Here is a 144,179-nt window from a genome sequence, read left to right on the forward strand (position 1 = left end):
TGAAATCTGGAAGAAGCATGGCTGTATTTCTGTGGGGCTGAGCATGCAAGGAAGTTCCTTCAATGCAGCGGTGTGTATGTGGCCACTAAGGCGAAGTCCGGCTAGCTGAGGTGGCCGACACCCCAACTGCATAAAGTGCCAACCCCCTTTGGCGTCCTGGCCTCAGGCTGGGCTGGATTGCGGACTGGACTCACTGCTTAAGGATGAGAAGAAGGAGCCGCACACCTTGCTGGGGGCGAAGGTCGGTTTATTCGATGACACAGGGGCACCAACCGAGGAACAGCCAACCAGCAAAATGGCCCCGAGGAGCGGGAGAAGTAGGGTTTTAAAGATAGGGGGTGGATAAGGGAGGGATTCACAGCAGACCAATAGGGAAAGGTATAGGGAGGAACTTAACATAATGGGCATACAGAAATATCCAATAAATACAAAGTAAAGGAGGGGCCCCGGGACCACAGCCAACCACAACCCCCAGAGAGAAGAAGGTTCTCGAAGACTAGGAGGAGTGGGGGGTGATTGACTGGGCCCAGGGAGGAGAAAAAGTTTACTTATAAGGAGAAATAAGGGAGGAGAAATCACATAACTGACTGACAAACCCAGGGGCAGGGGTAACCATAGCAACAAAACTGTCAGGAGGGCTGTGGCGGGAAAACTGGGGAGGACAGAACCATCTTACATTGGAAAGGGGGGAAACAATACATAAAATGGGGGAGCAATACAAAAAACTTAACAACACATTACAACACTTCAAGAACATGGTGGCAATCACTGTGCCTTCCTAGGTCCAGCTGCTGTCAGTGCAGGATCTCTGCACCATGGTGTGAGCACCAATGGTGCACCAACAAACCGTGGTTAAAAGCCGAGAGGGGTCTTTAGGTAGTCTGAGAAATGAGAGTTAGCACCTTACAGCCATTTTCAAAGTCTGAGAGTTAGCACCTCACAGCCATTTTCAAAGTCTGAACTGCTTTTAAAGCATAGGAAATGTTAAATTTTTTTTAGTTGTCTTTTTGTTCTGAAATATAGTTACATTATTTGGTCTTTTGTTTCAAGTTTATTCACTTACCTAAAGAAAAAAAAAAACAACACCTCCTAGCGCTGTAAATCAACTTGCACCTTTCTCTCTCTTCAACCTGCTCTAAATCTCAGCAGATTCAGTTAAAACTAGGAAAATGGAAAAATACTATCTTTCTCAATAGGAAAAGCTGGCTGCTCCCCCCACAGCAAGTAACCCAGTCCAATCCCTGTGCCACTAACAGAGTAACACACCTCACAGAATGCCTCGGGCTAGGAACACATTGGTGCATTTCACATAATGTAAATAAAGGACTTCCATTTGTTTTGTAAAATGTCAGCTCAAACTTGGTTGATCTGTTTTCAGATGCAGTTGTAATTTTTTCATGAATGGCAGCAAGAAACAATTCTGCAAAACATGAAATGTGGTTTTGGGCAACAGTACTTGGAAGACATCTTCTCTCGCCTTTACTAGCAAAACAAGTCACTTTATATTTGACTAAATCTCTGTGGTTAAGAAGTGTTATTTGAAAATTAACGATAATTATTTTCAACTTTCCATTGTAATTTTTCATTTTGAAATGTAGTTATATTTCATTTAAGGGGAAGGAAAATATAGCCAAGAGTAAAAGCTTTAGTATGAATCACTGTAAGTTTTTTCTGTTCTCATAATTCCTACAAAACCCAAAAACCTTTCCCACCCAGACATAAAATCAAAAATATAAGTATTCACAATAGTTAGCTTACTTCTCTTATTTCATTCCTGTTCTCAGCACTTTTGTATGACAAGGACATTTAAAAAAGAGCTGAGAAAAAAATGCAAAGCCCCTTAAGCTGCAATCAATAAAATTCTCTGAAGCCTTTTAAGAAATTAATTACCCATTGCTTGGATATTTTAAACTAAACTGGTCAAGGCAAGAATAATGTGCAAGAAAGATCAAACTTACAGTGGAAAGGATTTGGAAAATAGACACAGATTTCTTGATTGCATTTAATTTTCATGATGCCCTACTGCTCCACATAGCAGAGTTTCAGTGAATGCTCACAAGTACCTGCTAGGATGTGCATATTTCTTGCTCCCTCTTTTTTTCACCCACTTCCTTCTATCGCACTACCCAGTGCAATTCATCTCTGAATTTTTGAGGAGATGCTTTGAGTTTTTATATTAAACAACTTTATTGAACAAAGGCATGATTAATATAAGTATGAATCCCTTCCTTAAATTTATTCCCTTTCATCCATTTCAACAAGTTCTACAAAATAACCCTTTACATTTGCTTTAAATATGGAAAAATGATGGAACAAAGTCTTGTTGGTTTTGGCCGAAGACATCATTAGCTGCTAGTTAAATTTTTCCTGCTAAAGGAAAGAGTTTCCCAAATGGATCAAGGAAGAAGGTTTGTCCAGGATTAAAAGCCTAAATTTGAAAACAGCTTTGTGTTGTCCCCAGACGAAATTCCAAAAGACACAAAAAGAGACAGAGCTGCTTAGGCAAAAATCACTTTTAGAGTCCTATGAAATCACTGTAGAGAGACCAGAGTTATTTAAAAAGGATTATTTATTAAACATATTTCTTTACAAAGTACAATCAATGGTTTGCATTAAATTTTGGGGTTTGGTATTTGCCTGTATGTACACAAAAGCTTATAACAGAAAATATGTCTTGATTTTACACATGGGACACAATACAGAGTTACCTTCATATTTTGATTTCTGCCAACATAAGCAGTTGATAATAGCTTTCAGTTAGGTGCTGTTTTTTCAAACTGAACATGAAGCAACAACATTTCTGCAGAGTTTCAGCATTTATCAATCCTTTGGAAAGTTTCCACTGAGCATGAGTGGAACATGACATTTTTGGCAGGTTACTGGACTATCCTTATGATTGTTAAAATCACTTTTTGCAGTTATAAGATAAGAAGATTTGAGGAGCTAGGTAAATTTAATAATACCCTATTAGCAGCAGTTGATAGTAAATGCAACATAAGGTTTGTTTTGTCTGTCATACAAGGATGTGTCCTAGCAGACACTATTGTATTGTTCTCTACTTGAACAAAAGTATCTGCATTTATTGTATGTCTTTGGTAAAACAAAACAAAGATATAGAGACAAAAAGCCGTTTATTGTCATGAGTGACTATTGCCATCAGCTAATATGAATGCATTGCTAAAAATTAGTGAAGACAGGAAAATGCTGTAAGGTAAATATATACAGAGTTAAAATACAATTCTTATCCACTAGATAGTGATTTTGTGGCACTGTGGTTTTCAGAATATAACGTCTTTGAGAGCAATGTAATTTTCAGTGCAAGCTTAAGCAAAAATACCTGCCCGCTGTCATAAAAACGACAAACAAATCTGGAATGTTCAAAGTAAGTTTGTCTTCCACTTCTCCACTCTTGAGGCACCTTTAAGACATGGCACTTACTGTAAACCATCTAAGAATCGAGAAAAGCAGACACAATAAGCCTGAATTTTCCATAACAACTTTAAAGATCACTGCCAGAGTCACTTGCATTAAGTAAACGATGCCTGTGTAAGGTTTGCCAGCAAAGCATCTTTCCTGAGAACGGAGCTGGGGCCCTCTGTGTGCATCATAAGTGTGCGTGCTCGGAGCTGTGGTCGCTGTCGTGGCTGTCGTCGTTGGCTAGAGAGTCCCCCGTGTGCTGCAGCCCGGCGGCGCCGATGCCGGAGAGCTCGGAGGGGAGCAGCGTGCCCTTTTTCACATTCACCAGTTCCTTCTCCCGGGCTGCTGCCCCTTGCTGGCCCCCTTTTACGCGCTTCCACTTCATCCGTCTGTTCTGGAACCAAACTTTTACCTTCGCAGAAGAAAGACAAAACAAGAAAATAAAGATGGGGTCACTGAAGGTAAAAGTCAACTTTCTACCTGTAGCGCAGCTCTTGGGGATTGTATTTTCCTAATGTGCCTTTCTGTCTGGATGGTAAAGAGCTTAGCAAGATTTCCCTGAAGACCAGGCAATTCAGTTTTGGGTAGGATGTGAACACTGGGGATAGTGACAGCAAGGGAGGAAAAGGAGCTACTCTTAAGAAGACAGTTGGGCTATCTGCTACAGACAGTTCTGTAGGAACATCTCCAAGCCCTTTAAAAAACATTCAAAAGATCACATACTCTTGAAAAATATATTAATGCCATTTGTCAGAGAGAGAAACAAAGTCAAAATATTTCCCATCAAGGGACTGTGCAAAAGAACATACAATTTGAGTAACAGAGAACCCTTCATCAGAGGGTAGTTACTCTACAAAACAACTTGCCTGAAATTTGGCATTGCTTTCTTCTTTGTTTCTGTAAGCTGGTGATGAGTTTCAGGTGCACCACTTTAAAGGTGCCTTTTTATTTAAACTTGCTGAAGTATCTGAAAGACCATTTCTTACTATAAGAGCTTAAGACTTCCCTGTCTATTTCACAAATGTATTCAAATTATTGTAGTCAACTGATCCTTTATTCTGCTGCATTTAACCATAGACCCTGATCAAATTTTTTAGACAAATAAATACTCCCAGAGTCAGAAGGCAAGACATTTATAAATTGAGTCAAAATTAGCAAATAATTTCAGATAAGAATGAAAAAGAAATTCATAACATGGAAGACTAAAAATGTATCTGTGTTTAAGTCATATTAAACCCCAAGATTTTACGCCAGCTGAAACTCATTTCCGCTCCTCCCCATCTCTGTATGGAAATATATGAGGGAAAAGTAAACCTAAATTATTTGCACTGCAAACCACAATATTTTTCAATAGCCAAAAGAAAAGTAAAGGAAAAAAAAGATGTGCATAGCAGCTGTCAAATATATTAGAGCAGATTAAAGGCTGATTTCAGATCAGCTTCAAGTACTGTCACTGAGAACAGTATGAATAGAATATTGTTCAGTTTGATTCATTTAGAGTTAATGTTGCTGAAAAATCTCGTGTGTGTGTGTGTGTGTGTGTGTGTGTGTGTATGTGTGCAGCTCTTCAGATGAAGGTTCCACAGAAAAATAAACAATGCCTGCAACATTTAACTTGGAAAAAAAGCAAGAAAGCTTGCAATGCTAGTATATCCTCTGCTGTGTTTAGCAGAATGTGTTTCAGAGTTTTAAAAGAATCAGCAAGCAACAGGCACAGCAGGACATATTGTTCAACATGAGTAATAGAGCCACAAAAATGCTGTTTTGCTGAATCTGTCTTACACATCCAGGAAACCTCACAGTTTTTAACCTTTACTATTACTTTGAATTTTGCATTAAAATTTTACTACAGTTGAACTGATAGATAGTGTCACGCTCTTTGTAGATGTATATAGGAAGGAAGAGAGCTTATTTATTTTTTTAATACTCTATCTTCCCGTTAAAGACAAAGTGAGCTGTTAAAGCAAAATCACTTGGGAACAGAGAAAAATTATTCCAGGTTAGTTAAGAGCCTTTAAGCAGAGCACATCTTTTCCTCTAGTCAGCTCATCAGAGCCAAAGAAATCTAGCTTGCCAAGTGAAAAAGTGTAAAAGGGAAGGTATTTATTAGTGGCTGCTGTGATGTTGGATATTACCATACTCAGAACTGATATCAGAAGTGTCCCTGGAAACAACATTTTCAAAAGGGTGTAGCCTTGGCAGCTTTCTGGGAGAAGTGATAATATTTTGTTTCATTTTTGGGGGGTTTTTTAACAGTGAAGTTTCCCTTGCAAAAGGCACTGCTCTACTGTGCCAGGTAGTGCAGTAGACACAACTGCAATCATTATCTGAACATTAAAAATAATACACTTTGGATTGGACCCATTATCACAGGATATTATCCCACTTCTTACGAAATAAGGGCCAAGCCATTTTTCTTTGGTAAGAAAAAATTACAGGATTGGAGTAATTATTAAAAGGTCCGAGCAATTCTCTGGATATTTTTATGTCCTTGAACATTCACAGAAAAATTCACATTACTCAAAGCCTAGAAGAGAGTAATAATAATTTATAGAAAACATGGTTTCAAGAAACATGACAATAATGCATTTGAAGTAAAGGTTTCAGTGCACAGCCTGGATGCAACCTACTTTAACTTAATGGAATAAGAGACATCCAGGCCTTCTGGATGTGGTCAGTTCATTTGTGAGTACTTGAGAAACTGAAGCTAATACTCCTGTGACCAGTCAGACACTGTCCTGGATGGGACAGGAGTGAACAGGATGATTAATGCCTGGCTTCTGTTACAGGTGCTCATTTCTTTCTCTCACAGAAAAAACTAATTCTCACATCTGCTAAACTGACATTTTTTGACTGTTTTCTACTGCAATTAATTAACTTATTCTGGTTTTCATTTTTATGATACATTTTGGTTCTGCTTGTTATAATTCGGGCCATTTTGACAACAGCAGAGTTGAGATGAGTCTGTGTCCTTGAGCATTAAACCCAAAAGATTGACCCCAGGTCCAGGTAATGAGTAACTGAATCCAGGCTGGGGAGTACTTCTTCATTCAGATCACCAGCCTTCAGATCAGCTCATAAAATTATGCCTTTAAAGTGCCTCCACCAGGGATTAGTAGAGGTCAGCATCTGCATATTAGTTGATATAAATCAGGTAAGGGATGATGACTTCCCTTTTCAAGGATGAGCATAAGATACATTTGCATATTCCTCCAAGGATCCAGCATGTAATGCTATGTCTGCAGGTGACCCATTGTATGGGAAACATGGCATTTTGGGAAAGTTGGGCTGAAATGACTCCAGCTCCCTCTGCATGAACTCTCTAGAGTGTAGAAGGAAGAAAGTAACACTGGCAATCTCTTAGGAGGAAATATACTACTGAATATTACGAACATATAGCCTTCCCATAAAGAGAAAATGGTAACAATGTTAAAAAGGGGGGGAGGGGGGGGGAAAGCTTTTCTGTTCATTACTTTAAATAAACTGCATATGATTTACTGACAGAATATAAAATAATCAATTGCTTTTTTGGTATGTCAAAGATTATTCTCAAAAGCTTGAAATCATTTATAGTCTATTCTCGAAAGCTAGAAATCATTTATAGTCAAGTTTATAATTGAAAATTTTGTGAGTTTATTTTGATGCCATTTGCTGTGCTAATGTACTGCAGGGTTCTTATATAAGGGAATGCATTATACACACACAAAATATTTTTTACTATATATTTCTTTATGTCCTCCATTATGAAGTATTGAAGTGCACTTTTGATCTGATCCAAAGTACACTAATGTCAATGTGAGTTTTTTTTCATACACCTCAATAGACTCTAAATGAAGACCTTAATGCTCATTTGCTAATAATATGAGACAGGTACTTCACTTGTTATTTCCTCTAGAGATCAAATTTAGATATTGGAATTCTGAACTTCCTTTGGAGCTGAAGGACAGTTATAGAGGGTATAATTGTTACTGATATGTGATCCATCGATATTTTAGTAATGGAAAGGAAGTGAAGCAAACTTTGTGTGAAGTAATTCAGAGCATCAGTTTATCTTAGTTCATGGAAAAGAATGCTTTTCAAACACACAACTCATTTAAATTTTCATGCATATAACATGAGTCAAAACAAAAAACCCTGAAAAACATATAGGAGAGAGCATAAAGAAAGAAGATAGAAAATAAAAGAAGTAGAAGAGAACAGAGTAGAATAGAATAGAATAGAATAGAATAGAATAGAATAGAATAGATCAAGAGTGATAGAGAGTGACTGAATGACTGAAAGAAAAATAAAGAAAAATTGAAATAAAAATAGAGAGAAAAAATCCTTGCTGAAATGAACTTTAAAAATTTTTGAAATTTCCCCCAGTGAAAGAACTAGTAGTGACATTCACAACTTTTGCAAAAAATATATCCTTTAAGAAAGTTTAAAGATCTACTGTGACAAACTTAATAAGATTTACAGAGCTTTTAATGCTATTTTTCAAGCCTGTTAGCTCCAGCAGGGTCTGAGCGTGCTCACCACCTCTGAGAATCAAGTCTTGATTGCCTACTGTTTATGGAAATGCACTCCCTCGTCTCCACCCTTTGACTAGCACAACTTGACTGTATGGAGCAAGCATGTGTATGCACAGAAAACAAAGGAAGTGGCGGGAAATGAGCTGTATTAAAGATGATGGTAGCATTAACAGCTGTTTCTAAATCAGCACTTATGAGGCAGTCTATTGAGCACATCTGCTTACTGGCACGAAAGCCCTGTTTCTTTTCCCTTAGTCAACAAGTTGTTTAGCATCTGCATCCCCACATCTGATGATTAGACTGTTACTTTAGATACGAGTAAATTATTTCTCATCGCATATCTCCTGATCTACAAGATAAATGTTTTGCTGTGACCAATTTATTTTAGGTCTGCTCTGTAGGAATCATAGGAGGGGAGTTAAAACAATGAGGTTGACATTGTTAGTGTCTACATTGCCAAAATAATTATTACATACTTATGATATATAGGTCCTTAGCAGTCTTAAGGACCACATGATGGGCTGTGTTGGATGCGTATCTTTAATATAACTTCCTTATGTGGACATCAACAACTACTTTTGATTCAAAATGTAAATATTTCCTAAATGTCTGGTTTAGTGCTCCTTCTTCAGCAGAGTCTTTCAGTCATGTTAACTTTGAGAATGATTGAATGAAAAAGTAATGACTGAATTCAAATTATCTTAGTTCTACTATCAGCTCCTTTTCTTCTTTTAAGAAAAAATACTTTCTCTTTATAAAAGCTATTTTCTGGAAATGAAAAATTCTTTCCTAAAATCCAGTTTTCTATTCCAGGTTTTAGTGGCATGAGTCCTAAACAAGATTAAAATTTGAGGCCTGATATCTAGAGAGCCTTAAAAATTAGAAACAAGAGTGCTGTGCCACTTGTAGTTATTCTTTTGCTTTAGGGGATCCATATTTCTAAGCAAGAGTCTTTGCAGTCAGTATCCTAAATTCCATGTTTTAATATACCTAAATGATATGTCATGAAGACCAAAGTATCAAGCCTTTAAAGTATTCTGCCTCAGTCAGCCGTTATCCATTTACATTCATTATTTTTAAATCTTTCAATTTACTTTCCTCTGATACAGACAAACATATGAATAATAAAAAATAACACTAAGTTTTCAAAATTAGAAAAAAAAATAGGTTTACTTCTAAACTTTCTTAGGCCTTGAAAACATTCCTGTTATTTTTAGATAGTACATTTATGCTGCCAAGTTTTAAGGAGAGTCAAACTCCTGAAATTTACAGAAATCTCTGGTGTTATACAGCTGAAGCTTGCCTTTTTTGCATGCATACAGATAATATTTTCATGATAGTTTATTCAGAAACTTATAGAAGTAAAATAGAAGTGTACAACCTATGAATAAATATAATTGCTCATAGAATATAACAAAGGAATTCAATTTTCTATTCCAAAGAAAATCTCATAAAAATCTCAAACGTATTTTAGAGATTAAAACTAATTTAAATAAATTTTATTATTAAATGTTTTCTTAGTTAATATAAAATATTTCCAAAATCCATCACTTGAAGAAAATGGACTTATCTTTGGAAATTAAGGAGTGGTACTAGAGCCTTGTGATTAAAATTATTTAAGTCACCTGCTCACTTATTTAAAATGATCTGCTTCATGTTACATTACAGAACTTTACACTGAATGTGTACAAGTACTTTGCAGCAGCTGTTGAGAGAAAGGGGAGGTTTTGGCAGGTGCACAAAGGACAGCTGGAGCTTTTGGCACCCAGGAAGGTGTAGGAGTGAGTTCTGGTGTATCGTTACATGAAAGTCGGTTGAGATTTTGGTACTGTTTAGATGATACATTCTCCTTTCTACCTCCCACGTTTAAACAGGGATGGAATAGCCATTATATTTCAGAGGACAGCAGTGATAGCAGTTCTTCATTCCAGTTTCAGAAGTCTTTGGGAGCACTCAGTTTACCTTCCTCTACTCCCTCCAAAGAACAGTTGCCTTCTCTACCAATGGTCTTCAAAATTGCTTTCATGATCAAACAGCTAATCTTCCTGAATCAAAACCTCTCTAAAGTAGATTTTGCAGTTAATATATCTTAATCACAAAGAAAAACACTATTTCAGGCACCTTGCTCCTAGTGACTTGTTTTACATAATCTAAGGTGATATTTTTTTGTAAAATTAGTCTTTCCTTTTTTTGGTTCTAGGCAAAGAAAGGCAATCTGTGGGGCTGCTGCTTGAACTCCCTCTACCTTATTCTCCTGTAATACCTCTTTTAAGAGCATACTTTCATCCATTCCTTTACTATGTATAGGACCTAAAAGGGCTTACAGGGATGGAGAGTGACTTTGATAAGTCACTCGTAGGACAAGGGGGAATGGTTTTAAGATGAAGGAGGGTAGGTTTATATTAGATATTACGAAGAAGTTCTCTACTGTGAGGCTGAGGTTGCCCAAAGAGGTTGTGAACTTTCCATCCTTGCAAGTGTTTTAGATTGGAGTGGATGAGGATCTGAGCCACTTTGTCTAGTGAAATGTTCCCTGCCCATGGGCAGTTGGAACTAAATGATCTTTAAGGTACTCTAACCCAAACAATTCCATGATTCTATGATCGTGTGATCCAAACCTACAAAATAAACAAATGGTGGAAAACTAATTACCTTAAGCTCAACTTTCCTCTTCTTTGTGTAGACATTTACCTCCATGAATTACTCATATGTAGAGTATTTTACTTCATGATAAAAAAAAAATTGTAATGTTCATCACTTTGCACCCATTTTGCACAGATCAACATTTCTCAATGGCCTCCAAAAGAAAAAAAAAATCTCCTTTATTCAACATATTCATTTTTGACTCTACAAAATAAGTTGTTCTCCACTGATTTCTTCTATTTCTTAAAATGACTATAAATGACAAATTTAAAAGCTCCTCTTTCCCAAAAGAGATAACAGAAGAAGCCACATCTTTCTCAACTTGAGCTTAAGAAAGAGCAGGGGTAGGTAATAGCCATGCCTCAAACACTTGGTAAAAGCAGCTGTATGAGCTGCTAATATTCCTGTCTATATCACATATGCTTCTTGGCACAGCAGAGGTTTCTCCCCACCCAGAACCTCATGGGGTTTCTCTGCAGGTGTAGGGTCCATTCACAACTAACAGCTTGAAGTTCTTGGATCTTTGCATATGAATTGCTTGTTTAAATTCAACCAATACTGCAAATTAAATATGCTGATGAATTTTTGCCATGTAATTATTTTTTAAAATAATTAGTGCACAAATCAAAATTATGCACTAATTATGTCTAAGTTTTCTAGCTGAATTCTTTCCTGAGAAAGAACAGAGGTAGCACAGTGACTCTTAGTGTTGGTATTTATATTGCTCAAGACAAATATCAAAGTTTTATTTTATTAACAGTGTTACTTTAAATAAACAAAAAATCTAAAGGATTTCAAGCCACGCAGACTCATTATTATAGTGTGGATAGAGTGTGCTTAACACATGGAAGTGTGGAATGAGCAGCTGCCTTTCAAAGATGTGACAGCATGACAGACTGATGTGGTCAAGCCTGTCCTATCAATACAGTTTGATTTTTGTTTGAAAATATTCACCACCTAGCCTCAGAAAACTAGCTTCCTAAAGTAGAAAATTAGTTATGCCATTTAATGCATGAAGAGATATTTACACTTCCAGCAGTTGTGCAGAACAAACACATGATGGAGGAATGTTGAATTCCTGTTTTCTTGCCTGGGTGACCAAATAAAGCTACTCTTACCTTATCAGTGAAGTCTAAAAAATGCAGTGATTAACCTTCATTTACCTTTGTAATGCTGAGAAGTATTTTAATCAAGTCACTTGCGATGAAATTTTGAGGTAACCAGGTCTGGAGAAAAATTTTCTAATGGTAAGCTTCATGTAGTATTTGCATGATCTTAACAATACAGTGCTACAGTGTGGGTTATGGTACTATACCAAAGTATAATATAAATAATAGGGCTGCTTGTTTCCATTTCTGGCAGGAAAAAGGCATCACAAAGCTTCTTTCTTTGTGACTCATTCCATGTTGGTACCACATGCATGGAAGTCAAATGCTTGGTACGAAAGCATTCTTCACTTGGAAAAAATTTTGTCCTTTGCCTATGCAAAATCAATGGCTTTAGGGTTTTTATAAATGATTGATATCTTCTAGGCAGATATTGGAAATTAAAGTTGAGAAGAAATAAAGCTGTTGTTGCCATCAGCAGAATTTAATCTGACTAGGTGGGATTTTCCGTTTGTGTTGGCAAACTGAAGCATTACATATTTGGACTGTTTATTCCGGTAACCTTAGCTAGCCTGAAGAACTGCAACATTACTCTTTTGATTAGCTCCATGCAAAAAGATCTTGTGAGATGGAAAGATCTCCTACTCTTTCTATATTTGGCAGGATCAACTCCGTAAAAATGTCCATTTTGCCACTCCTCTGATACCCCGCTGCAGCTGCTTCCTCCCCTCATCCCACGGTGAGATATTAAAAAGTCTGCATGGAACCATCTCCAAGTTTATCTGGAGGTACAAAAAAGCCAAGAATGCGTTTGCCAAGGTTACAAATATCTAGGGAACTCAGATAGTTTTTAGTCTAACTAGCTCTTCAAAATATAATAGAGGCCTGCCAGCTGAAAATTATTAACTGCTGCCTGATCTGGAATTGTGAGTGCACTCTACAGGAGAGGGAGCAAGCATTATATGTACCTATATTTCTGGAGTTCTTACAATACCATAATAGAGCCATCCTACCACCAGATGTGCTTATAATGCTCTCAAAGTGTACTCTTTATATCTAGGCAATTGAGGCACTTATTTAATGTCATCCTCCTGTCTTGTAACTCAGGTTTCCTTTTTAGGGAGTGATAGGATTATTTTCTTCTCCTGAGCCATATGTAGGGGTTTTTTTCTTGGGTTTTTTTTTTGGTTTTTTGGGGGTTTTTTCTGTGAAATAGCCTTCCATGAGTCATTTATGTTTGAATTGATCTTGTAAGTTATTTCAAAAGTCAAATGAAGCCTTACTTTGATGACTGCAGAAAACTTTAATACTCTTATATAGCTTTTTAAATATGGTTAGACATATGCTTTTTTCTACAGCTTATTTAAATGCTAGAAAGGTAATTATGAAGTGTTAGTTGGTCAGTGCCTCTTTTAATCTGTGGCATATGGTAGAAATTATCACTATAGTCATGAGGAAGATAGAGATTTTTTTAAGTTAATAGGCTACATGATTTATCTCACATCTTGGGGAATAACTGAAAGTTGTAGCTTTAAGATGACCCAACAATACTTTCCCCAGATTATTTTGTTGTTCTTCTTTATCTGAATAATACACTTGTCTTTTTTTAAAAATCCTAACTAAAAAGTAATGCTAAACAAATAATTCCATCAGGTCTGCTCTCAAACCTATCTTCCAAGCAGATGCATTATTTCACCCAATAGCCAATGCTACTATTTTGCCATTGTACTATCTCAAGGAAGTTTCAATTCTCTGTATGCAAATTCAGTGTTTCATGAAAGATGAAGAAATCTCCCAACACCAAGGGGTCTACAGCATGAGATCAAGGCTATCACTTGTGTGTTCACTACTTTCAAACAAAGGAGCTATCAGCTATTGCACTCTCTGCAATGCAGCTTTGGGGAAAATAGTAAAAAAAACAGATCTGCAAACAGCAATCTTCTAAAAGTGCTATCTCATGGGAAAGGGGGGGCATGGCTGATAATGTCATCAATATATTTTAGATCTTTTTTTTGCACCTGTTTAAGGTAGGTATCAAATATGATCTCCTCTGTAGGCATGGCTAGTTGAAAAAAAGTCATAACAGTAGTAAGAATGAAAATAAGTGCTGTTATCTTGCTCAAGGGTAATGATTCATTTTGGTAATGATGGAAAGGCAGGTCCTGAGGAGACTTCCCTCTCTTAACTGGAGAGAAAAGAAGTATTAATGTCACACCACGCTCACCCTAAAGTACATTTTTAAGTCACTGGAGGAATGCTGATATAAAACAAGTATATACAAGAAGAGCAAGTCTTTTGATTTAGGGCATTCAGCTTCTGAAGTGTGCCATATACCATAGAAACCCATACCCATATCCATGCTATTTACACCATTTTTCTATCAAAGCAATAGATTTGGTTTAAAAGAGACATTTTTACTTTATAACATTACTTGGCTATAACATACATAACCATATGATTCAGAAACTGAAAAATATGTCCAGAATTTCCCCTCAGTGTTCACTTTTTGATTAACAATACAGTTTTTATGTTTTTTGGTGTTGTTGTTTCTTCTCCTTTTCTCAGACCATTTTACTGTGGGAAGATACAGAACTGAATTCTATCAAACTAAAAATCTTAATGCTTTCCTTTTCTAAGGTGGTGTTAAGCAGGAAGGCAGGAAGGAAGGAAGAAGGGAAGGGAGTTATCTCTAGGAGCTCAGTTGTCACTCTGTGATAATCTGGGGAAGCAGAGAAGGATTAGATTACATAAATAAAAAGACTAATGACAATGCTATAGAAATTACCACAATAATCTGCAGAATGCTTAAAACTGATGCTTTGTGATAGCTGGAAAACAGAAACTACTACCATGACTTAAATAAATTCTCTGTACTTATATAGCTGGACTGTCTTTTCTCCTCCGAAAACAATATTTAATATTTATCTTATTTTCACTATGTTAATGCTTTTAGATTAACTATTCCCTTCAGGATAATAAACTGTCTCTTCATTTAGTTTACTACTCAACATGATCTTTGAAGAAAAGCACATAGAATTTATTTGGGGAAACACTTAATTCTAGGCCAAATTCACCATTTTTAAATGTAGAGCTATATCCAGCTGACTGATTCCTGTCAAATTTGCCATCAGATATTTTTTAAAATTTATTTATCATTGTTCAGTTTCATGCCGACTCTACCTTTGTCACCAAGACAAGAATTCATTCTTTCTCCCCTTAGCTGTCAAAATCAGGTGTGAGTCTAAAAAGCATAGACAGTGGAAATGAAAAACAGGCAAAATTTTATCAATTATTTGATACAAAATAATGTACTTCAAAAACGTAACTACCATACATAAGTAACTGCAAATTACCCCAGTGAAACCTGGTACTGTGGTCAAATCAAACAAGAAATTGCTGTGTTTTTCTTGAAAAGCTCAAAGGCACAGCCATTTTCTAGAAGCTTTCAAACCAAAAAGCTGTTGGATTTGCTTTTGTGAGTAAAAATGTGTTCATTTTAAAAATTATTTATTGTTTCATTTATTTGCTGGATTTGATATATATATACCTATGGCAGGTGCTCAAGAAAATTGCAAATCTTCTTATATGTAGACTTCACAAATCATTATGCTATTTTGATACCTACTTTTGACTATATCATCACCTTACTGATTGCATCTAAAGCAATCCCTCAATCTCATATTAATTCCTGAAAAAAGAATGACTGTCTATCAGTGGGCAAAAAGCTTTCCATTTTAATATTAAAACTGTAGGAAATATTTAATGAGATTTTGTGTATTTGAGGCCAGTATTCTAAAATTCTTTACTAAAACACATTTTCAAAATGTGTACATTGATGTAATTATTATTTGAAATGTGACTTCACTACCTATTTAGTGTATAGAGATGAGATCCTGAAACACTTTAATACATGTGTAACATGGATATTTCCATTAGAAATCAATGTGACAACATGCATGATGAAACTTAAGCACATGCAGAAGTGTTTCCTGGACCAGGGTTTGGTGAGCAGGAAACCAATAACAGTGATAAGAAATTCCATCATCTCCGCTGCTTTTACAGAGCAGGGTGAGATAAAGGGGTTTAAAATGCCTGTATCCCAGTTTTGCTGGCGTTCCCATTTTTGCTGCCATCTGGAAACAGGATGTTCAGAAACTCTGCATTAATATATGCCACTGCATATACTTAATAGGCTGAACCAAGTTGCTCGTATTTGTTGCATGCAGGCAAACCAACTCCTTGTGCATACAGTGTTTGGGACCTATCCCCTCTTCAATGACATCAGTGTGGACAGATTAGAAAAGATATGCACCCATCTAACAGATCTATCACTCGCGCTTTTATCTTCCATCTCTGCCTAATAGATGAAATTAATCTGTAAGTGGTACATATGAAAGTATAAATTACTTTCACAGCAAAGAGATAATAAATGTATATAATTTTGCTAAAAACATTCAATCTGATGTATCAACATAAATATTATCATGATAAACAGGAGCTTTACTGTGAGGAGCTACTCATTCCTGGTACATATTGGGCAGGCATTTAAAGTCCATTATTTTTCATCAGTACCTGTCTTTCAGTGAGGTCAAGATTTACTGCTATCTCATATCTTCTCAGCCTGGTCAAATAGTTATGATGAGCAAATTCTGCTTCTAGCTCTCTGATTTGCTCCTTGGTGAAAGCTGTCCTTTCCTTCCTGGGTTTACTGTTGACCTCTGTCTTGTAGTTACCTTCTTGGGAATCTGAAAAAAAAAAAAAAAAAGGCAAAAAGTGATGTGATGTAATGTAATGACAAGTGTACAGCTAAATAGAAAATAAGCCCAAAGACGACGACAACAACAAGCTAAAGTTACATCTTTCAAACTTTCTTCTCTCTGAAACACACCCTTGCTTTCATTCCTATGGATCCTTTGCTGTAAATCAGGAAAGCAGAAGTAATTCTGGCAGACTTGATCTGCTGCTTCCATTGAAACACATCAAACTTTAGCTTAAAACCTTGCATTGTTTCATTTTCTAACAATTCTCTGAAGAATTTCTGCAAAGCTTCAATTCCTTCCCACTGCTGGCAACTCTCAGTGCATCCAACCAGTACAGGATGTGTATCATTTGATTACTGTATAATGAGTAATACCTCAAGAATCTCTCTCCCCTATCATTTCACTGATACCTTAAGCCAAAGCTGTTTTACAGCAGACACTTTAAGGTTTAGTGCAGTTACACTTCCAGGGAAAGCAACAGACAAAGCACAGGAAACTGAACACACGTCTAAAGGAAGTTGGTCCCATGTCCCATGGGATCTCCTACTCACGCTATAGTGCAGGTAGGAGCTTTTTGGCACAGCTGGTATCAGTATAGGAAATTTGCTACCACTGATGCTCATTACCTAAGGGATACTTTGGCCACAATAAGAGGAGCTTTGCTGAAAGTTTCATTATCACCCTCACAATTCCTTTTACTCTCAGAAACAGATATATTTGGTCCTGACCCAAACTACTGAACTCAGTAACTCAGTGACAGTCATTCTATTGCAGCCAGTGAAGTCAGCTTAAATAAATGAATGTACAAACCATAAGGAAAAAAAAGATAGTGGAAAGCAAAAAAAAAAAAAAAAAAAAGGAAAGAAGAAGAAGAAAAAAAAAGACCAGACATTTGTAAGTTTTGGTATGATACAACACCTATAAATCCAAAATTAGCAGGAGATCAGTACAAGTATCATTAGTCAAATTCTGGCCTCACGAACCATCTTAAAAATGTCACAGATTAATTCACACTTCAGCTGTTGATTTAAATAGAAACGTGCATCAACATCCAAATGAACTGGCTCACAAAAAAATCCCTCCCTGGGACTCTGTGTCAGATGAATCATCAGCATGCCTGAGCCTGTCCAACTGGCCAATGAGTCTGGTTTCAAATCTACATTTTATAAAGGTATAAGAATATTTTCACTTTTTGTCAGTCACTCTGTTACTTTGAAGGGAACTTTGGGGAGTTTTGAGTTGGTTTTTTTCAATGAGAACTGTTGATTCTTGACTCAGTGCTATAGTCAATAATTTAAAATGTTTTAAAGCTAATGGCTGCATAGCACCAAACCTCTGCTTTTGCTGACATAACACACAGAACTTTGCTTCAAATGTGAAATGTAGTACTGGCTGTATGACTTAGAGTGTCCATCAAAGTTGTTGAGTGTATCTGGGAGTTGTTCAGCCACAAGTACAGCAGAGATTTTAGGACATTAGATGGCAGGCCCATTGACAATAGTGTGGGGCCAAGGTCTATTTCCAAACTCGACATAGAAAACTTGATGTTTCAAAATCACTTTACACCTAGAAATTAACATTTCTTCCTTTATACTAATAGGCAAAGTAGAGTCACTGTAACTTCTCTCCATGTTTTTCTGTTTCAGGAACATGCACGTTGGGTTTTTTCCTTTAAATTTCTCTGTCTGCTATCCCATTATAAGGTCCAAATACTAGTAGATCACCTGAATTTAAATACTTAAACCCCTAAATCTCCATTCCATTGAATCACTGAAGAGACACACCTAAATCATTATTTTTACCATTTTGGCTAACCATTCCTATACTGCCAGATGTGTTTCATACAGGCTTGAAAGCAGATGGGTGTGCATAGTCATTATGTGCTGCATGATGCAGAAATTAATTTTATACAAATAATTTCTAAAGTCCTCCTATAACTGTCCTGGTCATCCTGTGCCTGTGTGAGGCCATGAGCCAAGAAGTCTTCCCATGTCAGTACTTGCTGTAAGAGAGATCCATGGCTCACTGCTTCCCAGACTAGAGGCTGTGTCCTTAAATAAAAGTAATGTAACTACATATGACACTGATACCTTATCAAAAATTAAATACTAGAAATTAAGACATAAGTCTGGATACACAACAGAAAGAGGGATCAAGGCTATAAAACCTTGGTAGCTACTTCTATTGTGAATATTTGAAGGGAAAAACTTAAGGAGTACCCATCCAAATGTCTCCCAGGAAGACACTGATCTCTGTAAGTGACTGAGACTTGTAACATGAGCAATTTTGGCAAGCAGATGATTCCATGAGGAAAATGGCTTTGCTGTTCAGCAGCAAATGGTTTTTTGTAACATTCAGAGCCAATGGTTCTTGGGATACTGAAAAGGGAAGGGGAGGAATACTGGGATAAGGAAAGGGGAATATAAGTGCATTAGTAGCCTACGTCCATCATCTTTGCCAACAGACAGGATTCAGAACTGCTATCAGTGTTACCCCCTACAGATCCCGTGGAAATATAAGCATTCTTGGACTATTGGTTACTTAGACATTTCTTCCATTGCTGGATACTACCTTTAATTCAATGCTGGATTCTAAATGCCTGACAGCCATAGTTTTATTAGCAGTAAGATTCCACGACCAGACTGACACAGTGGAAAAGTTGCAGGGTTTTATTTATTTTTGAGAATATTATTGATTGGATTTGTAATAGTGTAAAAACCACACGGTATATTCAAACACTACTGAAAGCAGAAACTGGAGAGGTACACAGAAACCTGGGACAGGTCAGAGAGCTGACTCGCTCTCAATACTGAGGTAATGTAACAGAGCAACTGGAATCCCAGGAAATCTGTTTCAAAAAAAATACAGCCAGCAAGACAATAGCATTTTGCTTAATGCATTTGAGATATTGAAAATATATTTAAAAAGAGACTGAAATGGGTACTAGTTAGGTAATCATAAGTCTCTTGCTGTCATCCTGCTTGCTGCAGTGTCACTGTGGTTCATGTGCAGGCTGCCTTTTATGTCCTATTGATGTTGTACTGCTTGGAATTTTAGTTTTAAAATTTGGGGTTGTTTTTCCAAGGAGAAAGAATCTAGGTTTTCTAATCGGCTGTTGTTTTTTTAGCAGTCTCTATAAAGCCAAGATTGGGAACTCCCATCTCTTTCTGACCTTCAGGACTCTGTTCATATCACCTGACTAGCTTCTCTTTGGTGGAAAATGGGTGGGAGACTTGGAAGAGATTCTTGGCAGAACTCACGTCAGCCTACATCTGTTTTGCAGCTGTTGCAACTAAGGCAAGAAAAAGGTCCCAAGAACCTTAGTTTTCTTCTACTGGCTACATCTTATGCCAAGTGGTAGGTGTAGAGGCAGAGAACAAAGCCTAGGGGGAACTCAGTTAGACTACTTGCCTCTCAAAAGGCACACATAAAATACATACAGATGGTACTAACCACTTGATGAAAAATACAGTAATCTATATTGTCTGTCTTCTGCCTTCTGCCAGACCAATTCTGGCACGCTTTCAGAAGATGTAGCCTACATGCAGGTATTTGTACCTTATCAGTCTCTCTTCTGGAAACCTTTGTTCTTTAGATGTCAAGTAATGTAGGCAGTTAAACACTGCTTTGAGGGATGCAGGTCATGCCTTTTCTTAGAACTGTTTTTATCACTTTTTAAAAACTCCAGGCATCATCTTTATTATCTCCTGTTAGACAAAAATACTTGTTGGTAACTGATGTAAGAAAGTACTGTTTGGAAAGACATTCAGAGTCATAAATGGCTGTTCCACAAATCTTTGAAGACTAAGATTTTTGCCAAGTTTAATAAGAGCTCAAGATTTATTTTTAAAAAAATCATTCCCAATCACACTATTCCCCACCCTCAAAAGTTACTTCTGCTTTACTTTAAGGAATGGTTTGTTCTTAATCCCAACATTTGTATTATCCCATCAGAGTTCCTATTTTCTTCTCTCTACATCAAGAGCTGAAGCATGCCAAGCAAACACAGGATCAAATCCCTATACAGTGATAATTTTGATGTTTTTACTTCTGATACCCGCCTAAGGAAAAGAAAGACTGATCACAGAACATTGAAAGAGACTGGAGGAGGTATCTATGGTACAAAGATCTGCTAGCAACCAGGTAGGGTCAGAATCAAAGGTCAAATGTGCAAGAAACACCTATTTTTTTCTTGGATTAGTTCAACAGCTGGCATACCTTCATTTCTCAGACAGAAATGAACATTCAGTTAATACCAGGAATGTAAATCCCCAGACAAATATTTTCAAAAATTTATCAGATTGCTAGTGTTCTATTGGTAGTTACAGAAGGTTTTCAGATCCTGATATGCACACTGAGAGTGAATAGTGACAATAACTAGTAATGATTTTTGAAAAAAAGGCCATAAGAATTTCACCTTTATTGCTCAATATTCAGGTTTTCAACTTTCACTAACAGTTTGCAACACTTACCCATGAAAAGCCCCCAGCACTAGCAAACAATTTCTAAATTTATTTCACTATTAATTTATAGTGAAGTTGGATAAATTATGTCCTTAATTGTGTATCTTCCTATAAATGATGATCAATAAAACAACTACAACATAGGCATCTACTTTGAAATGAAGCTAGTATTAAAAGCAAAAATCTTGCTACTTCTGACTATTTTAATGTTTTATGAAACAATATTTTTTTCAAACATAAATCTTTGACATTTGTTTAAATAACTGGTATGTAACAAAACCTTCTAGAAATCAAAAAACACAATAATGATATGTGATTCAATTCAAAATGCTTGCTTACTTTTCTTTTTTCTTTTGAGATATGAACAATATGAACTAAGGAAAAAGTAGCAAAGAGATGGTGCAAAGGTCTCCATATGGTTCCTATTTTTTTACCAGAAACTACGTGTGAGAGCAAGATTTACCCAGAAACAGTTGCCTTCAGACATTTTTGACATTTGATACAGAATATTATGAAGTTTTTGTATTACTTTTATTTTCTAAATTTTCAATTCAAAGTTGCTTAGAATTAATATGAAAATTTACCCCGTATCCAAAACACTGCTCTTTACTTTGCAGGTTCATAAGTTAAACCCTTACTCCCTGTTTTTGTGTAAAATCTTTGTACAAAAGAAAAAATAAGTCCACGTATCTATGGTTACTTTGATGCACCTTCTGTTATTTGCACCAAATGTTGCAGGCTTTATTAATCTATTTTTGTTTCATAATTTTCCTTCTCTTCACAGTCATTTAAATAATGTTCTTAAAAGACTTTGCCTAGTGAAAAAGTGTACTTCCAAATCACTGAAATCTTCAGTCTGAGTGCCTCTTTTGAGAATGTCATTAAAAGTATTTCTGGAGCTGCAATTCACTAAATATTGGAACAGACAACATCATCATTTCCATAATTCACAACTCTGCATGTGCAAGTGGGCAAAACTGCACAGTAGCACAAGTACGGTGTCAAAACTACATGAATCCTTCTTTTCAGTCTAATGAAAGCAAACTTTTGTTTGCTTATTGAGTTAATGCTTTCTAACAGTCTGTGACAATTAACAATTTAAAACAGCCTCATATCCGCACCCAAAAAAAACACTGACCTGGCACAGCAAAACCTGTGGGTATTCTGAAACACACTATATACTGTCCTAAACCATTACCTACTGGCTGCTGCTGCCAACATTTTGTTATTATTGCCTTCTGAAAGTAAAAGTCTAGGAATTATACTGCAGTATCGGAAACATTGATTCATAACACTGTAGCAGCTAATGCTGCAGGTTCTGGAAGACACCTCTGCTTGAAAAGATATCCTTTTACCTTCTAACTACATAGCATGTACAGGTCACTGCTTCTTCAAACTGTGCAGAGAGGGAGGACAACATATGTATTCTCTCATATGAGTGAGAATAGTAGTGATCTAGTGAGTAGATCTTCACTAATCTCTGTCCAAAGTCTGTGTATAATCACAGTTTATCATAGGAAAGGAGACACAAGCTTTCCCTGAAAATAACTTCTCAGACTGCATTTTAATATGACATTTTATCCACTGGGATTGACAATTCCCATTTGCAAGTACATTCTGCAGATACATCTCCTACATGCAGCAACAAATAACACATGCTGGGTTTTTTGCCTGTTTACCAAATGAGTTTTATAACTTGCTTTCATGCAGAGAAGCTTCATTAAATGATGTCAGGACCATCTCCCCAATAATTAGGAGTGAATCTTCCAGAGTAAAAGCTAACCTATAAAATTAAACCAACAGATTTTTCTGTACAGGAGCTTCTTAGAACAAAGATCAAGAAGTGAAGAAAGCATCTAGTTGAGATATAAGTTTATATAACTTCTCTTTCCAACCAAGAGGAAGAGAATAAAAGTGAAGAACAACCAAACCCAGGCCAAACGCTGTGCATACCTCAGTCATCATCGTTCTCATCATTTTGATGAAAATTCTTCCCTGGAGAGGGGCTGTATCAGAACTCCAAGGAGGCATTAAAAGATTCCTTTTGGCACTACATTATTTTATAAAAATGATACTTGGGAAAATAGATCTTTGCCATGATGGTATTTGAAAGATGCAAAGCACTACAAACTGTAGGGAAGTGGTTGCTTGAGAAGGGAAATGAGTGTAAGACACACAGAATTTACTTAGATAATACCCTCTCAATAAGTCTTATCACTCTAAAATCATAGGTTGTAGTTTTTGATTTAGCTTTGCAAATCAGAGACCCTTGTCCTGCCAAAAATACTAAGCAGTGTCATGGGACTCAGGTAAAACAGAAAGCCATATATAACTCACATCTAAAAAAAAAAATAAAATCTTTTTAAAGGAAAAATACTTAAATACTTAAGTGGTAAAAAATGGATTATGGATCATTTAATCCTTTGACCATTAAACTGTTTGAAAAAATGCTTTCTCTCAGGTACATGTAGATTTGCCTCTTTAGGCAAAATTAGGTTGAGGTTGCTCCACTTTCTATGACATAAAATGCTATACATCTAGCTTAAGATATTGCCAGCAAAAATTGAGATGTGGGTAAGGAATAAAAAAAATGTTGCAGTGATTTGCTGCTAAGAAAGTCACCAGTAATATACCAAAATATACTAGTATGCTTTCTGCATGTGCTACCTAGAATTTAAACATCATGAAAACAGAAATATTACTTTTTTCTCTGAAAAGCCAGACTGCCACTGTTGGTGTACTAGAATCCAAATCACAGTGGGATGGGAACATATGTCAAGTGATGCATTTTACAAACCTTTTTTCATATAGTAACTTCTTTATATAAATGGCCATTAGTTTTATGTGCTTTCACATTGGCATTAAAAGTCCTTTATATTTAAGCAGCAGTACATTCCAATGCAAAACTAGCCATGTTTGCTTCCCAAATGGCAGCCAGCACTTGATAATAATTCTGTTGCTTGGAAAGTGCAGACCTTGTGGATACTATTCTTTGAATCAGTGAGTAAAACATTTTTAATGTGGTTACATAGTTACTTTATGGAAAGCTGTCAATTATTTCATTTTCTGCTACCACTATACTAAATCTGCATTGTGAAATTCCAAATATACTTCTAATAAGCAATTCTGTTTTACCTATAAGCAAATAGGTTTCATTTTTTTTTACACATTATTCACATTATCCATAGTTTGCAGAAATCAAGGTGTAATTTGATTACAGACTTCACCAAGTGTATAGCCTAGACCTCTTTCTTCCAAAGCATCATTTGAAATCTTGAGTTGAAATGATTTTTCATAAAGAAGAGCATTTCCTTAGGCTCCTTCATATATATTTTTTCAAAATATACAGGCAGATCTTGCAGTCAAAATTATGCTGACTTCTAAGTTTGCTTTTTAAAAAAAGTTTATTGCAATTGCATAACCTCCTGTCTGAACAAAGCAATACATACTTTGCATATAAGCCAAAGAATATAGGATTTTAGTTTTTCATACTTAGCAATAAAAGTTGAAACACTTTACAGCAGTTTAATACTGTTTCTTGAGGGCTCCATATTGCCTAACTCACTCTTCTTTCAAAGATTCAGGATACAGTTACTCAAAGGAAAATATTAATGGGTACCAACAATTCCACTTTAACTCTTTCTAAGAATTATTTTGCTGCTACAGGAAACAGGAAGCCATTTCACAGTGGTATTTTTAATGTAATTCTTCCACGTGTGTTACACTAGCTAATTTTTTTTCCATTCATCATGAAACAGATTTATTTGGGACCCCTTAGTGATGTAGTGAAAATTTTATATATGTTGAGCAAATGACAGAAAAAAAGCAGTGTCTGGAGCAAATCTAACATCCAATACTTCTGTTTAATCCTATGTTAGTGTGCCCTTTCTCTTTTTTTTTTTTTTAATTCAGTCTGCTTGAAATGTTTTTACTCTTTCTAAAACCTGTCCTTTTCAAACACCCATAACTGGCCTCTAAAGTGTGTGTAGCACCTTGCAGAGCTGCAGGATCACAAATCACCTTCCATTTCCCAGGCTTGATGAGTGTCACAACCCCCACACACAATTCCATGTGGTCATCCTCTGCCTTAGTGGCTGTCCCTAGTGGACATGGCTCAGCTAGTGTGGCATTACAGCTTTCAGCATGAGGCACAAATGTAATCTCTGTCTGGGCCTCTAAGAAATATAGATTTCTGTGCAAATGTATTTGCCTGCATATGTTTTAGTGACATGTTTTGTAAATCTTATTATCCCTCAGAAAGCATTAAAATGAAACCAACAGGCCCAGCTGTGCTCATAACCTACCTGAGCAGATATCCAGACTTTTTTCAAAACAGAAAACACACACACAGACACACACAGACACACACAGACACACACACACACACACTCCCTCATACCCAATAGGGTGGATTTTCCGGGTATCTTCTATTATTTCATTCACTGTTTACTTTACAGTACTGTGCTGAGGTATAACACTAACTATAAAACTGGAAAAACAGTGAAAAGTATTTTCCCACATACAATTAAATGGAATTACCTGTCTTTCAGGGAAAGCCAAAATAAAAAGCATTGTAAAATAAAATTTTTCAGATGTTTTACCTATTTATACCATTGGCTTTCAGGCCAACCATGAAAGGTTCATTTTTCACTTAAAACTATTACTAATGACTGCTTTGGAAGTTCTGAATATCAGCTGGTTTTGACTTACCCTAAAAGTTCCCCTATTTAGCACCATGCCACATTTTCCTTTTTTTTGTTTTCTCGAATGAATATCGTAAATGGCAGAATCCATTAAAAGCACCCAAAGAATTTGTCATGTTTGATGCTAACACAATTTCATTTTCAACCTAGAGTACAGGTTAGTTATAGCTAAGAATTGAAAAATGCTCACAATAATTAAACTGAAAACCCAAAATACTTCTCTAGATAGAATTTTGGGTGAAGGAAATAAATCTATTAAAAAGAAAATCTAGCTAATAATTCAGGTTTAAATTTTCTTCTAGATATATTTTACTAAATATTTTACAGTCTGGGAGGTCTTTTTGATGGCTAATTTTTCTTGATTGTTAAGAATCAACTTACATAGTTAAAGCCTGTGATTCATAAATGGAAGCTCTGGCAGAGTACAACTAAAAAAATCCTTCAACTTCCATGTGGGCAAAAAGATGTAGTATAATTTCTGGAGGCCTTCCTGTATTTTAAGATTAGTGTACAAGAGAATACTATATATGCAAAAGAGGAAGTTACTTCAAGTATGGGTTCAAGTACAGCTTTTGAAATGGCAGAATTTTAATGCTGTACTTGTACTGCTCCTTTTTATATTATCTAGTGAGACTATAGTTACAGTAAATTAAAATTATAAACCTTCTTTTAACTTTTAAAATGGACTGCTACTTCCAAATTAGTTAATATTCCCTACAAAGTCTTAATTCTTTATTTAGAAAATACAGTAACAGGAGACTGATTGTGCAAACACGTCAGTGTGTATGTAAAGTTCTGGTCTCAGGTGAGCCCATTGAAAAATATGCTAAAATAAAAAAGAAAAAAAACCCCACAACCCAAAAGCACCCAATAATTAAACCCCATGTCCTCAGTATTTTAGTCAAATTAAAAAGTAATAATTTTCTCCAGCTTTACATCTCCTTGTCAGTAATGCAAAGTCTTTTTGTGATCACTAAACTCACACAAAAGTAAAAACTTCTAAAACTTTTGTTTTCTCCAATCAGGGAGACCATTTGGCAAAAAAATGTTAAATAATAGGGCCTGTCTCTTCCATCACTCACTTCCCACAGCTTGCTGCCTACAAGTTGGAAAATAAAGGCCTTCTTGGTAAAGTACTGTGCTAATGAAATATTCTGACTGTGCATGTCAAAGCCTAGTAAATCCTATCTATTTTCTACAATCCTGTACAGTATATGTTTTACTCTTCTTAAAAAAGCTCATTTTAAATACCTACCTCTACTGGGATAAGAAAATTTAGAAACATTCATAAATATTGAACATAAAAGTTGGATAGGTATAATGTTTTTTCTTCATCCTAGAAGTTATAACACCAAAAACAAATTAAGAGGTTATTTAATTGTACAATTAAAACATTTCAAATCAGTACCCACATTCTTTAATGTGATCAGTTGTCACCTCCAGTAACAATTGGCAGCTGGAGGTAACACATTGTCCCACTTTTTGACTTTGATAACTATTGAACTTCATCTTTCTAGGAAATTAAAATTGGTGCTACATTTCTTTGCTTCTCTTCCAACCCCAGCCAGGGTTGGATCTCTGCAGTAAGAGTAGACACAATACTTGAGATTATCAGATCCCAGAAACAGGGGAAAAAATGTCAATAAATGTATTAGCATACCTACTTGAAGGATGTGGGAGTACACATTAAAAAGAAGAGGCTCAAAGCAGCAATGAAATCCCAGTATGGGATTCCTGGTTGCTGGTAACCACCAACTCCAGGGCTGGGCTTCATGCAACAGTAATGCATTCTGCATTTCCCTGTGCTAACAGGGTGAGGAAGGGTGATAGATAAATCTGCCTCTAAACTTCAAAAAATACCTCCTGAGCTCTGCTCTGGCAGCTTTGAAAAAGAGTATGTAGCAGCTTTCAAATTCAAGAGGCATCTATAGAAGTAGAATAAAGGTCTGAAGGTTTAGGGGAAAAAAAAGAGTTATAGCAGTTAGGCACAAGCCCTGGGGTGTTACTCCTTTCAACATAAAACTTTATTTCATCTGCTTTTAAACTACTCAGTCAAGGAAATTCCACCCAACTGAATAAAATTATTATATATTACTCTATTTTTATCTAGGGTATCTTATTTTAAAATTGCACATCTTTGAAAGACCATTTCCAATCTTTTTTTAGGCATTGACAACCACCCTGAATGCGGGCCTCTTGCTTTTGCTGCTCAGGGTCTGGAGGCGAAGGGGACACCTAGGGACAAGGGACCGTTTGCTTCTCATAACCACCCCTGCAATGTGCTGGCTGAGAGTTTCTATTGATGCCAAACAAAACCTGAACCATCTGATCTCAACTGTCTGTTGCGTGACAAAGTGTCAAAAGGCAGCTGTGAAGTGTTGAACTTCATTCCCTCTCTTACCCACTGTTCTGCTTAGAGCTCCTCAGCAGCACAGCACATTCAGGATTCATGTGCTTGCTGTTTGGCTGTTTAAAGGGTTCAACTAGCATGACTTGCATCTCCCTTCCTTTCTGCATTCCCCAGTGACTCCAGTCAGTAGAACAAATGTCACTAAGGCTTAGTTATCATAGAGGCTGAACTGAACATGCCACAAAAATGTTTTTTGTTGAATAACTGCACTGGTTGTTTCACATTGTTGTGATGTTTTCCAGGGTATTTATAGGCCTCTAGGGCACTGAAAACATGGAGCAATGTCTACTCTCACAGATATAAACATTGGTTTGAGTAAATAGTTAATTTTTGCTGGTGTTAGAGCATTTGGCAGATGTTCATAGTCATAAACAAGAATTCTCCGTCTTTCAAAACAGAAAGAAAAAGTGGATATTGACTTTCTCCATCATCCAAAAATCCAGCCTTCTCCTTAAGCAAAATTGGATCCAGTTCAGTTCACAAATCTGAGTCAAAAATCAAAAGGAAAGGAAGCTAAAATGTTGGTCTGTTATGGTTATAACTATGCTGAACTCATATGAAAAATCAAATACCATAACATGCTGATACATCTGATGTTTTTATGCAAGACTGCCTTGTTTCCATTAAACAGCAAAAGGGCAGCTACTGTTTAACTGATGAAAACTGATGGAAAATCCTCATTACTATATAAACAGTGGTATAAGCATAAAAAGTGTTTAGTTTATGCATCTGTGCATTTAGCTGAACATTAAGCTTTTTCTAAACACAATTTGGTGACTTCCTACTCTCATATATTTTCACTTTCTTTTTGAAAGCAGGAAATCTGTGTTTTCTCATGCCTTGAAATATAGACAAACAAAAAAAAAATTATTTTTGTATTATGTGTAATTTTGTGTCAACTAACCCACCAGAAAAACTATGTTCATTGATTCTAGAACTGTAGTTCTACTTTAAAGTGATTTTCTCTAATTTTTGAGTTACTCTGCTTTGGAGTTCAGACTGCTTACTTATTTGATGTTGCTCAAAAATGAACCCGTTTTTCAATGATGGCCTCCATTCCTAGTTCACCTCTTTAAAACTGATCTAGTCCTTTTTAAAAAATTCAGTATCAACTTCTCTCTTTCTTCACTCATTTTCATGATGTCAGCCCAGTAAAGCCTTGACATAATAAAAGTTTTCTTGAGTCAACTGCCATGCAAGCTAATCTTCAGTTTCAAGGACAAAATGAGAAGACATCTATGTAGACAAGGCTGAGAACATCAAAAAACCACCAGTCATTCCTTCTTGGATTGCACCAATAATGACCAGCTAAGAAGCTCAAATTAAATATCCTTCAGGACATTAATTCACCCATAATTTATCATGCAGGCCAAATGTGATTATTTGTGTGGATGGGGTCCTGTTTGTAAATGGAACCTGCCCCTCGCAAAGTACTGAATAGACCCACACTACAGGTAATGGGAGCTCATTTCAGACAGTCTGTTACTACTTGAAAGTATTCATCATTAATTCTTAGAGAAAGGCATTATCAGGACCCTTATGCATAACCCTACCAAGACCTAAAGGGAAGTAAATTAATAAATATTTTTCTTATACTATGACATGGAAAAGACAGCAAGTCAATCAAAGAGTGAAGATAGAAATGCTAGTTCCCTAGATAGGAAGACATTTTTTGTTTCAAAAACTGTAGAAAGAACCCAGAAGCTCTATTTTTGAATAAAGACATGTATGCCCATGCATGAGACAAAGAAAGTTCCAAATATATTATTTTTTTGCATTAGTGCAGCAGTGGTGCTTAAAGGGCTTCCTCATTGTACTGGACACTGCACGCTAAGGAAAGGCCATGCTCCCAAGAGCTGACAGTGCATTTATCCTATGCTGCACCCCACTTCCTCATGGTGGTAACAAACACATGAAAACGTTCATCAGTGTATCCTAGCTGTTATCCTCCTGGGCATTGTACCAGAGAAGGTTTTAGGGAGAGATGGAAAAACCTCACAGCCTCCTTCAACTTAGTCTCACAATTCATCAACAACAGCTCCCATCTTGGAAAGGACTTTGATCCTTGTTCAAGAAAGGTGTGGCAATACTGACCAATTTTTTATAATTACAGACTGTTTAACATTTTGTCCAAATACCATTGGACAAAATTCACATTTTAAATAATAGTTCGGGGGAAAAAAGGGCAAAGAGGATTCAGATTGTGCGTGATGTAGTCAAGATGTATCAACAGGGTGTAAAATGATGTTCATGTCCCATCCCACTGAGGCACAACTACAGAAGCAACAGCAGCACGGTCTGTTTCTGCAAGTCAACATGGTTTTCTTAAGTAGTCTGATTCTGAAATTTCCTACATTATGCTTATGACTTATAAAGCATAGAGTGTATTTTTCTCAAAAGTTGAGGGAAATTAAAGAATCATAGGAAAAGGTCAAAATATGCAGGATCCTCAGATTTAGGTTCAGCAAAAGCCTAAGGAAAGGAAACATGCTAGGGTCTAAATCAAGAATAAAAGAGGGTGAAATCAACATGAATACAATACATAGTCCAAAGCAAACCTTTTTAGACATCTCCAAGAAGGTGTGCAAACCTTTTGTGAGAGCTCTGCCAATAGATCTGCTGATCAGATCACCCAGATCTGCTGAGCTACACAGTAATTTAACAGCTGAAAGCACCAGTTTTTTTAGGTATAATCAGAGTATCTTCTACATGACAAATTGCTACTATGCAATGTCAGTATGATCTATTCCTTTCATGAACTCTAAGAATTTAAACAGATGAAGAGATCATTATAGCCTGAAATCTGACTTAATATACCAGAAATATATTTAGGAAGCAGAAATTACAATTATCCAAAGATGGTTCCAGGGTGGCAGAAATTTCTGAAATTATACAGGTGTCATTGCAAATGCAAGATAACCTTTTGTCAGTAAGATAACTAGGAAAATAATACATTTTTTTTTAGGCAATTCATATGTCAAGTTGCCAAGGAGTAAGATCACTGATCAAGTTTTAAATTTTCATCTTCCTAAGTATATTGAGAAGACAGCTATTTTGAAATTCCCTTTGCACACAGGAGATGTTTAAGACAATCAAAATAATTTTTAAACTTGACAAAAGAACACACATAGTGTACGAGATTCATTACCTCAAATCCATTTCTGAAAACCTGTTTACAAGTCACAATCCCACGGAGCACAAATGTAGGCTATGAACAATAAGTTGTTCCACAACTCCCAGTGTGTAAGAAAGGAAAGTAGTAGAAAGTGCTCAGAAAAGTACATTGCCTTTTGTACCCATTTTTCTAAGGAAAATTACTTTTGATGAAACAAAATGCTGTTCCATTTTAGTAATTTCTCTAGATCTTCTGCTGCTATTATTCATAAAATGTACCTATCCCATTTTTACTGGTAATTACAGAATTTTCTCTCAGATACAGAACCTTGTGAATCATTATGAGTACAATGTCCTGGACTATCTGTACCATTCCTTTCTCATTCAGTATTCAATATTTCTATTCAATATTTCTAAAAAAGCAGTTAAGAAGCAGTAAGGCAATAATGTTGAAATGTCAAAAGTTATGTTCAGCTCCTCGTTTGCTCTAAATCGATATTAAGAGAAATGTAGGAAATGGCAACGTTCTATCCAGTGCAAGCCATCACTTGGACAAGGCACAGCTGACTCTAGACAGGACCACAGTACTTGTCTGAAACACATCCTTCTCTCTGGATGCCTTCTGCCTCACTCCCCCTCCTCCTGATGCTAGGACGTGCAGGCAGATGTCCTTGTCACTGTCTAGCCCCTGTGCATTTGCTCGGATTGATGCTCACCGTGCCTAACTCTCTCTCCAGATGATGAAGATTATGCCTTGTCCTGCCCGAAACAAAGCAGGCACCAATGAGCAGACTTTGCTAACTGATGTAATGCATATGCAGGTATTAAGTCACGCATCCTCAAAAAAAATTTGAGTTGCTCCATAAACACTCAAGTAGTCTGCTTAGCGTGAAGATTCACATGACCACTTTCCTTTCCTGCTCTGCACACCAGCTCCCCTTTGAAGTAAGGAGTCTGCCTCAAGGTCTCACTCCAGCTGTTTAAAGACCCCAGCAGAAATAGAATAAGCAACCTGGCAGCTTTTTCTCTCCAAGATAAGACTTTTCCAAGACAACTGTGTTCTACTGAAACAATTCTAAAACTTAGGAGTGTGAGAGGTTCATAAATGCAGAGCCAGGTCTTTTTTCCTGCCAACACTGAATCTCCATTCCCATAAAAGTGAGGCTTCAGAATTCATAGTTTATAGCAGCAGACCATAAGCTCTCTTAACTCTGATTTAGTAAATTATGCACATATACACAGCACAAAAAAAAAGTCTATGTGTTACACACAGGAAGAAGCTAATTCTTTTTTTGCCATATTACTATATACAATTCATGAACATGACACCTTTCAGTTCTCATAAAGCATTTTAAAAACTTTACTATTTCAGTTCATCTCATTCTAAAGGTACTCAACCAGCATAAATATAAACAGTGAACCAGCCTTGAAAAAACAACTGCAGTTTTTGTTCTGAACACCTGAACATTTTTGATGTTTACATGGAGCTCGTTCAATCATTCCAAACTTATGTTCTGTGTCTTGAGTAATTCTTAGAAAATAATAACAGAATAGTCTGAAGTGGAAGGGACCCACAAGGTCCAACTCTTAAATGGATGTGTCTTTTTGACTGGATTTATGCTGTCTGCACAATAGTTTTTTTCAGGTCAATTTTTTCTGGAAGACAAAGTAAACAGGAAATTCACAACATTTAACTGTTACAAAACTAGCTATCAAAATAAAAACAGAAGTTTCAAACTTATGAGCTCAGTATTACTTAAAATGGCTTGAAGATCCAATTTTAGTGCTACTTCATCCCAACTATTTTTGATCTGGAAAAAATCTCCTTCTTCACTGCATTCATTACAATTTCAGAGACTTTAAACAAATCGATAGAAAAAATGATCCCTTCCTTGCTCAGTAAAATGCAGAAACATTCTTTACAGTTGTCATATAACTAGTATTCCTTGAAGTGCCTGTAACATAGAGCTAACTGTTTAGTGGCCTTCAAATTTTCTTTCATCCTGTAACAAAGTGCTTTAGCAGTAATACAAATAAATCATCTAAGGACATAATCAAAGAATCCTTATGCAATTTTATTTATATCTCCTTTAGCTATACCTGAGTTCATTTTATATCATGGGGGTTACCAAAATCACTTCGGAAAAATCATCTGTAAGCACATTTTCAGTTTGCACATGGATTCATTTCAGAATATTTTGGCAATTGCAACTTGGAAAGCAATTCCATTTTTTAAAACAAGTAGTATATTTTGAAGGAATTGAACTGTCATGCAAATGGCAGACATATACATGCCTTTCTTTTCCTTGCTTTTGTTCTGTTACTGACAAAAATACCCACAGGATTAAAAATGAGCTAGAAAATATATACGATCAATTGGAGCCCCAGTTTTTTTCCAAAATTAGATTTAGTATCTCCCACTACAGCAAGTGCCATACTCCTTTTGGTGTAAGTTTACACCATTTTACTATGGGTCTGGTTTTTATCTCCCCATCAGTAATGCAATCCATTATTAATACAGACAAAAAGAAAGAAAAGAAGAAGGGAAGCCCCATCCCATTATCACATGAGGTTTTGTGATGGGGTAAGATCCTGGGTCAGGTGTGGTACTACACATCTCACTGGTTCCACACAGCATTTTATCTTCAATTCCTTCCAATACTTCAGTATATTACCACTAAGGAAAATAGAGGCACTTCAGCACTGTACTGAGACCTTGCAAACACTTGGTCCATGGCAGGAAAGGGACTGATTCTGGAATGGCCCCTTAAGTCACTTTTTTGTAACTTTTTTTTTAAAGGCCATATTAACTTATAAAAATCACTATAAACTAAGAACATCAGAAGACAATCTGAACACAAGGGTTAGAAAAAGCTTTGGACAATGTAGAACTGAAGCCTGTGGTTACACTTGAAGTAATTACAATAATATTTTCTACTGTACTGTGAGTTCAAAATGTGAGGTATTAAGTTTGCCAGCAATAAAAAGTAGAGTGGAAAAATAAGTAGTTTAAAAGGAAAATAATTAGTTTAAAAGGATTTGTTAGTATAAGAGCAAATTTAATATTTTATTTATGGGACTAACAGCAAAATACAAAATACTGGCTGTGAATCCAAATCCAAGATAGTACTTTTACTGAGCACATAGTAACACTGCTTTCCAACAATAACAGTATTCCAACAAAGAAAAAAAATCATAGGAAATACTGATGTCAAAACTCTTAACAAGATTTAAATTACTTAGAAAAATGGAATGGATAAAGAAATGTGAAAGGTTTTTCAATGCTATTTATAAACTACATTGTAAAACTGTCCCATTTAAAAATTCTCAGCTTCTGCTTATGCCAGGGGTCCACTCCTAACAAAGATTCATTAGATTTTCCTGAAAATGTTGGCTTTCTTCTATTAGTGATTTTTCCTTCCATGATTTCACCTTCAATTAGAAGTTTCTTGTATTTTTTATAGTCACAGACATTTGCACAAGAGTCAGTTTTTTTATTGGCAAGAAAGCTTTAAGCTACTTTGCTGAAAGTAACTGCAAACATTTAACAACAGCTTTTTTCTTCAATTTTATAGAAAAGTAAACTGTGCAAGTTAAGTTTACCTAAAAATGAGTTACAGAAGCAAAAATCAATACTTTTTTTCCCTTCACAATGAACATACTTGTCTATCAGAACCTAATTTCCACAACCTTTTTTAGCAGAAATAGACCACCAGCTAACAACTGGATCAATTTAAAGACTTTACTAGCTTTCCAAGACTAATTTTTCACATTGAAAAGAGGTTAAAGATAACACTTAAGCCATAGGTTGTTGGGAACACAGACTGCAATGAAATAAATTCCAGCTCAAGAGTAAAGAAAAAGCAGATGCAAACTTACACATGAGCATACTTGGCACTGAAGGCAGTCAAGGCCCAGAGGAGTGACCTGTGGAATGAAACACGAAGTGCAGCAAGCAGAGGACCATCTAGTAGAAAAATGGAGCCTGAGAAGTGTGGAAGTCAGAAATACGGGCCAGGAGAACAACAGCTAATGCAATGGATATCACAAGCCTAGAAGAGTTTCCTGGACTCTTTCAAATTTCCTCTGTCCCTGTGAAACTGGCTTGCTTTAAGTAGTTTCCAAGGGCCTGCAATTCATTTCTTGGCTAGGCAGGCTTACTTTCACTGAACACAGTGATCTGAGGTTTGTTTGAATTCCTGCTCTGTGGAAATCTACTGTACTTTCTAGCAGGTGTGAGAACGCTGAGGCTCCTTCAGTTGCAGCTCATTTCCACTTTCTAACTACTTTATCTCCGTGGATGAAGCAAAAGTGACTCTTGTGTTTCCTGGCAGTCTGCTGCTTCAAAGAACCTTATAGTGATTTGTTTATTTCAGAGGAAATGGAGACCAGTCAGTGATGACAGATTTATTGGTTAAATGGACATCACAAAAAAAATTTCATGAAGCACAGGCTGGCTCTAACCACACTGTGAGAACTCATAGTAAGGGGTGATGTGCATTCCAGGAGTCCAGTCCTATTTAATCCACTCCACTCTAATCCGTACATTTATATTACACCTTTCACACAATTTCCGAGAGCTCTGTACAGAAATGTAATAACCACTGTAGTGAAACATATCCAGGTATGTTGATGGCCTACATTTAGGCTTTACAATGCAGCAAAAGGAACCAGACTGTTGAATATCTCCTGGCAACGAGTCAGACAGTGACAGGCAGGAAAAAAATGGGTGCCCAACTTCTTCCTATTACATCTCAAGATAGAAGAGAATTTCTTATTTCTGGAGAGACAATTTACAATTTGGCAATTCATAATAGCTCCTATTAGGTGAGAAATTTACATTGGAGCAATTAAATATGAAACTTGATATGGAAGTTATTGAGACTCAATATTAAGTTGTACAATATAGTTGATCAAACACATACAAGAGGGAAAGGAGTTTCAGCAGTTGGTAGGTTTGCAATGCATGAAGGATTATGCTAAGGATTGCATAATTTCAATGTGAAAAAAAAATAAAATATTGTAGAGAAAGATACTACCAGACTTATGTTGCTATAGTCTTCAAATGATAACTGGTTGTGATAATTGCATCTGTCAAAGAAGGTAAAACAGATTTATGAATAACATACAGGAGCTTGTTTCAAAACTCCCAAATACCCAGACAACTGCTGGTTCTCTGTTAGGGTGAAGAACACTGGTCAAAGCAAGCACTGAGATACAACCAGCAGGGCATTCCACTTGATCTGGATTCAATTTCAGAAAAATAGCTGGCTGAGGTCGTGCATCAGCCAAACAAACATATCATTTGGAAAGAAGCTGGAATATTTGTTGAGGCAGAGAAATATATCTGTACATCACCTCAAGACATATGGTTCACTAAAGCACATCTGCCAATAATTGGCTCAAAAATTCATCAAAATGTTAAAAATGCCTCTATTTAAGATAGTAAAATAAAGTGTTATTTATTCTTTGGAGACACATACCTTCTCAAAAATATCTTGATAGGTAAATTACTCAGCTTTTACTAACTGGCATTGTCATTGCATTTTGAGTCCTCCTATTTCCCAGTCTAGTTTGACATCCTGAATGTTTTATTTCTGTTTATACATAAGGAAATGTAAGCTGGTTTTGTCCTCTATATAGACTGAAGACCTGAAGTATGGAGTAACTACAGCACTGTGTCAAGATTATTGAAGGAAATGAAACTAGAAGATCTACACAGGGATTCCTGTAGGGAGCAGAGTCATGGAGATTTGCCCAAAGTACTGTACTTGCTTCTCTGCAGAGGCAGTTTGCCTGGCAAAATCATAATGCTAAATTTTTGGAAACTAAACTTCTCCTTGATTTCCTGACACTGTCTTAGTTCAAAGGAACCTATCTCCTCTGCTTTGGGGTTGCAGGGTATTACAAGGGCTGCTTTTATTAAAATTGAGTCTTCATCTTTTAAGCCTACTACTAGCCTCACCCTTTTAGTAATTCTTTCTAAATTTTTAACATTTATAAGAATGAAGCCCAAAGATGCTTTTGAATTGTAGAGAACATCTTAAACACCCTGCAGCACAGAAAAATTTCAAATGGTACTTGTATTGTATGTGAGTGTGTGTGTGCATGTGCACGCATGTGTTCACACAGAACTTAGGTGAAAATAAGAGCTAATCTTTATTATTGTTTTCTTAACTATAAGAAGATATTTTACTTGATCTTGATTTAACCCAATCCTGCTATTATGTATTTCATGATCCTCTATATCTTATCAACCCTGAAGTATAAGCACACTGATATACAACCATCTACACACTAGGCTCAGATGAAAAGTTTCCTAGGACTGGAAGTTCACATCATGGAAGAAAGGGCAAAGCCCTGCTTCTTCTAAAATATTTTGTATTTTACAGGATAGCCAGTCTAAAGCAAACAAAAGCATATGAATTTACAGGATTTTAAGAGTCCACACTCTGCTTGAACTCCTTGCAAAACTGTTACCAAAGCATTAGATGCAGAGAATGAATGTCTCCAGGATGAAAGCAACATGAGGGACATGTATTTTTAAAATTCAGAACATGCTGAAGGGGTTGCAGCCTTGCAATATTCACAATAGACCTCCTAACAATAAGCAAATGCTTAAAGGATATAGATGTGGGACAATTCTGGAATATAATGTTTACAGTTAAGTTCCATAGCCAAGAAGAGATAGGCTAAAACCTAAAAGCTGCCTCAACACAAAAGGATCAGCTTTCAAGAAATCTGCACACCCAACTGTTACCATTTAGGCACCTAAATGAAGAACAATGGGGGCTTCTGGGTTCTGAGCTCTTTCAAGCATCTGGTCCAAATTCTTTCCCTCCATATGAATCAAAACAAATGTTTAGGCTACTAACTTTCCATTACCCTTTAAGTTTAATGCCAGCTTTTCCAGTTTTTAAATTCTTAGGCATAGTTAGATGAATAAAACACTAACTTTGCAGAATACCCAGTTAGGGACTATATACCGTATTTTATTTTTTTTTGTAGCTGGCATAAATTCTGTATAGAGTCATTGTAAAACTGTATCTTTCAAAACAATATCTTTTATAACAAAATCTGTTTGTTTAATACACTTAATGTTTAATACATTAATCCATCTTACTTGACTATCCAAAGGTGGTCAAATGTTAACGCACGGATTTGAAGATGCAACAGACTGAAAAATCAGCCTAAAGCAAAACATAGCAGCAGAAACAATAAAAAACCCCAAGTTAATTATACAAGAAAACAAAAAAGAGATCACATCATGGTGTGGAAATAGAATATAAGTCAATGTGTGCATCAGCACACCCTGCTAAGGGAAGTTTTAAACGTACAGAATTCCTGCTGCTCCAGACAACTACGTCCAACCTACAGTGGCATGGATCCTGATACAGGAGCTCCAATGCTCTGCAAGAGTGCAGGACACATCATTGTGCCTGGACCCTGATACCTCCTAGGATGTTTAAAATCTGTACTAAATAATCATAAGAATGTATTTAAATGTTAGAGGGGAACTATTAAGACAGACAGGCATTATTGCACACCTCTGCAACTCGAACAGATCACACAGGAAATGCACAGCACTGCCTGATGTAACCCAGGGGGAATAATAGTCCATTTCCAGTCCTCTTCCCCATGTGGGAAACCTGGTCTGCAGAAAAGTATGAATTCAAACATATTAAGAAAATCTATTATTAAAAAAAAGAAATTTTGCAGGCCTGTTACAGAGAATACTGAAATATTGAGCACTTTCAAGCAAGTTCATGCCTGGACAAAAGGAAATAACACCTGAGTATCTCACTTTATTTTTACAGCACATACAGCAGCAAAGGACAGAGCAACTAGCCAACACACAAAAATGTGAATAGAAATATGGGTTTTCTTCTGACTTGAAGCAAGAGGAACTTTTCTTCAAGAAGCACATAAACAGAGTTAGGAGAAAGCATCTTTGCTAATTTACATGAGTTAATTTAATAAAATATAATGTGCAGAAAAAACCATACAGTCGACTTTCAGCTTTTCCTTTACTGAATAAGAACCCTTCCCATCAGTTTTTCTTTTCCAAACTTGGTTCAAAGTTTCTGCTGCTCTATAATTCTTACAAAAATTATGTCCTCTAAATGATACTATCCTAAATGGCCATTGTGCCAAAGTTAACTCTGAACTTCAGTCATAGAAAGAGTTTTGATTAAGAAAAATAAACAAAAAAATTTCGAATGAGTGACTTGAAGAAAACAAATAATCCCCAAACTGGCTACTCCTGTCTATAAGAGTGTATGAGAACTGCCTTTTAAATCTGGATATCAAAGAGAAGGGATAAGTTACTGAGGACTGCAGTAGAGTCTGAGACAAGGCACAGAAAAAGAAAATTCAGAGTTTTTTAAGATGAGTAGCAGGCCAAAATTCCTGCAACTGAGATTTATTACACCATGGAGTCTGATTCCCAAGATGGCTAATGAAGGCAAGCTATTTTTTAAAATCCAAATGAGCATTTAATAAATGAGTACCACACTCAAAAGCCATATATATAACCCATTTTGTCATACTGAATTGAAAGGAATCAACCCACACTCAAGCATTTTAGTCATCACTATTTCACTCTATCTGTCATTCGTCTAATAAAAGAATATTAATATGGATTGCTGCTTGGCAGGGGGTACCTTTTTCCCTATACATAAGATTCCTCTAGATAAATCAGCTAAACAGAAATGTAATTAATTATCTTATAATTAATTCTCTCAGGGGAGTTGTTCAACCACTGTCCACTGTATTATCTGACCATCATCCACATTCATTACACTGGAAATATTGTCATCACTAATGGACACTGCAGACTCTGTAATTCTTCTTTGGAACCAGAGTAAGCTTATTCTGGCATAGACCAGCATGGAGAAAAGAGGAAAAGAGAGGGGAAGAGATGGAGAGAAGGGTTTTTACTCTTCTGTGTAGATTGGAAGTGAGGTGAGGGGTGATGAGAGTCAGTATGATTATGACCCTAATACTTTTCAGCTATGGCCGTTTTGCTGCATTTCCTGAAGAGGAGCTGCCTCTTGATCCTTTTTAATATCCTTATTAGTCTCTAGTTCAAGAAGCGTGTGTGAGGATGTATTTAACTCTCATTGAAGTCAATGGCTCTTAAGCATATGCTCAATTTTTTTCACAAAAATCAGGACTTTAATCTGTTCCTTATGCACATTTAGGATTACAGAGAGGTCTTCTGTTTTTGAAGTTGCTGGAAACATCAGCTTGCTGATGAGAGGTGGGGGAAGGGAGAAGGACTCCATCACTGTCAGAAGCCTATAACTTTTCTATTTTTTTTCCTAAATTTTGACCAGAAGATCATTTGTCTTTTTTTTTTTTTTAAAGTCTTCTCAAATAGGTAGATTCTTATGAGTGCTCCAGAAATGTGAGTTACTGAAAAAACACACTTATAGATTTGTTAGCATGTCCTCCCTTCCTCCTCTAAAAAGTTGATAGAGCTTTTACCAAAATCCCAAAGAGATATACTCCTAGCAAGGGAAGAGAAGAGTTGAGACAAAAGCTGTAAAACTGTCTCTGTCCTACTCGGCAAATGCACCTCAATTCTGGTAACTACTCGTTTTGTCTACTTTGGTCCTGGAATAAAACCCTTTTCACTGAGCCTGAAGGTTGTGCCAAACTGTATGGTGATTTTTTTGATATGGAAAAAAGCCCACTGGAGACTGGCCCTAAAGCAGTCAATCTTGTGAACTGATCCTCATGTAAATTTATGTCTCTAGAGTTTAGATTTGACATTCTGTAATTTCACCACGGGTTCTATTTGCTGATATTACGCTGAAAACTCTAGACACTGAAAATAACTGAAAAATTACCAAACCCAAACATTCAAAAGGTACCATCAGCACTCTTCTTTTCTCTCCCTTCCTGAAGCTTCCTCCTCCTTCCCAAACTGGTTTTAAAACATGTTTAGAAATAAAATAACACAGTATAGCCAAATGCTGAACCAGTCAAATCACATGGACTATTCAGATCCCTATCTATTTTTATTTTAGATTTTATATATATATTTATATATATACATATATATATGTATATATATATATATATATATGCATACACACACACCCCCCAGGTCTATTATATCAGTGAAATGGAATCACATAAAAATATTTTACTGTTTTCAAAATTCTTCTTACAGAAAACTGGAGTAAAAGAACAATTTGCCAATGCTATTTAAAGATTTTACAGGCCCCTTCAAAATGAGACTTTACTGTCTTTGAACCACATTCCTTCTGCCACAAGTAATTACTTAAATTCTTGAAGTTAAAAGAGTGCATTTTAAGAAAGTTAATTTTTTTTTCACACATTTGGCTTAGTTTCAAGTACTTTGTTTTTACACACAGCTCTGCTCAACACTGGGTACATCACTGTTATTTGATACTAAATGTCAGTATGGTCAGGTCTGGGTCATGTTTGATTTTTGCTATAGCTATTTACAGAATCTTCTCTGTGGTACACAACTCCTTTTGGAGTCAAAACCTCTAGAGAAGAGAGGGCATATTAAAGATTTTTTTTTGTTCTTTATTTTTTATTTTCTTGTGTTCACTTCCTATCTTGCACACTTTTCTTACAGACCATAAGTCCACAGAAGAGCTGTGACGGACCTACAGTTACTAAAAAGAAGTTCATGGTAAAAGAGATGATAGCTTTGTGACAATGGGTAATGACAGAATTTTTTTTAGATATTTCTTGCATGTATTTGAGCCATACTGAAGACAGAGAAAAGTGTGAATGGAAAAAGGAAGAACACAGTTAAGACAGCATGGAGAAAATGTTGAAGTAGGTAAGAAACAGGATCTGAAATATTGACTGAGGCACTGGGCAACATCTTGCAGTGAAATTAGTTTAACTCTGAGAATATAAGGTAGAACCAGAAGAATGATTCTAGGAAGGAAATTTCAAAAGGATGTGATTGAAATGTATGATCATTTCATCAGCTTTGGTTTTGGCAGGCTTAAAATAAGAGTCAGGAGAGGACTAGGGCAGAAAAAACAGGATTTAATTTCTGCTAAGTGGTGTAAAAGTCATTTGCAGAACAATCTGAAATCATGTTTTCAGAAAGAGAGAAGACAAAAAAAAACAACTTGCAAAGTCTCACAGCAAAATAAGTTCTAAATCATAGCTCTCAACCTGGTCAGAAAAAGCAGTAGCCTGTGGCCTTGCACTGGGGAAACCAAGGACAAAGGGTTTTCTATGCCTGTAAAAGATGCTTTGCGCTCACCCTAGGTCTCTTTTGTGAGCATTTTTTTCCTACATCTGTGCATTCTTTCCCAGGAAGGAAAGGAAATGCTGTCTGCTTTTGTAAAGAAACCAAACTTTACCACATAAAGTTCGGCTTTATGGAGAGCAGAGATATACGAGCCATTAAATCACATGGCAGGGAAGGTGCAAAGGCTGACTAGTGAGAGAGACCTCCTTTTTTGTGCTTGTTGTCCAAGAGGATACACATATTCCCTGGACTTATTTCTGTTCCAAAACTCACAGGAATACTCTTCCAGAGGTATTTAAAGAATATGTACTCCCCTCCAAATATCTTCTGAACTAGAAAGGCTCCATGTGGGTTTGTATTAACATCTCAGATAGGAGCAATACTTCTTGCATTTCCACCTCATTGTAGATTTCAGATCTGCTTTTTGTAGTAAGACTCTGCTGTTAGGTTAACAAAGTCCTTTTAATTAAGAGGCCAGTGGGAAGATGCAGCCAAACTCCAGTACATGGGTAACACCGAGCTTTCCAGTTCTCTACATAAGAAACCCAGCCAAATGTTTCCCAGTTAACATGGATGCATCTTTCAGTTTGTGTGTGAATTAAGACTATCAATTAGCTGTGGAAACATGCTTGAAATACACAAGATAAGCTGGAGCCTCCATAAATAATAGTTTCAGGGTATCTACCCATACGTGGTGGAACTACAAACATTTCTTAGCTGCACAGCATCGAGCTGAAGGAATCAACAAGAGGGTAGTAACTCACATGCTTCTGGTTAACTTTGTCAACATTATTCTGTTAATTCCAGAAAAATTATACAGTAACCCAAGCTGTGTCAGAATTAGAGTAACAGACGGGCAAAGCTGTGACTACTGCAGGAGGAAAGGAAGTGGCTTTCCCAAGAACTGTGAAGGACTGGATCATTCTCTAAGTTATATTTCACCAAACATACTTTAAAATGGCTGAACATTTTTAGCCACTGTACTTGAAACATACAATCTCCATCCCAAAAAAAAGGGTTTGTTTGGGTGTTATGTCTGGCAAAGCATTCCCAATATGTTTGTAAATGCAAAAATCTGAAATCTCCGAATTTCTCATGCAAGCAGACTCCACACCCAATTGACGCCTTCTGTCTTTGTCTACATTTCAGTTTGGAACCAGTGAAATAAATTAGCTTTATAGGTTTGGATACTGTTAGATTTCTGTACATACCCTCATATTAAAGTAATAAAGATGTTTGCCTCATAAAGTTGTAGCAATGTATTGAAGTGTAAAAGCAAAGGAGTCAGAATGAGTGAAGTAAAAATTAAACTGCAAAACTAAGCCAAACTACAAGAAAGTTCAGCAGAATATTTTTTTATAATATGGACAATCAAAATTGTTTGCACTTCTCTCCAGCTTTTTCTTCTGTGCATGTTCAAATCATTTTTTTACATTTAGAATTTAAGATGTTGCATTTGCCAATATAATTTAATACCAATATATTATTTCATAAAAAAAATAATACAGACGGAATTGTCACTCCATTTATTGACCCAATAAGCTATTAAAAAATCATGTAAATTAAAGTGCTAATAATAAAAAAAAAGAGATAATTCTGCAGATTCAAGATGTGCCATGAACAACTGCTAATGAAGCCTTCTATTTTTATCTGACTCACAATTGTTTCATCTTGTATTGCCTAATAGAGCTAACATTACCTTGTTTAGCAGGTCACTGCAGTTCTTAGGTTATTGTAGGTTACATCTAATAGAAATCTGATTAAGGTAGAGGGTCGTATTTTTTGTTTTGAAATTAGGAGAGTGCTCATTTTGCATGGATGAATGGAAATTGAAAGGCTATAAAGTCACACAGTTCTTCAGAAATAGACTTGTGTAAAAAAAGAAATAGGCAGAGAGAGAGGGAGGGAGAGGGAGCCAGGAGTGAGACCATTAGTGTGTATTGTTCTAATGTCCTCAGGAACGCAAAGACTTTAGACACATCTGCAGCTTGAGGCCATTGTGGTACTCCCAAAATAAGAATATCGAAACGAGGCGGGGAAAAAGAGCTTAATATTACTATGTCAATTCTGGGTCAATCAAACCAAACTGCAAAGAACTTGTAACGTTCTCAGCTCTTCCTAAACCCTACATAAGGCGGGTATGAATTGCAGACTTTTACTAGGTTTAATGTCTAGTTCTGAAAATATAGCTTTGAAAGGCGTGAATGTGCTTAAGCTCTAATTATACTGCTGCTTTCTTCTGGCAGAAATCACTATTTGGCATTCTAAGCACAGTTTTACAAGAAATCTTTGAGTGGTCAACATCGCCGTAGCTGCCTAGACTTCTATTCACACCATTTTTAGCAATTCAGCGTACCAAAGCCTCGCAAAATATGTTGTCGTTTAGTTTATCAACACATCTGACTTAAATTCTTTTTTCTTCTGTAAACCAAACTGATATTTTCACAAATTTGGGAGACATCTAGTCGCTGTTCCTACCTTTCTATCTACAGTAATAAGCACATTTTAATGAGTAGTTTTCCCTTGTCCACATATTCTATGGGGCCTACAGCGTTCTGGTATTCTCCACCAGGTGAAAGAAAATGAAAGGCTTGAAAAGTTATTGAGACTAATGTGCCTGAGGAGCCTCACCCACTGTGTCAAAATACCCCCTGCCAAAGAGCCCCCCATGCACACTCAGGATATATTTTATGCATCTAGAATATGCCATTTTTTGCTTGGCAGGTAGAAAACCCCACAGTTCATTCAACTCTCTTCAGAGCTATATTGTCAGCCCACATATGTCCAACAGATTTTTTTAGTATCTATTTTTAGGAGGACCAAAGTGGGAAACAGTTTTTTCCGCTTGGTAAATTTAAGTGACTAATGCCCTCAATTCACCAAAATGTGTAAACATACACTTAACTTCAGCAGTGCTCATATCAAAGTACTACTTCATGACTACTTCAGCTGTGAAGTCCTGGCTCCACTCAATAGCTAGTTTTGACTTCAGCTTCCCGAGGTTTCATTCATCTCCCAACATACAAAATTAAATGCATACTACAATCAGCGTAAGATCACAGTCTAAGAATTAAAACTCACAATAGTGGCAGAGGATACTGAAGTGCATCTAACAGTTTATGTAAGGCAGCATTTGTCCAGACTTACTTGCTAAAAATAAGAAATAGCTATTAGAGATCTGAGAGAATGCAGAAGAAGGACTTTTAAAAGATTGCAGTATTCTGTTTCAGTTTTAGTTTTTCATATCCTGTTTGCTATAAAATAATATTCAATCAACTAGTTTTTCTGTAGTCCAAGAAGCATCAAAGGAGAGGAAAGCAGAAGAAGAGAAGGAAAGAAAAAGAGAGGAGAGGAGAGGAGAGGAGAGGAGAGGAGAGGAGAGGAGAGGAGAGGAGAGGAGAGGAGAGGAGAGGAGAGGAGAGGAGAGGAGAGGAGAGGAGAGGAGAGGAGAGGAGAGGAGAGGAGAGGAGAGGAGAGGAGAGGAGAGGAGAGGAGAGGAGAGGAGAGGAGAGGAGAGGAGAGGAGAGGAGAGGAGAGGAGAGGAGAGGAGAGGAGAGGAGAGGAGAGGAGAGGAGAGGAGAGGAGAGGAGAGGAGAGGAGAGGAGAGGAGAGGAGAGGAGAGGAGAGGAGAGGAGAGGAGAGGAGAGGAGAGGAGAGGAGAGGAGAGGAGAGGAGAGGAGAGGAGAGGAGAGGAGAGGAGAGGAGAGGAGAGGAGAGGAGAGGAGAGGAGAGGAGAGGAGAGGAGAGGGTGATAAAGCAAGAGAAAGAGCACAATAGAGAGAGAAAGAGAAAAAGAGAGAGAGAAAGAAAAAGAGAGAGAGAAAGAAAAAGAGAGAAAGAAGGAAAAGAAAAATGCACTGGATTTTTATATTCCACTGGATTTTATTTGTTTAGTAAAACTGTTCTCTTCTATCATAAATTAAAGATTTGACTCTTTGCTTTGAGAATTGCTTCGAGAATTGCTGCCCTGGTTTCATCAATTATTTTGTTTCATTTGTTAAAGAAAAACAAAAGAAAATAGAATTGAGTGCAATATGACTTTCTTTCACATGACCATTAACTTCTCATAGATGTTTTATTGTGAGGTTTGTTCAGCACAGGTAATTTTCAATACAAAGTTCAGACTCCTTTTTTCCATTGCATGGAGTAAGAAGCTCAATGCAATGGAAAAGAGTAGTCTGTAATTTCAGAATGCACGTCAGTCACTGATTACATCCATCATTAAACAATAAAATATTCAGTAGCAAATTTCCAAATATTATTATATATTTCGCTTTTGGCATAAAATCATATGTCTATTTATTAATATGTACAAATTCCAATCAAGTGACCTATCCCCAAAACTATTTGTAAAAATTTACAATTCCATATAGAAAATCAATCTACATTCTGAATAGGGGGTGCCTTAGTATCTTCTGTAGGTCCAAGATCTTGAAAAAAATATATCCTTTCTAATCTACAGTGAGCATTACATCTTTAATATTACTGATCTTAGCAAGTAGAATTTTGACAACCTAAGTAGTCTATTTATAGTGTTTAATAGAACACCTCAGAAGAAAACTTTCATGCATTACAGTGCACTGTCTACTACTATATCCCGTTTTCTTAATGTGGGTTTTTTCACTTTGCATCATTCATTGAATGTTAGGATGCAGTGATGCAACTCTGCACTAGTGAAGTTACAGATGGATGTATAAAATTTGCAGAGTAAAACAAACATCATTGTGATTTATACTATTGTCTATAAAATATTATTTTTAATGGATATGGTGTGGGTAAACTTATCAAGGGACATAGATTTTGTAATATGTATTAATAAATAACAAAGACAACACATGCTAGAAAGGCAAGACCAATGGCAGCAGTGGTATTTCAAACAAGCATTCCTCCGCCGTATTTGCTGTTGGAAGAATTCAAGACAGCGTATAACAAAAAAACTTAATCACTACTGTGGCTAACTGGTCTGTCTCCTTCTCCCAAGCTTGGCTATGTTTAGAGTAAGAACTCACAACTTAAAATCTGGTAGTCCTAACAAAAATCAGTAGGAGTTTTGTCATCCTGAACTTCCTGGTGGAATTTCCCCTAGCATGTCTGTTGGTGAACCATTTATTTCAGTAACTTTCTTTTTACTGATTCAAATTCTTAAAACCTAGGACTAGACTGCATGTCCCCAGCACAATTACATCAGGCTATTTTTGAATTCAGGTTTTCATTAAGCACAATAGAAAAGCATCTACGTGCTCATGGAAGACCCCAGACACTCACCGCAGAAGTCAAATGACTTCTGGCCGTGCGTGCAGTCACACAGCTCATGCTGGTAAAGGTGATGCAATTGCCCTGCTGAGTAGCAGGAGGAAGGTTTTTTCTGCAGGGTGGCTGTGCACCATCTTGCTCGGGCTCTGCAACTAGCAGTACTGGAGAAATTGTGATGCAGATCTGTAAGTCTTTAAAGCCTACTAAAAATAAAAAGCATGTACGCACACACACGCACACAAAGCTTTTCGTTTCATAAAAGTTTACTTTCCAAATGGACGGAAAGCACTGGTATGGCCATTATATAAGTTGGGCAAACAGTCATAAAAGGACAGGGCACAGGCTCGAGACAGATCATAGGACGGGGTTCAGTGCCCAGCTGTGCACTGATGTAATGAAGTAGCCTCCAGCACTGTTTATCAAAATTCTCTAACACCACACTATTTCAGTTAGAAACCTTATTAGCGACATATGCAAGTATTTATATTTAAAAAATATGACTTTCCTTTCGCATCCTTTCAAGTTGCATTCTTAAGTATATTAGAACAAGGACACAGGGTAGCATTGCAAAAGTGAGGATTGAATCCTACCCCACCATAACTACATTTTACTGATGGGTTTAAACTTTGCTCAGTCTAGCAGATGAAACCAGATTTATTTTGCTTCCTTTCTGGAGACTTACAAAACGGCTTGGTAAAGTACATTTTGCTACTGAGAGAAAACATGCTACGGCGACTATTCATACTGCCAAGTAACAGTGTCTTTAGCAATAATCCAGTGAGCAATATTAGGGCACCAACAGACAGAAGCAAAGAAAATGTTACCTGCCCTTGAACTTCAAGACACAGAGCTCAATCCTACTCTTGAAGAATTGAGATAGAGCATATGAAGTCATTGCATCACTAAAGAACGAGTATTTCCACACAGCAAACAATATGCAGATTACCAGGCTCAATTAAAAAACATTTATTAAACAGTTGGCAAGTCTAAAAATAGCAAAAGCACAAATAAAACCCACTCAATCTGATTACTTACATTAGTAAATACTACAGAAGTCACACTAGATATGTTAGGACAAAGTTTATCCTAGGATGTTAAAACCAATGTAGTTAAAATTCAATGTGTATATAAAATGCTCAATTGGCAATTTTCAAACAGTCAGGCAATCCAAACATTTTATCAATAAATATCTACAAGAATTACAAAGCATTTTTCTTCAATGCCCATGTAAAAGAATTAAGCTCTGATTGCTTATAAAACCTTGAGCACTTCAGTGGTTTCACTGGAGTCAATGGACCTTCTCACAAAACCCTTTGTGATCCCGTGAAGGTCTGGATCGGCCTTCCAGTGTTTCTGAAAGGGTGGGTTGACGAGGAGGGGGAGAAGGAGAAGTGTAAATCCTCCTGAATCATTTATACAAACAGATAGAAATGCATAACTAGGAGCCACACATAGTTCTTTTTTTTTTTCTTTTTGTCCGCACAAAGTTCTTCTTTGGCTAGGGGCAAAGAATTTTGAAAATGTATCAGCAAAAGAGTCTTCCAAAATTTTAGCCTTAGAAAAGTTCCTGATTATATTTCCTGAGAACGAAAGTGAATTTCTTGCAAGTTTTCGTCTATTAAAACAATTCAGCAAGTAGCTCACTGGTAAGCCCATCATTTGATAAGTGATCAGTCTTGAAGGTTTTCTCCTAAAACTGTATGTGTTATTCGTCGGATTTTGAAATTGTTTCATTTATAAAATCTACAGAGCTTTTGATGTTGTTGTTTTATTATGGGTAAGTGATGCTTTTATACAAGATACCAAACAAATTAACTCTTTCCAGAAAAACTATGCTTTATTATGTATTTTTTCTTGTTTCCCTTTACAACCACACTGAAAAGCAGACATATTGATGAATCAGTTACACAGTGCCTTTTGACTACAAGCGTGCGGCTCATTTTTCTTACATGTCATTTTTCTGACATGTTTCAGAAACCAATCAAAAGTCCTCAAAACTCATGATTTCACAGTATTTATAATCATTTATCAAAATGACCTGCTTTTTAGAGACCATTTCAAACAAGTACATATGATTTATGATATTTAGATGTGTCTAAAATAAATTCCCTGGAGATATAACTTTTTGCTGCTTGCATCTTGAGAATAGGTAGATTATAAAATATTAAAACTCAGGGGGAAAAAGTATTGTTTTTATTCATGTGATTTGTGAATGAACAAAGCCCACCAGAACACACTTGGCTGAACTGTTGAAACAGTGTATTCCTGAAATGCTTTTCTAAATGCTACTATTGTAAATACATTAAAAAATATGAAGAATTTTTATTACCTGCTAGCCTTTTCTTGAAAACCTGTGCCACACAGAAAGCATTTTCCCATGGCAAAATTCGGTTTCCTTTTTTTTTTTTTTTAAAAAAGGCTTTTCATGCCTGAGGGCATTTAATTACATTAGACTTTAACAGGAATGCAATTTCCTTATATATTTATCTCTTGCAATTTAATGTTTGAATAGCTGTATTGCTTAGAAGAACTCCTTCAACTGTACTCAGCCTCCCCCTGGTCTTTTCAGCATAGTACAGATGTTTTTTTCACCATAGCATTTTAGACTTCCTTAAGGCTACCAGATTCACTCTTTTTTCATATTTCTCAGTAAATCTAGATAGCACTTCCCATATAGGCATTAACATGCTTTTTTTCCCGACTGAAGTCTTAAGAAAACTTGGACCTAAGTAACGTAACTTAGGAAATCACAGAAGTAACTTTGCATCTTATGTGTTTTGCATCATCTGAGAATCAAAACCTACTTTATAATAAACAGAAATAAAATGGCCCTGAAATTCACAGGCAAGTAAAAAGAAGGGGAGGCATTAGAAAAATCCAAAATATTCCATACAGAACAACTCATACCACAAAGCAACAAAGCACTCCAAGAACATGTTTTCTATACACTCAGCATGGTTTTCATCCGCACCTCATTAGCACACAGATAATTCTGACCATTAGGGCGCTTTAAAATAAGCTATTTCATTTGCAACCAACCCTCAGACTTAGTATTGTCTCTCTACTCGTACAGCCTTGACATCCGAAGAGCTGAGTTACAAAGGTGAGGATGCAGATGCCATTATTCACTGCAAAACGTTAACATGGAAAGATTTGTAAGCACCACTCCTCAACCCACAGGCAGCTTTACCGACCCACTCCTGGGCCTGGGCAGGTTGGAAGGAATATTCTGCAGATTATGAGAGAGCAGCTACAAAACCTGGAGACACTGACAGCTGCAGCAAGCAGGGGTTGATGACTACAAAAGCAGTATTTCCCAGTCCTTTGCAATGAGAACAGCTGAAAATTTCACCCTGTTCTGTAGCAGTCTTTTCAATATCTTCAAAGGGAACTTCCCAAAATGCTTAAAATCTGGGTTAGGGCTAAAGAAAACTGTAAATCAGTTAATATAACTATCGTGAGAGCACATTTCACTTTGCTCAATCCCAAATGAAACTGAAACAGATTAGAGAAGAATGTTTCTATGTCTTCCCCTTCCCTTGCAATATGTGAATTTTGGGCAAAAAACACACAGTCCATTATACCAAATTCTGTTTGCCCTCTGGATTTTTGTTTATAATTTTAAAACATTGCACTCCCATCATCATACAAATAAGTAAAATGGGGTGTCCCTTCTGGTAAATTTTCAGAGCAGCTATATGGCTAAGAAACAGTTACTTGTTTGGAAGGTAAATGATACAAGGAATGATCATGTTTTACATTCTTTAAACTATCTACAAACTCAGCTTTGTGATCTTAAACACACAGAAACAAAAGCTAAGTAGTGGAAGAAATGGGTAGCCTAAGGTTAATTCAGCTCTGAAATGTGGAACAGATTCAGTGCTCAAGAAAACGCTGAGCATTCTGTGGTTTTAAGTGATATGCTTAAGAAGAGGAAATATATGTGTAAATAAGCAAGAGCATTAATAGTTGTCTCAGAATGCTGGCACTGAAACTTAAAGCAGTCTCCCTCTCTCTTCACCTCTTAGTTATTTACTATTAGGATCTTTTACAAATGTCTATTGAAGTAGTTCCAAGTCTGATGAAGGCATGGAAGAAATTCTTTCAAGCACAGTCATTTGTTTAAAAAAAAAGATTAATGAGAAATAAAGGCGATGATGTTTAATCAGATGAGGGGCAATTATGGTTGACAAATATAGAAACACAGCAAATTAAAATAATTCTTGCTGCCATATATGAGAATAGCATTAAATATCTAGCACCAGAGTTCAGGACTAATAAAGGGGTGGGGTTAAATATTCAGTCCAAAATGTAGGCTTTTCCCGAAGAAAAACCAAACATACAGCAGCTATGCAGTTGTTATCAAAAGACATCTATTTTCAGTTTGAGAGATTCACAATTGTGTGAACGGTTGTATTTTTTTTCTTAGCGGAAGGGAAGAGGAAATAGTTACCTGCCTTGATCTTCAGAAAGTCTTAGAAAGTGAGGATCGAAGTGCATTGCAAGATAAACATGACCGTGGCTAAAGGCTCAAACTCTTGTCCACTAATCCAGTGGAAGAGTCCAGTCACTTCAGGGTAAGGTTTAGGACATTCCTCACTGGTGTCTTTTAGGTTTGCATTGTAGAATGAAATAAACAGAAAGTGATTCAGATACTTCCCTGACAGTGAAAGGGACCAATTTCCTTTTTTCCTTTAGCTTTAAATAGACCGACAAATACAATAAATCCTTACACCATCAGGCATCCTGTTATTTTCCCAGTTGTAACAGGGACTGTCCATACACCTCAAAAAATCAGATAATTCTTTTTCTCATTGAAAGTAAAGAAGACAAAACAAAAGATTTTACCGGCAGTGATTGAACTAAATACAGCTTTAAACGCAAGAAGACTTTTCAGCAACTATATCAGCTCTGTAAGACGCAATTCAGATAAATACGTTCTGAGTTACTGTAACTGTAAATATTTGCTAATAAAATGGACAATGAAGGAAGTGATGGTATTCTTGAGGATCATTTTTTTAAAATCCTTTGCGTTGCTTGCTCTCTACCAAGCTTACAGCATTTTGAGTGAAAGATGTTATGGTTTCAGTTGCGAACTTCATACGTATCTGGAAAAGCCTTTCACTTTCTCTTCTGTGATAACAAATAATTTGCTACGCCAGCTCTCGAGTTTTCAATCTGTTGAGCCCCCTCTCTTTCAAGTGCCTCCTGCCTGTGTCTCTATATTTTTGGTGACCCCCCCGGCTCATGTGTGCCTTAACGGAAGTCCCATCACTTGTGTTGCCTTCGCCGAGTGGCTTTTGTCAGATCAGGACTTTGACAGGCTTTGCTATTTTAGAAAGCAGAGATAATGTCAAGGTTTTTTGCCCATTCATTGATGCCAAATCATTGCTCTGGAATGACTGCGGGTGTACATGTTTTTATGCTTGCCTTTAAGTAAGAATTACTGTGATTTTAAAAGGCATACAGCTCCTTCCTTTCCTCTTTCCCCGCCACCAGAAAACTGAAATGAAGCAGCTTTCTGAAACTCCCATTCACCCGTTTGCTTCACAAATTTTGCCCCTTCACGCTGAGGATTTGATGCAGGCTCACTCAGATCCTACAGGGTAGCAAGGCATCAGCTCCTCTCCCGAATCCCCGCTTCCAAGGCAGAGCTTCCAAGCGTTGTGCAATCGCCTCGGAGCCGCAGTCAGCTCCACGGCGAAGGGGCGGAGGGGAAGGAGCGCGCTGGATTCTGAATTTTGAAGCAGAGGTGTCGTATCGGGCAGGGGGAGGGGGCCGCGGGACCAGATGCTGAAAACCGCACCAAAACTACAAACGTTTCTCTCCTTGGCTGTAGGAAACTCTCCCCCACCGCCACCTTGATTTCATACTCTATCACGTGCTGAATTTTTTCCTTCTATTTCTCCCCCCGTAGCCTTAATGAAGCTTGCGTTAGTGATGGAGATCCCGAGAGCGCGTTGGTGGGAAGGAACTGCCCGGCAGCCCGGTGTCAGCCGGCGCCGAGAGCGCAGCTGCGGCCGTGGCCGGGCCAGCCGAGCCGAGCCGAGCCGAGCCGGGCCGAGCCGAGCCGGGCCAAAGGAGCCGAGCTAAACCAGCCCAGCCGAGCGGCAGCAGGTCCGACCGAGCCGCTTCCCCGAGCCCCGCCGCCCGGGGATCCCGCCCCGCTGGGGAACGCGCGAACCTTTACCTGAGCTGTCGCTTTTCCTTTTGCCGGACCTCTTCTCTGTTTCCACCGGGGACAGAGCCTGCCTGCCATAGTCCCCTGGCGCGCACGCTGCCCCCGTGGGGGTGTTGGTGCCCAGGCTGGAAGAGTTCGAGCACAGGACAGGGGGGCTGCTGCCCAGCTCCGGGGGTCCTCCTGAGTCAGGCTGAAGGCAGAGGCTGTGCCTGGCCGCGGCGGGAGGAGACGACATCTGAGGAATGTGCCAGTTCGTCTGCAAAGCTTGGTGCTGCTGTTGCTGGTGGTGGTGATGGTGGTGGTGGTGATGGTGATGGTGCCCCCTATGATGCTGGCTGGCAAACATGCCCTCCTCATTGGGGTATCCCGCTATTATGCAAGAGGAAGAAGAAGAAGACAGATCAGGGTAGGACATGTGGTCAGATCTTCCATGCAGGGCAAGAGAAGACTGGGAGAAAGGGTGCAAGCTCTGCGCAGTGGCATGGGGGCTGCGCAGGCAGCCAAAGAGTGTGTGATCCATGGCATGCAAGTCTCAGGTTCCAGGCAGGAGAGTTTAGGAAAGATCCAACTTCACCACCGTTTGTCAACTTTCACTGTAAACAGATCGGGGCTGGGATTTTTTTTTCCAAAACGGCACCGACAGACTCTGCAGCAGGCAGCTGAGCTCAGATAATCCAGGTCTTTAGCCCTAGTGGCCAGTCTCCGCTGCATAAACACTCGGACCTAGATAAGCCGTTCTCAGAGCTGCTCAGATGTCAAGAAGTGGGAGAGGTTGAAGCCAATAGAAGGTGGTCCCAGAGAACTGCTTGAAGGGGGAAACAGCTTCGAGAGGTTATAAATACAGTAGTGTGTAATGTGAGCTGGGGGCTGGCTCAGCAGCACAGCACTGACCACATGCAAACTCCCTCCAAAACGCCAGCGCCGTCCCCGCGCCGAGCGGCTCCGTCAGCGGGCGGCAGCGCCGCGCACCCGCGCCCCGGGCGCCCGCGGCCCGCGGAGCGAGGGGGGGATGGGGGGCGGCTCCGCGGGGGCGCAGCGGCTCCTCCCGGGCCCGGGGCCGCGCCCCCCGCCGGCTGCCCCGAGCCCCCCGCCCCGGGCGGCCCCGCAGGGCCATCCCCGCCCCGTCGGGGCTGAGCGACCGCTCGGGGTCCTGCCGCCCCTCGGGGGCAGCGGGCGGGGCAGCGCGGTAAAGTCGTGAGGCGACGTGCGGGGGTGACTCTGGGGCGGGGGGCGCGGGGGGCACCGCCGCCCCGGCTCCCCGGGGGCTGAAGCGCTCTCGCCAGAGCCTCACCTGCGGGCCCAGGTGCGAGGGCGGCGGCGTGCGGGGCCGCACGGGCCGGGGCCGGGGCCGCGCTGCCCCCTCCGAGGGTCCCGGTGCGGGTCCTGCACCCGCTCCGTCCGCGCCCACCGCCCCGGCACTCGCCGTGGGCCGCGGCGCTGCCCCGGCTGCCCTCACGCTGTGCCCCAGCATCGGCGGCCGCTTCTGCAATGAACCCACCGGCCCCCACCGTGCCAGCAACGCTGGCTGTACAGAGAAAAGTTTCCCCTCTTGCTCTCTGCCCCTTCAAAACAACAAGTCGCATAATGTTTATTTGCTTTATCTTCATTTGCTTCGTTGCAAATGTCTTTAGTGGATTGGGGCACAACCTGGAAAGTCTGGGCCTGTCTTTTTTTTCTGTTGTTTTTATTTTTAAAAATGATTTTTGACATCCATGTAGTGGAATTACAGTAGCCACCAAGGCGGATCTTAACTGGTTTAAATCAGGATAATGCATTTAGCGATCAATGACCAAAGAGGTGCCCACTGCGCAGAGGTTTTATTCTTCAGCTCTTCCTGCTCCATGTACCTTGCTCCTCCTCCCCCCCAAAACAAAACTAAAAAAAAAAGAAAAAAAAAGAAAAAAAAAGAAAAGGAAAACCATTTCTCTCAAGTCTAAATTCTTGGGTCCATGTGCTAAAGATAAAATGAATTTCAATTGCTAGTGGAAAAAATCAGCAATTGTATGACTTTTGCAAGAGCTAGTTTCTTAAACGGAAATTGAGTCCTATTTTGTGGGAAATTAGTTTTGCAGACTTTCTTTAAAAAAAATCTAAAACTTTTGTTCAGCAGCTGCTCCGCTTTTCACTGCAGTTTCAGACTGAGCTGGAACCTGCAGCAGTCTTTCGACGGTAAGATTTCCCCCCTTTTCTGACATCTAACTCTTTTTAACAACTGCCTTTAGATTTAACTGTAGCAACGCGGTCTTTACAAAGAGAGCGGCGTCCAAAGCAGAAGTTGCTGCCTCTGTGCACCGTTCAAAACTTGATATTTCTTCAGAATAAAGGAAATATACAGTTACAACACTGATGAAATATTTTGTGCTTTTCATTGTGTTTATCGTTTCAATATGTGTTCTAATATTAGAAGAGAGGGATACAAAGAAATCTCGATGGCTGAACCCCTCTGGAGTTCGGGAGCACGCCGGGCTGCCAGCGCAGGGGTGCTGCTGTCCCGCACGGACAGGCGCTGCCACGGGGCAATGAGCGCGGGACAGCGGCAGGCGCGGAGCGGCGGCCCGAGGGCAGCGGGGGCGGGCGGGCGGCGCCGGCGGCCCCAGGTGCGGGAGGGGAGCGGCGGGGGAGCGGCCCCTGCGCTGCGCTCCGCTCCTCTCCGCATCTCACCGCTCCGCATCTCACCGCACCGCTGCGCTGCCCTCCGCCGCTCTCCAACCTGCTGCTGCCCGCCCCGGCAGCGGGGTCTGCCGCCGTCGGGGGGGCCGGGGCCGGAGGGGCAGGAATGGCAGCATCATCCCTCCTTCCAGGGCCGCCGTGGCTGCAGCCCTCACACCGCCACAGCTGGGAAGAAGTCGGGGAAGTCCCGAAGCCAAAGGCGGTGTAAAAATGCCTTTTCTTAATTCTAGGGGATGGCCATGCAGGATTTCTCGCACATAACAAGAAAAAAAAAGTTAAATAAGTGAAGCACAATGAAGAAAGTGAGAGGGTGCAAGGAAGACAGAGAAAGAAAAGATAAGGTTTCCAAGAGAAATAAGAGACAAGCCAAACAGGACATTTTAGGGAGAGGTAGGAGAGGTTCCTAAAGAGAAGAAGAAGAAGAATGCAATAGCAAAGCTATAATGGCACAGCTCTGTGTTTTCAATAGTTTCATACCCAAATCTGACTATTCAGGAATGTGCTTCCCTGGGCTTCCGAGTTCCCAAATAAGTTCACAAGTCCTACACCAAGTGTTCTTATTACTTCTTTAAAAATCACTTTTCAGCACGCATGAACTGGAAATGCAGTTCACTGCAGAGCTTTATGCTTTCCTTTTAAACTATGTAAGGAGAATGCAAATATAGGCAACTAATGTTAAGGCAAACAAACAACTTCAAACACTTTCTGAAATAGTTCAGAAAGTTTTTGTGCAGTTACCAAATACCTATGGCTATACGATAGCATCCTTTGTAAAAAAATTATAACTTTTTAGTTAAAGCTTCAGTGCAAAGCTTCTCAGTAACAGCAGAATAATTACTGGAAAAAATTGTAAGCAGTTGCTGCCTCTCAATGTTAATGACTGAATTCTTGTTCGCATTGTACCTTTTCAGAAAGTGTGTTTAACCTACATGTGGTACAAAAGCATAACTTAAATCAATGCCAGCAAGTTTGCCCAAAGCTTATAAACATCAAGTGAAAAAAATAGAATGTTTTAAATATGTGAAAACAGTAAACTGTTTAACTCATAAAAACATCTGGAGCCAACACAGTTTGGAACATCCTTTATATTTTCATGTATGGGCTACTATTTGCATTCACTTTGTGTTTCTTGGTTTTGCTGGTGGGTCATTTTTGGGTTTTTAGCTTACCATTTATGGGGAAGGAGATCGTGTAAAATTGACCTGGATGAACCAGTGTACAATTCCTCCTCTTCAGGACTTTTGTAGTCTTTCTGATTTTTTACGTTGGAGACTGAAAGAACCACCTTCTCGAATATTTATCAGAATGTAAGTAGGATTCTTGTCAGTTCTTTCTAGTGTGTGGTTTGCATATTTGCAATATGCGTATTACAGAAAAATCAGATAGATAAGTCATACTTGGGGACCACCATTTGAGTGATATAAATTGTCATAACTTTGCTGAAGTCAGCAAAAGGATGGCAATTTACACCATTTAAGAATATTTTCCTTACTGTCAAAGGGAAAGCTTACAAATATGAATTCAGTTTCTTTTTGCCAAAGTTTTTATTGTACCCAAGAGCCTACCAAACAAGAGGACAAAGTTTTATTCTACTGTAATTATGATCAGTTCCTATTTTTCCATGGCAATTTGGTCAATGCAGGCATCATTTAACCTTAGAGTCAATCCAGATTCACAACAGATGTATATTTATTTTCAGCCTTTTCTTTTTTCCCAAATTTTTCCAGTTTAACTCCCTCTGAAGCAATATAATTCGTTTCTCTTGGTACCTGTGCTGCAACATAAACCCACAGATATAAGCAGTAATAAAGTCTGGGGATTATGCATCATTTCAGAGATGCTTGAATGCCTTAACTGAAAATCCTAGCAAAGAAAATGAATAATTGTTCACTGACTAGTCAAAAATACTGAATCTCTGATTAGTTAAAATTGACAATAATCACATTTATTATTCTAAACCTATGGTGTACCAGTATCTTTACAATACTTTGTCATAAAACCATTTTTTTTCGGAGAAATTGCACTACCACAATGGGTACCTCATAATTTTAATACTGCATTTCTGTGGTGTACTTCCATTTCACTCTCTATAGCACTTACATGTGCCATGGTTTAACACTTATCAGACACAATTTTTGCTTTAAAGACAACTAGAGATCTGTAAAAACTTTGAAGCCTGAATTCATATTTTCAGCTACTTCTCCCACATACATATGGCTTCTGTTCTTATTTTCATGATCTCCAAGCATTACAAATTTTAAAGTTATGCCAGCAATTTAGTATACTACAGAAAAGTTGTGCTGAGCCATGAGGCCCTCACTGAAAATGATTTACAAGTTTGCATTACATCAATAAAAGTTATTCGAACTGCCAGCCCACTGTAACCAGTAAAATATCTTATGCTTCCTACTTAATTTAAATAAACTGATGAAATATTAAAATTCTGAATGCACTTGAGGCTTCACACCTGAACTATGATGTTTCAGGAATGCTTTTAGAATTTGGGAAACTCTGCATTTCGTACGCTATGGGAAACTTGCATTTCACATTAGATACCCAAAAATCCCAGCAGTCATATTCAAAACTTTGGGGTGTGTTTGTTTAAAATAAGTAATTTATTTGAAAAGTGAACCCTCTTGCACAATACTATTTGTTTCCCACTCTGCAAGTTGCTTTGCAATTTAATATTTTTTTATTCTTTCTAGTATTATCTCCACTTAAGAATACTTGGACTAGAAAACAGCTATGACTAGCTTTGTAGGGCACTTTAATAATACATACATTTCATTTATATTTAGAAATGTACTCAATATGCATATGCAGGCAAGTCAATAATGCCTGAAAAATATGTTTTCCATCTTGACAATTACACGCTACACATAGTCCATTTTCCTCATAAAAATACTAATCACAGAGGGGGAAAAAAAGCATGTATTTTACACTTTAATAATTTTATTGTTTGATACAATTCACATTGTGGATTTTGAACTGTATATGTATTTAAAAGACATTTCACTGGAGCTCCCATTGAAAATACAGACACTGTTGTGCACGGAAAAAAGGTGAAGGGCATTTTTATCATTCTGTATTTTTAACAGTGCTTGCTTCTAACTGTGCTGCAAAATTAATATCGTGCTGATTATACTTCAAGTCTGAGTCACTCAGAATAAAAATACGGATGATTGAAAACTTTGTGCATCAGAAGATTTAAGCTATGACTTACATCCATTAACTGGGTAAATAAAGACTGAAATAGAGACAAAATCATACCCCATATCTGAAATATTTATTGTCTCCTGGCTGACATTTCCAAGCCCTTGCAGGACCAGCAGCAGGGGGCACATTTCATAATTCTGCCTCCATCGCTGGGAGAGTGATAAGTCACTAATTTTTGTCATCTCTTTTACCCATTAAGAGTATAATAATACTACAGTGTGTCTTTGTAGTAGTTCCTGATTTTCCTTGCTCTGGAGGGAGAAAAAGACACATGGGCGTGTATCTATGCAGCAAGAATAAATAATTACAAAATCTCTAGGTTTTAATAGCTGCTGGGATTATGTTATTTACTTTGCAGGTGTGTTTGCTATGATTTATAGTGTGATGAGCTCTAGACTTGGAGCAGAAACCCCTAACTAGCTAGTGTTCGGAACAGAAAGATATTCACTGCCCCGCAGAGCTCGGGGTCTATTCATTCTGCCCGTTTCACATGGAGTAATCCTGTGTTTTTGAAGAGTCCTATTTGTCTTCATGGTGATTTGCTTGACAGGAAACATTTTCAGGATTGCAACATAAATTAATAATAGGTGTAGGAAACAAAGACCTAAAAATTGCTCATGTATAGCAGCATCATGCACCCCAAAATCTGCCATCAGATAATGCTAACAACAGACACTTGATAGGAGAAATTAATTACAAAATAAAATTTGTTTGGAATTATTATTTTAGACTAAACTCAGGGCATTTCTAAGATGCAGATATTTGGTCTTGTGAAATAATGAAAAGAATTTAAAAAAATACAAAGCTAGACTTCTCTAAAAAACATATGCCAAGAAGTGCTTAACTTGCAGATAAAGTCTCAAAGATTCAGGAAACTATTGTAAGGCATCAGTGACACTAAGAAAACATTGGTAAGTTCTTAAATGTCATGAAGAAGCGTCCAAGTTTCATACCTTGAGAATTACACCTTCCAAGGCCGTGTTTGCATGAACTAATTTTTAATTTTATTTCCCCAAAACAGAATGCAGCTCTACTGATGAGCTGTGAATATATGATACTACTTGTTGAAATAAACCCTTCCAAGATATTTGTGCTTGTCATGCTTTATTAAGCATCCCGCTTGCATGTCCTTTGATACAATGTGATAGATCTTAGGTTGGGTTCAATAAAGTATTCCAGAAAGAGACTCAGGCACTTTCACACCAACTAAGTTTACATATTGTACTCTGGTGCACCGAATCACTTTAAGTAGCCACCTTCCTTTCTTCTTTGATGGATTTTCATGTATTTTATTTAAATTAGATGCCCATAATAAAAGCGTGAAGTCCATTTATTTGTATCCTATTTTTTCTAATGAAAAATGTCTAGCACTGTGGGCTCAGTGAAGGTCAGCTGTAAAAAGAGGTGTATTATTTGGCACACTTTTCAGCTGACTGAGACACATGCAATGTACAGCACGTGGGGACAGTCTGGATTTGTGCAATTCCCTCATAGGTAATTTGTCCATGAACTTTAAGCATTTGTACATTTGAGCTGTAGAACGTATCACTTAGGGATTTAGATTGTATTTAATAACCCAAGTATATTTCAATACAAGATGGTAAACTAAAAATATTTTCCGTTTCACTGTTTCAAAAAAAGCCATGTGCAAAAGAACACAACAAAACGAAATTAACTCATAACATATGCAACTCTTACTTGTGCAAGAGCGGTATATGCCCCTAAATCCTGACTGCAGCATCTGGAGGCATAGCATGTCTCTAATGGAAGAGAAAGGCACGAGACATGTCAGCTTCTTGGCTGTGTTACTCTAAAAGTCATGCCTTTTCCCTCTCGGTACCCAATGCAACTCCGATTAAAACTAATAAAACAGACACTGTCCAGGTAAAGTGCCTTTTGAAGCATTTTGCCTTTTTTGTCTTGCTAATTGTAGGCAATAGCTTTAACCTGAGATATTTATTATATAAAAGAAAAAACCTCTTACATAAACCTCTTTTGCTTGAAACAATGAAGTTTGAATCAAAACTAATATCCCACACTATGAATCATGTGTTCTTAGTGCATCCAAATGTACACGTTCCCATTTGTAGAAGCAAGTTTTGCTGTTACTAAGATGGCTTGAAGTGCCTCTTTATTATTACTGCATTTTTACCCTTAGTAATATTAGAGATAATGTATCCTTCATATACTTTTACTATTGTGATCAGCTTGGTAGAGACTCTGAAAACATTTTAAATAAATGACTCACCCTTAAACTGCTTTACAAAAAGAACTGTCTTCTTCATACTTGACTTTGAGGAAGTGCTGAGTCTTTTCTTCTCCCCAGCAACCTCACAGGATCAATTTCTTTGTTAGACTGTAATAGCAATTTTTAAAAGTGGAGGGAAACTTAGATACTTAGATACTATTCTTTGTAATTACAAAAAAAAAAAAAAAAAAACATTTAAACAATCAACACTACTGAAAATTTTATTTTGAAACAAGCCTGGTGGAGAAATCATTTCACGAACTGATTTTCAAATTTTATTGCACTGAAACTGTTAAATGATCTGCTACAGAAGTTGAGATGTCTAATTGTAAGTGTTCTTCCCTTGGATTTTTTATCAGCTCCTCTGATATATTCATAGTAAGCAAGGGAGAAGGTATGTCTGTCTATTGTAGTTACTCTTATTTGCAGAAAATACAAGAAGAAACTGCATACTGTTGTTACAAAGCATGATGAACAGCATGCTGAATGTATAAATACACATATGTGAATGCTGAAAGAGGGTGTTCAGCTGTGCAAAAGTGCAAGCTTACCTCCAGGCTCAAACCCTTACTGTACGATTAGAACAAATCAGGTTAGTGCCCATTGTCCTTTAATAACAGGGAGAATTCTTAGATGCATTATATTAAAATAAAAACTTCACATAAAATCAAATGAAGGAGCAGAAAAAACTCTGCACAGATTACCAGAGAAAGTTCTGACTTTGCTTCCTAGCAGACAAAAAATGTTTGGGAATGTATCTAATCTAACACACCCTATAAAACTGTACAGTAGTCCCTGCTACAACAGTGAGCTACATGGAATACAGTCACATTCCAGAGCAAAATTCCAAGATTCCTGTGATCCAAAACTGCCTGTTTAATTTCTAAATTGTGAAGCTACGTATCCATTTTGGTAAGTTGGTAGATAAACTTCTCTTATACATGTACACTAATTTCATTATGTATGACCCCCCTGCAGCTGTGGTAATTAGCCCTTTTTAAAAACATACCTTGACTTGATGATGAGCATATTTGGATCTAAAAATAAGTCTAAGCATATTTGGATCTAAAAATAAAAATATATATAACTTCTAATATGGAAGGCATGGTGTGTATCCAGAGGTCCTGGCAATAAGTTTATACTGTACAATTTGTAGTCAATCAGACTTTCCAAAATGAAGTTCCATAAATATCAACATACATTGCTCATTTGTTTTCTTTTCTCTCTTTTTTTTTTTTAAGTTTCCTTTATTGGTATCATAATAGTATGACCCAAATATAAGGGAAAAACCCCCATATCGTATTAAACACAGGAATACGCTTTCACAGTCGTTTATTGTGCATAGCTAGTAAACATTTCCTGGCAAACAATTTAGAGAGTCCATAAATTCCACCCTAACGCTACTTCCGTAGCTAGATGCAGTGCACCGTACACGAGGGTATTAGCTCAGTCTCTCTCATCCGGAATGGGTGGATTGGAATTGAAAAATCCCCACCCCCCCATTATAGCACCATATGTCTCGAAAGTCTATCCTCTCTCAGGGCAAACGGCTCCCCTCAGATCCGCCTGATGGATCACGACTGAAACGCTGCTGTCCCTCGCTATTTCATCTGACAGCATTTCTGAAGTAGCTATCGGGAGAGCACAACGAGCCAAGCATCCCTTTGGCATTAGTGGCAGCTCCCTACGCAGAGAATATCAAGGATATGGAATAGCAGAGGGAAAATCTACCACACCATGCCAATTTGTATGGAAAATTTGATCCTCAAGCTAGAGGCAATGAAAAGAAGAAAGCCTCTCATTTCAGCAAATTGAGCAGTGCTTATGACTCCCAGGTTCCTTATGTAACTAGTTAACCAGGGTTAGTAGACCAGCTTTGCAGCATCTTCAGAGGAACTGAGTCTATAATAATTTCAAACAATTTTCTCTAGATGTCTTATTGAGGTGTTTATAGATTGAGGGATTACTAGGGGAACAGTTTATCCATAAAGATATTTCGTGGATTTGATTTCTGCTCAATATTTTTCATGTCTCTTTCTGTGTGCATGTCAATTTATAATGAGGAAAAAATACCTTCAAATAACACTCAAATGTTTGAAAGGATTTGCGTGAGGTGATCATGTTAAGATGAAGTTCATATTGCTATTTGAGAAGACTAAGCAGACATATTTCCACAAGTTTATGTACTTTTTACAGGTATACATTAATATCATTCATGTTACAGGTATTATTTCCAGATTATTTTGGATTGAAAACAAAGACTTAGCAAAAACCTGGACTCTTTCCAAGTTTCCAAAATAATCTCAAAAGCTCAAAGGAATTCAGTCACTCTGTTGAAGTCCTGCTTTGTGATCTTTAATTTTACAGTATACAGCGTTAAAATCTATCCCCTGTACATCTTAAATCAGAATCTGAGAAAGGATGGTAAGGTAACAAAGGGCAGAAAGGTTTTATTTCACTGGGTGTGCAAGCATTTTTGATTTTTAGCTCCTTGGTTTTAAAATCCTCTTTCATTGATTCCAATTGAATGGAACCACTATTAGACAAATAGTCCTCTTCTTGGTTAACAGCTTCATTATATATCTTTGATAGTCCATGTGAACCCCTTGGGGTACTATTATGTGAAAACCCAAAAATTTTGGAATAAAAAGTATGACGGGTTTTTGCAGCTTTTGAAACTAATTTAAAATTACCAGGACTTTAAGGCTCAAGAATTTTAGACTTTTTCATGTGTTCTTTGCCCAGTGCTCAACAGTAGACATTGCACAATCATCCCTCATTGTCTGGCTACTCATCTTTACAGCCTCCCTGTACTTCCTCCTTTTAGCTCTAAGGCACCGAGTTCAGCCACGAGTCCTTCAGGGGTACTCTGAAGAGAAGTAGTTTGTGGTCTGCAATTTGCTCAACTTATTGTCTGATGATAAAGCCCCTAATTCTTTTCCTGGACCAGGACCTCTGCCAGCTTCCTTTCATTGTGCATATGGGCAAACAGAGCTAGAAGAAAGATAACACTGAGCTTGTTCAGCAGAACTCCAGCAATCATTTTCTCTTTTATGTTTTCAGTGAATCTGATTGCTGGCAAAAGCTGCCAGAAAAAGACAAGTCTGATCAGAAAGAGCATGAGCAGAGAAAGTCCAGTTTCCCAGATATATAGCCTCAAGGACTATTCTTTACTGGTGGTAGGGTGTATTAGCCCCTAGACCTCCCCTAATCAGCCTGAACATACCCTAATAACTCCTTTGGTGTGAGTTCTTGTCTGGTTGGTACAGTACACTATTTTCTCATATTTAACATTACACTCATGCATGGTTACATGGATTTTTCCTTGACTCTCCTCATAGTAAAGAATACCAATAACAAATTAAATTCATGTGTTTTATGTACATTAAATCGAAGGAAATAAATCTGTGTAGAAAATGTAGCTAGTTCCTGTGTTTGCAGAGACTCTCTGGATTTATTGCATTGAAGCCAAATCTATTGTTAATCCATTTAATACTGATTTTATTATCCAAATATGTTTGATGTTTCCTTTCTGAACTGACATATCGTGACTGAAAAAGTCAGTATTGTACATTCATAAGGTACTGGCAAAAAATTGCTGAGAACAGGTAATATATTGCTTTCTTGCTGATAAAATATATAAAACCTCACCAAATAAGTTTAGATGGTGACTGGTTGAATTAGCAGTAACATTTTAATACGATTTCTGTAGAGATCTTTGCCCTTTTGTGTCAGGTTCTGTGCACTGAACAGGAGAGCTTTCCATCTAAATAAGCAAGATAAAGGGCCAAAGAAATTAAATAAGATAATTACAAGGCAGCTATAACTAAAATTAGAAATGTCTACTGCAGACATTTACTTCAGGTCTGTTACAAATAGCATGCTTGTGACACAAATAGAAATGCAGTATTTCTTTTTTAAAATTTTTCTGCAGAATCACGTAAAAAGAATTAGGAGATGGATTCCCTGAAAGCATTCTTATGTAATAATACCATTTTTAATAGGTTTCACCCTCTTTAAGAATAGGATTAAATCAGGGTGAGGTAATTGGGTGTTATGGTCCAGTTAACAAACTTTAGCATGCGGCTAGTGGCAAGTTAAATCATTGTAATATGGAACAGAGTTTTATGAAGAAAACTACTGGAAGTCTAACAGTTTGAGCGCTACTGACTTCAAAGAGCCAGGAACCTCAGACCCGATTTCCAGGATTTTATAATTTGTTATAATTATAGCTGCATTTTCAGTATGTTTTGTATTTCTGCTTAAAGCGTTGAAGTGAGCAATCTGCATATGTTACTGCAAATAAACAGAGGCTATGAGAGAATGCCGTGACTCCAAGTTAACATTTTACTCCCAACAAAAAAAAAACCCAAATGGCTTCTGTGCGCTAAATCTTTCACACCTCTCAGAAAGTGTGTCAATATTTCAATATTTTTAAAACCACACTTATTTTGAAACAATGATCCAAATTGTAGTTAAATCAGGCTGACATTTTATATCTCACTTTACATGCCTTATTTTAAAGATTCTCATTGCTGTCAAAATTAAATAAAAAATTTTAAAAGTCTGGGTTTCTTTCATAGCGGTCATGAAATATCTTGGTAAGGAAAAATGCTTATGAGGTATGGAATTGTATTAACATAAACCGGAAACCTCAGAGTGTCCATAACAGAATACTAGCTACATTAAACAAATCAAAAATGACAATTTCTCTAACTGCATCCAGAGGAATTCTCTATTAGACCTCAGTCTAGTGACAGAGGAAACAGAGAATAAAAAAAATTAATTGCTTATGTGAACATATCTAAAACTTGATTATATTTGTTATGAGAAAATGAATTAAAGTCTAATATTTATATTTGTTCATATAAGACAATTGGCTTTTACAAATTTGACAGTGAGGATGAAACAGTTATTTGAAGAAGGTATTGAAGGAAATACTTGACTGACAACTTCAGTCTGCTAAATGCATTGTAAAAGACATATCATAAAGAGTCACAACCTTCTACTCTTTAGCTGAAAATAATTAAACAACATTGCATTTGAATGCAGCTACTAAAAAAAAAAAAAAAACCAAAACAAAACAAAAGGGAGGTGTAGGGGAAATGTAGCAATTAATATGAATTAGGAGCTGGGAAGTACAAGGCATTTTAAGTCAAATGTTACAGAGAGAAAACAGAGACAAGGAGAATATAAAGACATTTTTAAATTTTATTCTGCACAAAAAACCTTAAAAATTGTTTTGCTCCATTACTAAGTGGAAATTACTGTGACTTTTTGTAAGAACATTTAAAAAATAAAAGCCTTCTCTAATACTTTTCTTCTGTATTTTGGGAAAAAGTCAAATGATGTATTCATATCAGATGAGTATGATGCTCTGTTTTAGTAGTTGCACAGGAGAATGTTAAATAGCAGCTAATAAAACTAGACATTCTTAAAATCAGTAGACCTGAATAATATTCGTGGAGGTATTTTAATACATTTGGCAGAGAAGTCTGCATGGTTAGTGAGGATTTTTACCATGTCTTGGAGAAATAGGGAGGTTCAAGAGAACTATATAAAAAAATTTGTGAATAGTTAGATAGAATAAATGTGATGACCTAAATGTCTGTAAGCATTTCAACCACATATTGATCTCAAGCAAAACAAGGAACAGTTTCTAGGAATATTAGTTCATTTTAAACAAAGCAGTGAGAACAGAATTTTATGGAAAATCATCTTGCCAAAATGAACTTGATATCATTTAATAGGAGTATAATTTTGGTAGGATAAAGTTAATTTTAGTACTATTAAATATGGAGAAGAATATTAGAAAGTTTTTTAGTTTTTAAAAACAGTATTTTGATAAAAATATTAAAATCAACATTGTACTTATTAAATAGAATGAAATCTCAGTTTCAAGCATGTAGCAAGTCGGGAAAAGTGATCAGTGGTGGTTATTTTAATGATGATCCACAGATGCATGACCCTATCTTTTTTTTTCCTATTGGTGATTCTTCTATAAGTTATTAAAAAAATGTATTTTTTTTATTTATTCCATTTTAAATTATTGGAGGATTAGTAAATAAAGAGTAAGCCAAGTCACTGTAAAGTCAGATTGCTCAGGAAACTGGCCACGTTTAAACAAATGGTAAATTTTAATCCAGGGAAATGTAAGATCCTGCTCTATTAGTAAAGGCTGTGCCACTGCTACAAGGTAAAAGACCCTGCCCATAGACTGAAGGCAGCCAGAAAAAGCCTGGAGAGCAGATAAACGGTGCCAGGAGCTCTGAGCTCAAGAGGGTAGACACGAATCTGAAACAACCGAAGAGCACATCACCAGAGAAACGTATAACATGGTTGTGTTACCTCTGTCCTTGGCACAGATGCAACCTGCTCTGGAAACACTGTGCCCACAATTCAAGAGAGGTTGTTGAAAAATTGGAAGAGGTTCAGAGGAAAGCAACAAGAATGATGAAAGGAGTGGAAAACATTCCTTGTAATGAAAGACGCAAGGAGCTCAATCTATTTAGGTTATCAGAGAGATGTTTAAAAGGCTACTTGATCACAGCTTATAAATAACTCTGTGAGAAACAGAAATCTGATAACACTAGAGTTTTCAGTCTGGTGACAAAGGTGTTACAGAAGCCAGTGGTAAGAAGATGTAGTTGGAGACACACACTGGAAGGCTTAAATCAGGATGTACGGGTTTTTTTCTGTTAAAATCACACACACACGCATACACAAAAAAAAGTAATTCAGAAAAGTTCTGGTGCCCCCTTCACAGTGGGGGCAGACTGATGACCATAATGGCCTTTTAGTTTTATAGGCCATGAATCTACAGCTTCAATTGCAGGCTTCTCTGCTTCATATTTTCTTACGCCATCACTGGGCAGATCCAACCAGTGCAAACTTAATCGGAACCAGGTGGAGCCTGCTTTTTGCAGCACAAGGGAGCTTCCCCCTGAAGCAACAGTGGATAAGACCAGGATTTGACTGGACCAAAGGAATTAATACGGTATGAAGAGCGTGTGTCTATCATATTGGCGCCTATCCTTTCTAGGTTTTGCAAAAAACACTGGTATTTGAGTGAGTATAAAACACAGTCTTGGGAGGTGAATTATGGGAAATTTTATGATAAGTGATTTTAACACATATGCACACCTTGTCGGCTCCAAAGAAATAAAAGGAAATAGAAGATTACACATGGTGCACTGCTTAAGCAAGGCAGAGTATGGGAAAGAGAGCTAACTCATTTTGCCTGGCATTTGTTCTTTTGAGAGCCGTGCAGGTCCGAAAACTTTCCTTCGACCGCAGAAGTTTTTGAATTAACTTTGTTGTTGGGAGAGACTGCGGGAGGAGGTGGAGCAACAAAGGAAAGAGAAATGCTAACGGAAAAAACACATATAAACAACATACCATATGTAGGACACTCACCATATGCCAGCCTCACTTTTTTCCTCTCTCTCTAATGTGGTCTAATAATTCCAGCCATCTAGAGGGTAATTCACACTGTCTACTTCAGGCATCTGACTTAGGTCCTTTGAATTGCAGCAGTTCCCCCCTTGCCTACAGCCCCCCGGCACCTCTGTCTTCCTGCCAGCTATGCAGGGCAGTACAAACACCTAGGTTTAGTTCTTAAAACTCTGCCTAAGTTAGATATCTAAGTTAGCCTAAAGCTGTTATATAAATATAACTCTTTCCTATTAAATTTAAAAATAAAAAAAGAAAAGGAAAAAATTATTGCTATGGAAAAAATTACTTGTTTAAAGTACAGGGATATAAAAGTGCAGGAAAGTTTACAAATTCAAGGCCAGCTCCTTAGCTGGTACGGCTCATATACCAGCATTCAAATAAACAGGCTGACTTCCATTTGCCCTGGCAAAAGTACAGCCTTCAAGCTGGTTTTGCAAACCTAGTCAGCCACCTGATTCTGTTGGGCAAAGAACATACGTTTTCATAAAATATGCAAAAGAAAGTTTTACAATGTAAGTCTATTAAAAAACACAAACCCGCTCAAAGGGAAAAAAACTAAAAGGAAAACTTTGTGTAGGAAATGGCAGCTACTGTAGTCTGCAGAAAGTACTTCTCTTATAAAAGCAGAGAAAAAGCGGCGAGAAACCAGCATCAGACTCAACAATCGTAAATAATACAAAAAAAATCTGAAAAAATATCTTCCTAGAGAAAATTTTATTTACAGAACCCCCAAATAGTCTAAATGCTTTGCTGTCCCATATTAGCTTTACGATTAGTTCATTTTTATCTTGTGGTACTGCAGTGAGCCGAAGTAAGCAGAGCATGTGGATCTCAGCTCTGCACAAAGTTAGACAATTCACAACAGCAGAAAGGCAACTTTGCATGAATGTTGTTGAAAGACAGTGAAGAGAGAAAAGGAAATTCTGCATCTTTAATGCAAGGTTTTTAATGCTTACATATATCAAACTGCTGTGTGTACTCCTGGATCCTTTCTGTTAAAATGTCTCTAGCTCTAGGGACACATTCTACGAGGCAGTTATGCACCATTTAAATGTGAAAAATGCACACTTTACTTGGAAAAAGATGTGTGATGTGAAGTGTTTTTAAGAATAATTGAATGATTTTGTGATTCATTAAATGCTTTTTCCTCAGCAAGCAAGTAATGGCTTTTCCACTAAGCACCCAAAAGGTGAAAAGTCAAACTGTTAGAAGGAGTAAAGGGTCCTTAGGAAGATGATCATTTACAGTGCTTTTTGTTTTATTTCTTATCTCTTTTTTATTCCAAGAGGAACAGAACAAAGAATGTTGGGGAGGGGGGAGAAGGGGGGGAAGAAGTGAATAACTACATGTAGGAAATGAAAAAGATTGAATGATGGAGACAAAACTATAGGTAACAGTTGCCTATTCTTCAGTTTAAAAGAAAAGAGAAAAATTGTGACACCTAAGGTTTACTGAATATGGCTTCACATACATATTCCTCCTGAGACCATAGGGTCAGTTCTTTTATGGGGGTGAAAAAAAGAGCTGTTTTCATATACCCAGTATATCTTTAGGCCAAAGTGTAAATCTTCAGTTTCTTCCCCTTCCTATTTTTATTTTTTTTTCCTTTAAAAATAATAAAAAATCTAGGGAAACAATACACACCTTGACTCCTGCAAAAAAGATCTCTGGCACAATCACAAGACGCCTGCTTAAGTAATACCCAAAAGGTAACTCCATGCATTCCACTGGCCAGAAATAATTCACAGCACGATGAATCCACAAGAAAGTCAATAGCATATTATAACACTCTTAGGGGAGCTATAGCTGTAAGAGCAATGTGAGGCAATGCCTTAGCATGAACTATCACTTTATATATGTGCTGTATACATGAGTATGAATTATATTACAACATTTGACACGCTATGGCTTTTGATCTACTGTGACTCGTGACCTCTGTCCTATTGTGACCTTTATGCCTAAACCTGTAGGGAATAGTTAAAACAATAGAACATACATGATAGATAACCCTTAGATAGGATAAAAGTGTATAACTATTATGAGAACTCATGGTCAGAGCAATAGCTAGTCAAAGACTGCCAAAGGTTAGGAAGATACTTCCCCTGGGAAATGACAATATGAATTTTCCTGCAGCTTCCTCTGGGCCATCTGGAGCCAAGGATACTAGCCTAGATGGACCACTGGTTTGATTAGGTCTGGCAGTTCTAATATTTCTGTGAACATATGATAGTGTGGAAAAATACAGCTTTTAAAGTTAATAGAAAATTCTGCATAAGACAGGAAGGAGGCTTTGACCAATGATAAAATCCTTGTAAGCTTTCAGCTGAAAAGCCAGTGTAGATTTTTTGTAGATTCTTTTGTAGATTTCTTTGTGTAGATTCTGTTTCCACCCAAATCAACTGTGACTTCATGCTGATTTCAGTAGGAGCGAAAGAAAACTGCAAAGAATCCCCACATACTGTTCTGTATGGGAGAGCACTCAGATGCCACAAGCAACTATATTTTATTTTTAATACAAAAAATAAAAACCCTGTAGATCTGGGGTCTCACGAGATTTTCCAGAAAGCAAGGGTTGCACTTACTTCCTTCTGCAGGAGGGAGAATTTGAAGAAAATCATTTATAGCTCATGTGTATCAGCCTCTGCTCTATTTTTTAACAGCTCCTATTCGTTTAGTCTGTTCCAGCAGCTTCCAGCTGCAACCTTGGACTCCAAAGACTGGCTTCCTGATCCTCAGCTACCTGGCTCTGCAGAGCGTCCAGGGACCAGGCATTCAAATGCAATTAAATTGCTCTCCAAAAGAAAGCTGGAGAGCAAGAAATAGTGTTGGCATGCTGCAGAAAAGCAGGAAGACAAAGAATCAACTGACAGCCTATATAGCATAAGTCTGGAGCCTTTGGCTAAAATGTGGAATTATACTGCATCTCGGAAAAAACGTATGGTCAAAAAGAGCAGGCATGGAATGAAGGTATTCTTAAGGCCTTGGCACACAAAGTTTTCAGCATTTCTCAACATCTGGATATAGACACATTGGTAAACTTTAACCATAAACTGTATTTTTAATAATATTGTCATAACCTTAAGACATTAATTTACTTTATTTTTATAAAACATAGAAGTTAGAGCTTGCCTTTATCAGGCGTAAATGTGAATTTACATAATTAAACTGAATTTAAACAAAATAAGCAGAAAACAGTTTTTGGATACATTTTTAGTTTTGCTAAGACCACGTGTACTTCAGTACAGCCCTTATTAATTATTTTCAGCAAAACAGCTCACTAGAACTGTATCCAGGCTCCACAGATGAGGATTTATATTCGTTCAATAGAAATCTATTTAAAAATCCAGGACATGCAGACTGGTAGGGCAAGATCCTGTCACCCCAGCTGGACTGAACCTCAGCCCTGAGGGGACTCTGCTTGTGCATCACAGTCCAAAGGGCTTGAGCAGTGATCGCTGTTCAACAGGGGGTGTCTGCAGCTGCCACCTGCCTCGCTGCCCAATCACCTGGCTCTAGATGGGGGCGCGCTTCTGGAGCAGTACAAAGAATTTGCAGTGGGGAAAAAACACTGTGGGACAGAAAGATAATGTATTAAACAAGGCCTAGAGATTGGCAAACGGCCATTTATGGCAGAAAATGCACACATGCACAAGCTATTAGTAGTCTCTCCTTCTTATAGTGGAATATACGACCCAGTGCAACCAAGTGTCAGATGACACCTGTTACCTACACCTGCCCTCACATGTGGATATTCCTGATGTGCCACTCTTGATATGCTGGGGGAGTAGCGTACAATGGTGTTTGAAAATGACACATTGCACATGACGAGTTGGATGGACAAGTTTTGCTGTTGTCAGCCTTACAGAGGCTAGATACAGAGCTTGCCAACTATCTCTGCCTTAAAACTAATTGAAACAGTATTAAATAAGCTAGACAAACTACAGCTAAAATTTTATTAATTTTACCCAGAAATATTTCTGTTTCCAGGAGCAGAACTGGATATTGTTGTGCTGGCTAAGTAATACAGCAGCATTAGTGGTAAAAAGATTCAGCATCCTGAACTGAGATTCACCTGTGTAACTTAAACCATTTGTAGCCTAAAGACAAAATACTTATAGTTGGAAGAAACAGGTACTTCCAGCACAGCTCATCTGCCTTATTGCAGATGCCTGCTTTGCATAAGATTAAACCATTCTCTAAACTCCTGTGACTCAATCTCCAAACAGCTCTTGGGAGCTGAAAGAGACAACTAAGACACCAGTTCTCTCCACTCCCTTAGAGGAGTAACCAGAGCCCCCAGAAAAGAAAACACTTCTCTCACTCACTCTACACTAAAATAAACCAAATCTATAAATATGTGGATTGTCATTATGCCCTATTGATAATCTAGCTAAGGGACTAAACTGTACTATTATCTATATATATATTTGAAAAACACATGGCTTGTAAAATAATAGGCTGTCAGCAGTACGTGCCAATCTATTTAGCATGAACAGAGACAGAGATGCATTATAGAGAGAAAGCTGACACTGGCGAAGTTTCCATTTCCCCTATGACACTGAGCACGAACCTCGCCTCCAGACCCTTTGTCTTCACACTTCTCTGACACTGTTCCTTTCCCTGTGTTCCTTTTGTGTCTCTGCTTGTCAAACTGTTGCTCAGACACCTGCATTTTTTTATACATTTCCTACCCAGTGCTTTGGAACAGTGCATTTTTGATCTCACAGATGTATGAACTGAGACATTGTACTGAGTTTACAGGGAAAAAAGTCAAATACATATTCAGAACAAAATAAAATATCATAAGCTGTTTCCTGAAAAGTATCCACTCTGTGCAAATAGAGATTTTATTTTTTCAAGACAAAGCAAAAAATTCCCCCACACCTGAAAAACAGAATTTATTCTATTTGAATGAAAATACTTTTTTTAAAATGCAGAGCAATGTACATAGCATTAAAGCAAAATATCATGTTTTCATGGATATGTAAAAGAAAGCTAAAGAAAAAGGGGTATGATTCACAAAGCTGAAGGTGGACCCACAGTCTTATACACAATCAGGGGTGCAATTCATGCTGGGTGAGAAGTGTGTTCAATTCCCTTTTCTTCATGTTAATAGGACAGAAACCTATATTAGCCCAGTTAAATGCCTCCTCTTAAAAATTCTTTTGTACTGAAGGACAACAAGGCAGATAATCTGATACCAAATACCTAGAAATAAGAAATCTATGGATATATGCATGTCAATACATTGGTTCTGCAGAAAATGAATAAAAGCTTAAATAAACAGTAAAGTTAATGGATAAATAAACTGAAATGACAGAGGGGATTCCTTAAAGCTAAGTAAAAAGACAGACCTTGTTTCTTTACATGATATTTCATGAAACCTCTTTAAAAAACCTTAAACAGCTTGTGATAAGAAACAAGGTCTTCAGATCTTAAATTAGCTGAAGAGACAGGACACTTAAATGGCTAATTCTAAAACTAAAAGGAGGTCCTAAAATAAAGCAGTATAATAAACGCCTAGGGAATGATGAGTGGTGTCATATGGCTGAATAAGGAATGATATTTTGTCCTCCAGTTTAGGAACTAGTGAGAATCAAATAAAAGGAGCAGGTACCAACTTCCAAATGAACTGAGAGTGGTAGCTCTTCATACAAATGGAACAACAGAAACTATTGGATGCTAGAAGTTTGCCAAGGTCACCAGGTGAACTCATGTCTATAACCAGTGACTATTAAACATGAGCCACAATGTTGGAGTCTGAGCAGTTTTTTTGAAATACCAAATGTGTTTATTTTGTCTTTTTTCTTCCCTTCTTCTTGAACTTCTGTCTTTTGCTGTCCATTTGCAGTGGTGTGTTACCAGCCTGCAGAATCTGCAATACTACGTCTCTCAGGGCAGAAATGGTACTGGATACCTCTCAGGAAGAGTTAAGTTATTAGTCCAGGTACATCACAGGTGACCACTGATATGGTAGAGTAGGGATTAGCTAATTTTTTAAAGCATGGTACTTATAAAGCCAAGATTGTAAATTCAATCCCTGTATGGGCTGTTCACTGAAGAGCTGGATTTGATGATCCTTGTGTGTCCCTTCTAACTCAAAAAATTCTGTGATCTGTATCACTTGCGTGGCTGCTTTAAATCCAGGAGGAATGTGAGCTCATTTCCATAATGCTGCACCTCCAGAGCTACTCTGACCCAGCTCAGATGGCTCAAAGGCATATTTCTTATCTAGATGATATTCATAAACTATTAAAAAGAGTGTATATGTACTAGTCTAGTCCACACTGAGTCTAGGTGCCATTGCAGAGGAGAGAGCAGTGCTGTAAGAGTGAAGGCCTTGAAAGGCTCAACTTCCAAATACTGGCATTGCACACAGGAAGGAATGTTCCAGATCTGGTACTCTAACCCACACTAGGGACTGTTCCCAGCAGTACAGGACACTGGGAAAAGCTTCCCAGGAGCAACTTCAATCTCAGGCTTGATTTCCATGACTGAGAGCTGGTCAAGATGGGTTTCAGCTGTTTTCACCACTATCCTGTCCATCTTGGGCATTACACGATTCCCAATATTCATTTATGTATTTGTGAATAATCTTGAATATTTCTGACCTTTTGATGTGCGATTATAGGAAGTTGGTAACTTAGACTTCTCATTTTCCCTAGTCCCATTTTCCTTTGAATGCTGATAATCCAAAAGTTGTTTCAACACTTTAGAAGTAATTTTATATGTGGGAGAAAGGGACAAACTCTTTTCACATAGATATTTCTTCTAAGAGCAGCTGAGACAGGATTTTACTTTAATTTTTTTTTTTAAAAAGCAGTTCTGCTTGTCTGACCAGCATAGCTGATTCTAAGCTCACATGAGGGGAAATAGCAGAGTGCCACAAGCACCACATTTTATGCAATGTAAACGCTCCCAAAATGGAGGAAGTGGAAGTGATTAATTAAGTGAGAAGCTTTTGTTATGATTCTTTTAGGTTTTAAGGGTAAAAAATTGAGAATGGATCTCCTTAGAGAGGAAGGAGAGAGAATGGCACATCTAAAGGATGCAATCTATCATCCTAAACATTGGTAAGTGACATTTCCTTAGGCAGCTGACGGCTAAATATGTCTAGGTTTTTCAACTTGTGCTGGTAGAAGAAAGGAGGAGTCTTATGCACTCATTTTTTTTAAGAGTATCCACAATTCAGTGAGCATAATCTGGTCCACAAGTTTCTTGTAGAGTTGTACTAACATGCTTAGCTGCATAGCATTTTCCTGTGTGGATGTTTTGAGAGGAAAATATTTTTTGTTTGTTTGTTTCATGTATGTTTTTATAGTTTCTTTTTTTTTTTTTAAGAGGTCTGTGATGTATTAGAAAGCATCATGTGCACAGAGGAACTGCAGCCCTTCCTGTAAATTCAACAAACCGGTTTATGCTGAAAGCAACCCCTGAATGATTTACCTTTTTCACAAAGGGAGGTGAAGAGAAGGAGAGGGGTGGGAAAACAACAGATTTTTTAAATTATATTAACACTCACTACCTGCAAAAGCATTTGTAGAGAGTTACCCAAATCTCCTGTGGGCATTTCAGCACAAGTCCAATACAGAAATACACCAGAAAGGAATGACTAGTTGATTGGGCTACAGGCCAATCTCAGCTACAACTGCATGGTATCATGAAACACCTTGGCCCCTTCCACAAGAAGAAATAATCAAGTCTCCATGATACTGTATTCCTGAGGAATGTGGTTTTTCCAGATAAATTTCATTTTCTGAGTCACTGTTAATTTTCTTCAGGCCTACATACAGTTCACATTCCTGCTAAGGCAACACCTTAAGAAAGTATTGAGATGGTCAGAAAGCAATAGGAAAAGAATGCTAACAGCAATTACTTCCTCTAAAAGACACCCACAGTTGCCTGGGTGTTTTAAAAATGTGACAGGTTAGATTCAGGCAGGAGGCCCAGCGAGCCAACCAACACTCTCCTTGGTTTCCTCTCCAGAACAGAGCCAGCAGATCCCCAGACATGTCCCGCCAGCAGCTCACACCACTGCCTCCCTGTCCTCTGCAAGACTCTGTCCAGCTGGGAATGAATATAGTGTCTTGTTACTGAAGTTATTGCTTTAAGACTCACCACTATAGACAAGTCAGTAAAAATCCCTTCCTATGACTTATTCTAAAAACACAAATTTATAAAAAACCATCCCAAACAACTATTTATTGCTACATGAAGTTGTTACAGAAATTATTTTAATTAAGTGATTAAGAATGGGCACAATATTATCTTCCATATGTTATTAGAATGCACAGCAGTAGTTCAATGCTTACAAAGATTTCCATTTGTGTTGGAATATTATTCATGAATTGGGAATTTAAAATACCACTCAAACGTGCCTTCACACAGTTGGCCAAATAAAGCAAAGTTGTTCAACAAGGGACTTCTGTGTTAGAGACCTTGAAAATAATGGCTTAACAGTATGCTAACTTGTTGAAAAGAATCTCATCAGAGGTCTGTCCAGTTATGACATGTTATGGATTTACTTTGGACTGAACCAATGGGCTGAGGTGTGCCACCGAGATGAAGGAATCCAGCTTGAAGGATATATATGTCTGTTTTAAGTAGGAATGTTCATTCATTAGCTCACTGCTCCATTCACTCAGCCCTGTGCAAATGGCTGCACCAAGGAATGATCCAACACAGATGCCTTTAAATCCCCATGCAGCAGCAGCAAGCAAGATACATCGGGACTCTCCTGGTGAGACAAGGAAGCAATTCCTTCCTGATTGCACTGGGAGCCTTGAAATGGAAGAATACAGGCTACACCGCAAAAAATAATTTTTAACCCAATGCAATTCACACATTAATATGCTCACAATCCTCCCTCACATCTTCAATGTTTCGAATTTATTTTGGAGGAGCAAGGGATAGACGAGGTGAGCTGTTTTGAGGTGCAGGCTGAGCAAAACTGTCCAGAACAGCAGCTCCAGGGGCCATTGAAATAATATACAAGCTTTCACAGTGCAAAGTATGCTAAAGTGGGTCATACAGTTTATTTCCAGATGTTCTCACCCCCAGTATTTTCTAATGATATAGATGAAATCCATAAAGACTTCCTGTAGGAGGCTAAAACTGTGTAAAAAATGAACAAAACCTGTGCAGAATAATTTATAAGGGTGTAAAAACAGAGCAAGTAAACAAATAAACAAAATCACATAGTCCCAGTATTTAGAACTGAAATTGGTAAATTTTCAGGATTAATGAAATAATTTGTCAAAGCTCACAGAAAGCCTTTTTTTCCATCTGGAAGGTTTCCAAGCTCAAAAAATATTCTAACTAGAAGAGAAAGTTTAACAAATACTAAACACTGGCAGAAGAAACATAAGAGGAAACAGAGAAAAACCTAGCAATATAAATGGTGAAAATTCTCAGGTAAAGTATTGTGAAATGACTGCCTACTTGAAGAAGCCTTCAATTTGTCATTGTTGAAATAATAAAGTGTCTGTAATGAAGATTGTCAAGCAGTCATTTTTGTAATCAGTCCAAGAAGCACATATGTGTTTTAATAAGTGGGCTTGAAATATAAACAGGGGCGTTTTCTCAAAATGAAGCAGAGCATAAAACCATATATGGTTTAGGTCACTGGAGAGAAGCCTGCCTGTTCAGTAGAGAAGACAATGCATCAGATAACATTATATACAGATTTGAGCCAACAGTTGTATTTTGGCCCATATGTGTGGAGCACAAAATATAATGCACATTTGAATCTATGGGCCTTCCCAAAGTTTGCTAGATGACACAAGAGGATTTATGTTTCTTAAATTAATACATATGCCATTGCTGCTTTATAAGGCACTTTCTCATTACTGACCTAAATGCTTTCTGTTTGGGAAAAACCAAACCAAACCAACAAAACAAAACCAACCAACCAACCAAAAAACCAAACCCAAAACCTAAAACCCACCAACCAACCAAAATAAGAAAACCAAACCTCTAAGTGTTAATACCTGTAGTCTTTCCTTGCTCTGTTGTAGCTGTTAATACTCACATTTAGCATGGAGCAGACTGAAGTGCCTGTGGAGAACCTGTGTTAAGAAGGACAGAAGATCATAAACACATATGTGATACATTTGTATAAGGGTTTTTCTCTGTGAGACTCATCTGCACTCCAGCTCTTTTTAGAATAGCTGAAGTAAAACTTCTGTGGCTCTTTGGTGCATACAACCATATATAAAACTCCGTAATTTTTGCAGTGTTCACAGTGTTTGATTTACTTACTTTAAACCTAATACAACCTCATTCATCAGTACAAATTGCACAGTAAATTAGACATGACTGTACTTAGCAAAAATTACTTGAATTGTACAGAGTAAGGAAGTTAAGGGCAAGCTAAGTATCAGAAATAAGAAATATGGTCTTTTAACTGTTTGCAAAGCATTAAAACCAGTGATATTTTCTTATTTAACATAATTTTCCCATCCCATTATGGTTTTTATTGTGATACTGGTAATTATAGTACATGTGTGTTTTCCTTTTCAGCCCTATGTATACCCCAGTTACTTTTTCCTGGCTGATTTTATACCCATGACATAACTTTTGGTCTTCTAACTCGACCTGATATACAAACTATAGACCAAGACACAGCAATTTCTGCATCAGATGTAATATCTTTTCTACCCTGGGTGTCTTTCTGGGAGATGTGTTACAGCTCAGTTAAAGGACTGATACAGATGGAAAATTCAGCACATTGCTGTGTAAGAATTCGTTCCAAACATTAGCTACTATCATTTGATATTTGTGTTCTGTTTCCAGCTCAGAACTGTGAAAATAACTTTCCAGCAGTTCCATCTGTAACATTAATTGGATTATGATCAAGTTACAACAATAACCAAAAATTTAAAAATTAATTTAAAATACCTTATTAGACTTAATTTGTAACAAAACTGGTAAAGAAGATAATTTCCATGAATGGTCTTACAGATTATGGTGAAGTCTCCTTCTAGCCTAGAGTAAACTGGGTTTCTTCAGTGTCTCAGGATGAAGCACATTTCCCAGACCTCATACCCTTCTTGCAGTTTTCTTCTGAGCCCCTTCTAGCTTGAAAAGGTCCTTGACAAAGCATAAATGCTAGAACTGGACAGAGTATTCCAGGAATGTTGTCACTAATGACATACACAGATGGAGTATCACCATCTCCATCCGTATGCCATTGGTTAGACATAAAAGGATTGCATCTTACATTAAATCACAGCTTTCTTCTTGTAGCTTACCTTCAAATTCATATTTAAGTCTTTTCTAGAGGACTCAGATTTCCCAATAATAATTGCTATGTAAATTCTTTTTCCTTTAGCCTGTTTTGACCACACAAAAATATTGTGTTTTAATGAATTTATTGCAATGAGCACTCCAGACTAGCTCATTCTTTCATGATCATGAATTGTTCATCTAAAGATTTTGTCACTTGTAAGTTTTTCTATTGATAATCTCACATTTTCCAGACTTTGCTAAAGATGTTGCATGACATTGGATAAAGAACAGATCTTCACAGGACTACACTAGAAATACTTTCCCCTTTCTGATTATACCTCACCTATACTTATTTCTTTACTACCTCTATATTAGTCAGTCTTTTGTATGATTTTAATAGATTTTTCTTTTACAATATTGGCATTAATTAAGTTTTCTTAATTTCCCCAGCATTCTGTAATTAAAAAATTATTAGTATGCTGAAATAAACTACCTTAACTTGCATCAAATCTGTTGTCTGATCCTACATATTTGAAAAAAAAAATTAGCATTATTTCTAGCTACTGCTGGGGTATAAAACAATTCTCATTAGCTTTAAGGTGAAATTAGATCTTTCTGCCTTTTCTGACAAAACAGATATGAATGAGCAAATCTGCCTTTTGCACATTGTGATCCATGTTTTTACTATCCTTGCTGAGAACAGGATATAAACCATTACCAAGATCTCACTTTTTCTTTATATACTTCATGTATTGTTTCTTATTTCCCTCCATCCTCTGCAGAGTTTTCTAAAGATATTTTCAGCTTCCTGTATCAATTGTCCATATTTCCCCAGAGTCAGTTTTAAATTCAGTGCTATTACTCTTGGTTTTAGTTGTGTGAATTTTTTATTTCTGACTTCATTTTCCCTTCAACCAATAGAATATTTTTAGGTTAAAGATGTCTGTTAAGAATTGCAAAGCAGTGTGTCTTTTCACACTGAATTTATCAAATATGAATTATATTTCATATTTTCATGTGTAAGTGTTTCCTGACATAATTTTGCTCACAGTTTTTCTCAGCCTTGGGAAAACAGTTTTCTAAAAGGCAAAATATATACATTCCTAGTAAAGTACTGCCAAGGCAGATATTGGCAAAGTACACAGATGTTTCTGATGGGAAAAAAATAACAATCTTGCTCTTCCTTTCCACAAAATATACATCAAAATAAAGTTAATTCCAGGCATACCCTGGGTTGCTGGGGTTTCTTTTACTCACCAAATTAAATTAATAATGTTTGGCTTGATTTTCAAATAAACATTAAGCAGTTTAATTCATTGCTGGAACTGATTTGTCCAAAGGAAAGCTGTAGAGTGCTTTAGAAGTTAACCATAAATTCCAGATCTTTTAGCCTGCTCTAACTCGTGTCCTCTGAGATCTCAGAAAAGCCCCTTTGTGTCTCTGTGCCTCAGTTTCCCATCAGGAAGACTGAAATAACAGTTTTCTAAAACAGACAGGTAATTTGTATATAGGCACAAAACCAGGAAAGTATGCTGAGAAAAGCATATAAGCATCTCTGATTAAAAAACAAAACCACTTAATGGATCCATAATACAACTAAGTGCAGAACCATCCTAAAACTGCATCTAGTGCTCCTTTGCTATCTTCTTTTTGGAAAGTATAATTTGGAAAGGGCAATTGTGTCTCTGTTCCACTGCAGAAGTTCTGAACTCCTTTCAGTTGGTTATTTTCTTAATTTTTAATTCTGAAATTATATATTGCACAAACATACATAAAGCCAATAGTAATACATATTTTTTATTTCCTTTCCTTCTATATTAAAAATCTCAAATTAGGAAAAAAAATTATTAGTATTTTCAATGGTTTTTTAAAGGTTGTATTAGTAGCATGGTAATTCATTCAGGCATCTTTAGACTTTTTGACTTTTCAGTGAATGGCACAAAAAGCAAGCTTAGTGTGTGCTGTCTGAATCTCTAGCTGAAGCATGTGTCAAACAGTTCATATAGGTAGCAGGTGAAAGCCTTGCTAAATAGGCTGAAGAACAGAACTTAGCTCTTTCAAAAGCAATAGTGATCTGGGATTAGATTCACTTAGAATTAACAGCCCAGCAATAATTTATGTGCTTTGACAGAAAAGACTGATCACTTGGGGCCTTACTGATACTTTCTCTTGGAGATTAACCAGTGGAACTGGAAAGAAAATACAGATTTTTACAGAATTAAAGAGAAATAGTCACTGTAAATGTGAAACTTGAAGGCTGCTACAAGCCTTCAATTTCTCAGTTTTGTAGATGATCTGACAAACAATTTGGTCCTTTCACATTTAATAAAAGAGCATGTAGGACAATGATTAATAGTTTTGCTCAGGCCAGCAAAGATGTTTCTTTCACTGCTGCTTCAGAAGTGACTTACTCACATTTCTTACATCATGATGTCTAAATATTTTTTTCCTTTACAAAGAGAGAACATTTATGGATACATCTGTTATACAAAGATTTCAGTTTTGAAAGGAAAGATTTTGTCTTATTTCCTACCAATTAATATTTATTTTAATTCAGATCAAAATATGTATTATCTACTTCTAAAGTACACAAGTTCAAATCCAGACATCTTAGACCTTAGCAGCTGATCCAGATTTTGAATGCTGAAGTGCTAGAGTCTCTGTTCCAGCTTGAGGTTATGGGCAACAAAAGTACTGAGAACTTCAGTTCACAGGTGATGTTTGTGTCCGTATGTGTGTGTTCACCTAATTTTCACAGGTGAAATAAAAATTAACTTATAGAATCAGGAATTTGATTACAAATATCTGCACTTACAGATTTTTCTGCCTGGCTAGAAACACCTTATTAATTTTAGTTCACTAAAACACAACCCAGCTGTAACTTGACCCATTTTGAGTAGCTATACTTAAAACCGGTGTTATGCTTTCAGTACTAAAGACTGATAACTTGATAGCTCCCCAGGGCTTGTTGGTTACAGTTTAAGTACAGAGTTGACATTACATGCTATTTTTCTGAAAATCCCAGCAGTGATATTACAACTGAGATACTGGTAATTGAAGATATAGTCAAAGATTGTTAGAGTGTGGATATCTTCAAACATACAGTACCATTCACTAACCTGCAATTTCACTCATTTTCAGGTCCTTTCAATCGTATGAAAATGGGACTGTAAAACCAAATGAAAACAGCAGTTCAGAAGTACTCTCTGGGCCAAGACTAAACCAGCCTGGATTCTCTCACCCTTACTCACAGTGAAAAGTAGGCTGCTCTGTAAATAGTTCTCATTATTTAAATATGAATAAAGGTCACCCAATCTGGTGCTTAGGGATGGCATAATAATGTTTTTATCTGTATTTCCTCAACATTTAAGAAAACATGCACAACTCACTCTTCTGGTTTCACAGTTGAGAAACTGGTGTAGAGCTAGATCAAATGAGTTGTCCTATACCCTTCAACAAGTCAAAGGAAGCCAGAAATAGAACCTAATTTATTTTTCTGAACGGATTTCAATGGAACGGAGTAGCATTCTATTAGATTTTCCTTCTGTTTCTGCACAATTTCCAGAAGGCTCTATTTCTAAGAAAATATGTCTACTGTATCTGTTTTTATTAGTCATTTCTTAGACCGGCAGTGGATGCAAGCAATGATGCTGTCCGATCCCAACAAACTCTTGTTCCAAATGCAGAAGAAAAATATTACCACAGGTAGCAAATCTATGAATCTGAATGATTTAAGGCTTTCATGCAGATTAATGGAGTGTTTTATTCTATTTCCCAGAATTTATGTGTTTGTTTTCTCATAATAAAGGAAGTTTCTAGCTTCTGGTTGTGAAGATAGCCTTGACAATGTAAACCAACATACTTTCATCTTGTGGAGTCCTCATCCTCACCAGCTAAAACAATAGCATCAAGCAAGTTAACTTCCCCCATTCATCTTGCCAGGGTGTCAGCCTTGAAGCAAAACATGCACACTTAAGTACCAACACAGTTAACCAATTCACTGCTTATGATCAGATTAGAAATTACCAGTCAGCACAATTAGACAGCAGGCAGACACTTGTGATGTTCTTGACATGCAATCTCTCGAAAAAGCTGAATACGCTGTTGATAGGAAAATAGAGAACAGTCTACTAATTTTAAAATGTATTTTTCTAGAATAAGTACCTACATAAAGCTGTACCCTTGAGTTTTGGAATGCTTTCTAAACATCTTCTTCTGCATTTCTAAACCTCTCCCAAACAGTGACTCTTAAGATTTCTTTTCTAATCCCTACCTCTAATTTTGGTGCTCCATGGCCAATTGCTGCCTGACTGCCAGATTCTTCTGCCATGACTGGGCCTTCAATTATATCTTCAAGTTCTTTGAGGGAAGATTAAGAAAGAAGCATTCTAAATTGACCCAAAAGGACACAGATGCACATTTATTCTGAATTGATTGAAACAACCAAGCAGAAATTATATAAAAAAACTATACTAACATCATCCTTATAATATTGCAAGGATGAGAGGAGACAGTGGGACCATACAAAATGTGACATCTCTTCTGAAACATCCCAGATAAAACTAACTTCCAGTTATTATACAGCACATTTTCTGTCTAGAAATCAAAATACATTACTGATTACTTCTGCAAAGCTTACTGTGCCCATTTAACAGAATAAGAACCAGACATTAGGCAAAAACCATGATTCAGCAGGAAAGAAGTGGCAGGGATGGGAAAGGATGCGAAGTCCCAGGACAGCTCTCAGTTTATTAAATTATGCTGCCTCTGCTCAGGTAGCATCTCAAGCACACATTGCAGAGTTAACAGCTGTTAACAGCTGCTTGGAAAAAAGCTTATCTGCCCTCTGGCCCCTCACCTTGAATGACTGAATTAAAGCATGAGCCCAGAGCCACAGCATCAAATACAGAGGCTGCATCCCAAGAACATGGCTCATATTCCCTGTTACAGAACAGGACCAGGAGCAAGGTGATGTAATTACCACACACAGCAAGTACCTGATTCCTGGAAGTTTCCCACTTGCCACTTCTTCTTACTTGCATTCTTTTGCTGGGCATAAATTTACTGGCAGCTTTTCTCACAACTTTTTCTGCCTACATCTTCCTGTCTCCAACTCTGTCTTGAGGCCTCTTTCAGCTCAACACTTTTTACACTGGAAATGCAGATAAAAACCTAATAACTTTTTTAAAATTCCATAGTATGAGGACAGGGGATGTGTTCTTTTCATAATGAAAGCAAGAACACTTGGAGTGTTTTTTTTCAGAATAAAAATGTATTTTTTGACACATTTCTGAGAGAACAGTTATGATGTTGTGTTTATTGACATTCATTTACTAGCCATCATGAGAGCACTTAATTAAAGTCCCTGTGGCTTTAAATTATGGCAAGATTTTAAGAAACTTTTAAAATTTAAAACTGTGTGTAATTGGCTTGGCAAATGTTTAGCTATTGCACAGAGATTCTTTTTAATTGCTCTATTTAGAAAGAGTTTTCACTTTCAAAGCAGTTAACAAAGGTCCTGCTAGCTGCCCAGTTATTTAAATGTATAAATACATTTAAATTTCCATACCTCGGGGAGTGTGCAGAAGCTGCATTTGGAATGAAGAGCTCTAACAAAGGCAGAAGAAGAAGATACCAGAGTGGCAGTGATCCCAGGCCACTCACACAGGGATGTTCAGGACAGCACATGTGGGTGCCACATGGGCAGGTGAAGCTGTGATTCTAGCTGTGTGGCAAGGCAGATAATAATTAAGCAATCAGATGTGCTAAGTGCATCACGCTGGGACACCGCTCAGTTTCACATGGGTAGAGAGGTTTGAAACTGGAGGCATTAAGTGAGGAGATGGCCAAGTTACAGCTGTAATCCTAAGGTTTTCCTCGTGATCCCTGGAGCACCACGGTGCCAGTCTTGTCCTGACACACTCCGGGAGCGTGCCAAACGCTTTTCAGCCTAAGGAGAGCGTTTGACATCTTTCAGCTGCTAAGACTGAAGGATTTGGGCTCTGGATGTATTTCAATGCTCCTCTCCCATACGCATGTACTCACGGCGGCTCTCCCTACACACCACCCCGTGCTGTGGGATTCCCAGCTGCCGCCTGCTCCGGGGATGTTGCCTCGTCCCTTGCAGCGAGTTGTCCCGGCGGGACCGGGATCGGGACCGGGATGGGGATGGGGATCGGGACCGGGACGGGGACGGGGCCCGGGCCCTGCCGCCTCCCTCCGGCCTGGAGCAGCGCCCGCCGGGCCCAACCCCTTGGCAGCGGCGGCGCGGGGAGCCCGGGCACGGCGCCGCTCCGCGCATTTTAATGGTAGCTTCATACAGTGTCAAGAAGGCTCATCGTGAAGCCCAAGAAGATAAAACCTGCTCTTGCAGGGCTGTAGGAGCCATGGGCTGCACATCAACACACGCTTCTGCATCCCAGCCTGTCCTTCCCTCACCATTTCTGCTGACAATCTTCTCCTGGATGTTGTTTTTTTTAATAATGTAAAAGTTAAGCAATTGTCAGCATTAGTATTAGTATAATTAGTATTATTATTGTTGTTATGGTTATCACTATTGTTATTGTCATTTCTTTTGAGGTAGAGTCTATACGACCTGGAGAACACAGATTTAAGCTTTGCACTGCAAGTGAACTATTAACCTGAACTGCACGGAAATGTTACACCAAACAGCCATACATTTGTTCAGCTGGTTCTGGCCCTTTTTAAAGGCAAACCGAGGTAGTTTCTCAAGAGGAGACAGAGCAGGGGGTCACAGAGGGCAGCCACCCCTCCGCTCCCAGGCCCTGACCTGAGGAGCAGCGTGGGGCCCTCTGGATTCTCCTGCCTGACACAGGCACGGAGCTGCTGGGGACACCCGTGTGCCCACACTGTCACCGTGCGTGGCTCTGCGCTCCCAGACAGCCATTCCACCCATGAAAGAATGAAGGGAAAATAAACAAACCTACCCTCCTGTGGACTGAAAGTCACAGCTTGCACCATGGAGCTCAGCCTCTGGGAACACTCCTCCTTTCGCTGCTGCCACTGGCAGTCTGTGGCTTGCATAAATTGCTCCTCTTAAATGACTGCTTGCCTTTCCATCAGGTCTGAGACATCTGTATTTTAAACTATAAGCTCTTCTGGGTGAGGATGATGTCTGTCTACACCCTTGCAGAGTGTTAAGCACAGCAACCCCCCTGTCTTGCGTGACTTCTAAGACCTACAGTCATACACCACTAGCAGTAGATGCACACTGGTAAATGTATTTACACCATTGGCTCCAGCTGAATACAAAGGAACTCAGCACTTTGCCCCTCCTGATAGAAATCTTGCAGAGCATGAGCTCATGCTATTTCACAAACCACCTGCCTTTTCTTAGCCATGTGTAGAACTGACTACTAGGAATCCCAATGTGTTTTATGTGGTATTAATAAAGTTAATATTTTTATGAAATGCTACTCCGTTCTGGGATTCTCACACAATCTTGAGCACAATAATCAAGAAAAACACTTTCTGTCACATTATTAAAAGTTCAGTTGCAACAGTACAGAAGACTCGGGTAGCAAAATGCCATGTTGACATCTTTCCAGTATGGGAAATGTTTTCCATGCTTTTTTTTTTTTTCCCAATTCAACTTATTGCAAAACAGTTGCTTTCTGTAATATCACAGATTTATGCAGAGTTTACAATGCAATCATTGCTCCTTGCTATTGAAAAAGATTTATTTAACCAGTTTTGGCCTTCATTCCAAAAGGCTGAATGCCAAATAATTACAGTGTATCTGGTGTTTTGCTGTCAGAAAATATGATCTAGCATTAAGATACTATTCAGAGACTCTAAAAGCCAGAGAAAATAATTGTGGTAAATCAAAACCTCATAAATACTTTATAAAGTTGTTTTTAATCTCTGTCCTCATGTGTGACAAAAAAGTACCAGTTTACATGCAGCCAGAATACATGAATTTTGAGGCTTCATTTCCCATACTGTCTAAGTTTTAAAACAACATTAAAATCCATTCCGTATAGATGCAAAAGTCAGGCAGTAGTTGTCACATTATGTTTTCTAGTACTACTGCAGTTTAATAAGCCGAAAAAGACAGCAAACCACTTCTCTAGACTTAACTCCAAATGACGTCTTTGCTTTTTTTTTTCTTTTAAAGACACTGAGAGGCTAAGAAGCATATATATATATCTCTGAGGCTGAGGCCACAACTGTGCAAGCAGATACAGACAGGCAGCACTCTATGTGGTTAAAGAAAAGCACATGCCAGAGACTTGGGAGCAGCTGGCCCCGAATTTTGGCCTCAGCACACCATGTAAAATTGAACATATGCGTGGACTAGGTTTGACTCCCTTCAGATGCTTCTGAAACACAATAATATCTCACTGGGTAAGAAAGCTGCTCTGGCTTCCAAACTACCTATGCCAATAACTTTTTATTTCTCCACCAAAAAAATGCAGAACAATTTTCCTGTGCAACACATCAGTGTGACAGATAACAGCGACTGCCAGAAACTTGGAGATGGCAGTATATCTGGGATGGATATTAAACTGAGTCTGTCTAGGGGCATGGGAAACTTGAGGGAACAACAGGCAGAAAAATAAACACAAGCAAAGATCATGTCCAGATCTTACTTTGTAAAAATTCCACTTATTTTTGCAGCACCAGAAACTTATCAATGATTTACCTTTTAAGGTTGTCAAATGCCTAACCTGTGAGCCAAAGTATCTGCTACCTTACATCATATTGCATACAAATTCAGAAGCAGTTAACCAATGCAATATGGAGGGGTGCTTTTTGCAAAGAGGAAACCACAGAGGCCAGAAGGGAACACTGGTTTGAGAAAAGGGGATTAGCTTGGAGGTAGCACTCAGCCTGATCTGACTCACTTGCCTCTGAGCAGTTTAAACCATGGCCATATTCCAAAGGAGGACAGAACTCATTAAATCACTGCTATGAATTGCTGGTAGAGGAAACTGAAGGTAGTGAAATCCTGCCAAGCTCAGCCAATATCAGCTGCCAAGCTGATATTCATGGTAAACTGTAGAAGCAATATTAGTTTTGCCCAGATGAGGGGTTTTTTTGCTAGTGAGGAAGGAGACTGATCAATATGTTCTAAGGTGACCAATATTTATAAGTCTGGCTCAAAAAAACCTAGCTTTTCCAAAGAGAGGTGTTGATCACTATCTGAGTGATAGAGGATTTCAGCAATGTTTCATGTGGAACACTCAGAATTTGATGAAATACAGAGTCTTCAATCAACTTGTAATAGTCTTGCCATCATATGGACCTGTCTTTAGGAAGAACAGAGAGGGCATCTCACCTAGAATAGGGCACCAAACAGAGCACCATAAAAAGTCTCTTTACTTATACCCTCCCTTCAGAGTCCATTCAAGTTCCTGTTACATCGATGTGCTTTTTGAATAAGTCAGCCCCTCTGCTGATGACTCTGCCTACTCTGCAATGACAGTCTTGTGTTTTAAAACTTCCCAGAGGTAGCTTAACAAAGCTAGAATCAAGATTCAAAGTTCTAAAAGTTTTGTTTTGATCTGTATATTTCAGTTTAGCACACTGCAGGTGTGGTTATAAATGTATTACTCCCATTTTACTAGTATTATGGAATAAGAACACCTCATTTGGACACTGTCTTCAACAGTCTTTAAATGCCTTCATGGTTTGATAATAAACTTGAAGTATATAAGAAAACTCAGCATTGAAAATGGGAAAATATGCAACATAGAGGAAACAAAGTTATTTCAGTTAGATTCAGCTTCTGATAAATATAAATAAAGCTTGGTACCAACACAATAATTTTTTTATTGAAAAGTATTATTCAGCATATTACTTACAACCACTTAAATACTTACAGTGAAAGCACAATGAGGATTCATAGCAAAATAGTGAAAATACACAACTTCTAATACTGCTGCCTGGACAATGTTAATTCAATCCTGTAGCAGATGGATGAAAATAAAAATTACTGACTTGCACTAGATGTTGCACTAGGGATATTCTTATTAGGCATCTACTAATTCCATTTTATCTGTTCAGTTCAAAGTGTGAAAGCATGTCACATTGTGGTACACAGAAAGAAATCATGTTGATTCTCCCAGATTTCACAACATTAATTTTTAAAGTGTTTCCATCAGCTATACAAAGTACAATAAAATCCATCCACATTTAGGGGAAATTGCCATCCACATTCTTACTCTGAATGAACAGAAATACAGACATAGCTAGAGCTGACAGACCAATTTCACACACAGGAATGATATTTTTTTTTAATCTATCACAGCAAGTATTCTACAGCTTTTAAAATCACAGTTCCCCATTCAGTTTATCTGCACTTGTGAGTATCGAGATGTTCTGCATCTTGGTTCTCCACAGGCATCAGACACCCAGAAAGCAATGGCACACGGTTTCTGAATGCCATCAAGAAGTGAGCTTTAGTAGCCATCTGGAAGCACCTCCCAGGAGGCAAAGGAAGGAAAAGAAGCCAGATCATCAGGATGCCATGGGGCTGCTGTGCAAGATGATCTTTCTGTCTTCTGCAGCCCAGACTCATTCAGCACTCCCAGCCTCTGAAACAAAGGATGACTCCCATCACTACAAAATCCTGATTTACCCTTTAATGAGGCCATCTCATAGGCTGAAATTTTCTTCTGCTAAAATAGTAGATGAACATGTAAGAAAATCCTTTAATGATTAGAAATGCCAAAAGAATTCAGGTTGTATCTTTGTGTTCCATAATAAATCCTGTGGTTAGGAAACTTTGAACAGGCCCTACAAATCTGTAAAAAATCCCCAAAAAACAAAACAAAAAAAAACTCCAAACAAGCAAAGAAACAAACAAACAAAACAAAAAAATGAAAACAAAGATCTCTGAAGGTCTCTGAAAGGTCTTTTTGTCTTAATTTCAAATTTTAAAAGTGTAGTTGTAAGTATTGTATTTAATCCAAAATAAGAAACAAGATGACAAGAAATGTCAAAATATTGAATCCTGGTGACGAGGAAGCAAAATCTTGCAGCACCATCAGAGCCTCTTTTCCTTCCCTACCACAAGGCTTTCTTTTACTTAATGCTTCATTCCTTCATCTTGCTGCTTTGTCAGGCTGCTCTGTTCCTTCACCTGAGTTGTCTCCCTAAAGTACCTCTGGCATCCCACAAGGTCCCAGGGAAAGATGGACAGTGTCTTACGTCTGAGCACAGTGCCTTGGGCAGCTGTTCTTCCTGGTGAGCAGAAATACAACATTATCCCTAAACACACCCCACTCTTCTGTATTTACACTGATATATTTCCAGAGGGAATATAGTGAAAACAGAGTTCAATTATTCAAGTTTTATGTTGTTAGTAGAGTTTACACCAAGAATATTCTTATCATCCCTGTCACAACAGTTACTAAAATCAAAACCTTAACAAAATAAGTGAGGTTTTCTATTTTACTTTTCAGGAGTAACTAACTTTTCAAGTTAGTTTTGACCAGCATGAATTCTTGGAACTTAGGGATTATACCATCCTATAAGTCAAGTTCCAAGCAGCAAAGTTTTCATAACATCTGCAAAATGTCAAAATATATTTTCGCAAGCTCTATCTCTTTTAGAAACTATGAGCAAAATTCATTAATTATCCTCTGTTTCCTCCTCTTTCATCTACCCCAGTCAGTGTGAAACCTTCGGAAGCGCAGGGTCTTTCACATTATGAGAGTCTACAGTTACTTCATTTGGTTGTGATTTCTTGTTGATGGATTCTGGACATGTAATTTCCTTGTGACTTTCCCTTAAAAAGTTACTTGACTCGAGAACTATTTTGTGTTTATGAAGAATCAACATCAAGTTCAATGAACGTGCTGTGGACTGAGCATTTGTGAAGTTTTCCTCCGCTGCACCTTCTCTGACATAGCTGACAGCAATTGGGCTCCAAGAGTAAAAGGCAAATGTGCCTTTCACATCCTCTGTGAAAAAAGATCCATTACTTAGAGCTATGAATAACTTATCCAATAGTCACTTCCAAAAATTTTTTTCTTCTAATGCTATGAAAGCTTCTAGGATTTGAAAAATCTCTTTACATGTTAAAACTCTAGGTAGTAAACAGTAGAAAACAATTCTAGTCTTCTTAATCTGCATCACAACAATATTATTCATATTATTCATATTTTATTTAGTGAAGAAGGCTATAGCTATATAGCCTGTCCAGACTTATTACAATTTATTTCTGCTATATCTGCTTCTCATCCAGTTTTGGGTTTGAGACTCCCTTTCATGATAAATGTCAGTGTTTGGTGGATAATTTTATTTTTTATAAAGCATATTAAGGGGAACATGACAAAAATCTCACTTAAATGAGAATTTTTGTGCTGCATTGCAATGGTAACTCATCACTTTGGCAGGCAATGAGGACAGTGCACACACTACAGAGGCAATGCATGGAAAGCAATGCAATGCTCCACTTGCCACGCTGCCTCTGGCCCAAGGTTTTCAGGCAGCACTGTTTATTACCTGCTCCCCTTCCTGCTCCACCAAAAATCTATGGTGTAACCAGGGATCCTGCCCAGAGAGGGTAATTAATGGGCACATGGGACATGATGGTATCTGCCAATGAAATAATGCGAAACAGATTGCATTTTAACTTTTTATTTGTTTTATGCTGCAGAGGGAAATAATAAGATAAAGACCAAATTAAAAATTCCCAGCTGAGGAAATTCCCACTTTCTTTTGCAGTCATGCTTTTTTGAGTTTTGAATGTTTTACAAAAGCTTACAGGAAATGCTGATAAAGATAAAAATTGCTTTTAGTTTTCAGTTATCAGTGAATATTTCACAGAGGGGGTGGATAGATGCTGAATGAAAAGAGACTGAAAAAAAGGGGAAAAGTTATTTTCAATTAACTCTAATATTTGTCTTATTTCAGCTAACAATATTTAAACAACTTCTGTACTCTTATGCAACATGCTATAGGATTATTATGATGATTTGAAATGCTTCATTTTGGTCAGGCTCTTAATTTTTAACCTCAGGAAAAAATCCAGCAACATCCTTCCAAATGCAATGCTCTCAATCCAAAAGAAAAATGAGTACTAACACAGTAGGTGGTCTTCCCACTGAATTGCTATCAATGCCTGCACCATCTGGGTTTTCCTTGGAGGCCTTGCATCCAAGAACTGACAAGACCCAACCTTACTTAATTTATGAGACAAGATCATAGCCAGTGATGATGTGAGTGCAAGTGTGTATAGTAACATGTGTATGCTACTATACATGCTTGCAATTGTATAAGGATTGCAAAGAAAAGGTCAATTGTATGAGGTTTACAAATATTTTATGAAACAACTTGTGTTTAAGTAGGATTTTAAGGTCATTATAACACCTTCATGGAGTTCTGTGTCACTGAACTTTTGTGGCCTATTCAGTTTACATTCTATGTGACTGGGAAAAGTACCTAGTAAAGAAAGCAAGGTTCTCATTTTTTGTTGGAAATAATACAAAAGCTTTTTTACTACACATGGACTATATTTTGAAGCTTTAGTACTTGCCCAATTTTTTTGTCCTCCAGGACATCCAAAACCAACATTCAAGTGGCTACCAAAAATAAGATGAGTAAAATAGAGTTCATGAAGAATTAAACAATATTTTTCTATCAAAAATATCACCTTTTTACTAAATTTAATTTCATCCTATTTAGAATTTAACAGAGAAAAAATAATTTTTAAAGGATTCTAAACAAGAGAATTATATTTTTAAACCCTGAAACAATACATATAGAAGAATATAAATTACAAACAAAAGTATGTATTTATAAAGAACTCTAAAAGATAAGTGAGGGCAGCAAGCTTTTTAAATCTTTGAATGGTACATCTGAGCCATCAATATCACATATAACTCAGAAAGAAACTGATATATTTCATGATTAATAATTTCTTAACCTATAACCCAAACTATAAATGTTGTGGAAAACCTAGTTCAGAAGTTCATATCCAGGTTTAATACAAGCAGAGCTGAATTACAAGTCACTGTAGTCCTGACCTCCTACTCACTCTCAAATTTTTCATATTACCAAAAGTTTTTGTTTCTACCCTTTTATCGTTAGTAATTTAGCTGCTTACTCAAAGAAACATTTTTCTACTAACCGAGATAGTATTTACCAGATTTTATTTCTCCTTCTTTGTTATTTTCTCAGTTTAATTATTTTGATTTCTTCTTCCTTCTTTTTTTTTTTTTTTTCCTAATAAAAAGATCCACTGCACAGACTTTTACAGTTCCCCATAATATGCAATAAAGAGACAAGATATAAAACTTTGCAGCCAATATCCAGCAACAACGGGCACGTATTCACTTAATTTCCTCTTAAAATTTGAAATACCGTCTGGCCTGTCTAGACAAAGACATAGGATTAACATTTCAGGCACCCAGCTTAGGAGCACTAGATCTCATAAAGAGAGGATAGAGGAAGGACAGGTTCCAAACTATCTGCAGTTTCATGGTGAGAAGACTTCCCTACAACTGAACCAGGCTTCAAGCTGTGAGAAACGGCTGTAACACCTGTAACATTCAGTGGTGTTAGAGATAATTTTGATGGCAACATAAGAACTGGGAATCTCCACAAGAAGCACTGTCATCTGCTCTTGGCATGCCTTCTTGAGGCAGCTGACCAGACATAGGTTTAGGAAAGGCATGAACCTGTTCTCTTTCTTCGACAGCATGACCCACCTAGTGCATCAGGTAGGTCTGTGGATGTGTCTACCTGAAGTTTAATAAAGCCCTTGTCACCATCTGCCACAGCATTCTCCTGGAGAAACTGGCTGCTCATGTTTTAGATGGGAACATTTTGCCAGTAGAGAACTGGTAGGATGGCTGGTCCCGGGAGTGGTGGTGCATGGAGTTACACCCGGCTGGCAGCTGAGCAGTGGTGCTCCCCGGGACCAGTGTTGGGGCCAGCACTGTTTAATATCCTTATCAATGGTCTGGAGGAGGGGATTGAGTGCCCACTCAGTCGGTCTAAGACAACACCCAGTGGGCAGGAATTTTGATCTGTTTGAGGGTGGGAAGGTTCTGCAGAGGGATCTGGACAGGCTTGATTAATGGGCTGAGGTCAGTTGTATGAGGTTCAACAAAGCCAGGGGCCAGGTACTGCGCTTGGGTCACCACAATCCTAGGCAGTGCTACAGGCAGAGTGGCTGGAAAGCTTTCCAGTGAAAAAAAGGCACTGCTCAATCTGCACTTTTTAAAAGCAAAAGAAGGCTATTCTTTTTAGTTTCAAATCTTTTAGTGGGATAAAAAGCATAGCTCTTCTTCTCTGAGATACATTCTTTACCTAAGAATTGATAAGTAAATATAAATTATTTAACCATTTTGAAGTCAATATAAGCCCACAGCCAAAGACCGTACATATTTAATCATACATTTTCGGGAAGAGGTCTGAGCAGGAAGGCTGTTCTATCATTCAGAGGAGAAAGCAGTACATAAACATGGTGTTCACCTTTTCACGTGCAGGTACACAACAGGGTAAGGAAAGAGCATTTTGAAAAATACAGGGTTGTTTCAACAAGAAAGTCAAATGCAGTTCCCGTTACTGAAAACACATCTGTGCATTATGGTTATCATATCTATGTTGCAGAGAGAGTTGCATTATGTAAATTCATATTCCTTCCTTTTGCTTCAGTCCCAGACTGATTCAGACATATGGTTTGCAGAATGCTTGCAACTGTCTCATTTTTGGCACTTCAAATACAGGAAGCAATATGTTATTTGTATATTCTGTTAGGGACTAATACAATACAAAGCCCACTGAAACAGCTCAACTTTGGATCATACCCTTCAATTCTCTCCTGACTAGTCTACACTGTTTCCTGAAAAGGCATCACAGAATTTTTTGCAAAGGTAGTTTGACAGCTGCTCTACTGGTTATTACTAGTCTTTTCCTGCATTGTTCTGTGCTTACCCTGCAATTTTTTTCCATCGCCTCCGTGTTAGGCTCCAGACCTGATCTCAGTGTAGACAACAGCAATCTTTCCATTACTTCATTACAAACGGTTTAGATTGGAAACCAAGTCTGCTCTCCAGGGTGAGAAGTGAATTGCGTGACTTCCAGCTAGAGAGACTCCACTCTCCATCAGGACACTTGGCTATCCCACCACACCCTGGTTTCTGAGTGCTTGTAGGAAAGCTATGGATGTGCTGTGTCAGCATGTTAGGCAGCAGTGCTTGTAAAGACAAGACATAAAATATGTTTCTGTGATTCAGTGTCAACAATACTTATATGTCATTTCCAGTTACATTTTGTTCTAATATGGCTTACATTAGTGGCATTTAATCATAATTTTATTTTTGCTCTCCTTGAACATCAATCCCAGTAAAGTTGCCTTTCTAAAAATCTGATTGATCACAGAGAATACAATGATACTGAATATTACACCTTAATCTTTTTAAGAAGTACACATGGTCATTAATTTACTCCTTGTGAAAGGACACTTTTTCAGTTCTGTCTCTCAAGATCTACAGTAAGGTCTTTTCTTCTAGGAAGAAAACAGGTTAATAAATAATCCAGTCTGAGGTTTATTGGCCTTTTTTGTCATTCACCTCCAGTGGGAATTATAGCAAGGAACAGTTGCCCTTGTTAACCTGCAAACATTTTTCACTCAGTTAGGTCATTGCCTCTGGCTCAAGGGTCCAATTTTCCTTTCATTCATTAAGCACATTGGGAAGTGGAGTTCCTAACCCTTTCCAGTCTAAATGTGGAACAATCACATCCCCTCACAATCAAGTGCCAATGTGCTGGGACCTTTACGTTTCACTGTGATCTCTCAGTGACGCAAGTTTTTAACAATTGAAGGATATTAAGTCAAAAAGTTGTTTTCTAATTGGAGGAGCTCAGGGGATTTCAAATAATGAACTTTTACAAACTGGAAGCTGGTACATGTGCCTTTCCAATTATTTTTTGTTTCGAATCAGGCAAGAGGGCACTGCTAATCTCAGAAAGCAGATTTCAGAAGTTCTACTAGAAATTAAGGCTGTGAAGCATAACAGTTGAGCAGGCGTAAACCATTAATGCTTTGGGGAGATGAAATTACACAGTCTCGTATGTCATTTTACTGGATGGTGTAATAGCTAAGGGACAATGTAATTCCAGTTTGTAAAGTGTGTTTGATATAGCTAATTCACTCCTACAAAGACAGGCTGAGAGGGCTGATGCTGTTCAGCCGGGAGAAGAGATGCCTCTGGGGAGACTTAGAGCAGCATTCCAGTACCTAAAGAAGGCCAACAGGAGAGCTGGAGAGGTACTTTTTACAAGAGACTCCACTGATAGAACGAGGGGTAATGGTTTCAAACTGAAATAGAGTAGGTTTAGCTATAAATGAAAGATTCTTTACCGTGGGGATGGTGAGACACTGGCACATATGCCCAGGGAAGCTGCAGATGCACGATCCCTGGAAGAGTTCAAGGTCATGTTGGAAGGAACTTTGAGCAACCTGGTCTAGTGGAAGATGTCCCTGCCCATGGCAGGGGAGTGGAACTAGAGGATCTTTGGATCCCTTTCAATCCAAAGCACTCTGTGATGATTTTATGATTCTCTTTGGAGCATTCATAGAGAAAGAAGTGAGAATGAGTGTTTCTTATTGATAAAAAACTTTGCTCCAGAGAATCTTTTGGTGGATGAATGGTGGTTGCAGTTCTGTAATTAAGAGCCAAACACTTGAGTTCTTCATATACAGATGTTTCTATACACATCATTGGCTGTGCCAAAATATAATAAAAATATCTCTCTGCATTAAGTTAGCAGCAGTGTCTATAAAGCTCTAAAAGATAAGTAGAAAAATCACTAATCCTTTACAGCAGTATAATTGGAGATTTTGGGAAGTAGGATACTTTAAAATGGGAATGAAATAACGGGGAACCTCTGTAACTGAAACCTCTGGAACTGCTCAGAAGTGGGTTTGAGACATGGCAAAGGAGAAGTACCTTTGCTACATTTCTTCTACCTGAGTAGAAGAAATGTAGAATATTTGAATTTCATATCATCTGATTTCTCTTTCTGCTGAGTGGTCAGAAAAAAAGTAGAGGAAGGATTTTTTGGGAGCTCTATGTAATGGTTTTAAGGCATAGCAGGGAGGACTAAACTGGAAAAGTGTAGTAGGACATGAGATAAGCACTGTATGAAGTATAATCCTGGCAATGGAGGATGAAGGAAAAGGGATGCAGGCTGAAGACTGAGCAGAGGGAAATAATACACAAGGGTCTGGATGTGTGGGATGTATATAACAGCTCAGCTGCAGATGGAGAAGAGAAAGGCTGACATTAACACTGGCATTAAACAGGAAAAGAAAAAAGAGAAGGGATGATGGTTAGAAGCTGGCAAAAGAAAAGCTGCTGTGGGTTTTCATCTTGAAAATATTGAGCCTATTGTGGTCTGTATAAAGATTCCCAGAAAAGTTAGCAGGCATGTCAGGGGAAGTAGAATATTGTTCAGTGGGGAGAGATGGAAAGGGAAATTTGGGAATTATGTCTTGGCCAATTGTTGAAGAAATTGGAACTAAGTCAAATTTTCAGGGAGGTTCCCAAAGAGAGGGAAAAGAAAAACTGATGCTTTTCAAAAACACACTCATTCAGCTTCCTTGTTACTTGTACAACTGATGTGTCAAATGTCAGCATTTTGTTATTTCTAAAAAGGAGAGGAGAAATATGTTTTGTTTGAACCCTGTGACTGCCTACATGCAGACAGAATAAGTGAAGACTTCAGCTGGAAGGGTGTAGGGTAACTAGACACACACATTTTGGGGTCTTTCCTGAAAAAGTTACTCATGCAGGCAGGCTGTTTAGCACTTTTTACACTCTCAAAGGCTCAGAGCTAAATTAGGCCAGACACTGGTCAGCAAGAAAGCTAGTCACAAAAATTCAGCAGCAATTTTTATTTCTATTGAAATTTTCCAAAATTAAATTCTTAAAGTTTACATGCATAAACACATATAAATATATATGCAGAGAGAAATTGAGAGAAATCTGTATCTGTATACTGATGCCTTAGGTTTTAACTTCCATAATTCTGTGCTGCCTAGGGGTGTAGCTCTGAGCTTCATATTAAGTGATTGTAAGCTCTCTTCTCAGGGTAGGTAGACAAAACAATCCTTTTCCAGCTTGAGACCAATAACAACCCCTACAAGCTTCAGGTCCAAATGTACAAACATGAAGAACTGAGGGGAGCAAACAAGGAAGATGGGACTTCATACCCAAGGCCATAACTGGACAATTAACTCCAATATGCAAATAGACCAAAACTTATAAAAGTGTGAAACCTTGTGACTGGTCATCCATTCTGTGACCATTTTATGTCCACCTTGAGTGTAGCCCTGGCCAGGCTCTTGTACTGCCCAAGGTGTGTCCTTTAAGGCCTTTTAATAATTACCTACTTTATTCTCTTAGCTCTGACTAGTGTCTCTTCCAAGTTCAGCCTCTCAAGGCATCAATACTCACAGAGATAAAATTCCCATCTCTCAGTATTGTGTCAGGTACTGGTAGAGCAGGCTCCTGTTCAACAGAGTTTGCATCAGTCCAGCAGAAGTTCCCCTGGGTGAATCAGGAGCCAGAAGGAGCAGCTGGAGCATCCTCACTGCCCCACTTCCTGTCCCATAGGGTCCAGGGCAGGCAGACTTCCCTATGAGCTGGAGCTTCCCAAGGCTTTCAGACTACTACTGACCCCAGAAAAATTAATTTTTTTTCTTCTTTTTTTTCTTTTCTTTTTTTTTAATAAAACATGAAAGTTTTCTATACTGGAATGAAAACAAAGCTGCTCAAATTTGTATGTGTGTGTGGCAGATTTATGCTGGAGGAATTCAACTGTCTCTCAGATGGTGGTTGTTACAAAAGCCTGGGACATCAGAGATTCAAATTCTTAAAATAATAGTTCTTCATGCATACAACAAGAAAAAAAAAGCTGAGTGGGGCCTACCTCCTTTTTTTTCCAACCTGGACCACAAATATTTTTCTCTTATGTGCTGCTTCCCAAAAGAAACCAAACAAACCTGATATATTGCTAAAAGTTTCCATTTGGACAGAACACCATATTCTTTGGAAACTCCAGTGAAGTATAGTTTTTTTAACTCCTGTACTCAAAAATTTTTGAGAGCTTGAAGGATGCCATGTGGCTAATGCAGTTTTGTGAGGTTTTTCCTCTGACTATGGCCTTCAAGCAAAGCAGTCTGAAGACAGCTTTATTTCAAAGGGAATGTCTAAATTTCATTTTGTGTGAAAGAAACTGAATGTAGAAATATCAAAATACCCTGTGGAGTGGGATTGCTGCTTTCTGCCCAATTCTGGTTACACACAGAGGTGTTACTGGGTCTTGGCTAGAGGATGAGCTGAAGGATAGAGAAAGAATAATATTACTGTCAGGTCCCATCACAAAACCTGTAGTGATGTTGTTAAGGAGTACACACTTTCAATGTCAGCACTTAGTATAATTTTATTGGATGTCTGTTGTTATGTGGTGGTGTTTCTAAAGGCCCAGCTTATGGGAACTTGCAAAGATACATAAATTTAAGCACAATTTCCCTGTTTAAAATAGATTCAGGTTGGTATTGGCCACAGAGAAAAGTTTAAAATCATGAATCAAAATGCTCAACCATCACAGAGCAGGCAGAAAGACCCTTCTCTTCACTATATTCCTTTTAAGTTCAATAATTTTAAGAAGATTTCTGAATTTCTCTGGCCAATTTCATAATGTTTGAATGCTCAGGTTTGGCATAATTGATTTTTCTGCCTCCCACACAAGCTGATGCAAGCTAGTCATTAAAAAGGGCTGAACATGTCTAGTTATAAGGCTCTGCCAAACCTCTGTTTGCTGACAAGAGAAGCATTTTTGAAAGTCACAAGAAACACTGAAAGTCTTTTTGTCAGCTTTAAAAAAATCTGAGTTGCACCTCTGTATTCCAGGCCACACAGACTGAAATAATTTCTGAAATGGAGATTGCACAGGAAGGAATGTCCTTATATACATTCTTTAAAGCACTGAAATCCAAATGCAGTACTGATTCTTTACATTATAAGTCAATGTTACAAGACAAACTTTAATTCTCTGAGTGGATCTGATAACAACAGATTGTAACAGCCTGTTCAGGAAGAAACACTTGTAGGTTAACTTCTTGATCGCATTTAGAAATTATTTAAGAAACACTGCAAGAGCTGTTTACACTTTCCATGTATTATACATAAATATTTGTTTATGGAGCAACTGTGTGGTGCTTTGCCTTTGTCAGCAACTGGAAATTGTTACTAATAACAACATTTAGGGTTATAAATTCCATAACCCTTATCTGACTCCATGCTGTACTTTCCAAGAAATTGCAAAGTGAGAACTCTGGCCTGGGCTTCAAGCAAGAGTTATGCTGAGATGTACAAAAGTGTTCTGTGAGAAACTTCAGTGCTTTCTGCACTCCACATTACCCCCATCCCCACAGCCATTCAGAGGACACTGAAGCTTTACACAAATTGTTTTTACAATGTGAGCTAGCCAGAAGTTTGAGACCATTTTTAAAACCAGACCTAACCTCTACCATGCACTACATTATCACAGAATCACAGAATCATTTACGTTGGAAAAGACCTCCAAGACCATCAAGTTCAACCTTTGACTAATGATCATCTTGCCAACTAAACCATGACACTAAGGGCCACATCCAGTCAATTTTTGAACACCTCCAAAATGGTAATTCCATCACCTCCCTGGGAAGACATTTCCAGTTTTTAAATCCTTTCCAAAAAAAGAGTCCCTCCTCATGTCCAAGATTATTCCTGATATCCAAATAATATCTCATCATTTTTCCCTGTCATCTGGTTCAAACTTGTCCCTTCACCCAGGACCCAAGTCCATGAGCTAACAAGTTCTGTAGGCACTAGTGTCATATAAATACTCTTACTAGACACAAACTTTATCCTCCATTCATATTTCAGTGTTTGACTATCAGTTCACTGCATTGGAAAGTTTAATTTCAATTAATACATCCCACAACAAAGAGCATAAACTTTGCAGTAAGTATTTGAGACATGTTAGCAGCCAGTTTAAAGAATTTAGGGTGAGCCAAAATTGATCATAATCAGCAAAATTCCTTCCTTGCATTCCAGATAACAATATTAGACATTGGCCAAATACTTGGGTCCTAAGAGAAGAGCTTAGAGAATTAGAATTTTTGTAATCTTGTAAGATATCTGGTGTTACTACATTACCTTGCCAGGTGAAAGGCCAGTGGCATCCTGCTGGAGGATGGACGAATGGGCTCAGGAAAGTATTCTGGGTGTTCTGCTTTATGGCGAGGTTCTCTCCTTCAATGACCCAAATCCAGAAGTTATCCCAGAGAAATCAGTACAGTATTTGGCCCATTGTTAGGTTACTGTGCTTAGCAATCTCTAACACAGAACAATACCCAGTGGATTTTGAGAGTCCAGCTTTCTTCAAAACTATTTCTTTCCTTCATACAAAAAAGGACAAAAAAGAAGAAAACACAGAAGCATGGGAAAGTAAGTTAGGCAGGAAACAAGTCTGTATTCACATTTGTTGCCCAGAAGAAATTAGATTTAAAAAAAAGATACATATTTAAAAAGCTGAACATTTTAGCTTCATTTTAATTAGTATTTATTCAGAGTCCTGTGGGAAAAGCATGAATGCCATATAACATATCTGATGCTGGAAAGCCCTGAATATCCTCAAATTCATGTTGATTAAAGTAGGAAACATGGGAACAGAAGGTTCTATTTTACATTTTTTATTTACAATCTACGCCACAGTTTGATAATAGTAAAGTAAAGCATTAGGGATTTTGGCTTTTTTATCATGTAAGAATTCCTAAGAGAAGGATCTTGTGAAGATTTATGTTTAAGGCTCTGTAAGAGATGAACCTCATCTGCTTTAACTGATTGTGTGTGTGGTCAGTATGCCTAAAGTCATCCCTTTTGTAACTATTTTTTGTAAGGTTTTCCTTGTTCATGTGTAGAAGACCAATAAATGCAAATGCAGGGACTGTAGTAAATGTGTCTCAGTTAATCTTACCTGTCATTGAAAAAGCTGTTCTGTCTTCAATAATATCATTTTAAAAAATCAAGGAAAAAAGGCAGTTCATAGAGTTAAAGTAACTCGATCTATTGTTGTTCATTTTGTGCTTGTTATACTTCATAGGAGCAAAGAGAAGTCTCAGTTCTCATAAATCAATAAAAATCAAATGACATGTGGACTGACTACATATGAGAATAAAAGTAAAAAAATACTACTGCTAGACTCATCCATATTTCTTACTACTTCCCTAATAGCAGGTACATCAAGTCCTAGAACTTTAGAAAGTCTTCCAATGACAAATCATTCAGTCTTTTTCTCACTACTATATAATTCCCCAAATGATTTCTCATTCTAGTGTCAGAAATCACATTTTCTGGCCATTGTCCTCAAAGAAAAGGTGAATAAATTATTCACAGTACCCTCTCCCTAAAAATTCCCTGGAGAAGAGAGGTTATCTCAATAGCAGGCATCATCCTCAGTTTTCTTCAACGTCTTCATCAACAACCAGGACACAGGACTCAAAGGAATACTAAGTAAGTTTGCTGACAGCTAAATGTGGAGGAGCTGTCAACTCCCTCAAGGGCAGGAACAGGCTCCCCAGGGAATGGTCACAGCGTTAAACCTGTCTGAGTTCAAGAAGTGTTTGGACAATGCTCCAAGGCACATGGTATGATTCTTGGGGTGTCCTGCACAGCACAAGGTGTTGGACTTGATGAACCTGAATGGGTCCCTTCCAACCAAGCATTTTCTCTGATTCTGTGGTCTCTATTGGCAAAACCCTCCCGTTATTAAAATCTTACTTGCAGCACCACATCATGTTTCTCTTAAGAATGATTGCTGCCATCCCTCAATTTTTTCTTTACCTTGTACCACAGGGGAGGGTGTTGCTCAATGGTGGCTGTGTTTTGGAGAATCACTACCAGACAGTGAAGCTCTGGCTTGAACTTCCAGAATTCAGTGTGGTCTATAAAGTCCAATGCTGACAGTGTACAAAACAATCTCCATTATTTTTGCACAACCCAAAGTATGCAAAGAGATTAAATACTATCACTTGATCTAATGCAGTGGAGGAACAGTGCTATGTACACACATTTCAAACACATTGTTATATTTTTTTAGCACTCTGCACAGTAGGTTTTTCTGGGAGAGGTTACTGCACAGATCCTACTGCACTGTTCATGGAAAGACTACAACTGAATGAAATAACTTTCTCTATATCTGTGTGTACATATATATATCTATCAATATATATATATATATTTCTGAAAAGAAAGGAAGAACAGTTCCAGTGAAAACTGCTTTATGAAATCATGCAGTGTTAACAAGGCATTACTAATATAGCATGTTTGGTTCTATGAGAACTGGCAATTGTCGAAGCTTAGTTGGAAACATCCTGGTTTTCTAGGAGGGGTTTGTCAGTTGGAGGGTGTAACTATAAAGCTCAAAATATTTCTTGAAACACTTTAAAAGTCTTAAAAATTAAATTCACTTTCAGTGATAAGGAAACTATTTGATAAATATTTTCATTAAAACACACTTTGGTGCAGAAAAAAACATATTTATCAGCCTACAGATCCATTCTCCAAACCTTTATAAGGGTTAAAGGGTAGAGATTGTGAGTTTTTGTGGGGGTTTTTTGTTACTCTAAATTACGTTCTCCACCTAATTCTGGACAAATGGGAGGAGACTTTTTCAAATCCAATTTCCTTTAAATGGGAGAAAAAACAATTAGCAAACACTTCCAAACGTCTTTTTGCATGTGACCCATAAAATTACCTATATTTTGGCTCTCAGATACATTTGCTGTTTCAGAAAGGAGATGCATTCTTCATTTAAATCTGCCTAAATCACTTGTAGTGAGCCTGCTGTGTCAATAGCAAAATCAGTGTTACCCTATCCTGGACAGGATGCTTAATTAACTCCTAAGTTCCAAAAATTTGCTGAACTCACCTAGAATTTACACAGAAGACAAGCTCCCAAATGCCCATCTGTATTACCTTGAAAGGTAATTAGGTTTTAAATTACCACAAACTGTACACTTTCCAGGTTTTCAAGATCAGCTGCTTCAGGATTTCTCTCAAGACATCTTTTTTATTGCACTGATTCATATAATTCCAAAGGTCTGCGTGTTTCCTTATCCTATTTCCCTTTCCAGCAGCTGTTAGCTACCTTTGATCTGGGAGCATAATTTGATAGACTAGGGTGCTGTGTTCTGGCTCCTCTCTCCCAGTACCAGAGGGGTCAGCCTTCCACATGTGCTTACTTTTCACATGCCCAGAGGTAAATAGTCACACTCAGTCTCTCTTTGTGTTATCTTTCAGCTTTCCAACCACTGGTAAAGCATTTAGTTATTTTTAAGATCAGGAAACATTTTCCCATTGATGTCCAGAATTTTCTAAATTGCTGTCTCTACTTCACACTAGGTGTCAAGATCTCCTTGAACACTGGAGAGGGAAATGTAAAGAAGTGGGAAAAGAGCATAATTGTCAAACTTCACTGTGACAATCTTACAGGACCATTCTTTGGGAATCAATCAATCAATCAATCAATCAATCCCAGCTGTGAAACACCAGGAGGACAGGTGCTTAGTTTCTGAGGTTTGTCTTCCTATCCTGATCACATCTTCCCTTTTTCTTTCTGTTCTTTGTTAGGCTAAAACTGAAGTTTCTGTTTCTCATTCCTATCCAGTTGCCCGTTGTACAATATATTTATTTCTTGTGTTTTGTGTTTGTATAAGAATCTTGTAGCACTCAAGTACACACACTGACAAATAAAGATTAATCACATAAACTGAAAACTCGGAAGAAAAGAATCAACTGAGCTGAAAATGTTTAAAGTCCTGCAAGGGTTTAAAAGGTTACAAACTGAAGGGACAAAGGTTTTTGGAAGCAGACTTACAAGTAAACAACCTCACTGTGACCTCATGCTCATATAAGGAGTGAAGAGGAGGAGATGGATCCATTAGGCAGGAAGTTATATGAAATCTGCTGAGCTAAAAAACACCAGAGAAAATAATATATGAAGGTCTACAGTTGAATCTGAAGAGGGGGAATCTCCAAGGACTAACTGGAGAGGAAAAACTACATTACAACATTTTCCTGGCCTATAAGCCTAAGTTGGGAAGTAAGCAAAGCCCAGACCCAGTGCCAGATTGCTGGGATTCACTGAAGCTCGCTGTGTGCCAGAACATTCTCCAAATTGAACAAGAGGGAACAGAGACAACAATGACCCTGTTTTTTATAATCTTTCTCAACTAGGAGCTGTAAAGCAATAAAACCTGGGGACTGATCTGGAGATGATCCACATGAATCTGCTTAGCTGTCCACAGGAAGAAAACTCCCAGAACAATGCACAACAGGGCTGAGACAAAAGAGATTTGGATAACTATCAAAATGTAGAAAAAGAGGTTCATCTCTACTACCAGACAGGATGTTCAAGGAATGTTTTAAAGGAATTTCTACAAACTGACCTTATTATTTTTATCTGTAGTGTGAGCAAACAGGCCAGGTTAGCTATCAAGTGAAGAGACAATACCAGTTCAAAGAGCATCTGACCTTACTATGGCGTGACACCAGAAGCGATGACTACACAGACGAGTTACTGGAATGGCAGTCTGTACTTATTTATATTCAACTTAACTGGAAAGAGGGCCAAATGCTAAGGAAATGTGGTTAACTGACAAAGCACTGTGCTGCAGTCAAAAGGAAGTATGAAAGCCAGGTTAGGAAAGAATAGGAGTTGGAAGTGAGTAAAAAGCCTACATGGAAAAAAATTGTTGTTGCAAGAAACCAAAAGGTGTTAATTTTAGAGAAAAAGCAAGGAGCCAGGATCTGGAGATCCAGTAACAACTCCAATTACTATTTTAGGATATAAAGAGTCTGAAGGTGTATGAATTTGTAAATAATTAATATAATTAAATAAATTTAGCATCTTCCTTAGCATTACAGATTGTTTTCATGTGGCGATCCAGGCACGTAAAGGGCACTGCACTGCACCAGGTTCTTCCTGCACTAATGCATGGGTTAAGGTACCTATTCCTTCACAGTTTCAGACAACTGTACAGCAGGCATTACAGAGGGGCTTATCTAAAATATATTCAATGCCATATATGTCAGTTATTTCCAGGATGAAAAAAGCAAGTCTGCATCTTCATATAATTTAATTTGTCAGTACAGAAGGAAAGGAATGGACAGAAGACAGTGTGGGATCACAGAAGCATTTCATACCACATACCTTTTTCTACTGACTTAGGATCCTCTCTGTCTCCCTGATATTTCTACAGTGAGTAGAGGAAAGGCAGTTTTAAGGCAGTTTTTCAGAAATGGTCCCAAGATGTTTCTGTATACTCCACTGAGTACTTGCAAGGAGTTGTAAGGGGTTTGGAAAGGTTTGTCCATCCTGGCTGGGTGCTTCAGTTGAGTGTCCAAAGTCAGACTGTGGCTAACCTCAACTGTCCCTTATTATTTTACCTCATACATTGAAGTAAAAAAAGACTACAGGGGTCAACTCTCCCTCTGTATTAATGAATTCCTTAACTCCAGTCTGTACTTTGTAACATTGCTTTCACAAAAGGTTTCTATACATAGAGACTACATAAGGTCAGCATTTATGTCCTGCAAATGAGTCCCTTAAAAATTCTCCTGTGCTCTTGAATTGGTTTATAGAAATATTTGTTCCACATGAACATTTGCCTCACCATACTTGTCCCAGCTTGTTATATATTTCTTTGTTCAAAGACTTGGCTTCTCATTCCACAGCAATCATTAATATAAAATTTAAAGGCTACAGGGTGCATGATGTATAATTGCTTCCCATTCTTGAACTGTCAGGTTTCTCCCCCTCCACATAGTCATGGCACTCATGATAAAGAGAGAAATCATCTTCCTGGAACATTCTAAATGTCACTGAAGCAAGTCAAGCAAGCCAGAAGGACCAGGATGAGAAAAGAGTGGAAATAATAATCTCCCAGAGGTGAAGCATGTAGAAGCTGAACAATGGAGTTCCATAGGAGCAAGTTCAGTGAAGCTTTTTGGGGTGTGAGTGGATGAGGAGGTAGGTACAGCATATAAAGGCAGTAATGTGTGTGTGTACACATACACATGTGTTTGTTTATTGTAGATGAAGGAACAGAGTGAATTCAAAACTCCATAACTCAAAATAAAATGAGCTGAATTCATAACACGTATTTGTGTGGCAGCCTTTACTGCACATGTCACATCTGGAATAATCTGGGGTCCAGATGGCTGGATAATGAGAGCTCACTGGCCTGTCCTGGAGAAGGTTCCCCAGTCTCTTCCCACACATGTTGACTCAGGGAGCTGCAGCTGCTGTACCAGTAGGCACACCACGGAGCAGATCCATGGATGTTTGAAACAAGTGCCACCTCTGTAAAATAATTCATCTAGGGCAGGTAGTCAGCCTGAAACAACACAGACTGGAGTAATCTTTGTGACAGTGACATTATGAGGAGGGGCTCCTCTAAGGGAAGTTTTCACTGTTAGACTACAACAATCATGAGAAGCTACAATCTGAATTTCAATTGTTTTTTCTGTGTGAATTACCAATAGCTGACTGCTCAGCAGTCAAAACTACAGGGAGCAGTCATCAAAACAACGTATCACTACTTGGGTACTTTAACCCCATTCATTCTTTTTTAAAAGTGCTGTCAGGCTGTTGGCTCTGCTACAAAAATAGTATGAGCTAAGGAAAGACATGTGAACTCAAGCCTAAAGCAGCATTTAAAGGGAAACAGACTATGCAAAGTATTAAGGCCTGTGGTGGTGAAGGAGACACATATACACAAATGCTGTGTCTATTGGCCAGTCACAGAAAAAAGATTTTCTGATTCCTCAGCCCTGTTATTAATGTTATTAATTTTTTATGGATCATCCTTTGTGCCAGCTCCACCTATCATTCACACTTCATGGATAGTTCAATTAAAAGCACTAACAACTGCCAGCTTTATAATGTTAAAAGAAAACAGTTGTTATTAAAATTGAAAATAGCAACAACCCATATCATCAGACCACCATAACATTGCACAGCTTGGCACAAGTCTTGAAGTCTCTGCTCTACTGAGGCCCTGTCCAGACCACACACAGAGCCTGAAACAGAATATAAATCATTAAAGAAAAAGATGAAAATAAGATGTTATGTCTTAATCGGGATTTGGAATATAATCATCTGCTTTGTCTAATCTGTAAGTGGCATAGATGATAAAACTTTCCACCCCAGGGGAAAGTCTGATATTCTGATACTTATTTTTATAATTAACTGAGACAAAAGTTTAAAATTTTTCCTTTTCTTTTCTAGCTTTTTAGTTGAATTATTTTAATATCCTTGGATCAATGTATTTTATCTGATCTGTCAAATCCAAATTGAAATAAAAGGATCTATTCTCTCTGCTAGCATGCATCCCCAGGGACTAACTGCCATGCAGTATGGAAAACATAGTCCATATGCACAGCATCTTTTCTATAAGGAAGAAAAGATCCAAAGCAACAAATTTTATATGTCATTTCTAAGCTTATGCTTAAACAGAAATTAAACACTGGCAGACCTGAAATATTTCAATCTCCTGTGAAATCTTCAGTAAAGGGGAAGAGAAAAAAAGAGAATCTTATTAAAATTTCTCTTCTGAGAAAGCCACATTTTGTGACGGAAAATCCTGTTCAAGTTTAATCATTTTAGATGTTAAAATTACTGTCAACTCTATATGAATGTAAAGAACAGCTACTTCCAAATGTGTATTCACATACCTTACCAAAAAAAAAACCCTAAAAAAACCCAACCACTAGAAAACACCTATTCTGCTATTCTGGTATTTTTGACATTTCACATGCAACCAATCCTCAAATCAAGAGTGTTTTTTCAACTGTACTGAGTTCTCTTGTGCTTGTACAATATTATATAATCTTTAATTACTCAAAATGCATGCTATTTTTTCCACAGACTGCCCCCAGCTCTTGTCCCGCCTCTCCCCCCTGTTCCATCCGCAGCGCAGTGAAAGGTGATGCAGAAATGAATCAGTGCTCTGCTCTGAATGAGCCCATTGTCCCCCGGTGCCTCGCCTGGCCTGGCTCGCTGCACGACTTAGAAGGTGTCCAGTAAATGAGGCAAAGGCTGCAGGAAGAGGATTGTTCATCCTGTGCTCACTGTGCCTCCCCAAAGTGCTGTCTGCAATCCTGCCATTAAACAGGCTGCTTGCAGTTCTCACATGTGGAGAGACCCAAGCCCATGTTAGCTAAAAAAAGCATCATGATAAATTTTCTGTGCTCTTGAATAGGAGCATTTGCTATGTTCTTTTGTGTACAGATATGTAGGACTTCTGCACTTGATATTAGACTTCAGCTGCCCCAAGCTTTCTGCAGCAAAAGAGTGCATTCACTGACAAATTTAGTTCACAGGCACTTTAATACACATACACAAACACATAAAAATTGAGGGAGGATTTGAAATAAACTCCTGTAATACTTGAACAGATGTTACTCGGCCATTAAAGAAAGCAAAATCCAGTTTATACCACTGCTGCTGAAGTGTGGCCATTTATTTCAGTATCAGAAAGCTTGTTATGTTGTGTCAAGTTGATGCTGCTGAAGACTACTGAAGTGCTGATATGTGAACCTAATTTGGAGGATTTGCAAGCTGTGGAACTAGTAAGATCACAGATAACAAGGGGATGGATCTATTACACACTTTCTCTGCTTTCACCATGACATAATGCTCCAAAAATCAGAAAGTAAAATACAGAGTTGGCCCCAGTCCAAGCATCCCAATATGTTAACTACAAAGTTGGATTTGTGCATGCAGCACAATTAATTTCTTTTTTTAAATTTTTTTTTTTTTTTAATTAACCTAATCATCAGTAGTGAAGGCTAGAATTCTTTGTTAAACACACAAAGCAGTCTTCTTCCTAGGGGTAGACTGCAGTGGAAACTCAGGAGGGATATAATGCTGTCTCGTTCCTTTTCCCCTCCAGTGAGCATCACTTAGCACACCGTGAACCCTGGGTCACACACAGTCATATGGTCTGCAGAGCTCCACTCCTCCTTCCTCTCTCCACATCACAACTTATCTTAGCCTCTGCCTTCTGCTGAAACATACCTCTGCCCTGAAGAGAACAGGCAATCTCAACAATCAAGCAGGATATTCTGGCTCAAACTCCATTCTGGCTTTGGCTGCTTTAGTAAAACTGTCAAAAACTAATGGAAACATGTTGCATTTACTGTAATGGTTTTTGTGTTGTAAACACCTGCTCTTGATGTGGTTCAGATATTTTGTATAGGCTGTAGGATGACGATTTAGATCACTACTGGCTTTGAGCTTTGAACATGTTACTACCAGACTACTCAAGCATCTAAATTAGAAGCTGCGTGAGAAAGGACAGTTTCATAGCAAAAAATACCAAAACAAAGTCCTGAAGATTTTTGCATGTGGTGTTTGAATGAAAAAGACATCTCTTACAGTTTTGAGAGAAGACACCAAGAGAGTGTCACCAGAATCACCAGTGTCCTCCAGAAAAAGATGAAAAAGAACCAGGCCCAAATCACCATCCTGAATCTATGCTACAGAGATTGAGCCTTTTTTTCCCCAAACCAAGGGTACCCCAGCCATCATCACATCCAGTGGTTTTGTGTTGGGTTTCTGTAACTAGAAATTCCATCTGGAACCTGCAAAGCCTCTCTTGAGAAAAAAAATGATTGAAACTAGCATGCTTCCCTGTAAAGTTTGATTTGGTTTTTGCACTTTCCAATAAAAATAATCATACAAAAGCATGACTTGCATTCTAATTTACATCTCATTTATTATCTTGGCACCAGAATTACAAGCAAACTTACTTGTGAGCCTTAGGATCTCTGAATAAAATTACCCATTTCCTAAGAAGCCAAGCTCCTGAGGCTCATCTGATTTTCAGTCTTGAATCTGATGTCTTGGGCCAAAGATTTGAGAAGTAAGACATTTGGCTTCTGTTTCCAGCTCTGCCACTGAGTCTCTGTTGCAACTTGGAAAAGTCACTTAATACTGCTGTCCCACAGTTTCTTGATCTACTAAGTAGACACAGCAGTATGCAATTGAGTGTGTTACAAAGCTAAATTAAAGGCCTTAAACAAAAGGTTCTAAGTGTCACTTCCCTTTTTTTTTTTTGCTAATTATAAGATCAAAGAGTGGGAGAGGGAGTGTATTGTGTTTATAAGCAGTGAACATCTGATAAGTTTTATAGACTATGCCATTATTGCTGTAATGCCTTTTTAAATCTTCTGTCCCCAGCTAAAAAAAATAGGAATAAAAACATCATACAAACAAATGGTAGTGCAAAAGGCACGCCAAGGTGCAAAGGACAGTTATGCATATTCATATCCCGTTAACTCTGGTGTAACTGCACAGCAGGCCTTCCAGCCCCCAAAGTTTCATGATGATTAACGCCACATAAGTTTTCAGTGTTTGATGTGTACCCCCTGTTACAGATCAAAATCACTTTGCTTCAGCCCATTTTTATGTTTCTTAGATTCATTAATCCCTCCCAAAACTTAAGTCAAAATGGCAGCGTTAAGTTCCAAATGGAATTGCTTATGCCATGCTATGTTGATGCTGCAGTTGTGTATCAGATCTTGTAGCTTTATATGCAGATGGATAACAAGGAACACTATTGCTAAATCTGCATGGAGTTATACAGCTGAAAATTGTTCCCATACACATTTCCATCTCTGATTTAAATGTTTGCCTTATGTCTTTAAAGTGCATGTCAACAGAATATGGGATCATGTGTTTATTCACATTGTCATCAGACCACTATCATGTCAGGAATATTCATACCTCCAGTGAAATTACTGCACAAAATAACCTTAAATGTATTACTTGCACATAATTTCTGTCTTACAGAGCACTGCTACCTGCTCTAAAAGTTTACATGTTTGTTTACTTTTGTAGGTACAGTGTATTGGACAATTGAATAAATCTTTAGCTGGAGAAGTCTTCTACAGTTTAGTTTCCTGTTGGTTTTCTATTCCTCTTGCAATTTACTTGCAATACAGATGCACAATCTGTGTTTCAGTGTTTCCAAATGTTTCATGCAACCTCTAAATCTATGGGGGTTTTTTGTCTGACCCTGTTGATCAGTTTGGTCCTGACTAACAGGGATAATAATTTCATGATTATCCACAGGTTCTGGGCTAATTACTATGAGATTACAATCTGTTCAACACTTTTCACTGATGCTATTCTTCCAAAGTTTATATGATTTTTTTACAATGCAACCTTCCTAAGTTCTTTTTGTCACAAGCACCAATATTTCTGAATGCATAAAGACCTCAAATCTATGTTCAATCCAATGTGACTTTGCTTTGACAACCAGGAACTTTCTTCCATGATGCCCCTGTGTTTCCATTTCTCGCGAAAACACTGGTTTGACCTTAACCCATTTGTTGGACCAACACAATCTATAATACCAAATAGACCTGGACTTTTTATCATGTCAAATAAGAGAGATGGATATTCTTCCAGCTGAATTCATGATGATACTGCACTCTTTCCACTGCATTACATTTTGAAATACCAAGAGCTGTCAATAAATATAAAATTATAAGTAAGAATCTAGACTCCAAACTTTTATCTCCCGTCCTACCCAGAAAAAAAAGAAATGCTGAAGTCACTGCTGACTCATGAAATACTTGTTACCAGAAAACAACCTATGTCTTCAGGAATGAGATTTTTCACTATGGCCTGTATCACTGATGTTTGGAAACACTTTAAGAAACTAAATTGCTTAGACTAAAAAAATGGAATGTAGATGATAGGAACAGGCTCAAAAGGAAGAAAAAATTCTTTCATTTTCTCAAATGTCAAAACAGTGTCTCAAAGATGATACAGTTCGGTCTAAATCTAAATATTCAATAAAAATCCTGCCTTGGTTGGAGCATCAGCTTAAGGTAAATTTCAGGCACAGAATATGAAATCACCATGGGCAAACTCGTTATCTCAAGTCATTACATCAATCTCAGACTTGCTGTTCCAATGTCCATGTCTCAGGGCATTTATAAAGCTGCTTCAAGTCTGGAGTGAAGACTGTATTTAAAAGCTGTCTGGAACAGCACAGCACTCTACAGTAACAAAAGTGTTTATCTAGGCAAAAGACATGATTTTCTCACAGACCTTTCAAAACTGTGAAATGGGCCCAATCACCAAGTAATAAACTTTAGAAATCCCACCACCTTTTGCTCCAAGGTCAGAGAACATTTCTTCTAGATGGACTTGTAAAACCATAACTGTATCTATAAACACAAAAGAGCAAACCAAAAGAAGCTCTACTAAAACTAATCTAAACACAGATTCCCCTATGGGAATGAGATCTGAAAAAAAAGTACCTCATGCTATCGCTCATGGTTTTATTGAGGGTGCTCAGATACTAAATTAAGGAATATAAGAACTACATCTGAAAGGATACACATACAGAGGTACTCCTACAAGAAAAGCATCTCAAGGTGAAATATCCATAGATCAGAAAGGCCTACCATTTAACCATATTTATTGTTTGACCTCTCACCTCTAGGTCAAAGTTCTGAACAGTTACAGATTTAAAAGTTTCCAAGCAAAACAATTCTATATTATGTGTAAAAAACCCTTTTCAAATACTCTTACACACTTTTGTATGAATGGACTATCAGTCATTTTACTGACCAAATTATATGCCCTAGATTTCAGCTATGACCCATCCTTCAGAGCTTTCTTCATCTAAAGAAGTATTGTGTGGCTTTTTTTACTGCACCTGAAATTTTCAGGGACCAGATATACCTTTTACTATAAAAAACCTACATAGAAAATAGAAGACATCTACTAAGCAAAATTATTATGTCATTTTTATCTAAAGATTCATATCAACTCTCACTAACACCATAAGTCCATCTGCTTCATTAGAATTTATGCCTTTGATTTGCTCTGATGGTGTTTTAAATCCCCTGTCATTTTTTGTTTTCTGCCACATGTCTACCATATGTATCATACAGAAATAAAGGTTAATTTTCTACCACCCACCTATAAAGATTATCCTGCTACCAAAATGTGCTGAAAATCCTTCTTGGGAATTTACTCTAAACATAATATAATCAACTTGCGAAAAGCCAGTCTACAATACACAATAAGAATCCTAAAAGTTGCCAAACAGAAGACAACCACTTGACCAAACAAGCGCATTATTTATTGCCTACCCTGGAATGAGAATCAGGTCTCCAGAGATGAAGGGCTAGGACACTAAGCTTTAATTCTGGGACTGGAAAAACCATTTGCCTCTCCACATTGTTCACTGAATTTAATCCATTCTCTGTTTCTTGGTTATCCAAAATTCAATGCACAGTTTGGCTATACCAAAGGTCTAAAATCTTTTAGCTTCAGCTGGAAAAGTTCAGCCTTATGTCACATTTGTGGGCATTGTCATGACTTGAAACACTGGGTGTCCTCATTCTGCAGTGTTACTACAGCAACCCAAGTTCAGATGACACAAAATCAACACTACCCTGATGTCAGATTTCCTCTTCATTCTTTCCCTGGAAAATTCATACAAACATGGAATTTAATACTCTGTATAAATACTAATATAAATTTTGAGCTTTTTTTTCCATAAAGGTGTTTATTGCTTGTCATAAATGCATTCAGAACATGCTACTAAAATGCATGATTTCTGTGAGTAACCCACTAAAGAAATCTTTTTCTGGTTATGTCCTGCAGTGCAAGCTCAGAAGTGTGCAAAATCACAAACAGAGCAAATTCTTTAAATAACAAATGTGTACATTTTTTGTTTATATGCAGCTCTTCATGTCAAAAAATAATCTTCTTGCTTTTGTGAGATAAATCTGATGACACAGTCTTGAAATATATTTTTGTTCTATGGCACTTTTATCTCCTTTGTAACATTCTCTAACGTGACTGCCAGAATGCTGTTCTAATTTGGGGGATAATTTTCTATATGAGAACTGACAGAATGAAAATAAATTCAAAGTTCCAGGAAATAATGAGTTCCCGATTATGTGTCTGATTACTGTCAGCTCAAGGAATGTACAGGCTTCAGAAATGGAGGAGACCACTTTTCCTTTCACCAAACTGGGAGTCCTGTGTTGATTGCACAGGGAGAAGGCTTTCAAGTATTTTTAAATACTCCCTAGTTCTACATGAGAGTTATTTTGAGGTCATGTTCACGTTTCCAGACCGAATATGATTCTCTGGTAGAGACATCTGAGTCTTATCTGCCTATTTCTGGCTCATGTTTGAGAATGTTTATATTATTCAATGTGGGAGACTTGAACTCATGACAAGGAACATGATAAATTTTCTTAATCAAACTGGGTATCAAGAGGTGGTCTGTCATCATTTCCCTTTCGTTGCACTGTGAAAGAAAGCAAATAAGGAGCATCCAGTGTGATACCCACTTCTGTTTCAAGTCTCCCCACCAAGTCATTAAACATTCTCTGGCCTTTGTCAACAGCCTGGTAAACATCCAGAGAAAGAATCAGAATAAAATAGTTTATTTAACATTCCTCTCCTACAACTGCTGATTAGGATAAATAGTTTGGATAAAAAGCCTATCTGTTCCAAAAATCACAAAAAGAAAGGATTCAGCTATCAGCAAAGTTTAGATTTGGTTTCAAATATTTTTAAACAGCAAAAGAGTTTTTTGTGCTCTTTGATATTTTCTCCATCCTCAGCACATCATGTTAGCACCGTGTCAAAGCAAAACATCAACATCAAATGATCACTGGGTAAACTCCAGTGAACTGGAGTTGAAGGCTGCAGGCTGAAATTCCAGGCACAATATAAAATTTGGAGAAATGCCAGAACAGAGTTCTTTTTAAACTGCCTAAAATGCTAAGGAACTGATATCCAGCAAATCCCTTCATTGACCTAATAGTTTTGAAATTGCTAATTCTGGTCAGACTGATGAGTCCTTTGAGCCAGGATCATTTCCTCTGACAGGGAAAAGTGTCAAATGTTTCAAAGAAAAACAGAATCTTCTTCCTCTGACCACCATTGTGCTCATCCATAATGAAAACAAAGCAACACTATGCCTAACAAAAAGCATGTACCTAGCACGCAGAAACTTGCGGTCAGCTCAGGAAGTGAAACAGAAAAATTCATGACTGCTTTTTATTTTTATCCTGGACAAAGCAGTTTTATAATCCTAACCTACTTGCCTGAAAATACCGGGGGGAAGAATACTCTCCAATAATTAATTATGTGCTCTGAAAATGTTTAGGTTTTTTTTTTTTTAATTTATAGTAATCTTGTTGCCATTTAAGTTTGTCAACTGTCCCATTGCTCTTGTGTTAAGCTACAGTAAACAGAAACAGCCAAATGCTCTTAGCAGCATTCAGAACTCCTTGTCAGATGCTGAGCCGGCACAGATTAGAATACCTCCATTGCTTTCAACCATCATTTAAAATATTGAATGACTCCAAAAATCTTAAATGCCCATTCTCTATGTTTGTATTCTGTAAGAAACAGTCCATCAACAATTATTTCTTTATTGTACCCCTGATATGTTTAATATCCTTTAAACATTGGGTCAGATCCTCAGTTAACATAAATCAGCAAAGCTGAATTTACGGATCAGTTTACACAACTAAGAATGCTGCCTGTGGCTTTCCCACAGTAATAAAGTTAGACCACATACCCACTTTGGCTGAAATATCTGAAAACATCCAAAGGATCTCATGCTTGGCTCCCTTTAACAGGAATTTGGGATAATCTTATTCATCTATCTGATGGGTAATTTCTATTTGCAAAGCACAGATCCCCATGGTGCAACTACACCCCAGAAAGATAGAAAGCAAGAAAGTTCCACAAATGGGCTCCACAAAGGAATGCTTTATATTTATATTATTTTATCAAGAAACTGTAACCACAGAACATGTTTACACTTCTCAAGTGAAAACTGCTGCTGGAACAAAATGGTGAACTCACTTCTAATTCTAAAAAATATATACCATTAAATTTCTCTTGAGATGAAGTTACACAATATTGGCACATTAAATAATGCATGGCTTTAAAGTTCATGGTTAATATACTAGTAAAACAGGAATAATAGAATAACTTATGAGTCAAGAAGCCATTAAAAATAGGTTGATTTTCATCTTTACTATTGTCTATGAAAAGAAAATTAACTTTTTCAAAACCACATCTAGGAGGTGGCAACATACTTGTACCAGAGAAGAAGGGAGTTTATCCCCAAATTCACCACTGAAAATAATGTTCCCACAGTGACTCTGAATGTGTAGGGTGAATTATTGAATGTGTCACACCATAAGAATTGAGATACTTTAAAATATTATTTTTTCAATAATGTCCAAAATATTCAGGATTTTCCATGAAACTACAACTGGTCTCTCTCATTCTTATAGTTTAGGAGAGCTGGTTGAAAAGGTGATGAGAAGAAATGGAACAAATGCTGGAACCAGAATGGGAAGCAGAGATGCCCTGTCCTGAACAGTGATGTTTGGAAGACAACCATCCTCACGGCACCAGGGAGTGTCAAGGAGCATCCCACCAGCATGGAGGAAGCAACACCTGTTGGGCACTTCATGCAAGTAATTCAAAGTGGGGCCTGTGAAATACATCTGTAATGACAGCTTATTGTCTTGTAGTGAGAGTATGCATAAAAGCCAAATTCCATTATTTTGACATGATTTCTGAAATAGACTGAAAAAAGAAACATTATTCAAGAAAAATGAAGTTTTTAACTGACTCGTTTCAGTCGCCCTGCCATACTTCAGCTTTTGATTTCATAAACTACTGCAAGACTGCTCTAAGATAGCTCAGCCACAAGAGCCCAGCATACCACAGGAGCATGGTCTGGGCTGGCAAAAGAAAAGTGAGGGAACTGCAGCTCATCCTTATAGCTTGTCCTGGCAAGTTGGAGAAAGCAAAACTAAATAGGTAAGAAAATGAAACAAACAATCCTCATTAATAAATAAAAAATATTCAAATTAGTTAAAAAAAGGAAAAAAAACTGACTCAAGTTCAACAGTAACATTTTGGTATTGACTCCTCATATTCACTTTCTTACAATTAAGAATGAATTTTCTGCTGAAATGAAAACAGGATTAGTAACTCATGGTAAGATAATTTGTAAATTTTCAGCTAGTACCTTTTACAATAGTGGATCTCAGAGGAAACAGAAGCAGCAGCTGTATGCTTTCACTGAAGGTGAGGAATACAACACTAGAGCAGTAGCAGCCAGATAGCAGAAGAGAGGGGAAGCCAGATACTGTTTCTTATCTGCAGAAATTAGCCTGGAGCTGGATATCCCAGAGAGCATGAAAAAAAACTTCTTTTTTCTTTAATTTTTACTTAAAATATTCAATATGATTTGAGTACAGAGAGATCACTGGAACAGTAATACAGAAAATAATATTTAAATGTAGTTATTTTAGTTTGGAATGGATAGCTTGGAAAGAGTTTCTTTCAAATTGTTGTATGCCATCTGTAAAATGATTACATATGCATAAAAAAACCTTGGGGGAAAAGGAAAAAGAGAGAAGAATTGACCAGTGGAATCCCTTGTGAAAGTATGTTTAAAAATAATGTGGTTTAACACAAACCAAAAGAAAAGCCAGGAAATTCTAACTTAAACCTAACAACTCCATCCTGAACCCATGCTGCTGAGAAAAATAAAAGGAACAATGCTGAGACTTAGAACAGATCTGCAACTTTAACTGAGCTTCCTGATTCCTCTCCTTTTGTTAAACACTTCTAATGTTAACATTTAAATAAATAGTTAACTGCATTTATCACTGCTCTTCATAAATAATAAATTTTTCAGCCTGCATATAGGCTGAAGCTGCTGCAGCCAAAGCACAGAGTTTAAGCACTTTTCATGATGTTTCTTGTGTAAACAAACATCACGGAAGCCTTGTGAAGGTTCATTTTTATGGCAACTTCTTAATATGCTTCCCTACTAGAGTAAATGAGGATTTTTCTCAGGTTCTCCCTTTGCGATGATTTTTCATTTTGTAAAAACATATACAATTATTGAATAATTTTACATGTATGTCAAAATTATAATTAATTCCACTGTTAAAAGGATGCACTTTATTATTAGTTGCAATTGGAAATTACCGAATGTTGGCATTTTCTTTTCAGTTGTAAGTCATTTGCTTCTTGATCTTGAATACACTACAGGCACATTTATTATGCTTCTGCAATCTGCTTTTTTGGGATATATATATGATATTTATAATAATAATATTTTGTGCAGTATTTGTTTTCCTTTCTAGTTTTATTTCCATTCAGCACTCATAGAAATAAAAAATAAAGTTTAAAGCTTGCTCAGTTAGATGAAATGTAAAAGTATTTTGTAAAAGGGCTTGTAAAAGTGAGACTGTTCATTATTATATTCTGTTTCAGCAACACCTCCCCCCCAGGTAGGAGATAGATGTAAGCCCATCTATTCTTCTGCCACTCAGCAAGAAGCAACACTGTCATCCACTATGAGTTTCCAAATTCCAACAGCATACTGAATCTTGTATTTTATTTTATCAACTGCATACACTTACCTACATTTATCAAAATTTACATCATTTCCATAATAAACTGAAATCAGGAATGACCAAATAATATTAATCTGAATTATCTGCTGAGTTTTCCACATCATCAGTGTCCCTTCCCACAAGACATGGACCGCTTTGATGGCTCTTTCCTTGATCACATGTCCATGCATGCTAGTTTTTATTTTCTCTTTGATCAACACTTAAGATCCTGAACATTTATTTGCTTCACCGGCTGATTTTTTTTAAAAAAACTTGTTTTTGTTCTAATTTGACCACCTGTTTGCTATTATGCTGAGTTCAGCGTAGGTCTCAGCGAAAACATTTCTACTGTTGGCTGACCAAATGGACACTGGTTGTATAAAAGCTGAAGTTTGATAGGTGCAGAAGATGAGCCTGTGGAAAATGTGGCAATGTGTTTTGCAGACTTTAAAAGGAGGGAAAAAAAAGACAAAACAGTGCTTTGTTCAAAAGTGGGCACTCTGTCAGGATTAGTATTATTATTATTTATAGTTTACTCTGATAGGCAATGCATGAATATTAAGCACAAGACGGGCCCTTTACTGTAATCAAAGCAGAAGAGAGAACCCAGAATGCAGCACTGGGGGCACAGAGCATTTCAGGTTTGGGAAGAACTGAGTTAAGAAAGAGGCTAAGTAGGGAAATAGAACTGAACATAGAAAACAAAGCAAATAAAAGATAAGGGAATATGTGAAAAGACTGTCAGAGGATGGGAGGAAACAGGAGGAATTTGAAGTTAACAATCTATTTGCTTAGTGAGACAATCTAGTCAAAACCATGAAAGATTCAGCCAAAATCATCATCAATCCTGTTTGTTTTATTATGTTTTCTTTGTCAGTAAGAATGAGCAAATTTGCTAAACTGCTGTACTGAAGAACAATATTTTCAGATATAGAAGGCTCATATATCTGTTACACCTCCAAGTATGGGATAAATATGATCCAAGGGTGGAGCAAAGTTCCACAAAGAGAGAGGAGAAATTATACACTCCAGAAGTCTTTCAAAATATCGTAGTGGCATCTAGTGAGCAAAGCATCAGTTTCAATTGGGAAGAAATTCAAATGTGGTCTTGAGTACTGAATTAGCTAGAAAAACAGCTCAGATAAAAACACCTCCAGCAATTAAAGGATGATTCAGAGTTCTGACCAGAAACTACATCACATGAAAGATTACTGTGTAGGTTTCACCATAATAAAGAATGTAAGAAATGGAAACATTCCTGGACCACATTACTTCTGCTCTGCCAGCAAATTAAACTAAAGAAAAAAAAAAAAAGAATAAAACAAACTCCATCTCCTCCAATTTCTAGTGGCTTATTTTAGTAACTTCTCTCTGCCTACATAGAGAAAGAGGACGATATTTTCACAGATGGAAATAAGTGACTTTCTTGTGCCAGGATTTGGCAACTGCTGCCCCATATTGGAAGATCTGGGAACTCTAACTGCAGCAAATTGTGCAAAATGTATATTATATACCGCATAGTTTGTGTTGTAAAGCAGCAACGTGTTCAAGTGAAGGGAAATGATTCGCATAACAGTTTGGAGAAAATTCTACAACGGTGGCAAGTACTGATGCAGATCTCTTTCTCAAAACACCAATGTGTTACTACAGAGATGTGCATGATCTCAAAGCTAAACATGAAGCAATGTAGTGAATCTGCAGCCTTCCTGAGAATTTGTATTGATCCCTGGACATTTGGAGCTCAGAAGCTGCAGACCCACCCAGTTCTAAACAAATATATAAAATTATTCCTCACTTATGTACTACAGCCTACTGATTGAAAATTCCTTTTTCAGTCCCACCATACTGACCATATTATACACAGGAGAGAATTTTTAAAAAATGGCAAAGCAAAGGCAAAACAGGTGCCGTAAGAAAGCCATGCTGCAAAGAAGTACAAAACTGCTGGTGGGGCTTAGGACTTGCTTGAGGTTCAAATTGCAATTATGTTCCTTTTTGCAACAAATTGGAAGGATATATTGAAAATAAAGAAATACTGTTGTTCTGCGGCAAAATAGTGTAAAGAAAATTTTGATGTGTGTTCTCTCAGTGGTTCTCCTGGTATTTAACAAACAATTTATCATCTGTCACTCACACACAGAGAATCTAAGACAAACATCAGCTATTTCCTCAGGCTCATAACACAGAGTTTTGGCAAAGGTGGAATCAAGTTCCATTTCTGCTTTCTCCCTTTGTACATATGCATGACAGTGGCGGCTCATCCAAATTACCTCAGCTGAGTTGTGATATTGATTATTTTTCTAGCTCTCAGTTTTATGTTTTTCTTGCATCTACTGGGTTTCAGGCTTTTTTTCTTGTAGTGGGAGAAAAGAAAGCAAGAAATTAATACAGAAAAAAAAAAAAAAAAAAGGCAGAGAAACTCCAAACATATCAAGTTACCTTTCTGGTTTACATCACCAGATGTGTTATCATTTTGCTGAAGCCCTGCATGGGAAGGACCCCCTTTTCTTCCAGCCCTGGGGCAATTACTGAAATAAAGAGTACTTCTATGAGTAGGGTACACCTTTGGAAGATTTGGGATAGGTATTCTGGGACTTCTCATTTCAATCCATTTTGAAGAGATTTCAAAATATAGTTAATGAGATTGTCTGTTCAAAGTAACAGAATCTCCAACATTCCCCAGGTGAAAGTGGGGCTGTAAACCTGGAAAACTGCAGACTTGCTAACATATAAATACTAAGGATAAAGTCTGTGCCTTAATGAGATCATTAGGAATTTTTGTTACCACAAAAGATATTCTGAAAAGCTTAATGTCAGTGCTATGCAATGGCAAAAAAAGCCCCAAATTTCTCTGAATGTGTAAACCTGAGACTATTAAGCAATGAGAAGGGAGTGATCCAGCTGCTGTTATTCTCAGCACTCCTAAGGCGAGTACTTGGCCATCCTCGTGTCTGTACTTTGGGGAGGATATCAGATTCTGCAGTTCAAAGGAGGGTCACAGAAATTATACAGGGCCTGGAAAACAAGTCTTCTCAACCAAGGCTTAGGGAGAGCTGCTTGTCAGATAAGCTCAAGCACAGATTAAAGGCACACACAAGGAGAAATTCTGGAAAATAAGAAAAAGCCTTTCAGCCTTTTTGGCAAGGACTTAGCAGGAGTCATTTTTCCAACACTAACAGCAAAATTCAATTCTTAAACATGGCAATTAGTTTAAGAAGATGATTAAACATAGAGAAAGGCAGGGACTATGGTATTTAGTTTCCAAGGTTGAAGCAACTCTTTCTAATAAAATTTTTGTTCTCATTGAGCTTTAAGGGAAATTTCTTTGGCATATTATTCCACAGGTTAATGTTGATGCTTCTTTGGCATATTATTCCACAGGTTGATGTTCATATAGATCAAGAGGTAGTGAGAGGAAATTAAGCCAAATGCAAATGTAGTTCTTTTAGATGCCAAATCTGTTTGACCTGCATCTGTAGGACCTGCATCTCCTACATCCCCTCACCTTGGGTACAGCTGTAGATGTTGCACCTCCATGCTCAGAGGCTTCAATTCTTCACATTAAAGCCAGGAAGATTTATCTAAATTTTGTTTTACATAGCATATATTATATTATTACTTGCTAATTTGTCCAAGTTGTCAACTTTCTCCTACACAGCACGGATAGACTGTAGCTGGGGGCTAAGACAGCAGGGATGGGCAGGGTGGGTGAGCTCTGGGGGAGGCTGATCAGGGACAGGAAAGCTTGGCAGTGCCCTCAGGGCCCCAGGAGAGTGTCCAGCAGTAGTGTCCTGTGGCACTCCAACATGGACCCTTATGTGGCCCGTGGTTGTTTCAGTCCAATCAATTCTATATAATTTTAAGTTCAGCCCTACTGCACCTAACAAGGCCTACAAGGGAGCTGGAGACAGACCCATTACAAGAACATTTAGTGATGAGGCAATGGATAATGGCTTCATCCTGAAAGACAGTAGGTTTAGGTTAGTTATTAGTAAGTAATTCTTTACTCTGAGGGTGGTGAGGCACTGGAATGGGTTGACCAGAGGAGCTACAGGTGCCCCAGCCCTGGAAGTGTTCGTGGACTGGATGAGACTCTGAGCAATCTGTGGAAGATGTTCCAGCCCACAGCAGGGTTTGGAACTAGATGATCTTCAAGGTCTTTTCCAAACTGTTCCATGACTCTATGATTTGCTGTTTTTGCAGCTCCTCTTTCATGCAGCTTTGCTCCTGAGACTGAAAACATGTTGTGCCACTGGTGTGAGGGAGCAGGTGAGGTCAATGACAGCACTGGCAGGGCAAGGTCAAAGAATTCCTTGCCCTGCTCTACTCCCTGGCTCTTTACACACATCTTGTATGTCCCACACAATGCAAGATATATTTTGAGCAGTGACATAATTGAGCTAAACCCAGAAATTTTCTCTCTGGATTATTCAGAGCATGTCCACATAAATGGGTGAGGTGCAGTAGGGCTGGTAGCAATTCCTCCATGGATGTTCTAAGCATGGGCTGAATCCAGGGTGATTCTGCCATTTTATAAAGCTGAGTGTCCATTTGTAGCTGTTGCAGAGTAGCAGTGATTAGTGACTGACTTGCTTGATCGCAGAAGTCATCAGGCAAACTTTGCAATGCAACTGTATTCAGACCAAGTAAAGAAATAAGAAATTTAGTGAATGAAAACATAGGCATCCCTGCCAGATGTTTTTGAAGAGCCAAGTAAAGAAACAGGATACTAAGCCCCTCTAAAGAACAGATCCTGACTGTAAAAAACAGTTGTTTTCTTTCCTCCATTTTTTGGGTGATCAATCTGCTTGCCCTAAAACACATTCTGCCAGAGTCCCTGCGCAATTCACCAAAAAGCTCCTGAGCACACGTCTCCCATCTCTGCCCTGAAGTCATGCAGGTTGCAGGCTTCATTTTGGTTCCTTTAAACCAGAGAACATGGACATGGCAAAGCTCACTTGAGGTTAGCCAGTCTGTGTTTGTGAACAGGAGACAATAACTCAACAGTTATTGAACGGATGTTGAAACAGTAAGGTGCAAATTATTTGATTGTGAAACCAGTGATGGTCTGTCAGTTCTTAGGCAAACTCTGTCCTAGTTTACAATGCCCAGGCAGGTCCAAAGCATGCCTGCTGATTGTTGACCCCAGTGGCCCATTTCACTGTTTAAACTGAAAAGAAATAGAATTTTTTAATAAATAAATAGATAAATAAATACATTTTTTAAAATGTTCCTCTCTCTGAAATCTCAGCTTTAACTTTCACCTCGAGAAGTTGAAGCTGCCAATGGAAATCCCACACAGGCCCCATCCACTGAGGAAGATTTCCAAACCCTTTGGACATCTGTAGTTTTCCAGGACCTGTTTTGATTTTTCAAAGAGTACCTGAAATCTCAGTAGCGTCCCTCTCTTTCCAGTCCAAGGATAGAGACCAAAGAGCCTGGCACTACTCTGAGAGAACAACAATGCTTATGTTTCCTTAGCTATCTTTGTTAAAGGGATTTGTTAAAATAAAACATACACGAGGAAGTAACAACTAATAAAATAAACTAGATTTAAGACCTTTTCTGTTCATTGAAAACTTTTTCCAGACTACTGTTAGGCATCATTCAAGTTTTTAATCTCTCTGAAAAGTCAAATACTGTACCATATAAAGCAATTTACTTGGTGAAATGTGACAGATTTCACAGCGGAAACACTGAAGTTATTTTAATTTGGTTTTTAATCTAATTTTCTATGTTTCTTTAACAGTCTAAGGAGATAAAACACAAAAAGGTCACAATTGAAGTGTGAGAGGGACTCATAACCAATAACTTTTTGAAAGCAATCACAGGGAGTCACAGGAAGATTGAAGTGCTGCTAACTGTAAAAATACATATAAATAACAGTACGTGACAGGCGATATCTCCTTAGGCTCCAACTCACCTTTCAACTTCTTTTATTAATTACTGCATAATATTCTCACTCCTTGGAGCACTTCCCTCACTCTTACAAGCATCACCAGCATAACTTCCAGAAAATGTCAGCTGAAAGCTAGCAAGGAGGTCACAAGACATGTAAATTCCCCGCTCTGTTCAAAGCACAGGATAACACTTTCATTAGTAAACATTATGACTATTGAATAGTTTAATGATCCTACTTTCATCTCAATCTTTCAAATTTTTTGTCCCTCTTTCCTTCCCTTCCTTTTGCACCCCCTTTTTTTTTTAAAGCACAGGGAAAATTTTAGAGAATACCACTCAAACCAAGAATGTTGCTTTGAAAAATCAATTTCATGGACTCAAAAGGGAAGATTTGAAAAGAAAAACGTACAAAACTCAATATTGCATAGAAATTTAGTAAAGTTATCCCCTTTCCCTTTACTTAATAGGGAAATCTTAATTTCTTTATTCCACACTCAGGATTTCAATGTTGTGCTACTTCGTAACAAAAATAACGGGGGGAAATGAACATGAACAGAAGATTTCAAATAATTTTGTGCTTAAGTTGAAATATGGAGAAGAAGTTTCACAAGAAGTGACCCAAGATATTACTCATCACACTTCTGTACAATACAGGGATTTTCCTATTGTTAAGAACCAATAATTTGAGAAATAAGGGAGGGGTTTTATACTAAGTACAGAACCACAAAGCCTCTCAGTGTTAGCCTTTTCCAAACAACAGTGGGCAGAACCAAGATTAGACCGCAGGACCAAACATGAAATGATAGCTTGCTTTATTCCCAGACTTTTAATACGTGGGGATGACAGTCTCTTCACAAATAGCTGACTTACATGGTGCTACCAAGCCCCAGGGCAGTAAAAGAAAAAAAATTAAAGAATGGTTTAATCAATGGCACTGGCATTCATGTCTTTTGATATCATGACAGTTACCCACAGATGTTAAAATTCTAGGATTGTGTAAGATTTTCCATGAATTATCCTTATGGTTTCCAGCAACAACCACGTTCACAGGAGTCTCAAATAATGCTCCTGCTGGAGACCTGGGGTGGACAGAATCCATTGACTACTACCAAGTCACTTTCTAGTTTTAGTTTCTGAAATATGTATTTTACTTTTCAGCAGATTGCAGGGTAGATTGGCACCAACAAAGCTGATAATTTAGTTCACTGATTGGAAATAATTGGAGGATATAAAATTCTATGGGTAAAAAACAAGACAGGAAACCAAGAGGGCAATTTAGGAAGAATATAAAAAAGGACATTTCAGCAGACACTTAACACTAGGAAAGAGAAGTTACTACAGCATTATGCTGGGATTCATGGAATCCCCAGTTTAATTCTAGCCACCTATCTGGCACACAACTGCTTTGATTGTCTAAGCTTCCTGATCTAAAAACTAGATCACAGAATAGAATATTTCTGTAAAGTGTTTTAGATTTTAAAGTAATATTCAGCATAAAGACTTACTCCTGTCATAGACAAAGACATTAGACAGGAAATTTAGTCTATGCATAAATCAGTCACACTTTGCAAACTTTGAGGTTTTTGTATTGGAAATTTACTGTTTATGGAACAATACTGTGTTTGTAAGGTGGCTGAACGAGAACTTTGTCTGTAGTGTGTAATTTCTATTGTTCACTTCTATTTATTGTAAAGGAAATAGATCCTGTTGTACCAGGACCAAAGGTAGTATTAGCTTGTAGGTGCCTTTGCTATTGAAGTAATAAATTATCAGGTTTTTACATCAGCTTTACTAAACAAGCACCTCTAAATCCATAAGCTGAACAAATGAAACATTGTTTCAGAGGAGAGATTCTGATTCAGAAAGGATTCCAAACTTCATTGCACAGAACTGATAAAGGAAACACTTCCCCTTTTACTACATGATAATAACCAATTACACAGAGAAAAAGCACACAGACCATTTCCATTATGTTATTGACCAATATATTTCCATTATATTATTGACCAGAAATAGTTGGGAAACAGCTGGAACATCTACATTTATACTGTCATCATTCCTTTACATTTCATTTTGAAATATATGTTCCTATTTTTATCTTGTTTACACCCCTTAGCAAGGCAGTGGATGCAAAAAGTAAGTCCAGAATTAAATCTGCCACAGTTTACACACTATGATTCTTTTTTACTCTCATTCTTTTGCCAATCATTTTATTTCCAATTTTATTTCCATACAAAGAATTTGGCCCTTTGGCACTTTAGAGAGAATCCAAAGGACTAAGCTTTTAGTGTTGGGAAAAAGTGAATGTTTCTGCCAGTGAGCTAAAGCTGGAGTATCCCTTTGTCATGGCCAAATTTATGACATGGATCAAAAACTATAAAAAGCTATGTTGCATCCTGCCATTAAGGAGAATTAATATTTTCAGTGGTATGTTAACCAAAGATTTTCCAGTGTCTCTCGTTAAAAGCAGATTGTTGACTTTTCATCCTGGTGTGCCAAACATTTTCTCTGAAGCCCTAACACGACTTTCATCTTTTAACCATTATTTCTTAATGGACTTGGATAGGGGCAGTGTACGGGAATGGATTTCCTTTTCAGCTCAGAGCAATGGCCCATCATTAGTGTGCTGGGTCTTGGAGGGCCATTACACATGCAAACATTTAAAGTATTTCCAGGGTAACTACTTTTCTTTCCTGAAATGCAATTCATGTTTTATCTATTATATTTAAGGAACATTTGGTCAAATTTCACTTTTCAAGTATCTCTACTGTGATCGCTTCTCATTCTGTTGTATAGTAAAAGTCATAATGAATGAGATCATGCACAAAAACATTTTTTTATGGAGTGGATTTTCTAGAACTTTCCCCTCATCTTGGGCAATAAATCTGTCTCTGAAAACCACGAAGCTCAAATGCTGACCATTTGACAAGAATACAGTATGACGAGATCACTTGACACTTATTTCTTATTATTGGGTAGATAATAGTGTTCATATTTGGCAAATAAAAAGAATAATCTGCTGTTTGCCCTTTCAGTGCTTCTATTTTTAATGATGTTTCTATTCATTCCTGTTTTCCTACTGGCATTGCCCTAATATATGTCATCAAACAGAGCTCACTAGCTTTGCAGGAATGTTGGTTTTGTTTTTTCCAAGCTGACACATGCAGTGTCAACTGCTTTCAAAAGTTGTCCATTCCTCCTGTTAAGCCCTCTCATTCCTAATATATACTTCTAAAGATTCCTTAACAATTACATACACAGATGCAGTTTTGGAAACTTTCAACCTTTGACGGTATTTTGAATCACGGCCCTATTGGCAGCAAATGAACTCAAAAGTAACAACCCTGGAGTGTGATACCATCAGCTCTAGGAAGCTGTGCAATACTTACATGTCTTCATTCAGACTTTATATCAAATGTAGCAGGCTTTGCAACCTTCATTAAGATAAGCTGGCACCCAGAGGTTACCATATGTTCCTCTTTTTAGACTAGTATTCAAGTGCAGATGTATATTTATTTTTCCACTCGACAGTCCTCCCTGAACTTTTCTTACTGCAAAGCTAATGAAACCATTGCTTTAATCCCTGCTGGCCTTCAGGGTACATCATATGGTCCTTACTATTTAAGAATTCTTTTTTGTGTGCTTTTTATTTCCTTACTTCTGCAGTATTTATAACATCCCAGTTTAAGAGGTTTTGCTTTTTCTATGGGCGTCGGGAAACTGAAACGTTCAGTATCACACTGAAGGTGGAACTGAAGCCAAACTGCCGAAGTCAGATGCTGAACAGTTCTTCCTCCATCCTTCCCCATTTGCCCATCATCTTCTCAATTAGTGGAGCTGTACAGGATGGCCTTCATTAACAGGCTTGTCTGACATTTCTAGGTTGGGCTGCTCACCATTCTAATCCAAAACCCTTATTGTATTCAGCGATTGTTTAATTAGGCAACATAGCTACTATAAACTTCCAAATACTGAACTGAAGGTTATTAGGCTCTGCAATAGACACTAGCAACCTTCTTTACAGAAGATAATTTTATGTGAAATTTCTATTATTTCTCATTCTGCATTGTAATTTTTCCACATTTTCTTCAGGCCTGAGCCAGCCATCTGAATTAGTCAGAGCATCACATATGTGATGGGTGATTTTTAATTTTTTTTTTTAATAAGAAATGTACATAAAATTCTTTGAACTATGGACCCCTTTCAACTGCCTTGAGTCACTCCTGTAACTTTTAGTCAAAAGAGCAAGTGTGGACCTTGCCGGAGGCTTTAAGACCTCCAAAATATTAAAGCTACAGATTTGGCCCCATTTTTTTCATTCCCTTTCTGTAGTGGATGAATTCCTCGATGCTTGATACTAGTCTATAAGATTAGACTTTTATACTATGCTTTATACTTCAGCAAATCCCACTGAACTCATTCTGGTTTATGCTTCTTCTTAGAGGAGACTATTATATGTAAGCTGAATCTCTTAACTATATCAAATCCAATATAAACACCCTCTTTATAAGACACACCTCACTCTAATGCTCAGTGTGGAGCTCCTAACAAAAATTATAAATGGAGTGCTTTGTTCAGGCATTTAACTCTTTCATTTCTAATATCAAATCACAATGCTTAAGCTGTTTTTATTTTTCACTTGAAAATAAATATTAAGGGAAGTCGTAACTTAACCCATATGACGTCTTTGAGGAAATTTGGGAGAAGACTTTAGCAAGAGAAGAAAACTTGGGATGCGACTTCACCAAAATTTTGAGGTTTTTAATCTCACTTTTTGAGGGGTGTCTGGGAAGGAGTGGGGGGGGGGGGAATGTGCTAAAACTTTGCTAATTGTTGGAGAATTCAAACCTGTTTTCATTTATTTGAAATTATTACATAATGGAAGTGGGACGCTATAATTCAACCCAAATGGACAACTTCAATAAGCGGGTGGAAATGATTCAGTACATTAAAGAGAAGCTGTTTCAATAACAAATCTTTATTATAATCAGGAGTGAAGTGGTTAATTTAAGTTTTTACTGAAAAACAGGCTGGCAAAAATGTTTCCAGGGATGTGGGGATTTTTTTCCTTTTACTCAGTAGGGGTTTGGAGAGGAGGTTTGGAAGGGAAGGAGGGCTTTGGTTCCAGGATCCCCGCATTCCCACGAGTTCCATTAAGGAAGGGGGAAGGGCTTCCTGCTGAGGCAGCCATCTGCAGCTTTCTGTGAACAGCAGGAACCAAAGGCCTGGTTAAAGGAGAGTAAACCCAGGGTGACAATTTTGTCTGCAGTCAAAGTCAGAATGTGGCTGATTTTTTTATTATTAGTCATGTTGTTACTACTATTATTATTAAGGAGAAGGGAGGGTTTCTCTGGCAGAATTAGAAGGCCCATAATGGAATATTAATTACAAGCAAACAATAGGGTTACAGGCAGAAAAGTGTCTAGTACAAACACACCCTGTCAGCCTCTCGTGGAATGCACCATCGACAGCAAGATGGGATTGTCATCATCCAAGCTACTGTCGCTGTGCTGCAAACTATCTGAAGTCCATGGATGCATGTCTGAGGTCCCTTAAGTTATTGCTTTCTAGGCTAGAGTAAATTAGACCTGGATTTTTGCAAAATGCTGTCACTTAATACCCATTTTATTAAGGTTATTTTTGTGCCCATAATTTGAGGGTAACACATCTGTTATTTCCTCCGCTGCCTGGCTTTGGTGAACATGGCCTGTGGAAAGTAACAAAGAGTGACACTGGAAAAAATAACAAGGGTGTTTTAACTTCCAACATCTGGAGAAAACAATATTAAGGAAACAGGAACAAATAGGTACGGTAGCCTACAAAGCAAAAGTCCACTTTTTAACAACAGTAAATAGTTTATACAGTACAGTCGATTTTTATGATTTTAGTCTGGGCAAGCTAATACAAAAAATAAGGTTGAAAAATCTCATTAAAGAAGCAGAAGTTCCAGCTCTTGTTTAGGTCATCCTAATGCCAAAACCCCAGGTACATAGGGAGATAAAAAAAAAAATGCTACTAATATCCCTTCTAGAAAAGACTTTCAAAATTCCATCTCAAAAGTTTCCTGTTATGTAGTTTTCTATAAAGTTTTATCACTGCTACATATATGTCCCTGGCTGCTATCTACACAGATGCAGAAAATTCTACTGTATCATATGGAACTTCAAAACTGAATTAAGAGGCCAGTGGTCATTTTTTGAGGAAAAAAAAAATCTGTTATAAACCTCTTAATATTTGCATTCACAACATTGACTATAACAAAATAAATTTTAAAAAAATCAAATAATTCTTTAGGGAAAGAGCTGAATTTACCATACAAATATCTGCCTGGAAATACCACATTTCAATCTTAACTTTTGAAATTTGATAGATTTATTTTACAATGTACATTCCTAAACCCTCCCATTTGTTGTCTGAATTCCTGTTTGTGACCTTGGAATTCCAAATTTATTATGTCATCCTCTGCCTTTTTTTTCCTAGTGCATTGTATTAGAAAATGAAAACAGCATGAAAATATTTCCCTGTCCCTGCAGACCCTCTCATTTTCTCCTGTTAACAAGTACTGCCTTAGAAAATTTTGGTTTTAAATGAAAGGGTACCTTATACTTATAATACTTTGCAAAATGCAAGGTCTTGCTTTGTGTAACATTACGGAGTGGGTGTAGCAGAAGCTGCTCATTTTTAGCTACTGTTTTGGGGTATAGAGATTTCTGCTTTTATTGAAATTTTTTTTTTTTTAATGAAACAACAGATAAGACTGTTGAAATAGTTCCTGCCTTTCTTCTTTTGACTCTCCAAAAGGAGGCTTCTGCTTTCAGTGGCCTGTAATTATTTTAGCAGTTTTCCTCATGTAGAGGCTGCATGTGAGCAAAGACTTTTGCTCCTGCCAGGAATGAGAAGTAGATGGGTGGTGGTTAGGAGCAGGTGCCTGTAAAGGCTGGATCATTGTTGTGACAGCAAAAGCCAGAGGAGATCACTGCACACCTGAACAGAAGATGGTTCTCAGTATACATGCCCTGTGTCAGTAAAGGGCTCCTGTATTGGAATAGTTTTGGTTTCCATGCAAAGCTAAAGGTACTTTTCTGAGTAGGTTTTCTGTCTGGATGCATAAAAGTGCCTCCAGGCACAGGTGAAATTGCTCCAGCTCCTGGCTGAATATCCCAACCAGGCTGCAGTGACAGGTTACAGTGCAGGAGAAATTCACTCAGGAGAAATTCCACTTACAAATTATATCTGACTAAAACCTTAGTGCAGTGTGAAAACTGACATAATGAATGTCAGCCTAACCCTGGAAATTCTCCTTATTTTAATAGGTATTACAAATGCTCAACACTTCACAGGATTAAGTTCACGGGCAACTTTAAACACAGCTTTTCCTTCACAAGTACTAATCTTTCTAAAGGAACTTTGGGATCCAAACACACAAAAATCAACTTTAAAAAATATCTGTCTGCTTTTAACACTACCAACTTTGACCATTAGGTATGTACACTCCCAAGAAGAATATAAGAATGTGTTTCTATCTTTAAATTATAAAACATTGTTTTTCTCTGATGAGGCTGTAGATGTAAACCAGTTTCCCAAAGCAGAAAAAAACCAGATAACACAACATCAGTGTTATACCATTTTACAATAGAAGCTCAAAAACCCTCAAATAACCCCAAACAGCTACATACAACTTTGCCTTCATAACTTTGCTTTTTAAAAGTTCTCAGAGCCAACATGATTATTTTGAAGGAAGATGATTTTCCTAATATGCTAATGCATATTTGGAGAAGTTTTCCTTCTGGAAATACACCGGATACTCTCACAGAATTTAAGATATTTAATGTCAAAATGTTGATTTTTTTCTTGCATGTGTTTATGAAAGCCTAATCTGTGATTGCTTTATATCACCTGTTGCAGGAAACACCTTAAGTTTCAGTGGATGGAAAACACAGTAGGCATTATTGATGAAGGGTACAACATCTGTTTAAATGGCATCTAGGGTTTTTCAGCTGGTTAAGACTTCAATAGCTTTGGCTATCAGAGAAATGCAGTACCTACGTGTAGCACCTCAGAGAAACTCGCAGGCACAGTACATGCATTCATAAATGAGTAAAATTTATCACTGAATATACAGGTCTCAGGAGACCTCTTCATCACTTAAGTCCTCAAAGTAAGGCTCCAGTGAGAATTTAAAAATGTGTGGGCTTTTTTCCAGCCTTGTGAGGTGAATTATACCTAGTGAAACTACAGATATGCCTGTGCAGACAGGTGCAAGCAGTTCCCTCAATTCCTCTGTGTCTCTGGTCTCAGCTGGCTGCAGCCCAGCTCCAACCCAAAAGCTACACAAGCACGTTCTCTGAGAGGTACAGTTATTGCCTTGGGCACTGTCAGCCTGAGAATCCACCAAACAGCTCCTGAAGTGAGCTTTTAGTTAAAGCTCTTTGCTATGCAAAACACTCAGAAATAAAACTGAAGAAAGTAATGACATCTTTCTTAATTGCTTCAAGCATTAAAAAAGCAACCATAAAAACAATACAAATGGGCTTAAAAATATATTGCAGAATCATAGATAATCCACAAGGGTCATGGAAGTCCAACTCCTGGCCTTGCACAGGATAACCCAAGAATCACACCATGTGCCTGAGAGCATTGCCTAAACCCTCCTTGAATTCTGGCAGGTTTGGTGCTGTGACCAGCTCCTGGGAGCCTGTTTGAGTGCCCAACCACTGTCTGGGTGATGAACATTTTCCTCATACCTAGTGTAAACCTTCCCTGCACAGCTTCATGCCACTCATTTCTGTCCTGCCTCTGACCACAGGGGAGGAAAGATCAAAGCTGTTCATTGAGCATTAGGCTAGAGTTTTAAAAATATGAATTTGTAAAAGAAATGAGGTCAAGTGACCAGTATTTTTTTTTAATTCTGGTATCTTTCCTCATTTGTAATATGTGCCATATAACGAAGTGGAAGAAGGAAATGAAGCAGAGAACATTTAACAGCTTTACTGACAGTTTTTGTACTACCTAAACACCTAAACATACTATCCTGCATTTTTTTAATATATACTGGGAATTTACCAATTGCAATAGTACCCAAAGACCCTAGTTCACTAAAGTACCTAAACATACATTTAAGTATTTTCTGAATTTGTTGAATAACGCAAAATCTTAAAGCATATGCTTAAGTCCTGTGCTAAATGGGAACATAACTGTTCACATAAATTGCAGTTGCAAGGCATGCAATTGTTCTACAAATTATTCTGAAATTATTCTAAAAGCTATCACAGAAATCTGAGTAATTCATAATAATAGAAAGTCAACAGGAAGACCAATATCTGTCAACTGGTGTTTGGAGCAAGCTATTGATTCCCAAGTGGAGCAAGGTTAAAATGTTACAGCAACATGATCTGGCATGATTTTTCAAAAACTTACAAGGAAGGGAAATGCACCAGGGAATGCACCCAGGGAGCATTAGGCCATGCTTCTGAGAAGGCTGGATTTAAGGGTAGAACACTGAGGAAATCACAAAGAAAAAAGTCATATGTCTTTCAGTCCCCAAGGATCTGCTTATGAATTTATAGCCAAGGATGTGAACCTCTAGGTTACTTGTGCTTCAGATCTGTAAGAAACTTTTTCTTATTAACTCTTCCACACCACAGATAACCATCCTCTTCATAAGGTAGTACTCTTTTCTTTCTATCAAATGTATAGCAAATAAAATAATGATTTCAAAAAAGGGAGAGAAAATCAGTCTTTATTAATCATGAGGAGGAAGGAATAGAGTCAAAACATCTTCATTCCTCTGTGTTTTCCAATCGGATTTTGAAATAAAATGAGATAAGCTAAGGGGGAAAAACACTGAAAGGTTTCTGAGCTGAATCTCATTGGCTCAGCATTAATCAAGGAGAATTTTCAAGAGCTGTGACAGATGTGACAGAACTGTACAGTGCAAAAGAAATGGAAAATATTTACTAACCCAAAGACTGTTGTCCACCAGTGCTCTCAACCAAGACAAAATGTCTCCCCTCTCATGTTTCAGTGTGATAAAAACTCATTTATGGAATAAACCACAAGAAAGGTAGGGGTCATTACTTCTCTGTTTGTATTAGACCTGGCTTCTTCTTAATTTTAACATATGAACCCTGAAACAAATATCCATTTCCTTTGTACCATGGGAAGAGGAGGCCTTTTCAAGCACAAAAAGTAATTGAAAAAAGATATTTTCTGGTTTTAATAAGAACTAAGCCAACATGATATAAAAACCCTCTATGTTTTGCAACACCTGTCACAACTTCAAAGAACGTGAGAAGTGGCTATTGCAAAAAATAACAGGTGTCAGCCTAGAGATGTGAAGTCCAATATGTGGCAAAAGCACAGCAATTCAGGCAATTGCTGTTAATAGAACACACAACCCAAACTTCCCTCCAAAAGTAAAACAAAAAAAGCCCCTTGTGACCCACAAGTCAGAGGGGATATTTTTAAAACTCTACATGTTCATATTATCTCATAAGTAATATATCATTGAAATATGCAAAAGGATTCAAAAATAGGTTGGAACAAAACTGAGGTTAAGAAACCAAGCATTCAGGGCCAGGAAAGAGAGAAACAAATACTAATGTTTTAAAATACAGCCTTGTAAATGTTGAAAATTGATGAAAACAATGCAAAATGGATCATCCGCTAAACACTGATAGAGATTGCATGATCTGGGAAAGATCTGCTCTCAAAATACTAATTTCCTGGTCATAAGGGCTATAGATATGCAAAAGTCTTAAAACTGATAGATCTCTGATACAATCCTGAAAACTGGATAGAGTTCTCCAGTTAGTCCAAATGAGAGCATAGTGAGTGACAGAAACACTGGAGGCATTACAGAGCTGATAACAAAAACAAATTTCAAGTTAACTGCATACAAGGTCCTGCCTTTCAACACACTGCAGACAAAAGAACCATAGCTGAAATCCCAGGATGGCTCATTTATTATAATTTGTTTATGATTTTATAGTTTTTAGTGGTTTTAATGCATTGCCACTAAAGCTCTGCTAAAAGCAGGCATTCAAATTTCTGAGGGGTTAACAATATAATTTTTTTCTTTCTTTCTTTCCAGCTACCCAAGAGGGACAGAGAGAGCAACATCCGATTAGTAAGCGTGCTTCCTCTGTGATGCTAACTGTGAAATATGTGGCTGGCCCAGCACAGTAACAAGGAGTATGTGCATGGAACATAGAAACACTCTGGGTTGTTGGAAACATAGCAACAGGCTGGGTTAAAGAGTCCTGCCTCACTGCTCCCTAATTTAGCTTATTGAGGGTTCTTCATGGTCTGGGCCCCCTGAGAAGCTGTCGTGGTGACTCATGACAGCCCCATATCCGGTGTGGTTGCCATCATGATGTTGTTGTATATGGGAATAGAACATCTCTTGCTCTACAGATAAGCAGATGTGCATAGGATGTGAGGATTTCAGGAGGGATTCAGGGATTTGGACATTTTCTCTCATTTGTTATTAACATACCTGGGGAGCCTATCTGAAAGTAAAGCAAAGCCATTGAGATGCTTTGGAGATCCTGGGCCTGAATTTCAAAAAATAATTGGTCTTAATTATTAGATTGAAGAGTGTGAATCTGTTCTGCAGATGAACAATTATTTGCTTCCCATGATTAAGAAAGCAACCGAAACAGTGTTTGGGAGCAGTTAAAACCACAAAGAGTAAATCTAGAATTAAGGTAGCTTCTTTTTATTTTTAATGAGACGCCTTTCATCCTTCAGCGCTATTCCAGGATCTATTTTCAATTATCACCTTATTTGAGAGAAAATTCTAATGATCCTAGTTTGTTTTGAATATATCATCTCAGATTGTTGGAATTTTATTTTGGGAAAAATGCATGAGGGCATTCATTGGTTTTTTTCGGTCTTACAGGTGGTACAGCATTGACTGCCAGCTGGATGAACGCAAGTAGAAAGCCTTCCTAAGGTATCCCAATCCTGCCAGATGTTTTGCTTTTTTTGTTCCGTGCAGCTTAAAGCAATAACATTCCAGACAATGCTTTTTACTGGATAGATAGTGCAGGATGGTCTTCCAGAACTTAGGACCAATTAATTTTATTCTCAGACACTGAGAACTTAAGGCTGTGCCAAATTAGTCAAATTAATTTTTTTGCAAATGTTTAACTGACAACAAAATAACCCCACGTCTGAAATCCATATGAGTCAAGGTAGAGAGAATTTTATCGGTATTTTGCAGCATGCATTGCAATTCCAAAAGTAGCTCTTTATCTAGGTATTTTGAAAAATAATTTAGAAACCCGTATGTTCTATAAAAGCAGAAAGAGTACAGACAATGGCAAATTTGTTAAGAAACAGTGGTCAAAATATACCCAGTTCCTTCAAAACCTCCAGGCAATGTTTTCCTTTAAAGTTATGTTACATGATTCAAGCTCTTGAGAATTTAAGTTCTTTGTTTCTTTGCTGGTTTAGTCAGCTCAGTCAGGTCTTTGTCAGCAGCTGGGAAGGATTGCAAGTACATAGCTACCAGTTCATTTAGGACCAAACTCTGGTGCACTTATTCATGATGGGCAGAAACTTACCCTCCCTGCATTAGTTTTAATAGGAATTCATGAGGAGAAAATGCTGCAGAAGGCTGGGGCTTAGTTGACAATTTGATACATTTATCAAATACCAAACAGGATTGGACTCTGTAAAATACAACTCCAAAACAAAAGTTTCAGGTTTCATTGCAGTAGCCAAGAAGGTAACGTTTGCTGATCTCTTGAGAGGAATTCTTGGCATCATTTGCAACTTTAGCTTTTTACCTAATAGTACCCTAGAAACTGTAAAATATTCCAATTTAAATGAACAGAAAAAAATAGAGTTATGACAAGGGGATAACTGAACACTAGGTCTCCTCTCAGCAGAGAAATACCTCTTGTAATTCTATTTTCCTTCATTAAAGACTTCCTAACTGTATTTTCTTTCTCTTTTTCTCATGTGTATAAAGAGGAAGATAGACATAAAGAGAAACATTTTACAGAAGAATCATTTGACCCAGGCTCCTCCACAGACCTCAGTGAACCTCCCTGGCAATGAAACACAGAGAGGAAACAGGTGTGGGAATGAGCCACGCACACACTTCCCTCAACAGTGGCCACAAACTTCAGACACAACAGCTAAATCCACTCCTGCAGGAGCAATGTCTGTGAATAAAGTCAATTAGTTTCTGACAGAATGACAACAGTGTGAGGAACAATTTTGAAAAATAGGAGTTGTGGAATGTGAAGCAATATTTCTCTAAAAGATGTCTTGGGAAAGAAAATAAGTAAAATCCTTCAGAATCAAAGAATGCTGCCTGATAATTCTCAGACTACTCAAAAAGTAGTATCTCACTGAGGCCTCTACTGCAGAATACCTGTGATGTTATATGTTTGCTAGTCTTCACAGAGGTGCTAAACTCTTAGTTGTGTACATCTCTAACTTATAGAATTCTTTAAGGATCTTTGATATGATGTAGATTTCCACAGCATTTATCAAAATGGAGTCTTGCTTCAAGCCTGGGTCTACAAATAATGATAAGAGCCAATCTATATTTTTGCCTGTGGTCACTGATTCCTGATTTTTCATTAGCACGCCACAAACAGAAGGGTTTCACTACCATATAATTCATAAAGACTCTAAGTCATTTTTAAAAATATTTACCTACAGCTTTCTCTTCTCATGCAGACTGAAACAATGTGCAATATGTTTGCTTTCTAGTTATTCTAATAATTCTGTAAAGTTTTTTGTTTTAGACACCACATATTTTTTTATCAGTGATAGTGTTTTTGTCTTGTTCAGTGTGCTTCTTTAAGTGGTATACAGATGCATAATATTTGCCTTTCACTGAAAATCATCCCCATCATCTATGGACCATAACTCTTAGAAAATGTGTGTTCTTTTTGCTGTGTTGGGACTGACCCAGGCACACACTGCAATATTTAAAACTGGAAAGGAGATAGACCTTCTTGACAGATGCTGGTTTCCAAGCCATAAGAAATTAACAGATCAAACTGTGTAATATTCTCTGCATTGCAGAGTTCATTCCTTACATGATGATATTCATCACCCACCCTCTTCCTTCCTCCACAGACTCTCAGAAGATTCACACTATATCCATTTCCAGCACTGCTCTCAGATTCCCCAGGCAAATGCCAATCAAAGCTTCCTTTGTTGGTGATATGTACATTCCTTCATGAGCTATAAAGGGTAAGTATGTCCCAACTTTCTTCAGGCTATCATAGGCACGTGCAGTATTATTGTCCCATAGTTTATCTTACCGTACCCTAGAGAAATCTCATCATCCTGTTTTCTTTATATGGGCTACAGATGTCTTAGCCAAGCTTCCTCACCACTGAGTCACCGACCAGGATTGTTTACGTCTTCATAATGAGTCACCTTCACGATTTGGCTCATTGTCAACACTTGTGCTGACAGCTTCAGCACAGTCTCTGCTTTGTTTCATTCTCCTTCATCTTGTCAGTTGTACCTGTTGAGAGTAAGAACACAAAATGGCTCCCTCCTACCTTCCCTTTTCCTTTATGTGTGCCACTTCATGTTCACTGATGTCACTTTCTATCTCTAGATGGACTGCTGCTCCAAAACTTTTACTTTCATGTTGTTCCAAGTTCCTGTGCCACAGGAAGTCCAATTCAAAATTCCTTTTTTGCATCCAAGAATATCAGTTGATGTGCAAAATCTTTATGTGCCATATCTTTGGTCACATATCAAACTGCATTCAGTAGGTGTCTTTCATCTTCTTCTTTTATAAGTGAATATTGCAAATATCTGTGATGCTTTAGAAGTCATGTTACATTTTTCCATATGATATCTTTTCTCTTATTGGATTGTGTAAATGACTGAGAATTCTGATGGCCCAAGAACTTTCCTTTTTGCACTATCCATTGCCTTTGAGATTAATTTTATGAACGTTCTGTATTTATTAATTCTTTCCTTTTCTAGTCACTGTGTTTAGTATGTCCACTCAGCACCAAACTCCCCTTTAGATAAAAACTCCCTGCAATCAGGGGTTGGCTGGGCTCCCAGACTTAGTCAGTCTCATTTTCTATTTCACCTTCAGGGTTTCATGTGCTACTTCAGAGCTATAATAGATACATTTCCAGAACAGCACAGAAATGTTAATATTTTCATTGTATCATTATTTTCTAAATTAACATTGCAAATATGTTTTTATACTACTTCTTGTATTAAAAAAATAAAGTACTTGTTAAGCTCCCTTTAGGAACCTTTCACAATTCCAGTTCAGAATTCACAAGTTGCATTTGCTTTACTGCATAAAAAGCCTTACACCAACTGAATTGGGGTGAGAGGTAAAATACTGCCATGAATTAGAACAGGCTAAGAAACCAAAAACAAAGAGTCAGAATTAATAATCAGTTTTCAGGGGAAAGTTTAAGAGGAAGGTGACTGGAAGTTAAACCAGTTTGCCAGGTTGGAGGTGGGAAGGTTGGGGTGGGTGATGGTGTAGAATGTAAAGATGTGAATAAAAACATCATTGTCTTTTATTATTATTACCAATATAAATAAATCATACCTAAGCTTTTTGCAACTTAATCCATGGAAATGTTACTCTGAAAAGTCCTTTTGGGATTCGGCTAGTGACATCCAACATCAATTATATTTTCATTCAAAGCCACACCTTTTGTGGATAGAAACATGGCCTTATCTTGTTTTTAAATACCAAAGTGGTTGTGCAAAGGGCAGAATATTTTGAAGAGCTCCAGATTCTGTGTATACAATGAATCACCTTCACCTTCACCTTTAGAGTGTCTGTGTCTTGTATACAAGTCACAGATATTCTAAAACATAAACGAATTCTTTAATTCTTCAAGTTTACTTATTGATCTTACCTAGAGTTTCTTTGACATGCTAGCTTTAGCCAGACCCATATACCCACCCAGAAAAAGAGGTTTGTGTCCTTCAGTACCAGTTCAGATTAATGGCACGCCCTATTATCCTGTTTATTTTTAAATCAATCTGGATAAACAAATCCTTCCATTTGTCATCATTGTTTCTCTTTCTGTAATTAATCCTCTGAGAAGTTACAAATTAAACAGCACTTAGCCAAAATGGAAACTTCGTATAGTAGTTTCTTTCATAAAGCACAAATCAAATATAAATTCACATTTTTTGAATATGGAAATACTTGTAGTGATGAAAGTTATACTTAGCACATGTGGAATGTGTGCTTCATTTTTTTAAATAACAGCGATGCCAGTGAACTTCAAGATGATGAAGTTTAATGGGCCCTGGAACCTGCTCAGATCCAGCTGCCTCAATCCAAATGCTAATGTCAAACTGCAAGCAGGAAAACTCAGAGTCTGAAAGACTCATTGCCCTGGTGGGATATGCTGTTTGTGCCAGTGAGAGGAGCTGCTGGCTGGTTTATGTGATTGAAGGATTAAGAACATTGGCCCACATGAGGTGCATCTTCCTTGCAGACAGGATTCCACTATGAAGCTCTCCCTGATATAATGATCATTTTTAGATGAGGCCAAGAATAGTGCTGTTTGTATTACTTGGGATGCCTGAGGTATTAATAAAGAAAGCAAACAGACACTGTGCTGGATTCCAGAGGTGAAGAATGATGTAATAAGAATTTTTTCTTTTCAGATGCTAGACCTAATTTTGGTGCTTTTCCATGTGTGATTTTGGGTAAGAGACCTAAAGCTGAAGCCAACTAGCTGTTTGTACACTGTGACAGACATGACCGTAAAACAAAGCAGACTCACTATGGGTGTGACAGAGCCAATATTCCAAATTCTGGAGGTTTTCTATTAAGCTGTCATTCAGTGATGCACTCCTGCCTTAAAATAACTCTCAACAACCAACAAACAGCAACAAAAAATTCTATTCAGATTAAGGAAAACCCAATTTACCCTGAACTTGGCTACTCAGACAGTATAGGACAAGATAGTCTGAGTCTTGCAGTTTAGTCAAGTGTTATGCTATCCATCAAAATCTGGGATGATATGTGACCAAAATATGGAACATCTGTATATTGTTGAGAGCCTCAGCATAATTTTTAATTAGAAGATGTGTTTTGAATGTTTTCTCACTGCTAAATAAACCAGACATTTTAAAAACAAAACCC

At 37.6% G+C, this 144,179-nt stretch overlaps 1 protein-coding gene across 1 annotated transcript; it reads right to left on the bottom strand.

The window, feature by feature from the left end:
* Positions 1–2,551: 2,551 nt before the first annotated feature.
* Positions 2,552–54,658, bottom strand: MEOX2 (mesenchyme homeobox 2). Its single transcript, XM_058803299.1, has 3 exons — positions 53,825–54,658; positions 16,253–16,425; positions 2,552–3,829 (listed from the first exon to the last, which is right to left on the bottom strand). The coding sequence occupies exons 1-3, from the start codon at positions 54,333–54,335 to the stop codon at positions 3,605–3,607; spliced, it is 909 nt and encodes a 302-aa protein (XP_058659282.1). The 5' UTR covers positions 54,336–54,658; the 3' UTR covers positions 2,552–3,604.
* Positions 54,659–144,179: the final 89,521 nt, after the last annotated feature.

The sequence above is a fragment of the Ammospiza caudacuta genome, chromosome 1 (genome assembly GCF_027887145.1).
Source record: "Ammospiza caudacuta isolate bAmmCau1 chromosome 1, bAmmCau1.pri, whole genome shotgun sequence".
NCBI classification, from domain to species: domain Eukaryota; kingdom Metazoa; phylum Chordata; class Aves; order Passeriformes; family Passerellidae; genus Ammospiza; species Ammospiza caudacuta.

Coding starts and splice junctions, on each gene's coding strand:
- MEOX2 (XM_058803299.1), bottom strand. CDS start 54,335: ATGGATCACACACTCTTTGGCTGCCTGCGCAGCCCCCATGCCACTGCG. Junction 16,426..53,824: donor AAGGAAAAGCGACAGCTCAG/GTAAAGGTTCGC, acceptor TTTTTTTTTCAG/ATTCCCAAGAAGGTAACTAC. Junction 3,830..16,252: donor TTGACCTCACTGAAAGACAG/GTACTGATGAAA, acceptor TCTTCTGCGAAG/GTAAAAGTTTGGTTCCAGAA.